Source organism: Vicugna pacos, chromosome 4, assembly GCF_048564905.1.
Source record: "Vicugna pacos chromosome 4, VicPac4, whole genome shotgun sequence".
Classification (NCBI taxonomy): Eukaryota; Metazoa; Chordata; class Mammalia; order Artiodactyla; family Camelidae; genus Vicugna; species Vicugna pacos.
In genome coordinates, this window is record NC_132990.1 from 24942578 (window position 1) to 25086756 (window position 144179).

General features: G+C 37.5%; 1 protein-coding gene across 4 annotated transcripts; it reads left to right on the forward strand.

The window, feature by feature from the left end:
- Nucleotides 1–898: 898 nt before the first annotated feature.
- Nucleotides 899–69920, forward strand: ZDHHC21 (zDHHC palmitoyltransferase 21). Of its 4 annotated transcripts, none has more exons than XM_072959417.1 (9): nt 899–915; nt 8423–8552; nt 14373–14571; nt 16043–16141; nt 20758–20869; nt 23853–23991; nt 49475–49591; nt 61345–61388; nt 61935–69920. In XM_072959417.1, exons 2-9 carry the CDS (start codon nt 8505–8507, stop codon nt 62065–62067), a joined length of 891 nt encoding a protein of 296 aa, XP_072815518.1. In that variant the 5' UTR covers nt 899–915; nt 8423–8504; the 3' UTR covers nt 62068–69920. The 4 variants fall into 4 exon arrangements, with proteins under 4 accessions (XP_072815518.1, XP_072815517.1, XP_072815519.1 ...); XM_072959416.1 differs by lacking the exon at nt 899–915 and adding an exon at nt 1066–1438; XM_072959418.1 differs by lacking the exons at nt 899–915; nt 8423–8552 and adding an exon at nt 1066–1438.
- The last annotated feature ends 74259 nt before the right edge of the window (nt 69921–144179 follow it).

Here is a 144179-nt window from a genome sequence, read left to right on the forward strand (position 1 = left end):
TCTTACAAGTTCCTAAGTGATTCTGGTGCTGTTGATGTGGGAACCACACTTTAGTTACTACTGATACAGGACTTAAAGGCTGTAAGGTGTTTGCAATTCAGAAACCAGGACACAACACGTTTTAAAATATCTAGCAATACAGGGTAACATAAGGGTCCAAAATAAGCTCCAATGTGTGTGATCTTAGTGCAGTGGTGAGAGAGAACTCCGGGACAGCAGGATTTGAGCTGATTTCCAAGTCCAGATAGAATTAAGAGGAAGATGAAAGACATTCTAGGATGGGGAGAAGAACCAAGTTAGTTAGAGATAAGACTGGAGAGGAGGTAGAGACCAGTTTGTGAAGAGCTTTCAATGCCATTCTGTAAGGCGTTCAGATGTCATGCAGCAGGTAATATTCTTTCCATCCACATATCTGTCACTCCTCCTGTGGCATGCAGGCATGAAGCTCCACAATACTGCAAACATTTTAACCTTCCCAAAGTTCTGTTCAGCTGAAGTGAGGGGGCACAGGGGAGGTTTTAGTATGTCTCTGGTGTTTGATGACGATAGGAATTTAGATTGGGAGGTGAATTATTTCAGTGTTGAGTCAATTTTTTTTTTCCTAGGTTGCAAGGATGAGAAAGCCAGCAACTTTTGGATGTCATCTGAAACACTAAGTAAAGCTTGTTTCTGTGTGAACGTTGGTTGCCAGCAGGAACAGGAAAAACCTTGGATGTCTTGGGCAACTTTGTCTCTTGTCACATGGAGGGTCTGAAGAGGGCAAGATTATTCACTAGTTTCGAGTCTTTCAGGTGCACGATAGGGATCACCTGAGATCTTGTTAAAATGCAAATACTGATTCAGGAAGCCTGAGATGGTGCATTCCTAACAAGTTCCGGGAGGATGCTGATGCAGGGGACTGCGATTTGAAGCAAGGTACCAGGGGACATCCAGTTAGGGGTAGAGAGGCCCATGAGGCCTCTCTCCGGAAAGGAGGCGGATAAAGGCAATCCTTCAAGGAAGGCCCCTCTCCAGTCCCCTCGACAGGGAGGACAATGGTGTGGAGGAGGAGGGGGCCCCGGGCAGAGTTGGGAAGGAGGCAGCAGCTGGGGGCGGCGGCGCCGAGGTGCGTCAGGTACGAGTGTTCGGGCGATGGCGCTCCGGCAGGGCACGCGGTCTGGGGGCCGCGGCGCGATTTCTGGTCTTTCGGCCCTCGGCGGCTCCCATCGCCGCCCCGGGGCGCCGAGCGGAGGCGGCGGCGGCAGTTAGGCGCCCACCGTGCGGGCGGACTGGCACCTAACCCGCCAGCTCCGGCGCTCCGGCTCCCGGAAGCGGAAGGGGAACGCGGCCCGGCCTGGGCGGCGGCGGCGGCGGCGGCGGCGGGACTGGCGGAGGCGGAGGGGAAGAGCCGCTGGCGGCCGCGGGAGCAGCGGCGGCGAGAGGCGAGGTCCCGGCCCCGGTGAGTGTGTGCCGGCGGGGAACGTTCGCCACGGCCGGCCCCGGCGCCCGCCCGGGGCTGCGCCCTGCCCCGCGCCCGGTCCCCCGCGCGCCCCTGCCCGCGCCCCCGCTCAGAGCCCCGTGTCTTCTCCGTGCCCTGCTCGCCCCGGGCCTGGCCTGTCTCCCAGCATCTTCAGCCAGAGCTGCGGCCGCCCGCCATCTGCCCCTCCCATAACTGGTGGTGGGCGGGTTGCTGCGCTAGTTGAGGCGTTTTGGAGTAGTGGGGTGGTTTTTTGTTTGTTTTGTTTTTTTAAAAATATCTGTCCTGAGTTTCTCGCTTCTGAACCACAGTTTCCTTCTCCGTATCCCTGCCCGGAGACCTGCGTAGGGATCTGGGATTTATCCTTGCCATCCTAGCCTTTCATTCATTTCCAGATCGCTGGTGTGAGGCTGCAGAGGACCAGCAGGAGGAGAAATAGCTCCTTTACTGACCTTCTGCCTCCCTCCCCCAAACCTAAGAGTGGCTTTGAGAAAATGGCTGTGGATGGTAGCAGTTTGCACTTGTTACCATTCACTGTAATAGGCCGTTGGATTTTAACTGAAGAGTCCATTTAAAGTTGTGGTCTTTCTCAAGCTGTATTTGGGTCACATTTTAAGATCCCTTGTGGGTCAGTGGAGGATGTCAGTATCTCTAGGGCTAAGAGAACCTGACCGGTTATTACTTGAAAATATGCAATATAGCAGTCTATAAAAGTACAAGAGGAAAAAAGTCAAGGTCGTTGTGGGCAAGTCATAAATCATAGTGTAAAGTTACAGCCTAAAATAAAGATGGACTAAGGATAATTAAGCGGGCAGGTTAAGAAGATGTGTCAAATGGATACGAGGCGTAGTATGCTAATAGGTGTACTTTAAAAATTCACTACCTTCCTTGTGGTAAAAAGTAATAATTATTATCATCTGGTGATTGCTAAGGATGTGCTGTTTCTGGACTAAAAGGCTTTTGGTGTAATATCTTGTTAAATCCTTCCAACTCTTTAGATTTTAAAGATAAAATCCAGAGAGGTGCTTTATTTTGCCTTTGGTGTGTTATGTCTTAATGGCAAAAAGATTTTTGAAGAAGCGATAAGGAAGGAAATCAATTGGAAAGAAAGAACCAAATGAGTCGGTGTTGTGGAAAGAAAAACTAGGTGTTATTCCTTTGCTGTCACAATCTAGCTGTGGGGTCATGGGTGGATCAGAGGCAGTTTTCTCATCTATACAACCAGGAAGTGAGGCTGAATTCCTTAAGGCTTATTTTAGCTTTCCCATGCTTACTTGGCATATGCTATGCTTGTAAATAATTTAAGATCCTTTAACATGTTAAAGGTATATTTAAAACATTCACCTGAAGAACTGTTAGTAAAATTATATCAAAATATAACTTAAAAAGGTATGATTCCATACTTTTAGAGTAGTTTTTGGTGTAGTACTATTCTGAAATTCCTCATTTTGGAGGTAAAACAAAAGAATTATATTAAGTCCCTTCAAGCTCTTGTGATTTCTGTTAAATTTAACGTACTTTAGAAGTAGTAGTTGGAATAAATGAACTAGAGTATATTTTAAATAAAATGATAACTGTATCACTTTGCCTGTCTCTGGGCTGTTTTACTTAGTAAGAGAAATTTAAGCATTTTAAAATGCAAACATGTAACCGTCAGTTTAATAGATAAGTTCTAAAGAAGTAATCAGTGAATTACAAAAATTTTTACTACTTATTTACCCACTGCCTGATTGCTCTAATACATAAGGACTAATTCAGATCCCCTGGAAAAGCACATGGATGAAATAAAGTCATGTATTAGTAAAGAAATGAATTGAGAAGCCTAGTAATGTCTCCACAGAGCTTTCATTTCCGGAATTGTAATTGAGTCCATAAACCCCAGTGTGGAGGGCTGCATAGTAGTGATGTCAGTACTACCAAGCGCAACAGAGAAGGCAGAGGAAAAGCTGTTTGTATTTACCAGAAGGTTGTTCCATAAGCTCAGTTTTACTTTTATATTAAGGAATGAAGGCATTTTATATGGCTTTAGTAACACATAGGACTCAGATTCAACTTGTCAAATACACTAAATATAAATGGCATTTTAGCAACTAGAAGAATCATCAGTGCATTGACACCTTTAATTAAAGCTGAAAATGTTTGAATATTTTTTATTTGAATCAGTAAAATACATAGGTGAAAAACAAGGGGAAAAAAAAAAAAGAAGAACACCAGTGTTTCATATTGGTTAAGAATCCTTGGTAAGTTGAGTTAACTTAGTTTATAAAGCATATCTTTGTAGACGTGAAGCAGCACTGCTCTCATTAGTACCTTAGCAAAAATACCTCAATGTGGAGGTAGTCTATGCACTTATTTCCCTGTTTTGAGGTACCCTGGGGCAAAATGTGACATTTTCTTTCTTTCATTCCATTCCTTTTCTTTTCTTTTTTTCTTGTCAGTTTACAGTGTTGTGAAATGTGACATTTTCAAAGTTTGTCTTCTGCCTTTTAGGCCCCCTCTTTCTATGTGCTTTTCCTCTCTGGTAGATTGACTATCCATTTAAGAGGCTGAATGGGTATCTGCTCTCTTCATCTGTCTGTTGCTGCCACTTCCACAAAAAGGCAGGTTAGGTAAAAATTAGTTTTTTACCACTCACTGATTCATTTAAATTTTAACTTAACATGCTCCAGTGTGATCTCAGCCAGCCTTCTGATTTTAAGCCTTTTATCTGTAATTATGGAATCGAATAGCTTTTTGTACCTGCTGCAGGATTTTCAGCTTCAGCAAGCAAGGAGAGATTTTTTCCTTTTAGTATTATTGTTTTAAAATCATGTCTGCTTTGGTAAATCCTTGTGTGAAGGAAATCTAATTTAGCCCCCTTCCTTTTTCTCCTTATGTCTGTTCTTGATGCAGTGGGTACTAGAGGTAAGTGGCTGGCTTCCCTTCCCTGATGGAGTAACATGCCTGGTTCACGCCCAGGAAATGCCAGAGCCGCATTTCTGGCCCTTACTGTATCTGAGGGTTTTTCCTTGTGCTGTCTTTGGAGCAGAGGTTACCTGTGCCTTCTGTCCCTGCCCTCTGTTTAACTCCAGTTCTTCTCTTGCTTGCCCTGTCCCTTTCCCCACGTTCATACCTTCCTAAATGAAGAGTCCCACATAGACATTTTGCACTGACTGAAACAGAATTTGGTAGTCTTTAATTCGTATCATCCCACACCTTCCGGATTATTTCTGCTTTTTGTTAGGAGATTCTGTTGAAGTGGGTCACTGTAGTGCAGTACTTTTAATAAGGGTGTTAATTTACATTTATTTTTTTTTTTACTCATGAGGCAGATGCACAGAAGAGCAACAGCTTATGTTCAGTTCGGCCCAGAATATAGTGATTTAAAGACTTATTTTAGGAAGCAGATTATTGAAACCATTGATGATGCAAGTTTGCTGTGCTTTGACACTTGGCCCACCCACATTTTCACAAGGTCTCCCTGAAGAGCTCAGCATTTCAGTCAGAATTCCCCACTTTAATTCTGTATTCTTCCTTTGCTTCTGAAATCAGGTCCTGATTTTCTCCCATTTTATTTCTTTTCTTTCTTTCTTTTTTTTTTTTTTAACTCATCAGTCCTTCTGCTTTTACCTGAAAACAGATTTAGTTTACAGGCTTCAGCTCAATCACATTATTTTAGATCTGATTTTTACTTTTGGTTTTCTGCTGAAGAGACCTCATGCCGACATGTGGAACTACATGCTTACAGTATGATGCTAGAGAAGAGGCTGAGTACTACCTGAGGCTTCTCATCTCTGAGGAGCACTTCTTAGACTTCAGTGTTGGAGAAAGTAGACAACTGGGTGTAGTTAAATTGTATCCCTACTTTGATGATGGCAACCCAGAAACACTGTTTCATTCTGGAGTTTGTAAAACTAGATGTAAAACTCTTAATCTTAAATTCCTCTTCCTTCTCCCTCTCCCCTCTCACCCACCTACCACTTCGCTTTAAAGTTACCATTTTTAAAAGTGTTTATCATTTATCAGGCAGTTTCTCTTATAAATATGACAGCTACCTTCTGTGTTGAGATTTTTATTACCATTTTATAGACGGTTAAACTGAAGCTTGAAGAGCTAATAAGAGGCTGCTTCATAATTTGAATGGGCTGTCCTTTAAGTGTCTGTACAGGATTAATTTCCTACTCTATTGAAATAAACCGAGTACCTCTGTAATATTTTAAAAATTGAATTACTTCATTGGCTAATTATTAAAGATGGCTATAGCCTGATATTTTAGGTAGAATTATTTGACCAGTTTTCAGAGTTGATAAAATCAGAAGTAAGATAGCTGTATAAATCTTTAAAAACATATAGTTGTAAATTTATGTTTTAAAATACATTTGAGCTGCAATTACAAGGTTTAAATTTTATATATTCATATTATATATTAACCATTTTCTTTTGACCCTGTGGAGGGATTTGTTTTGTTTTCTTTGTCCTGTAAATTGTTGATTGCGTTTTTTTTTAAGACCTATCCATGTTAAAAATACTTAATGACATTTTAGAGTTATTAAAACTTTGAGATATCCTTTGTTATTGCAAATGTTTTTGGATTTTTAAGCCTAGAGTTGGTGTTTATACCACATATGTGAGATTTGATTCCACAGTGATGGTGAGCTAGATGAAATGTTCATCTCATTTTGGATGCTATGGCTGTGATATAGCTCTAATAACTGTAAATGTTAAGTAGGATTTTTTCCCTTGATTTTAAGCCAGTGAGTGATGAGGGTTTGACTCATGGATGACTGACTTGTGTTATTACCTAATAATGTTACTGACAGACACTGTTTTGCTGCAACATTAAGAAGCCACCCTAGAGTCATAGCCTTAGCAGCATTACTGACTTTGGCCATATTTCGGAGCACTTTGTTGTACCACAATTCTGTACCATTAATTCTGTATGAGATCATTTCTAGAAGAAGTTGAATTCATTCCTTTGCCTTTGGAATTGCAGCTCCTTTACTGTGTCATTCTGTATTTTGTCTCCTAAGAAGCAAATGTGCAGCCAAGGAGACCACTTTAAATTAGCTTAGAAAGTTAGACTAGAAGCAAGTTACATTTCACAGTCTAACGATCCTGGACCATAGAAAAATTGACCCTGGGAGAAAATACTGTTTAAAAAAAGTCTATAAAGGGAATGGAAATGTAATGATAATGGTTTTTTTTTTACATCCTCAGTGTGTAATGGGTTCCTACTGCTATGGTAAGCAGTATGCTTAACAAACTCACAACTTGTCCTTTATTTCCTTTCTTGGAGAATGGTACCAGCCTTCACCTAGACCCTAAGCCAAAAACTGGGGGGGTCATCCTAGAATCCGCCCTTTGCTTCTGATTGGTCACCACGTCCTATTGGTTTTACTCATTACATTCTTTTCTGCCCTGTTTTAGCATACCTCCTGACTTAAATGTCCCTTCCTCACTCCCTCCCCTCCCCACTTCTTTAGAAGTTACTGCTTTTTGGGGTACTTACCATATGCTCTCATTTCTCACTTGGGTAACCAGTAAGCCTATCATATTTCATGTAGTCAGTCTTGAAGCCTTATCTATCCATCCAAGTCCATTCCTCAAAGTGTTGCTATTCTTTCCAAAATGCAAATTTCATCAAGGCATTTTTCTGCCTATAATCCTTCAGTGATTTCCAAACCACCATGTTAAGGGTGAAGTCCAAGCTCACTGGCATGGCTTAACAGTGCTTTCTGCTCTTAGATCACACTCTAATTGTAGGTCATGAAATCAGTTTAGTAGGCTGTGACCAGCATTATATATTTTTATTAAAGTGACATAGAATAAAATAGTACAGTATCAAAGGTTGTCACATATAGTCAGGGTAAATATCGTGCCACTAAAATTTTTCAGTTATATATTTTATGTGTATGAAGTATATAGTCACATAGCTCATATTTCTGTGTGTATGATACCAAATGTTATGAACTGTATTTCTTAGTGATGATTGTGTTCGAAAGGTTAGTTATGTTTTACTGCATTCAGTTTGCATTGACTCTAGTCGTTTCAGTTTACTCAGATTTCCTCTGCCTGCTCTTGTACCTTTGCTTTGCTCTCTTGTTCAGAAGAGTCTCCATTGTTCATCTAACTCACAGGTTTCACTCTCTCCAGAAATCTTTTCCTGATGTCAACTTACCATAAGAAATACCTTTTATACTGCAGCCTAGCACACACATAAATATTCATGTAACTGAAAAAAGTTCCATGATCCAATACCCTTCCTAAATGAGATACATTCTTGCCCCCTTGCCCTCTGTTGTATCTTCTCATACATGTATTGACCTTGTCTATTTACTAGTTTGTCTCCATTGAGGATAGTCTCTGTATTTTTTTTTTTTTTTAGTCTATACCCAGTGCCAAGGCATAGTATATAGTCAATAGGTAATGATTAAATTAGTGAAGTATGAATTATGTTTTCTAGAACTTTTTACAGTATTCTTTGTCTGAACAGGAGAAACTAACTTTTACGGTTGATTCTCTTAATGGTTTCGTTATAGGAGGATACCATTTTTCCTTAAAACATTTAAACTAAAATGTGCTTCTGTTTTAGACTCTTATTTTATGTTTATCAGTTGTGATTAGAGAGGCCTAGCCTAAGATCTTGAAAGATAACAGATTGCATTTTGTCACATCGGTAACCTCAGAATCTCTTGTTATTTTGTGATTGTGGTTAGGAAGTTTGATGAAGCCCAAATGCTGGACACAATGCTAATTTGAATTTATGAGATGTGAGTGGTTTCAAAAGAGAGAACTTTCGTGGTTAATGGTAATCAAATAAAGATTTGAGGGGCTTGATTGGATACAAAATCAACAGAATTAAGTGGAGTTGAATCATCTTATTTCTAAATTTAAACTTTTGTAATTGACATTTTTACAGTTAGCATATTTAGCTGCTTTTAATTTTTATCTTTGTTGTGAGATCATTATTTGTTAAACCATTAATAGATTCTCATGGATAACTGTTATTGAGGAGAAATCCATTTGTTGGGATGTAATAAAAAAAAATGAATCAAGATAAAACCTCTAGATGCAAGTACCAGAAAAATTACCGCACACCTCAGTGAAATTTCAAGTGGTAAGTGCGTTTGATTTTAATGGGAATATATTTCTCAATCATGTTGCATAGTAGCCTTGAAGTGTTATGTTTAGATGAATTTAACAAGTTTTTATTTGCAAAAATTATGTTACTTTATGTAAAATGTTTCATATTAAATTTTATCTACACATTTTCTTAAATAAGACTTTTTCCGTAGAGAAAAATAATCTGTAAGTAATACAAGCTTAAGAAGCATCTTTCTGAATTAGAAATCTTATTTGCTTCTGTGCTGCATTTTCAAAGATACTAATTTAAAAAGCATTTCATATAGAGATAATACATAGCGATAAAGACAGTGATAAAGAGACTTTGTTAGGTTGTAATGTTGAATCATACCCCTTTGGCTATCTTTATTTTTCAGTTGGTTTAGAAGAGTTCAGAAGTATGTATGTTTACTAATAAACTTAGAAGAACACCTAAGTGTGTGTGTGTGTGTTTGTGTGTGTGTGTGTGTGTGTGTGTATGTATGTACATGTATAGTGACTGCATTCCTTCTCACTATTTCCTTCCTCAGCTCAGTGATAACCATTGTTAGCAGTTTGGTAGGTGTGTTTTCTTCCACACATACAGAAATTACTTATACATTATATGTTTTCTAACAAAAGAAGAATCATGTTATATAAACTTTTCTATAACTTACCTTCCCCCTCCAACATTTAATTATGAAAAATTTTAAACAGAGAGTTGAAAGAATTTTATAGTGTAACATCTGAGTACTGACCATCTAGATTCTACAACTGATAGTTTACTGAACTATGTCATAGAGTTGTCCATCTCTGTCTGCCCATCATTCCACTTTTTTTTCTTTTGGATCCATTTCCAAGTAAATTGCAGACATCAGTATACTTGCCCCTCCCCCAATATTTCAATAAACATATCATTAACTAGAGTTCAATTTTGGTTTACAGGGTTTTTTAAAGGTAAATTTATATACCATGAAATGTATTGGTCTTAAGTGTACATTTGCTGAGTTTCAGCAAATTTGTGACCTGTGTATCTCAAACTCATATCAAGATAGAGATCTTTATCAGTATCCCAGAAAGTTCCCTTATGCCTTTTCCTAGTCTGTCTTTATCCTCCCCTTCAGGAAACTACTATTAAGGTATTTCCCCCCACCATAGATTTTGCCTATGTAACTTGCTTCTTTTCACTCAGCCATATGCAAATGTAGAGCTCCTCCTTTTTTTTTACTCTCTCTTTTTTTCCTTTAAAAATTTTGGTAGCTTAGAAATGGTCTATACTATGGATGTATTATAATTTGCTGTATATGCTCATTCCCCTCCCTCTCCTGGGCATTTAGGTTGTGTTTATTTTTGTGATCACAAAAAGCTCTGTATTGGACATCCTTGTATGTATGTATACCTATACACCCTAATGAATACTTTTGCAGATGTTATTAGAAATAAAACTGCTGGGTCAAAGAATTTGACATTATAATAGATACTGCCAAATTATCCTCCAGAGATGATTGTATCAGTTTACATGCGTATCAGTAATGGATGAGGGTGTCCTTCTTTTTAATGCCCTCTGAACACTGGGTATCATCTGTCTTTCTAAAATTTTGTCAATACAAAGGATGAAAAATATATCTAGTTATTTCACATTTTCCTAATCAGTAATGATTAACCATTGGATTTTTTTTCTTTTGTAAATTGCCTCTTTATGTGTTTACTTGGTATGCCTCTTACTAGTCTTACTCTAGTCAATTTTTTCCAGAGGTGCTTTGTCTTTTAATTAAAAAAATTTTTTTTAATTTATTAATTTTGTTTTTGTTTTTGGAGGGGATGTAATTTTATTTGTTTATTAATTTTTAGTGAAGGTACTGGGGATTGAACCCAGGACCTCGTGCATGCTAAGCATGTGCTCTACAACTTAAGCTATACCCCTCTGTCTTTTAATTTCATTTCTAGTGTGTTTTAGCTTCAGGAGTTTTAATTTTTATATGGTCAGATATGGCTTATGGGTCTTGTTTGTGAAGGTCTTCCTCATTCCAAGATTATGAAATCACTTGCTATTTTCTTCTACTAGTTTTGCTTTTTATTTGGAATTTAGAAGAGAAAGAGAAAGCGCTGTGAACTAAGGTGCCAGGAAAAATTTCATATAGAGTGTGGATTCAGATTGACCTTGAAGTTTGAGTTGAATTTAAACAGAGTAAGGCAAAATGGTAGAGACATTTCAGATAGAAGGAGTGGGAGAGGAAATATAATTTTCATATTCATGGAACAGTAGTTAAGACCACTGGCTGACGTAGTGAGCATATAAAACTATAAGTTTAGAGATAATCATTTGGCTAGATATCTTGTAAATTATTTTGGCTAACTTTTATCATTTTCTAAAATCTGCATTCTGGTGTTAAAGTTTTCTGTCACTTTCTTTTCGTAGTGACTCCAGTATTCTTCCTGAGGAAAATATGTGGGGAAATTTAGTTGCCTGAAAAGGCAAGAAAGGAAAGGCAGTTTCCTACCAGAGTAGTTTATATGTTGCAGATATTTTTATAGTTCAGTTTATTAGAGATGAGTTATAATTTCTTTAAAATAAAAGTTGTGCTGTAGTAATTTACACCATTAATGAAATTAGTCACAGCACTCAAGTGTAGCTAGCAGATAGCAACCTTAAAAAATGCTGAAGTACCAGTGTGTCCACTAGTTACATCAAAGGTTGAGTTATGAGCTCACCATTTAATATACAAATTAATATGTTGGATTCTCTAGCTGATGAGAGTATTTACGGATGCCACCCTTAGGACCGGGTAGCAGCATTGTGTTCAGTTTGCTTGTTGCTCAGGATTTGTAATAGTTTCTGTTCAGCCATGAGCCACGCCTGGTAGATATTAACTGAGTGGAACGATCCTGCAACTTACCAGTTACATGTTCCTGGTTGTAATCTGAGTTGGAGCTCTCAGAAGGCTACTGTTTTCTTCTCTACAGTCCAGTTTTAAGGATTATGTGGTACTAATTTTCAGTAATCAGGTATTTAAAAAAGTATTCAGTGTCTTATTTGTTCATTGTTTTATTTTCCTATCTTTTGCTCACTTTTCCTTGTTCTTTTAGAGCTTGTTGTCTGTGTGTGTTTACATCCAGGAAAAACAGACACCATACTTTATATTAATAGTTTCTGTTATAAGGATTCTCTAGTAGTGATAAGAAAAATTTGTTATTCTCTGGTAGAGGAGAATAAAAATAGAGTTCAAAAAGATGAATGAGTGTTTGATAATTTTGCTACTTGTTTTGCTGGCTTGTGTGCTTTTTTGTTTCTAATATTAATAAATTTAGGAATAAGTAGTGAAATTACTCTGTTCTCTACAATTATTAGAATTCATCATCTGCTTTTTACAGTCCTGAGTGGAACTGAAACATTAAAATGAAGAAGGTGTATGAAGTTGTACTGAACAAGCTGAGAGACAGAGCCTTCTGTCATTTCTTTTGGCACTTGATGGTTGGCAAGACTGTGAAAATAAAGTTTTTTTCAGTGTTTCTCTTTTTAGCCATGTTGATAGCTTATCATTTGTGTTTGAGCTTCTGTAGTTTTTAAAGTAATGATACCTAGCAAATTAAATAGCATGCTTTTTTCTCTGTGACTTTTCTCACTTTAATAATACTGATGGATCTTTTAATTTTCTAGTTAAAAGATAATGAAGTTCAGCTTTCACTTTTTTAAGGCCTGGGCATTTTTTTCTGTTTTAAAATTCATACGTAAGTACTAATTTAGACCATATCTGATTTAAACAGTTGAGTGATGCTGCATTTGAGTTCTTGGCTTTTTTCCTGCTGTCTCACTATTTCCAGGTTCCAAGGATAATAGAATAGGGATATTCTTTAAAGCTAAGCAATCCTTAATCTTTTTTTCTTTGTTCTGGTAGCTTTGTAGTTTAAAGAGCATTGGCAAGGCCTGTAAGGAATGCTACCCTGAGTCTCTTCAACTGATGGTAAATTACTCCTAGAATGAAGTAGTCTGATATATAAGTTGGAAATCTGGGAATCTTTCTCTGTGACTCCTAATATCCAATCAGTTAGTGAAACTTACAGGTTTGATTCTATTTCTTCAGTTAATCTCTTCTCCAAAACTAAGTTTGGCTTTTGTCTTCTCTTAGCCTAAACAATCTTTACTTTTATCCTCCACACAAGAGCTTCAATATTTATTTAAAAGTATAAGTCTCATTATGTTAACCCCTTGCCTTGGTAACTTTCTAATGCCTAAGAATGAAGTCTTAGCATTCTAACTAGCGTGGCATCTTTGTGTCCTTCATGTGCCCCTTATTTCTTACCACTCACTCTCCACTGAAAGCTTTACAATTTATGATGGCAGTTTATAATACCTCCTACAATTTTTCCTCTTGTATACCTCCTGCTCTTCTGTTTGCAGTGTCGTCAATTTTCTTTGCTTGGATAACCTTTACTAGTCTTTTAAGACTGAACTCAGTTCTCTCCCCTACAGGAAGTCTTACCCTGATTTAATTAGCCCCATCTTTCTGTGTATATATAATAAGATCTTGTCGATATCGCTGGAATGTATTATATCATTTTGAACCCGTTTATGACTCTTTTCCCCCATTATTCCTTTAAGCAAAGACCAGGTCTTATTCATCATTGCATCTGTAGTGTCTAGCAAGTGACTGGTATGTAGTAGAGGCTCAATGAGTGTTTGTTGAACTGAGTTCAACTCATTGCTGTAACATTGAAGTCTTAGTAAATCTCCTGAATCAGTGGTTCCTAGATGCCAGTCAGCAATATCAGAGACACCTGGGATGCATTTTAGACCATTTTTTTGATTTTTGAGCATTACTCCATAAAGAATTATGATTCAGTAGCTCTGGAGTGGGGCCTGGGAATAAGTATTTTTCAAAAGCTCCTCAGTTGATTCTAGATTGCTTACAGGTTTGAGAAACATTGTGAAGTTTAGAATTGTATTGTTCCATTGTATTTTATGTAAATGTTGTCCCCTAGATCTTGTATAGTAAATTTATTATTTAAGCTTTATATTTGCAAAAGTAAGGATATATTTCATAAGTCACTTTTTTTGTACCATATGTAGAAGTATCTTAAGTGTCTCATTAGGAGACCTGTTAGTATTTTGTTAACACTCAACTGAAAAAAAGCCCCATTTAAACAGGAGTCTTCTCGAATTGATAGTAATATTAATTGGGCTTCATCCTGTGAATTTAAATATTTTTGACAATTTGTAATTTTCACTTTTTGTTATAATTTTTCACAATGATTTTTAAGCATTTTATTGTGGTTTTAAATTTAAATTGCATCAATTTTACTTGTATAGCTCAGTGAGTTTTTACATGTGTATATTTCTGTAAAGCACCACACAGGTCAACATATAGAATCTTTCTAGCTCCTCAGAGTTTTCTTCCTTGTTCCTTTCCAGTTAATCAACACACCTCCCACCACAAGACGACCACTATTTTGACTTGTATGACCATCAGTTAGTTTTATGTACAAAATTTTGTAGTAGTTTTAATCATATCTTTGGGTGGATATGTGCACTCATTTCTCTTGGGTTTATGCATGGAGTTGCTGAGTTAAGGACAGACTTGTGTTTAACTTCAGAAAATAATGCCAGTTTACACTGTATGATGGCAATTCCTATTGAAAATTTAAATTATTTGAAGCTTATGGTGAAATTTGAGTATCTGGAAACTTCTCTTTGTTTTCCATAGTGTTTTATTTTGTCAAAAATATATCTACAAAGAAAACTCAGTAAGTGTTATTTTATAGTTTCCAGTGACATAGTTTTGTTTTTGTCAAATAATTTTTTCTATGTAAGTAATGCTTTCTTTTTCCCTCTTCTTAGGATCATCTTCCCTTGTGGGTTGGCAGGCAGTCAGAGGACTGCAAGATGGGTCTTCGGATTCACTTTGTTGTTGACCCACATGGTTGGTGCTGCATGGGTTTGATTGTTTTTGTCTGGTTATACAATTTTTTTTTAATTCCCAAAATTATCCTCTTTCCTCACTATGAAGAAGGACATATTCCGGGTGTATTAATAATAAGTAAGTTTCTAGATCTTTATTTCTTTATATAGTCAAATATTTTTCTCATTGTGAATACTTTTGGAGTATAGTACCACTATGATAACCTTCCTTTTAATATTATTCAAAGCTATTAATATGAAACTATTTACTACACTATGGATGATTTTTTTAAAAGAATGGCCTTTATATCTTTTTCAGAGTTAAATAAACGTGATATCTCCACATCTAACTCTATGAATTATATAGACCATTTTGTTTAAAAAAGAGACTGACAAAGTGGAACTAATTTGTGTCTGTGTATTTTTAATATTTCTGATACACACTTATTGCAAATGTGGAAGAAGTTTCAAGAATGAAGATGATATGCATTATTGAGAGATGAAAATTTCATGATACAAAAATTAGTATGATGTTGCTTATGATAACACTTTGAATTTCTGGATAATTATTTTCCGCTACAGTTCATTGGTGATGTCTTGCTTATGATTAAAAGAAAAAGACTGGATGATATGTTTTGCATGTACATGGCATTTACAGTTTTCATGTGTATTATGTCATTTTCACCTCACAAGAGCTGTGGAAAATATAATTTCTGTTTTATAAATGGTAAAACTCACCACTACCATGCAGTCAGTCCTAGAGTTAGCACTTGAATTGTTTCGTAGTACAGGTGCAGTGCTTCTTTATCCTCCCAACAAAATGCTTATTACTTTCTCATTTAAAAGGTAGAATTATGATGAATGAATTTATTTTCCCTTACTGTTATTTTTCTAGTTATTCATTTTAATACTCAAACATTTCTAGATTTTTTATTTTTTTTATTTTTAAAATTTTATTTATTATTACTATTTTTAACTGAAGGACAATCAGTTACAATGTGTCAGTTTTGGTGTACAACACAATGTCCCAGTCATGCACATACATACATACATATATTCATTTTCATAAAAGGTTATTATGAGATATTGAATATAGTTCCCTGTGCTATACAGAAGAAATTTGTCTTTTTTAATCTATTTTTACATATAGTAGCTAGATTTTTTATTTTCAAATTAAATATCTTAGGATCTGTTGAAAAGAGCAATTGAACCTCACTAACTCAAAATGATTTTGAAGCTGGTGAGTTAGGCTTCATGGAAACGTTTAATTGTAGAATAGTTTTAAAAATGTTACTTTGATTCTTTCAGATATAGTACATGTAATAATTAAAAGGGAACCATTTAATTTATACCATATTGATCGGGAATTTCTGTTAATAAAAAATCTAATTTATTGCAGGTTTATCAGTTATTATCATACAAAATGATACTTAAAATTAGTACATTTAAGAAAGCCCTCTTAGCAGTATTAATCATTTAATTTTTCCATCTTATCTGTTGAAAATTATCCTAGTAATGTTAATTCAAATACACATTTAAGCTTTAAATATGCTTGTTGAAAAATGTTTTGAAGAGTAAATACTGATTTTATTAATTTATTTATTTCAAAGTATTCTATGGCATTGCCATATTTTGTCTGGTTGCCTTAGTGAGGGCCTCAATAACTGATCCAGGAAGACTTCCTGAGAACCCAAAGATCCCACACGGAGGTATGGTACTCTTTAGATTTATCAGTTTCACTATGCCAGTATTATCACCTTTATTAATGTATTTTATTGCCTTTGGTATACTACCTACTTATGTCATCTAACACCACTTTAAAGTCTTTTATCAAATGTTTTCTTTCCAGATTTCTCTGTTGAAAATCACGCGTCCCCTGCTCTCTGACTTTCCTTTTCAGTTTACTTATTTATTTATTTGTCTCTCCCAACTCCCTCTCTAGATTTATATAACCTCTTTGAGGGTGTAGATTTTTTGTTTTGTTTTCTTCATTTGTTCAGTGCTGTAATCTTAGTGTCTACACATTTTTTACCACTTAGCAATTATTGCTGGGTAAATATTTGTTGAATGATACATAATTTTCTGAGAAATTATACTTTTATTTAATAAAGGAATTTTTGATCCACTTACCTCATGACATTACAAATACAATATTGCTTAGAGTAAATGTTTGTAGTATGATGACACTGTTGCCTGTATTTCTCAGAGTTCCAACAATTCAATGAAAAATTTGAAAGACTTTTGTTCTACTGTCAGTGGAAGGTAATTTTTGATCAATTTATTGCATAGTAACCATTCAGACCACAAAAATGAATTGTAAATGTATTGCTTGTTTTATTAAATGCCAGGTATAGTAAACCTCCTTTATCCTTTTTCCTGATTTTCACTTTTTGATCATTTGCTATGTAAGCTTTGAGAACTTTCTGTACTTCCTTCTAGTAAGAAATTTATGTCTTTCTTGTATATTATAGAACCAGAATTATTTTTTATAATAATTCAGTGTTTTCCAAGCTACGATAGAATCACCTAGGGAACTTAAAAAAATTTCAGTGTCTGGATCGTATCCCATATTATATCAGAATGTGTGGGGATGAGAGCCAGGTATCAGTATTTTTGAAAGATCGGAGTATTTTTGAAATACCTGTGTATAGCAGAGTTTTGGAACCCATGTAGTAATTCCTTCCAAAATTAGATTAAGTGGCAAGTCACTCAGAGAATTTCCCTTGAGTTTCTGATTGTTTTTTGAGATTAATCATTTAGGGTTGATTTGGCCTTGCAAGTTTAATGATTAAATGGGAATAATATGACACTGATGTTTATGTAGCTGTAGAAGTTTCTGAAACTATCTTGAATATTTAATTTTTATTAATTTATAGAAACAGTATCACTGTCACTTGACAGTTGTTTGTGTGTGTGTGTACGCATGTGCATGTTTGGGGAGGATGGCGCTCTATAATTTGTATAGAATCCCTCTTCTCAACTAGCCCAAACCAAAGGATCTCTAAAATAAGCAACCCAGTATTCCACCTACATACTGTAGGATACTGCAAATCAGTGAAAGGGACAGGGAGGAACTATTTCATTTTGAAAATTTCCTATCTCATCTAAAGGGAGTGGCCACTATTCAGCTACAGTGAAATTGTTGTACAGCCTAGTAGTCTTGGATCTTAAAATTTTTAGAAGCAAAACACAGAATCGCAATTTTTTGAGACGTTGCATGATTTAAAAAAATATAAGCAACCAATTCAACATTTAAAAAGCATTCTTTTAAAATAAATACCAGACCGGTTCTACCTGTGGGCCAGGTTGAATCCATCTGAAACTGCTGTGTTATTTTAGCTTGTAGCCTCCATTGATGGAGGAAACCAGGGCATCTTGCTGACTCTTTGAATATCTGTACTTTATCTGGTTTCAGTTGACATTTGGCCTATTTTTCTTCACTGAAGAATTTTCCTTTTACCCAATTAAAAAACTTGTATTCATTTATCACATTTTAATGTTGCCAAAGGCTTTTGGTATCTCCTATCATGTGATCCTCATGGTACTTGTATGAGGTGGGTAGACTGGGTAATCAGGAGCATAGACTGCCCTTCATAGTTGCATAGCAGGTTGTTACAGAGCTACTGTGAGGCCCGCACCCTTGTCTCTACCATCTTTTTACCCCAGTCTATATACAGATTATTTTACCTCTTTATTCACCTTTGCTTTGATTTGAAGCAAAGTTAATTGAAGTCTTCATATGCTTTTTGGTGCTCATTACCTGATTATTTTATGAATATGGTTTTAACTTAGTAAAAAATTTAAAAATCATACCAGTGAAAAATAATACAGCATGACCAAAGAATTGGGGCTTCAAAATAGTGACATTTATTTGGCTTTGTTTTAAGATGGAGCAGTTTCATATAATTGAACTCTTTAGAAAAGAAAACTTACACCCTAATATTTTATTACTTTAACTATTTTTAAAAATTGAATTACTCAAATATTTTACATGCTTTTTAAATATATAGACCAATGGAACAGAATAGAGAGCCCAGAAATGAACCCACAAACTTTTGGTCAACTAATTTTCGACAAAGGAAGCGAGAATATACAATGAAATAAAGACAGTCTCTTCAGCAAATGGTGCTGGGAAAACTGGACAGCAGCATGTAAAGCAGTGAAGCTAGAACACTCCCTTAAACCATACACAAAAGTCAACTCAAAATGGATCAAAAACTTAAACATAAGACAAGATACAATAAACCTCCTAGAAGAAAATATAGGCGAAACAGTATCTGACATACATCTCAAAAATGTTCTCCTAGAACAGTCTACTCAAGCAATAGAAATAAAAGCAAGAATAAACAAATGTAGCCTAGTGAAACTTACAAGCTTCTGCACAGCAAAGGAAACCATAAGTAAAACAAAAAGACAACCTACGGAGTAAATTAAGTTTTTAAAATTGAAGTACAGTCAGTTACGATGTGTCAGTTTCTGGTGTACAGCACAAGGTCCCAGTCATGCATATATATACATATATTCATTTTCATTAAAGGTTATTACAAGATATTGAACATAGTTCCCTGTGCTCTACAGACATTGTTGTTTTCTTTGAACAGAATAACTTTAGTCTCTATGTGACCTGCCAGATAAGAGGCAATTTGAATATAAGTTCCATTTTCTGGTGTGAAGATCCCCAGAGTTCAGTTTTATAAACTTTTGGGCATGTAGATGAAATCATTAAGTGTTTATTAATAATCATTTAAATTAGGCACTTGCATGTTTGAAATACAGAAATATTACCATTTGTCCCATTTTTTGGGACAAATTTTATGAAATGATATTGTTTAGGCTCTTACTTTTTAAAAAAACTTTATTGAGTATAATTCACATATCTGTAATTCATCTATTTAAAGTGTACAATTTAGTGGCTTTTGTATATTTGCAGAGTTGTACAACCATTAAATAAACCATTAAAATAAAAACTGTAAGGTAAGAAATGGAAGAGGATTTTATTTTAAAATGAAAATTTAAATGTAAAAGATAACTTATCAACTTTCATATTATTGGAAAAATTAATTTAATATAGTTTTATTCATATTTTATTGATTTCTCCAGAGACACTTATAGTAGAATGTTTTTCCAACACTTTACTATGAAATTCCAGTATATTGATTTTACTCCTGGCCATTAAACTAAAAATAATGAAATTAAAATAAAGTATCTTTTTAGAAAATTGAACACTACCCACTGTTATCTTCTATTACTTATATTTGGAATCTTTTATTTTTTAAAATTTTTAACTTTTCATAATTTAGCAAGGATTTAGTGACCGCCTACTGTGTGCTAGGTCATACTTTGCATAAACTAATATTCACTCCTAAATGTGGAAGGTTAATTTAACTATGTGCATACTTTTAATGTGGCTGGGATGTAGTTTAAACATAACTGATGGAAGATTTAAGAATTTTGTAAAAGTAAAATTCCATTTCAACAAGTATTTAAAAGATAAGTTCTATATAATGAAGTAATTGTCTCGGTAGATGACTGTCCCATATAGTTTTAATGGATCTAATTAGAGCAATTTATAATGAAAACAAATGATTTTTCTCTTTACTTCTATAAACTTCATATTTTTAGCATGAAGCTTAATTGTGTGCTATTTCACAACAGACTAGAGGAAATTGCTATTTGGTGGTAGGATAGTTTTGTAAAGAACTTCTTTTTTCTGTTAAATAGTAATTTTCTTGTAATCTTCTTCACTTCTGAAACTATTGTATCACTTCTTAAAGCCATCTGAAATCTTTTCCAACCCTCTTTCATAAGTTTTCCCAAATGAATCCACTGATATAAAAAAAAAAATGGTTTCATGTGGGGGGCTTGAGAGGGATGCCATCTGTGTTTCTAATGATATTATAGGATTGGTTTTGACTTACTAATCCGTGAAACCAGTAATCAGCACTATTTTTTCCTTAGAGCTTTTAGATAATAAATTTCTAGAAATGAATTTGTTTTAATACAATTCTGTTTTAATATAATAATTTGGTTTACTTGGTTTTGTCATTAAATTTTACTTATAGTAATATGTCTAAAACCCAGATACATTGTTTTCTGTCCCTTAGTTTGATTACTCATAATGTCTTATTTTTATACTGTTTAAAATTAGTAACATTACAAAATAAAACATGCATTGAATAGAGCACCAACGTTTATGGCAGATGTTTATCCTGGAGACTTAGACATGTATATTGAAGGATTCCTTGAAAATTTTCTAAACTCTTGTTGCTAAATTTCATCATTACTCATGTGCCATCATTAAATGGATTTTAATTTCCTTCTCTAGAAAGGGAGTTCTGGGAATTATGTAACAAGTGTAATTTGTTGAGACCAAAGCGTTCCCATCATTGCAGCCGTTGTGGCCACTGTGTCAGGAGAATGGATCATCACTGTCCATGGTAAGAAATGAATAATTCATTCCTAGAAAAAAATAGTAAAAAATTAATCCTAGTACTTAGCAGATTTAAGCAAAGGTTATATTAAAGTTACACAGTTAAAAATATCTTGAGTAAGGAAGGATACCTTTATCTGATCACATGGTTATGTCAACTCCCAAAGTCATTCTTCCAGAGAGCCTATGTTTTCTAACAAGAAGATATTTAAGTGGAAAACTAAGAAGTAACGTGCACTCAAATATACAAAAAATCTAAGGTAGTTTTATTAAATGAAGCAATCTATGTGAAGTATTTAGTAGAGTATCTGATACTTAGGAAGTACTTAAGTATAAATATAGTAGCCATTATTGTTCCTAATTGTAATAAACCATATATATGTATCTCATTGTTTGTATTTTCTTTCGCATTTGTTTAATTAAAGTGTAACACATTTCAGTTAACCTTGATAACTCATTTCACCCCATTTCATCTTTTTTAGTGATATGTATTGGATGTAGGTATTAACATTACATGTTGTCTGGATGTGTAAGAGTGGTAGTTAGCTGGTTCTGCTGAAACTGCCAACATTTTTGGTCAACAGGGGGCTCTCTTGTAATATTTAAAGAAAATGTTCACTTGCAAAGTAGAATTTTTGAAAACAAATGCTGCGAGAGTTCTGCATTGTATCTCATTTCAAAGCTGTCACAGAAATCTGTGAACAAGATATTGTATTTAATTCTGTTTTCCTAGCAGGGGATCTCTGTATAAATATTTAAACTGGTATGGTGTAGCACTTTATAAATATATCTAAATACATATATATTTATATTTGTACACATGCATGCATATATACAAAATTAACTGCATAATGAGCTTCTTAAATTTATAATTGCACTTAACTAGAGTTTACTCAAGGGTAGAGTTTAGCTTTGCCTAATAATACTAATCAGTTTAGAGTTTCTGTTATTTTTGATAGCACAAATTATTAGCAAGCTTTTAGTAGAAATTTGGTTTTTGCTATAACTTGGTAATTTAAATAGAAGTTAATTTCCTGAGATTAAGAAAAAATAAAAACACTTCATTACTATATTAAAAAGTTTTAAATTACATCAACAGAATAGTATAATGTATAACATGCAGTTGGTATTTTAAAAATATACCTTGAATTTAAACAAATTAATTCTGAAATGATTTTATAAACCTCAGTGACCTGTTTACAATTACAGTAGTGATAGATTTTTAATAACTAGATAAAACATGTATTCAGGTAAGTGGTAATCACATTGAAAACTCAATTTTGTATACTTTTTAGAGTAATATTTCTGATTAAAAACACGATGAGTGTTCATGATATTTGGTTGGGTATTGATACTTCCTTTCAATGAATGCAATAGTTTAAGCTTAAAAAATAATCAACTAGGAAATGGTTTGACATTGTATAGATTAGTGTTATTACTTACTTATTTTTAAGGAGTGAAAACTAACTTGGTGGCAAAATAAAGTGCTATTTAACCCAAACTCTAAGATTGGGGTGCGCTTTCAGTTTCTAGGTCTTGTGCTTCCACAGTTTGAGTCACCCTCTCAGAACATGGGTGGGAAGAAGCGGGGAAGTAGCAGAAACTGGAGGGTAGGAAAGGAGGTAGACCAGGGGCCCAAACAGGTGTAGGGCTTTGTGTGACTGACTTCCCTAACAGAGTGTTGCGGAGATACTCAGAGAGTGTGGGACACGTACAGTGTAAATAAGAAGCGAGGAGAATTTTTGATATTTTCAGAAGCTGCATCATCTCAACTGCTTAATGCTTTGGATTTGGATGTCAGTTCCCTGGTCACCTCAAGATTTTCTGTTTCTGGCTCTGGTGATACTTTCTAACGAGTTGGTAACCAAGAGAACTCAAACACATAGATTATCTTAGGATTTCTTAAAGTTCTCTGGTTAAGAAGAATGCCATGATCATAGCAGTTATTTCTCAAATTTTGGGGGGGGCAGGTAGGATGGGACAAGGATAAGTCATTTTTCAAGAAACAGCTGTTGAAGAGTATTATTGAGTGCATACAGAGCACACCTCTCTCATAGCCCTGCTTGCAGATAGCAAAACACAGGACATTTTCTTGTTTATGAAATATGCCTCTGCAAAGTTTTCTGTTCAGTTATATATCAGACTTTTAAAAATAATTTGACGACATACCTTTAAAACAACAGTTGAAGTTAGGAATTGACCCTATTATTTATTTATTTTTTCAAACAGTGGCAGTGTAATGCTATATTGAAATGAAAACATTTGTGAAAGGTAATTTATAGTTTTGAAGTAGGGTTTTCGGCTGGAACTGAAATATTTTGAAAATTTAGGTATTTGGAGAAATAAAGTATTCAGCTTGCATTAATCTTGAAAATTTGGAGATTATAGCATTAATCCTTTTCCCCAGTTATGGTTCACTATTGTATTGGTGGAAATGTAGCAATAAGAATTTGTAAATACTTTTGAATAAGTGTTTATATTCAGCAACCAAGGTTGGATTTTAAAAATAAGAAATTGTGAATGCTTAGCAGTAGGTCAGAGTGGCAGGTTTAAGTGAGTTTATTTCAGATCATTCAGATTGGTCTCCATGTCTGGAATGGCAGAGGAATATATAGAAGAGGGTTCCTGTTCTCCTGACCACCGTCTCTTCTGACTGTACATCCTCTGGCAAGTCTCTTAACTCCTTTGTTCCTCTTTTGCCTCAGTGAAGCAAGGAGACTGCCATATGTTCTTCCTGCCTCACTGGGTGGTGGTTGAGTTGCAGGGAGATCGTACACATGGACTTCTTTGAAAAGTACAGTGTGCTTTACAAACATGAGGTACCATGTTTACATCATACTTTTTCTTACATAATGTTTGCTTGAGTGGCTTTGTTGTATCTCCATGATGTAAAGCACATTTGAAGTTGTTTATGTTTAGTTTTAACATCCTGAAATTAACATCTTATTAAAGTTTAAAGTATTGTTTCTTTTTCATTTTTTTTTCTTCAGGATTAACAATTGTGTTGGTGAAGATAATCACTGGCTTTTTCTGCAGTTGTGTTTCTACACTGAACTTCTTGCTTGCTATGGACTGATGTTTTCTTTCTGCCACTATTATTATTTTCTTCCACTAAAAAAGCGTAACGTGGTAAGAAATGTTTATATCCACTAATGTTAGAGCGACTATAACATACAGTTATTAACATGTGGTTCTTTTAAGTGCAGAAAATTGAAAACAATAACAATAAAAATAAACCCCAAATTGGTGCACTTTAAAATATACTGGGAATTGAGAAAGTGGACCATATTCTGATAATCCCTTTTAAACGAATCTATTTATGATTATTTACTAGTGTTGTGTTCTTTAAAAAGCAGCATATTAGATCTTTATATATATATATCTGTATCTATAGATATAGATATATAGGTTTAAAAGTATCTACAGTAATGAAAAACAAAGTGAAAAGTGTTAACTTCTTGTTTCTTTTCAGGAAAAGAAATAGACTTGTTTAATTTTTAGAGGTTCTCAAAGGAACATTCAGTTCTTGCGAGAAAGGACTATTTTCCCCTGACTTTCAACAATAGGAATAAAGTGAATTTGTAGGGTGCCTTAAAAAGTTGTTATCACATATGTCATTTGAGGCAGTGCTTTTTCCATTTTGTAGAGAAGCTACAATAGCTGTTAATAAGACTTCCCCCAAATGGTGGTGGTAGTGGTCGTGGCAGTAACAGGAGCAGCTAGGAGTTCTAAGTGTGAACTGTTTACCAACACTATGCCATGATCGTGAACTTTCAGTTCTCACTTAAATGATCACAACCACCACATGAGGTGAGTGTGATTTTCTCCTCCATTTTTATAGATGAAGAAACAGACTAATAGAGGTTAAATAAACAGTTACTAAAGGCGCAAAGGTAGGAAGTGATTATTCAGCTATTTTTAGTTGCAGAGCTGGGATTTGAGCCTGGTTGTGTTTTCTGAATCTTGTGTGCTTTGTGTGTAGAACTGGTATTTGAGCCTGATCCTGTGTGTCATTTGGGCTTAAATTGTGTTTTTAAAATGCCCTCTGTGTGTATGGGAGTGTGTGTGACAGAGAGTACATACAAGTACACATGTGAGGGAGCAAGGTGGGAAAGGAGAGAGGGGAGAAGGAATAGAATCCCTGATGGACAGGGTGTTTTTCTATCTTAATACCAATTTATACCGTTTAAATCTTTCGTATTAAAAATAACAAGTTCAGAGGTGGTGCATACAATTAAATTTTGTAATGAGAGCAGTTGAGAGAAGGTCTTTAAGTTCTGTGTATTTAGATCTTTTTTGTGCACATGATTTTTTTGTATAATTAAAAGAGGTTATTAGATATTGTTGCTTGATTGCATATGTTAGTGGGGCCTTGTGGTGACTTGGCATATTAAATATAGAGTGAGCAATTAAAATTAAATACTAATAACTGAACAGAGTTCAAAAGGGAGAGCTTTACATGTAGGTATTTGACATTATGACACTAAGAATGTAATGCATGCTAGTACCAAAGTTTTAGAAATGTTTCATTTGTTTATAGATTAATTTCTGATATAGCTGGTATTGTAGTTAGAATATATAAAAAGTTGTAAATATTCTCTCAAGAGTAACCTGTTTCAAATAGATTGAATCTAATAAGAATAGCATTAAAATAGAGTTTTAACAGTAAGATTAAGGTTATAATGTTTAAAAACAGGGAGAGGTAAAATTAGTCGTATTACTGAATGCTACTAGAGTTTCTCTAGGAGGGAACGCACTGTAGTGTAGAGGAGGTATTGGCAAACTGTGGGCGTTGGGTTAAATTTGACCTCCGCTTGTTTTTATTAATAAAGTTTTACTTGAAGCACAGCTACTCTCATCTGCTTGCATATTGTTTGCAATTGCTTTTGTGCTGCAACAACAGAGTTGAGTAATTGAAACAGAGGCAAGTCGCCTGAAACTTCTAAAATATTAAGTATCTGGCTCTTTATGTCGCTTACCAACTTCTGGTAGTGGAAAGATCTTGATTTTGTATACAGACACACCTTTTCTTATTTTAGGTATAACCTTTGACACATCCTTTAACCTCTGAATTTCAGTGTCCATTTCTGAAAAACGTGAATAGTAGTGAAATTAAATGAGATAAACATGTAAAAGTATCTGACAGATAATAGAGTTATCAGTTTATGTTATACTTGATTTTAGTGAAAGCTCTCAGAAGGAGGGAACCATTTTTCTTTGGCCTGTGAATTTTTATGAAATATTTACAGACTGTTCAACAGTACTACTAGGTGATTGGTGATAGACTAAAGAAATTCCAGTACTCAGATAAGAATATAATGGTAATGTTTAACTGGAGTATTAAGATGTTACAAATTACAAACTGATTCCTGTCTTCACATGAAAGGTAGAAACTGGAAAAATTACTATCAATTAGAGGAAAGATCACTACTTTTTAATAGAAAACTGATGATAGGTGATCCTATTTGAATACTTAGAAATGTATACATAGACATATTTACATGCATACTGAATGTTGACAAAAGGCTAATAGCATAGTGAAAGTTTATTAAAAGATTTAAAATCTAGGAGGAAAATACAAAAAGTGAGTACAAGTTGGGTTTTGAAAATTCAAACCCAATTTTTCTAAGAACAATCACTTGTAGAAGCAATACAAATGATTTTTAATTTTTTAAAAATCATAATTATTAGTCAAAAGAATATCAAATGAAAATCAAATAGTTAGCTATATAATATTGGTTGTAATAAAGCTACTTTGGTAATAAGCAATAAGTTACAAATAGTTCTAGGGACCTAACAATTTTTTTTAACATTTTTTTATTGATTTATAATCATTTTACGATGTTGTGTCAAATTCCAGTGTAGAGCACAATTTTTCAGTTATACATGAACATATATATGTTCATTGTCACATTTTTTTCTCTGTAAGCTACCATAAGGTCTTGTGTATATTTCCCTGTGCTATACAGTATAATCTTATTTATCTATTCTACAATTTTGAAATCCCAGTCTATCTCTTCCCACCCTCCACCCCCTTGACAGCCACAAGTTTATATTCTATGTCTGTGAGTCTAGTTCTGTTTTGTATTTATGCTTTGTTTGTTTTTGTTCTTTAGATTCCACATATGAGCGATCTCATATGGTATTTTTCTTTCTCTTTCTGGCTTACTTCACTTAGAATGACATTCTCCAGCATCCATGTTGCTGCAAGTGGCATTATGTTGTCGGTTTTTATGGCTGAGTAGTATTTAGCCATAAAAACCGACAATTTATATATTGTATAAATATACCACATCTTCTTTATCCAGTCATCTGTTGATGGACATTTAGGCTGTCTCCATGTCTTGGCTATTGTAAATAGTGCTGCTATGAACATTGGGGTGCAGGTGTCATCCTGAAGTAGGGTTCCTTCTGGGTATATGCCCAGGAGCAGGATTCCTGTGTCCTATGGTAAGTCTATTCCTAGTCTTTTGAGGAATCTCCATACTGTTTTCCACAGTGGCTGCACCAAATTACATTCCCACCAACAGTGAAGGAGGGTTCCCTTTTCTCCACAGCCTCTCCAGGCTTTGTCATTTGTGGATTTTTGAATAGTGGCCATTCTGACTGGTGTGAGGTGATACCTCATTGTAGTTTTGATTTGCATTTCTCTGATAATTAGTGATATTAAGCATTTTTTCATGTGCCTTTTGATCATTTGTATGTCTTCCTTGGAGAACTGCTTATTTAGGTCTTCTGCCCATTTTTGGATTGGGTTGTTTAATTTTTCTTACTGAGTCATATGAGCTGCTTATATATTCTGGAGATCAAGCCTTTGTCAGTTTCATTTGCAAAAATTTTCTCCCATTCCGTAGGTTGTCTTTTTGTTTTACTTATGGTTTCCTTTGCTGTGCAGAAGCTTGTGAGTTTCATTAGGGGACCTAACAATTCTTTTAGCTAGTAGTGCTGAGCAGGAATGCTCAAGTCTTACAGTATCCTTGTTTTATTACGTAGGATGTTTTCATAATTACTTTCATGTTAGAGATAATGAAATTGAAACCCAAAGGGATTATGTTATGACATTTTGAAAATCATTTAGCATTCTGTTAGGAATCCAATGCATTTTAACCTTGTTTATGATATATTTGCTGAATGAAGTGATTCATATATTTTCAGGTTAGATGTATAGAGAGAATTTTGTCACAATGTTACCCAATATAAGAAAAGACTATTTTAGTCTTTTTGCGGATACTAACTACTATATATAAATTAGATAAACAGCAAGGTCCTACGGTGCAGCACAGGGAACTATGTTCAATACCTTGTAGTAGCCTGTAATGAAAAAGAATATGAAAAGGATGTAATCACTATGCTTTACACCAGAAATTAGCGCAACATTGTGAACCAACTACACTTCAGTAAAAAGAAACAAAAATTCTAAAAAGACTGTTTTGTTTGACTAAATACATGAAAATAGTATGTTTTATTTTTGGTGTCTCTAACCTGCCTACTGAAACTTACTGGAATAAAGCTAAATTTTAGGACCAGAATTTAATTAAACCTGGAGAAAATAGTTTATAATTTATATAGCCCCAAATCTTCTAAGAATCAGAAACAAAATGAGTTTTCAGTAGCACTTAGTATTCATTGAAATGAATTCTAATCATTCATTGATTTAGATGTTGATATTTTGAAGCTATGTTACTAGGTGCATACAGTCTTAGAATTCTAATATTGTTCTAATGGATTGACTTTTTTAAACTTTTTTTAAATTGAGTTATAGTCATTTTACAATGTTGTGTCAAATTCCAGTGTAGAGCACAATTTTTCAGTTATACATAAATATACATATATTCATTGTCACATTTGTTTTTCACTGTGAGCTACCACAAGATCTTGTATATATTTCCCTGTGCTATGCAGTGTAGTCTTGTTTATCTATTCTGCATATGCCTTCAGTATGTACAAATTTTGAACTCCTAGTCTGTCCCTTCCCACCTCCCCCTGCCCCCTTGGCAACTACAAGTTTGTATTCTATGTCTAAGAGTCTGTTTCTGTTTTGTATTTATGTTTCTGTTTTTTTTTTTATCTATATCTTTCTGGCTTACTTCACTTAGAATAACATTCTCCAGGGGCATCCATGTTGCTGCAAATGGCGTTATGTTGTCGGTTTTTATGGCTGAGTAGTATTCCATTGTATAAATATACCACAGCTTCTTTATCCAGTCATCTGTTGATGGACACTTAGGCTGTTTCCATGTCTTGGCTATTGTAAATAGTGCTGCTATGAACACTGGGGTGCAGGTGTCATTTTGAAGTAGGGTTCCTTCTGGATATACACCGAGCACTGGGATTCCTGGGTCATATGGTAAGTCTATCCCTAGTCTTTTGAGGAATCTCCATACTGTTTCCTGGATTGACTCTTGTATCATTATAAATTACACCTTTTCATCTGTAGTAATTATTCTTGCCTTAAAATGTTTTTCTTTTTGTTTAATTTAGTTTTATCAGGTTTCTTTTGGTTAGTATTTTTATGGTTTATCTTTTTCTATCTTTTTACCTTTAACCTTTCTCAGTTATGTCTTGTCTATGTGTCTTATAGGCATCAATTTTTTTAAGTCTTATTTGATAATCTTTGTCTTCTAATTGGAACAGTCCATTTTTTAGTGTAACTGATACTAATCCTGTCATGTTACTTTTTATTTTCTGCTTGACTCATCTGTTCTTTATTTTCATTTTTCTCCTTTTCTTGCCTGCTTTGGAATTTTCAATTAAAAACATCCAATTTATCCATTCTAATGGCGTTTATTCTTTTACTTTTTTAAAAATGATTTTACCAGAGATGAAAACATTCTTCCTTGATTTTTTTGAAGTTTAAGTTGGTAATTTAACCATTGCCAAGATAATGAATGTGGTGGCCTTAGAACCCTTCCTATCATCATCATTTTTGGTGTTTTGGGGGTATAAATAGAACTAAAAAGCTTGACAACAAGATGTAAGTGTTGTCATTTGTATATTATGTGTTATAATGCATGTGTTATACAATGTCAGGATTCATTTAGAATTATCTGCATATTGATACTTTTCTTAGTCCGTTATGTCTTCATAACTTTCTAAGCTTCTTTCTGGGAGTATTTCCCAGTTTTGGTTCACCTGAAAATGTCTTTATTTCTCTTTCGTCTTTGAAGGATTTATTTGCTTGGCATAGAATTATAGGTTAGAGTTATTTTCAGGTTTTAAAAGATATTATTTCCTTGTCCCGTGGTTTCCATCATTTCTGTCATAAAGTCAGTTGTTTTATTGTTCCTCCATTGAAGTAATGTATCTTTTCTCTGACTGCTTTTATGGCTTAGTTATATAATTACATTATTTCAGCTTTATTGAAGTATAATTAATACATAAAATTTTAAGATATTTAAACTGTGTATTATGATAATTTAATATATGTATACCCTTTGAAAGGATTCCCCCATCTAGTTAATTAACACATTCTTCACCTCAACTTTTTTTAATGCGAACATTAAAGTTCTAATCTCTTAGCAAATTTCAGTTATACAATATGTTGTTAAAACTGTGGTCAATTTGTTTTACATTAGGTCCTTAGAACTTACTCATCTTATAGTTAAAATTTGTACCCTTTGTCCAATCTCTCCCTACTTTCCCCAACTTCAACCCCTGGCAATTACTTTTCTACTCTGTTTCTGTGAGTTGAATTTTTAAAAATTCTACAGATAAGTGATGCCATTTGGTTTATTTGACTTAGTATAATGCCATCAAGGTGCATCCATGTTGTCACAAATAGCAGAATTTCCTCTTTTCTCATGGCTGAATTATATTCCATTGTGTAAATATGCAACATCTTTTTTATCCATTTATCCATTGATGGACACTTAGGTTGCTTTCATATCTTGGCAATTGTGAATAACACTGCAGTGAACATGGGAGTGCAGATATCTCTTGGAGATTGTGTTTTCATTTCCTTTGGATATATACCCAGAAGTAAAATTGCTAGATCATATGGTAGTTAATTTTTAACCTTTTGAGGAGCCTTCATACTGCTTTCTGTAGTGGCTGCACCAATTTACATTCCTGCCAACAGTGTATAAGGGTTCTCTTTACTTCACATCCTTGCCAACCCTTATCTTTTCTTTCTGATAATAGCCATTCTAATCTAACACGTGTAAGGTGATATCTCATTGTGGTTTTGATTTACATTTCCCTGATGATTAGTGATATTGAGTACATTTTCATATACTGGTTGGCCATCTATATGTCTACTCACATCCTCTGCCCATTTTTTAATAAAAATATTTGGGGTTTTTTTGCTGTTGAGTTGTATGAGTTCTTTGTCTATTTGGATATTAACTCCTTATCAGACATGTGATTTGCAAATATTTTTTCATATAACATGGGTTGCTTTTTCATTTTGTTTCCTAATCTGTGCAGAAGCTTTTTAGTTTGAGGTAGTCCCACTAATTTATTTTGCTTTGGTGATTTTGCTTTTGGTGTCAGATCCAAAAAATCATTGCCAAGACCAGCATCAAAGAGCTTACCCAATGAGTTTTACAGGTTTTATCTCCAAGTCTTTGATTCATTTTGAGTTGATTTTTGTATATGCTATAAAACAGGGGTCCAGTTTCATTCTTTTGCATGTGACTGCCCAGCTTTCCTTATTTATTGAAGAGACTATCCTTTCTCTATTGATTATTCTTGGCTCCTTTGTCATAAATTAATTAACCATATAGGCTGAGTTTATTTCTGGGCTGTGTATTCTGTTCCATTGATCTAAGTGTCTTTTTATGGCAGTATCATACTATTCTGCTTACTGTAGCTTTGTACGTTGTTTTGAAATCAGGACGTGAGAAGCTTCCAGCTTTGCTTCTTTCTTAAGATTGCTTTGGTTATTTGGGATCTTTTATGGTTCCATACAAATTTTAGGATTGTTTGTTCTCTTTCTGTGAAAAATGCAGTTGAAATTTTGATAGGGATTGCATTGACTTTGTAGATTGCTTGGGTAGTATAGACCTTTTAAGAATATTTATTTTTCCATCTATGAAGATGTAATAACTTTCCACTTATTGGTGTTCTCTTCAATTTCTTTCATCATCTCATAGTTTTCACTGTACAAATCTTTTACCTTGTTGGTTAAATTTATTCCTAGATATTTTATTCTCTTTAATAAAATTGTAAATGGGATTGTTCCCTTAATCTCTCTTTATGATAAATTGTTATTAGTGTATGGAAATGTAACTGCTATTTGTATATTAATTTTGTATCCTACAGCTTTAGTGAATTCATTTATCAGTTCTAATTGTCTTTAGTGGAGTCTTTAAGTTTTCTGGATGCGATATCATGTCATCTGCAGATAGTGTTAGTTTTACTTCTTCCTTTCTAATTGGATGCTTTTAACTTCTTTTTCTTGCCTAATTGCTGTGATTTCCATTGTTGAACATTGGTGGTGAGAGTTGGCATCCTTTTCTTTTTCTTGATCTTAGAGGAAAAGCTTTCAGCTTTTCACCGAGTATGATGTTTTTGTGGGCTTGTCATATATGGTCTTTATTATGTTGAAGTACGTTCCCTCTTATACCCAGTTTGTTGAGAGTTTTTATCATGAATAGTTGTTGAATTTTGTCAAGTGCTTTTCTATATTTATTGAGATGATTATATGATGTTTATCCTTTGGTTAATGTAGTATATTTGATTGATTTGCAGATGTCGAAGGGTCTTTGTATCCCTGGAATTAAATCCCACTTGATCATGATGTAGGATCCTTTTAATGTATTGTTGAATTTGGTTTGCTAATATTTTATAGAAGATTTTTGCATCTGTGTTCATCAGGGATATTGGCCTGTAATTTTCTTTTTTTTAATGTTGTTTTTTTTCACTATCACAGTAATGCTGACCTTATAAAATATTTTTGTAAGTGTCCCCTCCTCTTCAGTTTTTTTTTTTTAATTTGAGAACAATTAGTGTTATTTCTTCTTTAAATATTTGGTAGAATTCATCCATGAAGCTTTTTGGCCCTGGAATTTTCTCTTTTGGGAGTTTTGACTACTGATTTAGTCTCCTTACTAGTGATTGATCTGTTCAGATTTTCAGATGTTCTGTTTCTTAATGATTCATTGTTGGTAGGTTCTTTGTTTCTAAGACTGTATCAGTTTCTTCTAGGTTGTCCAATTTGTTGGTATATAATTTTTCATAGTAATCTCTTATGATCCTTTGTATTTTTGTTGTACCAGTTGCAATGTCTTCTCTTTTATTTCTGATTTTACTTATTTGAGTTTTTGCTCTCTCTTTTCTTATTGTGTATAGCTAAAGGTTTGTGTATTTTGTTTATCTTTTCAAAAAACCATGCTTTAGTTTCCTTGATCTTTTCTGTTGGTCTTTTTAGTTTCACTTATTTCTACTCAGATCTTTGTATTTTCCTTCTTTCTACTAACTTTTGCCTTGCTTTGGCCTCCTTTTTCTAGTTCCTTGAGATAAAGTTGGGCTGTTTGAGATCTTTCTTTTCTCCTAATGTAGGAATTTATAGCTATGAACTTCCCTCAGAACTGCTTTTGCTGCATCCAATGAGTTGTAATATGATGTATTTCCATTTTCATTTGCCCCTAGATATTTTTTGACATCTGTTTTGATTTCTTCTTTGACCCATTGGTTGTCTAGTAGTATGTTGTTTAATCTCCACATATTTGTGAATTTTCAGTTTTCTTATAATTGATTTCCAGTTTTATACCATTGTGGTTGGAAAAGATGCTTGGTATGATTTCAGTCTTTTTAAAACTACTAAGATTTATTTTGTGCCCAAACATACGATTTACCTTGGATGATGTTTCATGTGCACTTGAGAAACTATGTATTCTGCTAATGTTGGATGGAATGTTCTTTAAATGTCTGTTAAGTCCATCGGATCTAATGTGTAGTTAAAGTCCAGTGTTTTCCTTACTGATTTTCTGTCTGGATGATCTATCCTGTTGAAACTGAGATATTAAAGACCCCTATTATTACTATATTGCTATTTATTTATCCCTCAAGTCTCTTAACATTTACTTTATGTATTTAGGCACTCCTATGTTACATGCATCATATTTATAAATATACCCTCTTGTTGGCTTGACCTCTTTATCGTTATGTATTGACTTTCTTTGTCTCTTATTACAGTCATTGGCTTAAAGTCTGTTTTGTCTAAGTATAACTACATATGCTTTCTTTTGATTTTCATTTGCATGGAATATCTTTTCCCATCCCTTCAGTTTCAATTTTTGTGTCCTAAAAGCTGAAGTGAATCTCTTGTAGGCACAGTATGATTTGGTCTTTTTTTTTTTTTACCATTCAGCCATTCTCTGCTTTTAATTGGAGAATTTAGTCCATTTACATTTAAAGTAATTATTGATTGGTATGGACTTATTATTGCCATTTTTAAAGTTGTTTTCTGGCTCTTTTGTAATTCCTTTGTTCTCTTCTTCTTCCCTTGCTTTCTTCCTTTGTGATTTGGTGATTTTCTTTTAGTGGTGTGCCTTAAGTGTAAGATTCACTCAGCTAGTTTCTGGATTTCTTTCAAAGGGAATTACTCCATGCTTAACAGTAGATTCTTTGTGTCTGTGGGAAGAATTGAGTTCAGGAGCCTTCCCTGTTGCCATCTTGGACCAGAACTCCTATGATTTCTTTTGGTCTTTGTATTTAACAGGTGTTCTGTGATGTGCTTCATTGTTGTTTTCTCTGTATTTTTCCTGTTTGAGAGTTTATATAACTTCTTGAATCTGTGGCTTGATGACATTCTTAAGTTATGATCATTTCTTTGCTTGTGTCACTTCAAATATTACTTTTGCCCAACTTTTTCTTTTGCATTTCTGGGATTCTAATTACGTTCACATGACATCCCACTGCGCTACATAACTTTTTGCAGTCTTTTCTGAATTTTCCTTTTTTTCCTCCCTCTGTATTTCAGGCTGGATATTTTCTACTGACTCCTTTTCTGGTTTACCAATCAACTCTTCTACTCTGTTTAATCTACTGTCCCACACTTCTGTTGAATTTATTAATTCAGTTATTATATTTTTTTATTGTCAGAGTTTCTCTTTGATTTTTTTTCATAGATCACTTCTCTGGTGAAATTCTTAATTTGTCATCTAAATTTTGGACATTTGATCAAAGTTATTTTAATGTTTATGCCTGATAACTCCAGTAGTGAGATCTACTTGTGGGTCTGTTTCTACTGACTTTTTTTTTTTCTTCTTTTTCTTAGTTTCCATATATTTGGTCCTTTCTTCTGATATATCTGATAAATTTTGTTAGATACTGGGCATTTTATATGACAAATTGTGGAAGATCTGGTTGATGCTTTTTTTTTTCAAGATAACAATTGACTTCTTTTTTTTGGACAGTCAATAGGAGAAGGCTCATCTTGATCCAATCAAAGATTTGTATGATAAATATTTCTAAAGCAAAATAACAGAACATTGGTCTTAAAACAGCTGTTCTTTTGAAGATGACATTTACTGCATTTATTGAGATTTTGTAAAGATTTATGATTACTGGGTTTTGTCTTCATGAAAGACTAGTTTCAGTTTGTCTTTTCTCTTCTGATGTAGCCTTTCAGGAGTTTCTCAGCTGGAAAATTCAGTGTTTACTGTGAATTTTGCCTTCTCCTTATTGTTTCCCCAGCTCTGTGAGATTACAGAAAGCTCTGAGCCTCCAGTTCTATTTGATCTTTCATACAGTACTGATTATGAATCAGCAAATGCCTTAAGACAAGAAGCAGTGCAAAATGTAAGACTCACCTTAATGCATTTCTGTCCTTTCTGGGATCTTGGCCCTTTAAGTCTTGGCTAGTTTGGCTTCATTCCAGAACTTGGCTTTAATAAATAGCTTATTAATTTATCAAGTAATTGGATTTTTTATCTGGCTTTTAGTAGTGTTCTTATTGGGAGAGTTTGTCTCATACAATCTCTTCCCTCTTAGGTGTCATTGGCAGTAATACTTTGTTTAAAAATTTCTTCCGAAGTGATTTTAATCATTGCTGCCTAACTACAAAATTCCAGAAGAGAGAACAGTCTTGTCATAAACTATGTAAATAATATCCTGTGGATACTCTTGTAATCAAAAGATTTGAGAACTCTTGTGCTGTAGAGAATGGGAGACTTGTGCTGGACTTTATAGTATTGGTAGAGATTAACCAGGTGCAGAGATGAAGAAGTCATTGATGGACAAGAGAATAACAAAAGACTTAAGGCAGCTAATTGGAAAAAGTGGTTTTAAGGTCATATTTGTTCTAAGTTACTAATAAACTGTATAGCAAATATTTTTAAGGCTAAGTAATAGAAAATTGCCCTTACTACAGCAGTTTTTTTGGTGATGACGTTTATTGTATTGTTTTATAAAGGTAGAAAATTACCAGTAATTTCAATATGGAAGTCACCACCATGACCACTGGTATTTAAAAAAAACGTTTCATAGTGGAATAGTCTCCAAACAGTCCTGCTCCATCAGTTTTTTCCTAATTTCTTACCTGTCTGTCATTTTCCTCTGAAACAAACAAGCAAAGAAACTATATCCAGCTTTTCATTTTGTGTGTAAAGTTGTCCAGATAGTATCATAAACTTTGTTCATAAACCTTGCTACTCTTTCTGTTATTTGGGGTATGGTATAAAGATGCTCAAATATCCCTGATTGTCTTTCAGTATTGTATTAATGATTACTGTGCATCTTCCTTGTGGAGAAAATAGTACAGATAAAGTGTGCCGTGGGCTTTGACCCTGTGTTCCTCGGTCAGCCAGAGGAAGTGAAATCTTTAGTCTGCATTTTTCTTTATACCCTTTCAGGTAGATAGATGGCAGCATAGTATCTTTTCTGGACCATCTTTCAATTCTAAAGCTGAGTGCTTATTCTCTGGGTGGGAAAAGAGTTAACAACTCTTTAGGTTTTTGTCCTCCCCCCCTTTTTTTTAAGGTGAAATGTTTATTCATTAAATAAGAGAAAAAATGGATTGACTTTTTAACTTGGTGGTGATGTCACTTAACCTGTATTTAGTAGAAAAACTGGTACATGAATGGTTAAGCACATAGAAAGAGAGTTGAGGGAAAGCAGGCTGTTCACAAACTCCGGGAAATAAAGGATTTGGGGCCCTGATTTTCTTCCCATTTCTGTCTTCTCTTGGCTTTCTCTTTTCAGGGTGGTGCTTTCTGTGCTGGACTGTTTTAATTGCTTTGCAATAGCCCCATTGTTTTTGAGAGTAACTTAATGCTTTTTAGATTTCTTCTTAATCTTTACTTTAAAAATACTACCTATCATGGACTTTCAAGGATTTATGTGTTCTTCCTATGTGAAGTTTTGAGGAAATACTTTAATATATCTTTCATTTGGGAAAGAAGGTAATAATGGGTATAGGAGATAAGGAATTTATTCATCATGAATCAATGCCCAAAATAAGGATTTATTTTTGTGCTGTAAATACTGATTCATATTCTTAGTCTTACACTAAAGAAGTCCTACAAGCCTAAGAAGAATTAGTATTAACCATTTTCTTTATAAATAGTAACTAAAAAAACTTGTAATTCTCAGTTAATATTAAAACAAAAATAGCTAGAAAAATTACAAATTTAAGTAGTAGGCCTCTCTCTAAATAAAAGGGGATAAATTAAACATTTTTAGTTAGAATCACAGAATCCAAAATTAATAAAGATTACAAACTTTGAGATATTTGGAAAAGTTTTTCAAAAGTCAGCTGTCAAATTAGTTTGACCATCATTTATATTTATCATGCCAACATAATGTTAAATTTTACTTAAAATCCTATTGAGACTAATGTCTTGCTTTAAGTAGTTATTGGGATGAAAATCATTTTAAAGATTTCAAAACCTGTAGATTAGGTAATGATTTAGCATTTTAAATGAATGAAATAGATGAATGTTAAAGAAAGTGAATTTTCTTTGGCCAAGGTCTGTATTTGACTATTTTTCACATAGTTATTTTAAATGTTTATAGCCAAATACTTGGTCATTTGGCATATTATTAAATTATGACAGTGTACTTTATTTTATTTTATGTTAGTTATTTACCAAAACCAATGTTAGAAAATTATAGCATTTTGATTAAATGTGAAGGAAGCTATAAATTATAATTATAGAGTATACTTTCTAAAGTTTATTATTTACTGATCCGTGCGTATTTCATTAGTAATATGTTTTGTGAGTTTTACTTACATTATTCTGGATTTGTAAACATTTGATTAGTGGAAAATGTCAACTCATTTAAAATATCCTTGAGAGGATAAGTAATATTGTTTCTGTTGTACAGAAAAGGTACTGAGATTCAGAGAGGTCCAATAACTTGTCTAACCCAAGAATTACCACTTGGCAGAGGTATGATTTGGGCCTGTTTCTGTCTGTCCCTAAGTCAACGTACTTTCTGTAGTACCAAATCTGCTATTAACACCTTCTGCATTTGTTTCCTGAGGACATTTTTAGCAGATTAAAAAAAATGCTTAAGCATCACAAAATTTCTTCTTTAGAGAAAGTTCATTGAATCTCCTGATTGGTAAATTTTTACTTTGCTGTTTTAATTTTTAATTGAGACAACTCATTTTTAGTAATTTATCTAATATAAAGATCATCAAAATATGTCTTTATAGTAGTTAAAATATTTTTTAAAATATGTGCCTACTGACAGTCACATATTGTAGGCAATACTGTCTCTCTGTTGCCTTGCTACATGAGAAAATAGGAGGTTATTTAATAAAAAATCAAGTTTTTAAATTTTAAATAAAAAATTTGTAGCTATTAGTGTAGAGATTATGCATCTAATCGTTTGTGGCATACCATTTTAGTTCTAAAGTTACATCTTTTAAATTTTTTTAAATGGAGCAGATTCAGACAATTTCCAATTGATTCTTTTATACTTATTTTTATATGAAAGGCAAAAATTAATGTACTAACTGCATTTCAGGCAATGGGGAGAGTGACAGGAGAAGCTACAGGGATGGAAGGGAGAGAATTTCAATAAAAGACATGCTGCCAATATTCAGAAGAGGGAAATAAATAATGTTTAGAAGTCCAGCCAACTCTTCAGCTGGGAAGATACATTATTATTATTCCAATTAGCTCCTATCTAATAGTGTTGCTACGGATTTGATGTCTGATAGAACCATGCCACAGAATTATTTGCATAGCTTTTTGGCTAACAAAGAATAGAAATAGCCAGAAGACTTGGTTGCAAGTAGCTTGGAATATTAGTAAATCTCTTTATAATTTATTTTAATCTTTTTATATAATCAATCCTAAAGAATCCTGAGTACTTCTGTTATTTATTGCTATTTTAAAAAATAATTTAGACTGTACTCAATATTTATATAAAGTCATTTATTGTGGTCACTTTAGAATGAGTAAAATTGATGAAATGTATGTTTAGTTTGTTTTTGGCAAGGATAGTCATGAAGAGCCAAGAATAGTGTGGAATTCAGATAAATATGAACTGAAAATTATTTTAATGCTAGTATGCAGGTAATTTGGTGTTTCTGTCCCTGTATCCTGAAACGCTAGTGAAGGTGTCATCCCTGGTAAAATTTTTCTTTCCTTTTAATTAATTTTCTTTCTTTTCTTTCTTTCCTTCCTTTTCTTTTCCTTCCTTTTCTTTTTTCTTTTCTTTTCTTTCTTTTCTTTTCTTTTCTTTCTTTCTTTCTTTCTTTCTTTCTTTCTTTCTTTCTTTCTTTCGACTTGGAAGGTATGATGTCAGATTATATCATTAGTTTATATTTGTAGAAAAAAATGAGAGTACCTTGTTATTCTAAAAACTGTCACTTCTGTATGTCAGTATATCCATGTGCTTTTAGGAACAGATGGAACAAAGAAACCTTGTGCTACATCTTGACCTTGCCCTGCAGTGCGAGGTCTACAGAATATATATCCACATTAAATTTTACATAGCTAATTATTTATGAATATTATTGCATTTAGCATAAAGATTTAGCAGTTTTATTTCTCTCTAAGAGTGTTTTGGTCACCCTGGCAGCAATTTATTATCTCACTTGTCTTTTGCTTTTGTCAAACACTATAGCACTGTATTAAATGGTAAATGTAGCAAGAAAATACGTTATCTTGTTTTCTTATTGAATTGTTCCAACTTTTTCTAGAGTTTTTACTGCTGAAACAGGGAAAGACAGACAGAATGATTTAAGTGGAGTATTTTACCCTCAGCCATGAATCTGGTAGTCAGGTGCCTGTGAAATTTGCTCTCTAAGAAAGCTGCATTTATGTATGTATCAAAATTTAGTGTGTAATTCTGAACACTCAATGATAGCCATGAGTTAGGTATGAATAGTAATTTTTTTCATTTACATATTAATTTCCATTAGGATTTAACAGGACTGAAAAAAGTACATTTTACCTGGGGTCTGGGGGTGAGAGAGAGATACACAGAATAGTCCTGTAATTTCTTTTCTGTATTTTTTAATATAATGATGAAACTTAAGATGAGGCCCATTCCAAGAAGTGCTGATAAGCATGGATGTGATAAAATTTTACTTTATGTAAGAGTTTGTCATATGAACCTAATTTCAGCATGTGAAATTGGTTTTTTAGCCATTTTGAAAATTCACATCTGTATACTTTAGATATCTTAGTTGTGGTCTAAGCTACAGGCTACCTCCACTTTTGAAAAAACAGAGAGAACAAACCCTTCCAGTAGTACAGCGAGGGGAGGAGGGAGATTTTGCCTCTCCTCCTTGCCCACATGACATTGGTAATGAAATTTGGAGACGTTTTGGTGGTGTAGAGGACAGTGATGCTGCTAGACATTCTACAGTGCATTGGACCATCCCCCACGTGGAAGGATGATCCGGCTCAAAGTACAGTAGTGCTGAGGTTGAGAAACTCCTCGGTAGGAGGAAGATCACAAATACCTCACATGTTAATTTTCAGACTAGTCTCATAAAAACACTGAAAACTACTTATAAATAAAAATTACTTCCTACTGATTAATATAAGACTATTATCATTTTATATATAAAATTTTATTCATAAAACAGTTACTTTAAAAATTATGAACTCTTATTAAATCATTTAAGCAATATTTATTGAGTGCCTGCTATGTGCACTGGTGCCTGTTCTAGGCTCTGAGGATGCAGCAGTGAATGTAACAAAGTTCCTGCATTAATTAAGGAGCTTACATTCTAGTTGGGGGAGAAAGGCAATAAACAAATACATGGTGTACAAGATCAGTATTATGTAGTGTAATAAAACTGGATAAGGAATAGAAAGTAGTGACTGATGGATGATATAGTCAAGGAAGGCCTTTCTCATAGTGACACTTGAGCAGAGATCAGCAAGTCACTGATACTGGAAGAAAAAGCATTCCTGTGAGAAGAAAGAATCAATGTCAAGGCTCAGCTGGGAGTATGCTTGACATTTTCAAGGAACGGTAAGGAGGCCAGGGTATCCTGAGCTGAGTGACTTAGGGAGAGAGTAGAAGGAGATGAATTGGGAGGAGTGAGGGCTGGGTTGGAGGTGGAGACTTTGTTTTGTTAGGGTGTTTAATGCTTGGGACTTTGGAAGCTACTGAAGTGTTCCGAGCAAAGTTACCCAAACTCATTTACATTGTAGAAAGAAAACTGATTGCTAGGAAGAATAAATTTAGGGACAAGGATGGCAGCAGGAAGACTAGTTACTCATGATTAAAATATAGTTCAAACAAGAGATGATTTTGGGCATGGTGGAAGTGTTGAGAAGTGGTACTTGGTAGTTTAAGAGCTAACAGGATTTGGTGATGATTCGGTGGTGGGATGTAAGATAGAAAGTGACAAGCTGAGGATGATTGCAAGGTTTCGTGTCCTGAACAACTGGAAGAATAGACATAGCTTTTTCTGAGATGGAGACACCTAGAGGAAGAGTAGGTTTTAGGAAAAAGTTACAGATTTTCATTTTATTCATGTTTACTTTAAAGTGCCTATTCAACATCCATGAAAAGTTAAGTAGACAGATGTAGGAGTCTGGATTTCAGTAGGGTGGTCTGAGCTAGATATATGAATTGAGACCTTTAGGCATAAAAATGGTATTTAAAGCCATGAGACATGGATAAATAAATGTACATGCATGAATAAATATCAGATGGAGATAAATACTCTAAAAAAATAAAATAGACCAGGGGGATAGGGGATGCTTGGATTCTCTGTAGTTTGGTCAAGAAATGAGCAAGCGGGCCCTGGTAAAAATAAGCAAATGGGTCTCTGATAACATGATATTTAAGCAGAGACCTGAAGAAAGTAAGGGAGTAGACATATGGATGTCCGGGGAAAGATACCCCATATCTTTGCTGGAAGAACTGATGTAGCAGCCCTGACGTGGGAGTTTGCATGGTATGGGAAATAGCAAAGAAATCAATGTAGTTGGGTCAGAGTGATCCAGGAAGAAAGCGGTAGAAGGCAGCAGAAAGCCGGTCTGACTCCGCCTCTTTTTTTTTTTTTTTTTGCCTCTTTCTCTTACATCCTTTTCTATAACTTATTTGACATTTTTTTGTCTCTCCTTTGCAGGCCATCTGTAACTAAATTTTATTTTTCATTTTGCTGTATGTATTTTGAAAGAGCTCTGTTTCTATTCTAAAATTAAGAAAATATTTTTATATTTTATATTTCATGATCACAACTCTGTTTTTACTGTAATTTTATTTTTTTAATTGTTTTTAAACTTTTTTTTATTGAGTTAGTCATTTTACAATGTTGTGTCGAATTCCAGTGTAGAGCACAATTTTTCAGTTATACATGAACATACATACATTCATTGTCACATTCTCTTTCACTGTGAGCCACCACAAGATCGTGTATATATTTCCCTGTGCTACACAGTACAATCTTGTTTATATATAATTTTATTTTCATACCATTTATATTATAAAATAGAATACACATACATAGAAGTGCACAAAAATAAAAACATACAGTTCAGTGAATTATGGCCAAACCTCTTTGAGCAATATTTACAAGATTTATTCTTTTTGTTATGTTAATTACAGTTATTTTCATTGCTATGCACATTGCTACAAATATTCATAGTATTTCATTTCATATAAAATAGTTTATACGTCCATTCTACTGCTGGACATTTACATTGTTTCTGGTTTGGGGCTGCTGCAAGTCATGCTGCCAGCAGCAGCCTTGTTCACATCTCTTGCTGTACTTGTGTGTGTGTTTCACTCGGATGTGCTGCTGGAAGTGGCAGTGTTCAAAGGTTATGTGTATGTTCCTTTAGATACTGTTAAAGTTTTCCAAAGCGGCGGTACCAATTCAGAATCCCCACTAGTAGAGTGTGTAAAAGTTCAGGTTACTTCAGAGCCTCACTAATACTCGTTTAAGTCTTAAAGTTTGCCATTTTGGTGGGGATGAGTAGTACTTCATTGTGTTTTAATTTGCATTTTTCCAGTGACTGAAGTTATCAAGCCCTTTTTGTATGTTTGCCAGTCATATGAATAGCCTATTTGGTGCAGTGGGTCTGTTAAAATTATTTTGCCTATTTGGTAGGGGGTTATTTGACTTTTTTCCCTCTGTTAATTTTAGGATGTTTTAGATTTGAGTCCTTTTTGATAATGTATGTTGTAAATATCTTCTCTTTGGCTAAACTTTTCACTCCCTTAATGCCATGTTTGATGAACAGAAGTTTTCAGCTTTAATATATTCCAGCTTATCCAGTTTTTCCCTTTCTGGTTAGTGCTTTTGGGGTTCAGTTTAAGAAGTATTTTTCTATCCCCAGTCCTCATTGTAATTATCCTGCGTTGTACTCAAGTATTATATTTTTCAAATCTCCTCATGGAATTGATTTTTGTGATTTTTATGAGGATGGGGATTAGGATTTCATGTTTTCACAGATGGATATCCAATTGATTCAGCACCACTGCTTGAAAAGATTGTTCTTTCCACTCTGCTGTGCAGTACCATCTTTGTCATAAAGCAAGAGCCATGTACGTATGTGTATCTGTTTCTGGTTCTTTTCTAGTCCATTGGTCTATTTATCTGTCCTTGTGGTTGTACCATGTTGTTATAACTGTAGTTTTATAATAAATCTTATTATCCAGTAAAGGAGTGTTTCTCAGCCCCCCTTTTTTCATTATTATTGCTTCCCTTAGGAGCATTTTTAGTCATTTTCTTCCCTTCTCTCTGTGAAGTTAAATACTAAGGGGTAAGATTTGTCAGGTAGAATTAATTTGTGTACAGCTACAAATCACTCTAATAACTAAGATTTTTTCCCCTAAGAACTGGTTTTCTCCCTCCTGGGGGTGACGCTATCCCTATTGAGAATGCATGCGGTGGAACAAATCTTCTACCTTGTTCTTTTTATATAGGAGTGGTGTGCTATCCTTTGTATTTGTTTTTCCAGTGGAATTTAGAAACAGCTTACTTAGCAATTTACAAATCAAAACAAAGTAAAAAACTCCTACCAGTAGATTTTTATTGGGATTGTATTAATTCTGTGCATCACTTAACATCTTTACATCACTGAGTTTCCTGATCATAAGCATGGTATAGCAGCTGGAAAGATGGGTAGTCCTATAATCATGAGTGAGTAGTTAAAATTTTTCTGAAAAGAATATTCACAGATTTACTGATGAGTTCTAACTCTATGTATATATGAAAGGAAACAATAATTCCAGTCTCAAGAAAGCTCTTCAAAAGAATGGAAAAAGAGGAAATTCTCCCCAACTCATTTTATGTGTATTGCATATGTTCGATACATAACCTATCAAGGATAACAAGAGAAAGAAAGAAAATTAGACACTAGTCTGATTATAAACATAAACAACCCCTAAACAAAATTTTCACAAAGTGAATCTGATTATATATAACCAGCCTGATTAAGTTGAGTTTATCTTTGGAATGAAAGGTTGTTTTTATGTTAGAAAATCAGTCAGTATCTGTTACCACATTAACAGATTAGGGAAAAAAATTTGTGTGAAGACAGTGTATGTATCAGTGTATGGAAAACAAAGATGAAAATCAGCCTCGTTCATGTTATAAACTCTTAGCAGACTAGAGCTAGAGAACTTTTTTTAATGACATAGAAGATTCCAAAAAAAAAAAAAACAAATCCAAAACCCAAACAACCAAAAACCATACACAAAACACAACACAACAACTATATAGCATGCTTAATTATGAAATGTTCACCTAGTTCCCTCCAGGTCGAGAGACAAAGCGTTGGCGCTTGCGATGCCCCCACCAGCATTGTTACTGAATGTAGTGCTAGGAGTTCTAGTCAATGCAGTGAGGGGGCAAGAGAAAGAAAGAAACGGTGGAACTGCTGAAATAAATAAAACCGGCATTACACTTAGATGGTATGACTGTGCAAATAATCTATCCATAGATTCTTTTGGATTTTTAAGAAAAGTTTGAGGTGTGACTATAAAACAGTATTTTCAAAAATCAACACCATATGCTAACCAACAACACTTACACAGTGTAATTAATAGCAAAACTGTATGTAATAGAATTAAGAAACTAAATTCCTAAATTAAATCTGACAAAAAACAGACCTCTTGGAGGAAAATTGTGATGCCTAATGAGAGAATATGTGTGTATGTCAGAGTATGTTGTAACTTGAAATCTAATTTTAAAATTTTAATGGAAATACAAATTGCAGTTGACCTTTGAACAGCACAGATTCAGACTGCATAGGTCCACTTCCGTGTGGATGTTTTTCCATGGTAAATGCAGTGCCACATGGTCCATGGTTGGTTGAATGCACTGATGCAGAGGAACCAGGGATGTGGAGGGCCTACTGCAAGTTATATACAGATTATCCCCACGTTGCTAAAGGGACAAGCGTATCTAGAATAACCCAGACATTCTTCTTTTGTTGAAGTAATTAATTTACAGGATTGTATTATTTTCAGGTGTACAACGTAGCGATTCAATATTTTATAGATTGTACTCTATTTAAATGTATTACAAAATAACGACTGCATTTCCCTGTGCTGTACAATGTATTCTTGCTGCTCATCTATTTTATACACAGTAGTTTGTATCTCTTAATCCCTTACCAAGACATTCCTGAAAAAGAACAAGATGGGATGACTTGGCCTCCTAGGTATGGAGAGTTACTACAAAGCCATAGTAACTAAGACGTGCTCACTGGTACAGGGATAGCCAAATCAGAGAACAGAATAGAGAGCCCACATCGGACTCACACACATACGGACACTACTTCTGATCACTGAGGAAAGGACAGCTTTTTAGATAAACTGTCCTGGAGCGATGGGGGACCTTTATAGTAAAAGGCAATTCAGAACCCTGTGTTTCATTGTACACAAAAGAATAAACATTAATTCCAGGTGGATTAATAAGCTGAATGTGAAAGGTAAAACTATAAAGCTTTTAAAAGCTTTAGAAGATAATATAGGAGGTTGTTATTATCACGTCAGAGTTGGGAAAGATTTCTTAAAGAGGAAATAAAAAGCACAGTAAGAAAAGATGGATAAATTGGACTACATTAAAATGAAGAACTTGGGGTTATCAAAAGATGCCATGACGAGAATGAGAAAGTAGACTCCGAGCAGAAGATAATTGTAACATGCAGCTGAAATATGGTAGTGTCCAAATGTCTGAAGAATGAATCAACAACCTTTATCTTTAAGGTGCGGATAAGGGAGAAGATGTGATGGGGAAGAAATACACTGAGGCAAGCCTTTGTATGGTTTCAAATGTTTGCATTCTCTTCTCTAAACTGAACTTGTGTTTTATGCATTTATCTATAAATAAGCACGTTTCTTAAAAAAATGGGAAGAAATGAAAATGTTAAAGAAATATAGTTATTGTAATAGTTTTCTAGGGCTGACATAACAAAATTCTACAGAGTGGGGGCCTTAAACAACAGAAATTCATTTTCTTATGCTTCTGGAGGCCAGTAGTCCAAGGTCACGCTGTCAGCAGATTTGGTTTCTCTGGAGGCCTCTCTCCTGGCTTGCAGAAGCCACCTTGTCATTGTGTCCTCACGTAGCCTTTCCTCTGTGCTTGAGCATCTGAGGTGGTTCCTTGTGTTTCTAAATTTTCTCTTGTAAGGATACCAGTCAGACTGAATTAGTGCTCACTCAAGGGCCGCATTTTAACTTAATCTTTTTAAAGGCCCTGTCTCCAGATGCTGTCACATTCTGAAGTACTGGAGGGTTAGGACTTCAACATATGAATTTTTGGAAAGACACAGTTTAGCTATAACACTGGTTATGTGGTAAAGAACTTGAATAGTAAACGGGTAGTTGTGATTTAGATAAAATTTCCCAAGCCAATTTTTGGATTCAAAAAGTGCTATATCTAAAAAAATTCTAAGATAAAAATAAAGATGTTGTGCTCTGGAGAACTGTGTTAAATCATTCAAAATACAGATTTAGTACTGATGTTAAGTATGTGTGTACAGTTGGAATACATTTGTTTTTGAAAATGTAAGAATGATAAAAAGTAATTTCTAAAGTATTTTACTCTTTTACACAAATATTCTTACACATAAATGTATATAGCCAAGTGAATAATGTAAGCAGTTCTTTTAGTCTCATCTTCATCCCTAAAATTTATGAATTCTAGTTGGCAGAAATTTAAAAAAATCTTTTCACCAGAGGAAAAGAAGATGCATTTATTTGGTCATATATGACATAGATCTTGACTGACAGTGGGGTTACACCCTCATAAACCCATCCTAAATTGCAATTATCCTAAGTTGCACCATCTTAAAGTTGAAAAATCGTAAGACGAACCATTGTAAATTGGGGACCATCTGTATTTTTATTATAGTAAGCTCTACAATATATAACACAGTGTGTGCATTCCTAAAATTCTCCCCACTATGCAAAGTCATACAATGAAAAACCACAGAGCTTGTGGGAAAATGAAGGCACAACAGGCAACAGTTTTATCAGTGACACTTAAAGAGTAGGAACCTAATGAATATAGCACAGTTTGATACATGTTAACTAGTTAAGAAATACACTGTAATGAACATTGCACTTCACCTTAAAAGAAACATGGAAGTTTTCTTGTGGAAGTGGGCGTGGGAAGGGTTGCATTACGTGAGTTATTATGAAGTGATGTAGTGAGGGGCGTGTGGAATTGGAGGGGATATCGTACACCAGATGTGGATGAGTGTGGCTCACAACACATGTAACAGATTGAGGTCGCTGGTAGATGTTTGAGGGTATGTTTTGTGTATTCCTGTATGGCTTGGTTTAGCTGGGTGAAGTTTTTATTGTTCATCTAGATAAAATCAAGCATAAGCAAACACAAAATTCTTGTTATCCTGAAATTGTTGCTTAATGTATCAATCATGTTGAAACATATTTGTGTTTTCAAAAAGCATTATAGCATAACTTACTGTATTTCATTTTTTATGTATCCATAGCCTCATCTTTACATGTTTTGTAAGGATTCTCCGTTAGGCTCTTTTTACTGAAGTTTTGAAATGACAGCCTAATATGTGACTATTACATAACACCTTGAATGTCTTGGTGAATTTTAAGTTTTCCCTGGCTAATAAATTGAGTAGTTTGGATGTGGAATCAGAGTTTTGGCTTGAGTCTGGTGATCACTGTGCTACACAGAAAAGCATCAGTTCTTTCGTTTTAAACAAGCTCATTGTGTTCAGTGACCTCCCTGTTTCTGGTATTGCTACCAGGATACTTTTAAGCCTTAACCTGAATCAGTATTTAAAAATGTGGGTGGTTATGGTTATGTTTTGGGATCCTTCCCATTCATTTATTGCTTTTTATCCACTGTGGCTATGTTATCCTGAAGCTTAGCAGCAAACAGGTTTCCACAGGTCTTTGTTCTTTCACTGTCTCTCCCTTGGTCTGTCTGCTTGGAAACAGTGAGGGTAAGTGAAGTGGTTTCTCCGTGTTTTCCTGTCCTTCTCCCAGTTTCTTTGGATCACACTGAAGACCCTCGTTTTTATGCCCTGGGCCAGAAAATCAGTTTTCCCTCACAGCATTTCCATTTCTTCCTCCTGTCTAGGCCTGCCTTTATGTTTCTGTCCTCCTCTAGGCACGCATCCCTGTTAAAGCATGTATCACATTGTTTGGGAGTTCTGCAAAATTGGTCTCTCTCTCTAAATGAACTGTATACTTCTTGAGGACACAGACCATGTCTTGATAATTTTTACATTTCTACTACATAGCACAGTGTTTGGCAGTGGTAGTTGGGTGAGTGGATGGATGGATGAAGTGGGCTTGAAAAGAGCTGTCCATCCTATTATCTTTGTTTTCCCCCTCATTTTGACTAAACAACATAATCTCTAGGCATCTTGGCCTCTTGAACTTCAATACTATGAATCAGGCTTGTGCATTTAAGCTTTTTAGTGGTACCATAATAAAATATCCTTTGTTTTTGTTTTTGCTCAAAAGAGTACATGAGCATGGCTAATTTGCAACCTTAGGACTGAGTTTTTCTGACAGTTGGATAGTAAAATCCTATTTTTCAGCTTTCTACTATGAATTAAGAGCAATTATTTTTGAAATTTTCCAATACTTATATACTGATTGAGTGGAGTAAACTCAAAGGGAAGAGATTAGTTCTTCTAAGATAATAAGGAAAAATGTTATGGCTCAATTCTTGGTTATTAATGCAACTGTAAGTAATTTTTGAAGTGTTTTTAAGACTTTCTTTTTCTTCTTCTTATAGGACCTCTTTGTTGTTAGACATGAATTGGCCATAATGAGACTTGCTGCCTTCATGGGCATTACAATGTTAGTTGGAATAACTGGACTCTTTTATACTCAACTTATTGGCATCATCACAGTAAGTATATTTTTAATGTAAAGTAATATATTTATGGACATATTCCCTAATTATGAACTTAATTCTTTAAAGTTACAGAAAGTTTAGAAATTAAAGGAGAAAATTACCTGTAGTCATTTATATATTCCTATTTCCGTATGCCTGTGTAATTTTTAAGTAGTTATAATCATTGTGCAGAGTGTACGTATGATTTTGTATACTACTTCAAAAAATTAATATAAAGTGTGTTTATGTGTCTACAGACTTCATTTTTATAGTTTTTAATAGTTGAATATATTTTTAATGAATGTACCATATTTTAATTAATCATTTTTGTGTTGATCCATGTCTAGTACACAGTCATTTTTTTCTGTATTACAAATAGCACTACTTTGAACATCTCTCTTCCCTCTGTAAACTACTTATTTAAGGTAAATTCCAAAAAATGGAGTTGCCAGTAGAAACATTTTATTAGTAATTGAGTGGGATTTTGATATGTATTTATTAGCCAAATGGGATTTATCACAACAGAAAAGTTTCTTAAAATGAGAAAAATAGTATTGATTAAGTATTTAAAAGTTTGGAAGTTCACTGATTGTGGGCAATGTAGAGTAAATAGGCCTTCTCTTACATTATTGGTGGGGTGTAAATTGATATAAACTTTTTGAAGGGAAAATTATCAATGTCTGTCAAAATTTAAAATCTGCAGCCCTTTGACCAACCTCTAGATACTGTGTTTTCATATGTGTAAAACATTTCACATGTGTGTAAATGTGTATGTTAAAAAGATCTTCATTATTATATATACTATATATTGTGTATGAAGACTGAGGTGTTTACCAGAATATGTTCAGTGGGAAAATGTAAGGGAAAAAAATGCATAAAAACTTACTACAAAGCAGCAGTAATTAAGAAAGTGTGGTACTGACATAAGGATAGACATATACATAAATGAAACAATTGGGAGTCCAGAAATAGACACGTTTAGTTATGGTCAATTGATTTTCAACAAATGCTGCTGGGACAACTAGGTATCTACACGCAAAAGAATGCAATTGGACCATTACCTCACACCATATACGTAAATTAACTCAAAATGGATCATAGACCTAAATGTAAGATGTAAAGTTATAAAACTTTTAGTAGAAAGCACATTTTTAGGCAACAGCAGATCTTGGACTAGGCAGCAGTAGTATCCTAGATATGACACCAAAAGTTCAAACAAAGAGAAAAAGATAAATTGGGCTTAATCAAAACTATAAGCTTTTGTGCCCCAAAGGACACTACTGAGAAAGTGAAAAGACAGCTCACAGAATGGGAGACAATATTTGCAAATTATGTATCTGACAAGGGACTTGTATCTAGAATTCTATAACTCAGTAATTAAAAGTCAACCTAATTAAAGCATGGGAAAAGGATCTAAATGGACATTTCTTCAAAGAAGATGTACAAATGAACAATAAATACATGGAAAGATACTCAATATCATTATACATCAGGGAAATGAAAATCAAAATGGTACCATAATTAGGTACCACTTCTCACACACACACACACTAGGCAGCTGTAATAAACAAGATAATAACAAAGGTTGATGAGGATGTAGAGGAATTAGAACATTCATACACACTCGTGGAATGTAAAATAGTGAAGATGCTTTAGAAAACAGTCTAGCAGTTCTTGAAAAAGTTAAACATATAGTTACCTTTTGATTCAGCAATTCCAAGGTATATACCTAAGGGATATAAAGTGTATATCCACACACAAATTTGCATATGAACATTTATAGCGCCATTAATGCATAATAAACCAAAACTGAAGGCAGTGCACCTGTCTGTCAGCTGATGAATGGATATACAAAATGTGATATGTCCATAAAGTGGAATATTATTTGTCCATAAAAAGAAGTACCGATATATGCAGCAACATGGATGAACCTTGAAAACATGCTAAGTGAAAGAAACCAGTCACAAAAGGTCACATATTTGTATGATTCCATTTATAGCAAATGTCCATAATAGGCAAGTCGATAGAGACAGGAAGTAGATTAGTGGTTGCCTAGGGTTGGGGAGCTCAGGGGCTGGAGGTAATGGCCTCAGGGTACAGGGTTTCTTTTATGGGTGAACATGTTCTAAAATTGATTTGTGGTAATGATTGTATAACTCTTTAAACATACTAAAAAATCATTGAGTTGTACACTTTAAATGGGTAAATTGTGTGGTGTATGAATTATATGTCAGTAAAGCTGCTGCCAAGAAAAAGAGTATATCTAGCATAAATTAAATGTCAATTTTATTCATTTGTTCATTCATTTTGTATATGATTTGTTGATGTCCTTTGTTTTCTATTAAGATTTCCTTTTCTCTTATTGATAAGAAATATTAATTAAAAAACATTAACTATCAAAAAAAGGAATGATGCAGAGGTAACTGTCTCCATCCCTCTATCTGTATGCAAAGACTGTCTCTGGAAAGGCACATGAGATACTAGTCATGGTGCTGGCCTCTGAAGAGAAGAACTGGAAGAATGCTGTCAGAAATGGAAGGAAAACATATTTATTGTGTAACCTTTGTTTGACTGTTTTACAAGTCACTCATAATGACCTTTTCCTGTCTAGATTTTACAGGAAAAATTTTAAACAAACAGGAAATTTTAAGGAATTTTGCAGTGAATACACAACCACAATTAACATATTAGAATATTTGCTTTATCTCATTCCAAACTGTCCATTTATCAATCCATTGTATGTTTTAATACATATCAGTGTAAACTGAAGGCATCAGGTAGTTCACCGTGCAAATCGTTAGCTAGAGCTCAATGCTTGTTTACATTTTCTTCCTTTGAGGCAAAATTTACGTATAATGAAAGGCATAAATGCACACATGTGCAACCCAAGCCCATTTCATAATATGGAATATTACTGCCGCCCCAGAAACATCCCTCATGCCTCATATCAGTAAATCCACATCCTCTGCAGAGGCAGCATTGATCTGTGTTTTTTTCCCATCATAGATTAGTATTAGTTATAGAATTTCTTATATACCCATTTATGGAGGTCTTCTTTCATTCAGTGTAGTGGTTTTTGATTTATCCATGTTGTTGCATGTATTGATAATTTCTTTTTGTTGCTGAGTAGTATTCCATGGTGACTATACTGCAATTTGTTTATCCATTCTGTTGTTAGACAACTGGTCTAGTTCTAGATTTTGGCAATTATGAATAAAGATGCTGTGAGCATTCTTGTTCAAGTTTTTGTGGAAATGTTTTCCTTTTCTTGGGCAAATAGCTAGGAGAATTGCTGGTTACTTAAGGTAGGTTTATCTTTTATTTCATAAGAAACTGCCAGGCCTTTTCCCAAGTGACTGTACCATTTTATGCTCTCACTAACAATATATGAGAATTCTGGTGGTTCCACATCCTTGTCAACATTTGTTGTTGTCAGTCTTTCTAATTGCAGCTGGTAGGTTTTAATAGTATCTTGTTTTAATTTGCATTTTCTTGATTACTAATGATATTGAACACTTCTTCAAGTGCTTATTGGCCATTCATAGATTGTATAATGTCTGTTTAAATGTATTTTTATTGTTCAATAGCTTGAAATATTTTCCAGTATCTCTTGTGATTTATCTAATGATGATGGTAAATAACATGGTATTAATCACATTACTGTGGATGAGAACAGGTCTTCCTCTAAAATCTTTTTTCTCTGCTTTTATACTAATTCATAATTACTTTATAGTCCATTCATAAGTCAAGTCTAAATTGCCAGATTATGCTTGCATTTTTTGAATTTCCCCTTTTGAATTTACCCAAATCATTGGTATATATTTTTATCCCCTGGAATGAAATTTCTCTGATTTCCCCAGTTTCTCATGACTAGTGAGTGAAAGTGAACATTTGAGAGCATTGCTGTTAGGATTACAAGTTACTTATGAGAGTAATAAGAGGGTAACAATTTCCTTCTCATTTAAGCAGCTCTAATAGCTTCAGAAAGTGGAGTTTGGCAGCAAGTGCTTGAAGATTTTTTAAGAATTCCTTCTCTAAAATTTAATGTTCACTTCTGAGTTGGAGATAAAGATATTTATTGTGTTTGTTGGTTTTTAAAGGCTATATAGTGTCAGGTTCCTTTCTGATTCTATTGCATACTACCAATATGTTAATTTTCAAGTTGCATGATTTTCTCTGTTGCCATAATATTGAATATTTTATTGTCTTAAGATAGAGAGATTGGTTCTGAAGTTGTGATATTTCTAAAACTGAGTCGAAACCACATTGATTAAATAGTGCTCTCCCCCAGAGTCTCTTCTCTTTCTATGTACATGTAGTACCCTCTCAGAACACTGTACTAGACAGTTCTGATGTCTGCAGAAATTATACATTTGTGAAACATTTAAAAAAGAATCCAAGTATTAAGAGAGAATATATTCCATTTGTTGGTCCAGCCTTTAGTCACTGTACTTCCCTTGAATCCAAGTACTTAAAAAAATTACAGTAAATTTCAATTCCATATTCCTGTGTTTTCACAGTGAATTTGAAGTATTACTCTTTCTGAATAAAAAAAAATTTTTTTAAGGTTTCCAGAAGCACTCCTTCCCACATTGATTTAAGATTAAGTCTTCATTATTTAAACTTGTTATTCATTTAGTATTTAATTTTAAATCTAATGATTTCTTAGCATTTTAAAATAGCATTTAATATTTAAAGTTTAAAATATAAATTTTGCATATTTTCATTAATAATATGCTTTCTGTTTCATTTATGAAAAAAATTAATGCTACCTACAAGGATATTTCACATCTGGACGTTTTTGTCATGGTCTGAATCCATGGATCTCTCTTTACAGTGTGAAGGAAATGACAGATTTATCAGGTAGCATAAGAAAGAAAGGGGGGAGAAGGAATCACAGTAAATTTAATCCTTGCACTGAAATCTTCCTCCTTCCTCTACTCCTCCACCCCAAAGACCAAGAGGCATTTTGGGAAAACACTGGTGGGAGTATCATTTCATTATAGAAACTATATAATTACATAGCTTGAATATAGGCCTATTAGACAGCAAATAAGCAAAACAAGTGCTATCTCTTTTTAGGTTTAAATTGAAGTCTTGAGGAAGCAGCATATTAATTTTTGGTAAATTTTTCCTGTTATTTGTTCTTCCTCAGAAAACTAAATCATTTCTCTCCTGTGTAAAAGGAAAAAAATCCCATCTTCTTATTGATAGTCGAGGGTAACAGGATAATCATAGTAATGATAATCTGATGTCATTTTAGACCTACCAAGAGCAGATTATCTGTGACCCAGATAAAATAATTAGAAATCACTTAAATTTAAGAATAGTGGATTTCTAATCCCATTTCCAAGGTTAAAGGATATCAGCACAACCAGATGTTTCTGTGGGATAGACTAATCTTAAACCCAATTTTAAAGGATTACCTTTGATTATTTTTAGGTTTAATTTTAAATAAGATTTAAGTATATATGTTTGTGCATTTTTACTAAAATTAACATAGAAGTTAAAGTGTTTTCAAAGCAGTCTGCTTTAAAGTATTCTTTATTTAGGGAACAGATTATTCTAATTATTCCTTACTTCTACTGTTTAGCCCTTTTGTTTGTTTCTGAGTGAAATGGATAGTGATGTTATTATTGTAATTGATGTTGTCAGAATTTCTTACTGAGCAACACACAGCAACACACAGCCAAGAATGATGTCCATTCTGATGAGCACCAGTACTCATAGTGTTCGGTGATTGTGTTAGCTGTGTTTTCAGTCACTGGGCTTGGAGAGAGTTAATCAAGAAGTGCAGTAACAGCTGGTATGGGGCCTTCTGGTGAGGCTCTGACAGTGAGCTATTGTGCGCCATGACACTGCTCTGACAGTTTATCTAAATTTTGTATACAAGCATTTTTGTTTTGGGGGCACCGTGGAGTTTATAAGCTTTGGCTTTTGATGATGCCTCTGGAGCTTAGTGCTTTTCTTAGTTGTAGTGAGGTGAGGGTAAGGTGGGGGAGATGTATTTAGTTGTAGTTTTGTTTAAAAGGCTATAGGTTCTCCAAGAAAAAAAATTGAGCTTTCTGTATTTGGTCTCACAGGTACTATTGTTGGATGCTACTTGAATGACTAAAGATAGCTTAAAACAAAGCTTTTCAAAATAAAAGAGGAAAGTGTTTTCCTTCCTAAATACTGGCTCATGGTAACCTAATACAGAAAGAATCACAAATACAAGAGTGACTTAATTTTAACTTGGTGATGTTATGCAATGAAAAGTATCTTATGTTCAAAATGTTAAGTTAGTTTAAATGAGATTATCTATTAAATAGCATTCTCATTAATCAGACAATTAGTATTCTTACCTGCCTTTTAATATGTACCCAGAAATGTAGTCCTGAGATTACTAATTCCTTATAATGAAATTTTGCCAAGTATCTCACTGAATCAATGTGGTGAATTAACAGCATTCAGCACAATCTCTGTACAAATTATGTTTGGTATACTTAAGTCCACATCAGCATTGCAAATGTGGAAATCATTACTAATTATGCTGAACCCAGCTCACTTACATTTCTGTAAAGGAAGCTCTGTATAGCATTTTGTTTTCCCTTCTGAATTATATTGTTGTTTAATAACAAAATGTACTTCTAATGTAGTATTTTCAATGATAATATTATACGAAATATCTTCTCAATAGTATTTAAAAACCTAGAAAAAAATTACAATTTAAAATGTTACTTCTTATATGCCTTTAATATCAAGTTCTAATATTTCTATGTTTCTTTGAATTTTGAATACAATAGAGAACTTACAGAAACTAAGTTCCTCCTTGCCAAGAAATTTGTTTAAATATGTATTAAGTTACATTGCTTATTAATAGTAAAGCTTTCTTTCTAAAAATGCCTGCTAGCATCATGATTATTATGTGTGGAATTGGATTGCTCTTGAGCATAAGCATGTTCCTTTGCGAGAATGTATTTATATTGCATCCTGTCTCTTTACTCAGTATAATAAACTCTTTGGAATTACTTTTGATAAGATTAGAAGTATTTTAAAGCAACTTAAATCTATTTCTATAAATGTTTCAGTAGGAATAGTGGGTTTTAATTTTCTTAAAGCATTGCTAGTTAAGCTTGAGTGATTAAATAAATGCTTTTTTTTTTTTTAGTAAAGAAGCCAAACATTTATAAGTTTTCCTTTTACTCACAATTTTTCCCATTCATTTTATTGTCTCATGTTCTGAATCTGCATGAATTTTTAATCTGACTTTAAAACTTTATAGATCGAAGAAAACAGTGAATCTTATAGTTAACTTGTAGATTTTTACCCACAGTGATTCATATACTTCTCTCTGTCACATTCTGTCAGTATATTAATTACTCCCCAAATCCCAGCCAAAGGGGCACATTAGGCCATCATACTTCTACTGATAACTAAAAATCTGTTTGAAAATGTAACTTTGTATTAAAACTGTAAGAGTAGTTGACCTTGATTGTTGATTGCAAACAACAGTAAGCTGTTTCTAAATAGTGTATGACTTATTTATATAACATGTTATTGTGTATAATCATCATCTCTGATATCCTCTCTATATTCCTGTGTAATTATTTCTTGTATATTTGACTACATTCACTAGACTGTAGATTCCTTAATACTAAGGATTATGTCATGATACGTACTTAGTACATTTTTTACAGAGGGATAAGTGAGTAAATGAGTCATGGTTTATATACTTAGTACTTGTTTTTTCAACTAGATTATAAGCTCCTTGTAGGGACTGTAGTCTCCCATAGTCCGTGTCATTTTATCTTTCAGTGTAAACATAATATCTTCTTTAAACATAATATTTTATATTTTCATTTGGATGGCTCTGAGATACCTTCAAGCCCTCTCAGAAAGTGTTTAGTAGACACTATCAGTAAAAACTTCAGGACTCCCATTTTTTGAGGCATTATTAAGGGCTCTAACATTTTAATTCACTTAATTTCTACAAAAACCTACCAATAAGGTAAGTAGAATTATTTTAAAGTTGAGATACAGAGTTTTAGTAATTTCCCTAAGACTTTATATAATCAGAAAGTGGCTTGATGAAGAGGAATATGGGAATTATTTTGGAAAGAAATTTTCAGTAGCTATAAATGTAAGATGTACTGCCTTCTCACTTTGATTTCAGGACTGATTAAATGTAAATGTGAATTTAAGATCTTTAATGAAAGATATAGCTGGTCCTTGGTTAGAGACAGATGCTTAAAGAACCATTTATTTCAAATGAGGATGATAGTGAATTCTGGCTTCAAAGGAGGAGAGAGAGCTAAGATTGACAGGAAAAATTTTCTCTCTTTGGATTAAAAAAATAAAATAAGGAATCAGGTTATTTCTGTCCATGTTCAGTTAGTTTAGTGCTGCAAATATATAGAGTACCCGCTTTGAATAATCTGTGCTGCTCGGTGCTATGAAAGATACACAATTAGAAGAACTGTGTCTGTATGTTGCCTAGAAATGCTAGGAAGTCAAGCAGAAGTCTCTTTTAGTAGTGGACAGAACAGGTAAATAATCTCTAGTTGTGAGAATCTTTCCTTAGTAATGTTTTTTTACTCCAGATTAAATCAGCAGAGTCGTTTAATCAGGTGTGTGCAGCAGTGTTAAGAGCATCAACCAGACCTATAATAAGGCTAAAGAGTGCAGGCAATCCTTGAGGTTAGAACTGTCTTCAAACAGTCTTTCTGATAGAATGTTCTTACCTTTCTCTGTCTTCAGTTTGGTTTGGCAGGTCTACAAGCTTCGTCTGGAAAATGTTTGCAGAGTTTGTCAGGTCCAGAGATAATGACTCTTATTTCTAGACTCAGAAGTGATAGTCATATAAACCAGATTGACTGCTATTCCCTTATGTACAATTGTCAGGCACCAAAGGACTCTAGCACATTCTTTCTCACATACAGCAACATAAATGGCAGAGTTGCTTTGTGAGAATGAACTGAAAGCAGAATGAGTTAGTTGGATGGATTGTATCATCGAGAGCTGTCTATTCCAAGAGGACTAGATTCTCAGGTCTGTTAACCAGGAAACGTCTGGTGATAAATTCTTGCTCTTTGCCTCTCATCCTCCCCAATTTAAGTATAGTCTATGAAATGCATAATGCCTGTATTTCTGTAAGTCCTGCTTGTTTCTAGTTTATTCTTTTTTAGAAAGTAAATTTCCAGTTTTTAAAACAGGAAAGCATTCTCGTGTGTCTTAGTTACGCATGACGACAGAAGTCTTAGATATTTTGATCATTAGACCATCATCAAGACATAAATATTTCTTTGGAAGTAAGGTATTTTGATTATAGACATCGCACAGTAAAACTTGTTTTTTATCGTCCCTTGAAGGATGAATTTTTCTAGATAGCTGAATTTTACATATAACTAATAATTTATAAATTATACTCCTTGAGGATAGCAATTATCTTATTGGTCATTTTGTGATGGTCATTAAAGGCATTGAGTCTTATATATTGAATGGAATTATCTGCACCAAAATCTATCTTAATTTAGTTTGTTTTTTATAAAGTAGTCCATATTTCTCTGCTTAATAAAACAGAACAAAAAGTATATTAAACCTAGTTTGGCACTTAGAAATAACTTGTGGGTGTCAGTGTTCCTGCCAGTAGTAACCTCTCTTCTCTTCTGATTTGCTATTTCTGTTGTGCATATGAATGTGATAGCGTGATAACTTGTGTTATCTTGAGTATGTTATATAAATGCCACTGCAAAAACTTTGTGACATGTTTGGCTGTTGAAATATAAATTGTTCTTTTTTCTTATAATAGTATTCTGGGTAGCTGAGTTCTAGGGAGAGAAGCATTTTCATTTCTGGAGGAAAAAAATAATCTCTTTTGGCTAGTCTTACAAATCCTGTTCATAAAGTCATGATAAACATCACATCCTTTGATAAAATAACTATCTGTTTATGATGACTTGAAAGTAGTATTCTTATTTCTTGAATCAGATTCTAGAAAGACGTTAAAAGCATTTGAAAATAAAAGCTTTTCCCATATGAAGTCTAAATCCAGAGTCTTTAACGTTGATTATTTTATTGCCACAGATAAGTTCCTCAAAGTTATAATCAAGTTGTAAGTTTCTGCACAGTAAAAATTTCCTTTAACATTAGTTGGTTATAGTAGTCCAACCTTTTAATTGCCTGCCTTGTCCTGAAGTAGTTTCCAGTTTGTAAGTATTAGCCATACCTGTGATTTGGGGCCATTTATGTACCTTTCCTAATAGCACTTTTTGATTTCTGCTCTGTCTTTGCCTTTGCGTTTTGCACAAGCTAGGTTAATTGTTTTGGAACAACTTGCCAACATCAGTTCTAAGAAACCATTAAAATTGCTTCATTCACTTTTTTTTTTATAGATGTGGAACCAGAGGCCCAGCTTTCCTCTAAGTCTCTAATCAGTGTTTTTGTGTATTTACAGGCTGTGTTTTCGCAAAGCAAAACATTATTTTGAGGAAATTATGCAACAGAACCGAGAAATGTTAATTATAGATAGAATTGTGATTGGATACCATGAATTTCAAAGCATGATAGGAAAACTAGTGCATATAGAATATGTAACTAATCTATAACCTTGTCACAGATTCTGGGGAAATCTGAACATGAAACTCTGTTACTAGTTACCAGTCACCTAAGAAACAGTGGATTTATTTTCCTGTATGTGGACCAACTGTAGTTACTCAACTGTTCATACATAAGAATTTGATATTATGAGCCTTTTGTGTAACTTCTTTAAAGAGTTTTTTTTAAAGTAAAGGTGTTTTTTATTAGTGTTACTGGAAGACAGTTCTACAACTAAAGGAGTTTGTGGGATTGGAGTTGCAGCCACAGATACTTGCATGTATAGTGCTGCTTCCTAGCCGTGCAGTCTACCTGCTACGTGGGGGAGCTGATAAAGAATACGAAGAGGAAAACTGACTTTTTTGTATGCTTAAAAGAATAGGTTTCCTTTTATACTGCTTAAAAGTATATTTTAAATGTAAATACGTATCTCAAATAAGATTATGTAATTGGTGCTTTTATTATCTGGATAGTCCTTAGCATCACAGTTTCTCAATCTAGTGATAGGTCATCTGTTAACATGAATTAAACCAGCAGGTCTAGAAGCTATCTTCTGTTTGTTGAATTGTTGCTCTTATATATTTGTGTTTGAGCCTTATAGAAAACACTCAATAAAAAATTGCATTATTATGAAGAGACAGATTTTTCCCTTGGAAAAAGAAAACAAGTTTTACCGAAGAACTCTAGTCCGTTAGCTTTACTTTTCAGAATAATAGATGTTGGAGTATGGCAAATGCATCGATTGCCTCGTTGACTTCGTGTTTGTTTACAGAAATCCATGACCAGGAGCACTCTTTAGCTCTTGACAGTTTTCTGTTCAATAGTATCTTTCATTTATCATTTTGCTATTTATTTTTAATGCATATTCCATGGCAGTTGAATTAAAAATAGACTTTTAAAAGAATTATCAAGAAAGCAAGTGTTATATTTCAATGAAGTGAGACTCCTACAATTTTTGTGGGATTTTTGTAATTGAGTTTTTTTTTTTTTTAGCACAATGTAACACTGATAATATTTTTCCAAGGGAATTTCAGCAGTGTATGTAGATAATTTAAAATTCTTAGTACCCTTATATTACCTGTTTTATATCTTCAGAATATTCTCTGAATGAGTTAAAATATCATAAAATCAATGTAGAATAAAGCCTTGATAACTTTGTTACATCTGAGTGTATTTTTTTTAACTTTTAATAGGATACAACATCTATTGAAAAGATGTCAAACTGTTGTGAAGAAATGTAAGTATAAACGTGAAGTCGGTAGTGTTCTTATTTTAAAATGCAAATAATGGGCCACATTTGAAAAATGTGTGCATGTAGTGGGAAGATAATATAATGATGGCTTTTTCTTGGTGCCTGTCTAAGGCCTGAGCTAGACAAGCATAACCCAGTCTTGCAGTAGGGGTCTTCTAGCCATGATAGTTTTTAAACAAAATAAGTTCTGATCGTTCTTGTTCCTTGTCTAACTAAAGTAAGTTAAATTATTTGTCCTGAAAGTACATCAAAAGAGATTTGCTGCTGTGTTGTTGACACACATTCTGTTAATCCTGAGATTCTCCTCTGCTTCAAAAGTTGCCCCAGGTTGATTGACGACACAGATACAATATCTGCTAGCCAGAGTTAAAACTCAGCTGCGCGCCGTAATGAAAGGAAAGCTGTATTTGTGATGCTGGGACACAATTCATCAGAGTCCAGTAATGGATCCCCAGCCAACCTGCATTGTTTTAGCTGACTGAAGTGCACCATGGGAGTGCTGTCTTTCACTAATAATGCTGTCTTCTGTAGATCGAGGCCCCGAAAGCCATGGCAGCAGACCTTCTCAGAAGTTTTTGGCACTCGTTGGAAGATCCTGTGGTTTATTCCTTTCAGGCAGAGGCAACCACTGCGAGTTCCCTACCACTTTGCCAATCACGTCTAAACAGATGGATGGTGGGCACAGATGGGTCCTCCATGCTGGAAATGCGTTACAGGTTTTCTGATAATAGAACTATGACAGTCTTCAAGTCAATTAAAATCCACCCACCAATCTTAGGCATCATAATGTGCCCCAGGCTTTATTTTAATAGTGATCTTGATCCTGTTGTGGGACTAATACAAGATCTATATTTAAGTTTTAAAGCATGTTTACTTTCAAATTAGCTTTCCACAGGGATTTCTTTAAATGCTTTTGTTGTTAAACTCAAAAGGCAGTGATTGGGATGAAATAATTGTACATAATTTCTTTTGGTACTAACAATGTTACAGATTTTAATTTATGGGAAATTTCAGGTGTTTATTTAAATTTTTCACTCGTAAGCAGTACTAACCAAATCTGAATTTAATTCTTCAGGTTTTACAAAAGTTGATACACCTTATATTATATGTAAATTTTCTTTTCAAAATACAATTTAAAATATGTAATACTTCCTGTTATGTATGCTGTAGGGTGTTTTTTTTTTTAATGCAGCATATAGGAGTGAACAACAAAATAACAAAAACAGTAACAAAAAAGGACGATGTTTTCTTAGAAGGAGCTTTCTGATTTTTTTTTCTCTTCACCAAAAACAAAATAAATACACTACTAAAATAAAACATCAGCTACCTACCTTATTTTAAAAGGAAGATTAATTTTTTCCACATGAACTTTCCCATTTCTTCTCCTGTACTGTTGTAATTATTGATTGTTGTTAAAATATTTGCTCCAAGGAGAAATTTTTGACCAAGTGGGCATGTATTCCTGTTTTACCCTAAGATTTTGATGAGTAAAAGGGGTAAAGAATTTGCAATAATTCCACAGATACCTTTTCTAGTGCAGCTATATTAGAATGCATATGTTTTTAAAATGCTAGTGTAGTTAGATAATATATAATGTATAGTATAAAGAGGAATATTGTGCTTTTGAAAAAATATGTATACTTTTTACTTTTGTTTACCTACTAGTAGATCTAAAACTGCACACTGACGATTTATATATAATAGATACTGGCCAAGTAATACTGAAATTTTATTTATAGAAAGTTACTAGTAAAAGTAGGTAACTTTTGCGTACCTATAATCACCCAAGTTGAAATTAAATTTTAATTGCCCAACTATAATTTGGATCGAGAGACCTTTTGTTAGCAGCTAATGTTAAGAAATAACCTTAAAATAAGAAAATACAATGATCTATATTCATTATTAACCTTATACAAATTCAAATTACTGTGATGGTCTCTTGGAAAGCATAGAATATTTGTGTGAAAAGATATTTAGCATGCTTTGAAAAAATTCAGTTTTAAAGTTTTTTTCCATTAGAATACTGCAAAATCCATTATCTTTTTTAAAAAGTCATGTACTCACAGTCTTTTCCTTGAAGAGAAAATTGAAGGGGTCTGCTGTTCTTGGAGCATATCAATATTTTCTTTTTAGTTAGTTTTGATAGTAAGGAGTCATACCTGAGAAATGATGAAATAGTAGGTTACCATTGTCAGCCAATTAACTATACTGTGGTTAGTTTTCAGAAATTGTAAATATCCTCTAAGATAGTAGGGTAAGCTCTTCTCAGAGATATAAGTACCATGTCTTTCATGTCCTGATGACAGTACTTTATTATTTAAAAACTTAAAAGTGGCAGGTGAAAATATTTATTGGTGCTGATAAGATGCATAGTGAATTTAATATAAGAAATATATTTATAGAGCTTGAAGAACCACAAAATTAGTATATCATGTCAGGCAAGTGGGTTGGGTTTTGTGCAAGCTTAATATATTGACCAGATTTGGCCTGGTGACAGAACTATTACGAGGAAGTGATGTATAGATAATGTTGGTAGGTGTCAGTTGAATTCCTTATGCTGTGTACATTCCTATTAAATGAGGACCTTGAGAAAACAGCAAAGGCAAGTGAAGATCCCCGAAAGAGCTTTATGGACATATTTATACTTTATATAGTAGCAGTAGCTACCTTGAAAATTACCAGGGAGGTACTCAATGCCAACCCCTGCCTCAGTCATGAGAACCAGACGTGATCTTTTTCCCACTCTGAGGGTTTCTGGTTTGAGTTTTCTTAAATTTCCCACTGCTGGAGCACATTCACTTCCCTCCCTTCTCTTTACACTCCGTGGTCCTGCTCCCTCTGTACGTGATTCTTCTAAATTTTTGGAATACAAACTAATGCATTAGGCAAAGCATATTTATTTTTCTTTGAATGGCAGATATGGTACATATCAATATATTTATATAAAAATATATGTTAAAGTGTATCTAGGTATACTTATGCTATAACTCCGAGTATTTCCAAGTTAGCACACCCAGCTGGGTTTTATGATTCTTGTTAGACAACTTGAGAGGAACCAACTGGCAGTTTCCTGGGGAGTGCGTCAACTCGAGTGTTCTCTCTGCGCCCTCTTTTGGCTAGCTGATGTAATAATACTGGCTCTAGAGAGTTGTTGCCCCACGAGTAAATTGCATAGCCAAATTCTGAACATGTCAGAGGTACAAACTTAAGGGAAGTGTATGTACAAAAATGTAAGGTTTTATGAGAATGAATGTGTTCCTGTTTATGATACCTGGCTCATACAAATATGATTGACTATGTTTCATTTGTGTATATTCATTTTATATTTTTTACTATCGATACACATTTATATCAGATCAGGATAAGTAAATATCAGCCATTTCATGAATTTTTCTTACTTTGGCAAATTAAGTCCTTAGAATTAAAAAAAGCCATTACCTTTAAATTACCAATTTATTACAAGACAGAAATTTATTGTAGTTACGATGGCAAGCGTGTGTCTGATGTGTTTTACGGACTATCAAAAAAATACATTTAGTTTTTGATCCTAGTTTTGAAGTGATTTTTTGACTGATTCAGTTAGTTGCATTAAAATGAGAGTAATAATTCTTTCTATACTTTTCTTTGTTCTTTTTAACTTTCCTGGTCCAACCTAGTGCTGTAGCTTTAGTAGTCAGTTTATTATGTATTCTGGATAACCATGAAAATAACTAATGATGTTGAGCATTAGGAAATAATTATGAACAGTGAGATTACTGATGTAGTCTATATGTTGGATGGAGTATTTCCTTATAAATATTGCATTTCATTTTAAGCAAATGTATGTTAAAGGATGTTTTATATCAGCAAAGTCATTCATGGGGCTTCTGGTAATGAAAGATTTTTAAGTAGTTATTATGATACACTTCTTGAGCAGTTACATTTGTTTTATGTTCTTTTCTGCAAAGATGTTTGCTTGCTCAAGATAATAGGTAAAAATTGAAAAATTGGTTTCAGAATTTTTAAAATATTATGTTAACTGACGTTCCATTGTAAGAAAAATACTATTTTGCTTAAGAGTTGTATTAAAAATGTTTGTGGTTAACATAAGAGATAGGTATATTTAAATAATGTATTCATCTCTTTTAACAGAAGAAAGCATAGTTTACTTTTAAATAATAGAAATAGAGAACATAAGCATGGATAAAGTTCAGTATAACAGCTAAGTTGAAACTTCTGTCAGAATGAGCATCAAGTGAATGTTTTCTGCTGCTTAAACGTACTCTTCTCTAAGGATGGTGGCTAATTACAACTATACTTCATCAGGCTTTTTCAGTTCATTTTTGTATATATAATTAGTTGGAGGTATGTTTCACCAAAAAGGGTGTGTTAATTCTGAATGCTAATCATGAAGACTTGAGTTAGGAAAACATCTCCAACCAGGAAGTGTGAAGTAATTTAGATTAGGACCACACGGTTTTCTGTGTGTTAGATAATGGGGGAGTTTGAATGTTCTCACACGTGTTGCTATTAAATCACAACGTGTTCAGCTCTGATTTACAATGGCATTAATATTAACAGCTGCTAGTGTCTCCCTGGACTTTTCTCTAGCCTCTACTTCCATTGTGCTTCATGTATGAATAGATTATTTAGCTCAAGTTTACTAGACTGTTGCTGCTTCATTAAATAAGGTTTTGACATGACCTCTTTTATATATATATATATATATATGTGTGTGTGTGTGTGTGTGTGTATATAGAGCTAGAATTTATTTGGTAAAGTTTACGCTTATAAACAGTAAATAATTTACTAATAGATGTAAGTTATTAGATTTTTACCCAGTTATACTACTATTGCGTTAAAAAATATAAGTGTTGGCGAATGTAGTTAGTAAGTCACGTACGTTTAGTATGTTCTACTTGCTGTTATTATTAACCATATAATTACCAAATGAATGAGTATATTATTTAATGTCCATATTTGTTACTTTTGATTCTAAAAATCCTCTGAATTTCTCTATAAATCACAAATTTAATTATGCTCCGAATTTAGCCACTCTCAATTGAATTCTAGAATACTCTTCAATAAGATGTGAGAATGTAATAGAACCAACTTGCTTGAAGCATTTTGAATCAATGTTGTTATTCTATATATCAATCAGTGTTTAGTATTTCTGCTGCCTTTGGGGTGATGATAGTTTAACTTCAGGAAAGTTTTTTCTGTTGCTTCCTTTCATTATCTTTGTGCATTTTTTAACAACAAAATTTACTACATTTTTGTCTGTTCTTCAGATGTTGTAATGCCTGCTAGTGCTAATTTGAAGCAGAAATAACAATGGTATTTAAAATTCTTGTGTCGTTGGTATTGCCGGTATTTTTTATTATCATTATACTTTTTATTATTATTATTTCCTTTTTCCCCCTGTCTACTGTAGAGGGCAGATACAAATGGGTGGTGAGTATCCAAAATTGGGTAGAGTAGGGAAACTTACTAAGATGGAGAGAAGGCTAGATGGAGCACGTATAATCAGCCTCTTAGCAGCAGGGTTGACAGGATACAGTATCTGTGACATCAGAGGATCCCGCTGCTACAGTCATTTTAGCCTCATCTCTTGTTGATATCATTTTACTATGAGTTGTTCGTGCAGGTAAGCATTTAGTTTGAGCTATTTTATCTAAAGAGTTTACATTGCAGATTCTCATCAGCTAGTCAGATGCCTTTGAAAATTTTTTTTTCAGTTTTAAATGTCATAATTGTATGATGTATGCTAACGTGAAGTGCTGAGAATTACGTGAAAAGTGCAGCTATTTAATGCCAAGGAGGAACGCATAGGTTGCCCAAAGTTTGATTGAAAAAACTGAGACGTTTTATATAAGTCTCCTTTTGCAAAGAAAGGATACTGAGGATTACAGTAAAATTTGTCAACAGAGGAAAAATCAGTAATTCATATATGAAATGTGACTTTCACTTTAAAATCTGGACTCTTCTGGAGTTTTAATATCTTGAAGGTCTCCATAGCTGTTGGTATTGTGAATCCTCGCAATCCTTGTGTAAGGTGGTGCTTACCACAGTTGTTCAACACTCTCATCTTTCTGGTGTTGATAGCTTTATATATAAACAGATGTCGACAAAACATCAACAACAAGAGATGTGTTTCTTTTTGTAGCTGCACTTGCCTGTTTGACTAAGTCCAGGGTTTAAATGCGTAGGCTGTTAATAAAAGGGAAAGCTTGTCTTCATATTGGAAGCTCTGTGTTCTTGCCAGTGTATGTTGGGTGATATTTTAACTACTGGTGCCTGAAGTTGGTGTTTTACAACCTCAATGACTAAAACATCCTGGTGCTACTCACTTTAGCATTGAGTGACATTTTTAATTCCCGTACCAAAGAGTTCATTTTCTTTTTCATTCACTGAGAGTTTTCTTTTCGCCTCCTTGTGTTTATAAAGTAGAATTTAATGTTACTAAAAACAATTTTGATTAATAGATCTTGGATTTTGCACACTGATGCCTCACTTTGGTTTTAAATGTCTCTCATTTACACTTTTTTTTTTGAGTTAGGAAGATCAGTATGGTCTTTGATTTTGTATTTTCATATAGATGGGCTGCTTTGAAAAGTAGGTTAATAGGTTGAATTTACAAAAGATAATTGAAACACTTTACACAAGATTTTTCATTTTATTCTGCAAGAGTAAGTGAGAAATAGTAAGAACTCTACTTTATTTCTGTAAATGAACTATATATATAGCTTATTGGACCCTTCTAATAGATGCTGAAACAGAATGCTAAAAAGAAAAATTAAGGGCCTGTTCAGATTACAGATGAAGAATTCTGTGTGTGTGTGTGTGTGTGTATGTATGTGTGTGTAATCCTTAGCGGTATTAAAGAATGATATTGCCATTTGGCTATTTTGCAAATAAAGATAAAATTAAAGAACACTTTAAAAACATATACATATGTGCGTGTGTCAGATACACAGACACACTTGCTTAATGCAAAATTGTGATTTAATTAAAACAATTGAATGGGTGTTGTTACTTTGCATAAAAAGTTAAAGAGTTAAGAAGAGTATTTTAAAAACTAATTCTGCTTATTGATTCATTTTACAAAAAATTGGAGAAAATATCCTTAGAAGTAGTTACAATTGTCCAAATGTCATACCGCTGCATTTACATTTACTGTCCTGGTTCCCTATTTTTTCCCAGACTTTTAAAAGACTCATATAGTTTTCTTAGAAAACTGTAGCTGAAATGGTTTAAAATTCTGGCAAGAAAATAACTGTGTGTGTATTGAACAGGTAGACAATCACATTTGAGAATATTGTGCATTATTGTCAATCAACTAAAATCAACCTATCTTTGAATGTAGATACAATATTTGATTTTGCAGTGAATTCTGAATGGAAAAAAATCAAGTCTTAGATTAATGTGAAATATGACAGGGTCATCTGAATGAAATGTAGAAATACAGATGTACATGCTTTTAGGGGTGAAAACAAAATTCGAAAGCATAATGGGAAGAAACAACATTATGTCTCTCTCTCATTGTCAACAATATATTTCCTAGATTTTGTTGCCACAATATCAGTTCTGAGTTATTCAGCTCGTTTATGTATCATTTTCATTAACGTGGCCAAATGCAGTTATTTGTTCAAGTTATTGGGTGGTGGGAAATTCACCAGTTATCTGCTGTCCTCCAGAGATGAATATTAACAAGAAATTGCTACTTTAACATAGGTAGAATAAAACAATTTAGTGATAGAATGGGAAGAATTTTCACCACAGTTGGAGATACTCCGACCAAAGAGTTGCAAGGCTACTGTGGGGGAACAGAATAGGCTGCTGGGAGAAGTGACCGTAGGTGAGCCTGCTTGTGTGAGGTTTATGTCCTGGAATTAGTCTTTTTAAAGTGTGACTGGCAAGTTTAATGAAAAGGCAAATCTGTGACATTTTGAGGCTCCTAAAGTTCTGTGTCAACCTCAAATGGTGTCTAATACTACGTCCCTGAAATAAAAGACTTTTATTTTAATAGTGGTATGTTCCAAGTGCCATATGAAGTCCTGTTTTTAAATTTGTCAGGCATTTTTTTCATTCAGTGAATATGTTTAAATCTGAGTGCTGTTTTGCTTCGTGTCTGCTATTTTAACTTGTCAGTTCCCCTAAGAGCATTTAAAGAAAAAATCTTCACTAATATTCCTAGTGTTTAAAGTCATAAGAAAAATAGTATTTGAAGGATCTGAGAATTGATTGAGAAGAGGGAGGAAAATGACAAGTGGGAGCCGTGTATCCGAGCTGTACTTGTTTAAATGAAAAGTCTACACTGGTTCTTAAAATGAAAAACAAACAATGTATCTACCTTAAGAACGCCATTGTGTTTTGTTTTTAATTTATCTTAATGATTTAATTTTATCCATGTGATATTTCTATTTTCTTTGCAGATTGTTTTTAATTTAAATTGTGGAATTTTTACTTCTCTTGAAATGTATTATGTACTGTATTTTTAGAAATCTTATTTTTAAATAAATATTTTTTTAAAACTTAGGACTATTTTTTCTCTCCCACCTCTTTATTTATAAAAATCAGCTCAAATTCTAGGTAGATTTCATTACTCTGAGTGTGACAGGCCACTTTCTTTAGTTTTATGCAATTTGGATGATTATTCATGCTTAGTAGCCTTAGGATTTTGTTCGCCCTTGATCTCACAATCCTTTATGTATTCAAGAAAAACTAGATATATACAGTAGGATTGAAATTGACAAACAATATTTTTGGTTTTGCATTTTTGTCTAGAGATGATCCAGATGGCTAGATTCAGTCACCCAATTTATTTAACATTTATTGTGCCAGACGGCTATTTTATGGAAATATTTTTTCTTTGTGGACTAATTTATGTAAAGTAGAATGCAGAGAGTGTATGTCTAGGCATTGTTTTAGAAATAGGAATATTAAGTTACATACAGCCTTTGCTCTTAGGGAGTTATAGTCTAAGAGTCTTTGGGTAGCTTTTTATGGACGAATTTCCTAAATCTCAACTAATTGTTTGACTTGTACATGCAAGAAGTCAGAAAGGAGACATATATAGTACTGAGTATAAACTGTCAGAAATATCATCTTAAAAGACAAGTATGTCTTATAAACAGTGAAGGAGTCCTGAGATTGAAAGATACGGGCTTGACTTTATTTTTAAAATCCTTCTTTGATTTTTATTACCAGAAAAGTAATGCTGGTAAGTATTCTGAATTAACAAATTAATTAAATGACTTGGTGGAATTTCAGATAAAACTATAAACTATGCTGCATTGGTAAATCAAAGCAAATTTTTGCATTCTAACAAACTTTGAAGGATTATAAAACTTTATTCTTGTTCCTTTTTCATTTTCTCTTGCCCTGATTCTGAGCTGCGTTTACAATAATTGTGCTTTCTCAGTGATGATACATTCCAACAATTCTCAAGCTTTTGGTCTCAGAACTCCTTTACACTCATAAAAGTTATTGCAGCCCCGAAGAGTTTTTGCTTATGTAGATTTCTTTATCAATATTGACTATATTAGAGATTAAAACTGAGAAATATTTTAAATGCTTATTTATTAATTCAAACATAATGATAATAAACCCACTGCACGTTAACATAAATAGTGTATTTTTGTTTAGAGACCTGTGATTTTACCTTTTTTTCCCAAAGTTTTTTCTAATATCTGCCTTTATAAAAGGAAGCTGGATCCTTCTACACTCCATCTGTTGCATTGTTGCTTTGGCTGAGGTATATGGAAAAATCTGGTTTCATGCAAATGAAGGATATTTTAATAGTCTTTTCCAGTGACTGTGGATATTTTTCTTTGATACTAAAAAATCTCAGCAGGTTATGGTTTCTTACAGTTTAGTTGCAGTGTAGAACTAGAAACAACACCAAGGAACTTCTCATACTCTGTTACATTAAAAGTCACTGGTCTCTTTTTCACTTTGGAAAGTTCTAACCCATGCATGATTTTGTGACATCATTCATTCGTCATTTGGAAGCTGTTGGAGCAATACAGATCTTCCAAGTGTTGACACAATTTTGTTCTATAAAAATAAAATAAAATTATATTGAAACTTTTAAACTAATATTAGCACTGATCTTGTCAGAAAAGTTAAGTACAGGAAAACTGTTAAGCTCATAATGACACATTACATTTTGCAAAAGTCTTATTTTCACTTAAAGACTTGAATTTTATTATTGGTAACAACATAATGTCAGTGATTTTTCCATAATGTGGCAGGTTCACTTCACTCCTTTTGAGAAAATGCTTGCCAAATACCCATTTCTGAAAAACCAAAGTTTGTCAGTTTTTCTCCCAAGAAGAAAATGATGTTCCGTGAAAACTGTGGTTAGTTCAGCTTGCAACTCAAACAGTCACAGCAGTGCTTTTCCCTCAAGAATGAGCAGTCATACTTTGGAATGCAGGTAACGTGCTTTATGTTTACTTCCCATGTTGTCAAACAGAATATTGAAAATGCACTCAAAGGTCAAGATTTAATGAAAATAATCATTTTTACTTATTTATCAAGGACATTATCAAGTGAAACTGTCTTGTTATTTTCTTTTTCAAGCTAAAGTTTGTTTGAGTCTACTTAATTTGGGTCTGTGAAGGGAGGCAAGCAATTGGGGAAGGTAGGGCAGAACATTGTGCATTTGAGACTCAAGTTCCTTTACTCTTTGTTTAATAAGTGAAAAGGAACATTAGCTGCTTAAGAGGAGAATTTGTATTTCTGTATGCTTGCTTTGAAGCACTTAAAATACAGCATTCTTAAAGATTCACACATCTATTTAGCCTTATTATAAAGAGAGAAAAACTAAAAATACGTGATAGTATTATAATACTGCAAAATCATTTGAGAAGCTGCCAGATACCGTAAATGAAAAAATGCATACAAATGCTGCTCTAGGCTGACCAATTACCCATATAAGCCGCAATTATATTAGCGTGCAAGGGCAATTGGAGGGAAAATTGGACCCTGTGGACATCCAGCTGAGCAAACAGGACTGAGGAAGGATAGAGGATGTGTGTTGCTTTGGAAAAAAAAATACATCTAAGCTTACTTAAAAAAATATTTGTATCAGTCACAGTACATTCTTTATATGTCCTCTGGTTACCTAGTATTTTTCAAATTAGCCCTTTTCTCCAGGAAAAAAAAAAACGGCCCTGCTTAAATATCAGACACCTCAATAGCAATGTGTTTTGCATGTTAGAAAGTCAGAATAATTTGGGAAATAGAGAACTTGGGATATAGAAATCCAAACATTCAGATGCTACTGTACACATGCACTTAAGTGCATCATTAGTAGTCTGGACACGGTCTGGATAATATTTATCCTCAAAACCAAAATTTACTATTTTTTATGAGTAGAAGTGTTCCCTCATTCTAACTGGGGAAGATTTCTTGGCAAAAACCAAATGATTGAGGATCCAGTACGATGTGGAGTTTTTGTAGTTCACATTGAAACTATGGATGAGTAATGACCATCAAGTTAATGAGATTTGTTCTATAAATTGTACAAGGTGTGTAGCTTTGGCCAAAATACCCTCATTCCATTTAACACGTTTATATTTTAATGGCAGCTAGAAGTAACCAGCATCAAATTTGGGGGTGGTCTATACTGGTTACAACTTGATGTCTCATTTAGAAAGTTCTTGAATGTTTCAAAGCACTCAACATGGACGACTACCCACAATATGGAAAATACCAATCCGTCCAAAGTGCTCTAATTTTTGCCATTAATTTTCCATATGCATTTTTATATTTGAAAAATAATTTTTAAAATTTGGGTGATCCCTGAGACAGGTGACCGCTAAGAGGGCCTCCAGGGATCCTGACCTCCTGGTATCCAAATCCTTGTAGGATCTTCCCCTTTTCCCTCCCCAGAGGGGAAAGCTGTTCTAAATTTTTCATGTTTTTATTCCCCACTTCCACTTATTTTTTATGAATGTAATATGGAATTTTATTGTCAGATTATTATTTTATATCTTCCGTTTTAAAATAAATTTTATTGAGGTACCGTTTACATACAACAGAATATACCCATTTTAAGGGTATTTCAGTTAATTCTTACAAATATATACACCCATGTAACTATCAGCACAATCAAGATATAGAATATTCAGCCATCCCAAAAAGTTCCCTGGAGCAGCTTACTCCTAACTCTAGGAAACACTGATCAGCTTTCTTTCACTGTGTTAGCTCTGCCTTTTCCAGAATTTCACATGGATGGAATTACATGGTATGTCCTTTTTCTTTCACAGGCTTCTGCTCAGCATTGTTTTTGAGGTTCATTCATGTTGTGAGTATCAATTTTTTTTTTATTGTTGCTGTTGTTAACTGAGTGCTATTCTGGTATATAAATAATCCTCAGTTTTTAATTTATTCTACTTCCTAAAACGGTTACAAAGGATTGGTAAATATTTGATAGGTTTTACCAGTGTAGCTAACTGGACCTAGGCTTTTTTATGCTGAAAGATTTAAAATTACTTACTCCATTTGTTAATCTCGTATGGGAATATTCAGGTTTTCTGTTTCTTCTTAAGTCTGTTTTGGGAATTTGTGTCTTCCTAGGAATTTGTCTATTTCATTCAAATTGTCTAGTATGTTGGCGCAAAGTTGTTATAGTGCTCCCTTAGAAGCCTTTTAATTTCCTTAATGACAGTAGTGATGACCCCTCTTTCATTCGTGATTTTGGTAACCTGTCTTCCTTTTTTGTTTTGAGTTTTTAGTCTACTGAAAGATTTGTCAGTTTTGTGATCTTTTAAAAAGTCATGCTTTTGTTTTCATTGATTTTCTCTATTTTTGTTTTCTATTTCATCGATTTGTATTATCATTTCTTTTTTTAAACATTTTTATTGATTTATAATCATTTTACAATGTTGTGTCATGTATTATCATTTCTTATTACCACTCTGTTCCTTTTCTTCTGCTTGCTTTTTATTTAGAGTTCAGTGTGCTTTTCTTTTTCTAGTTGCCTTAAGCTGAAAGCATAAATTATTGATTTAAAACTTTTACTCTTTTTTAACATAAATGTTCAAAGCTATAAACTGCCGTCTTAGTATTGTTTTAGCTATCTCCCATAATTTTGATGTGTTGGATTTTTGTTTTCATTCAATTTAAAATATTTTAATTTCCTTCGTGATTTATTTTTTGACCATAGATTATTTAGGAATATGTTGTTTTATTTGCAAGCATTTAGAAATTTCCCAAATTTATTTCTACGGCTGATTTCTAATTTAATTCACTGTGATTGGAAGGTACACTTTGTATAATTTCAGTTCTATTAATTTATTGATATTTGTTTTATAGCCTATCATATGATGTTTCTTGAAGAATATTCCAAGTATGTTTGAAAACAAAGTGCATTCTGCCGGTTTTGGGTACAGTGTTCTACAAATGTCAGTTATGGCAAGTTGGCTGATATGTTTGTTCAAGTCTATATCCTTCGTGGTTTTATGTCTAGTTATTCTATCAATTATTGGGATTAGGCTATTGAAATCTCCAAATGCTATTGTTGAATTATGTATTTCCTCTTTTAATTCTTTCAGGCTTTGCTTCGTTTATTTTAGAGTTCACTTGTTTGAGTATGGATTTATAATGGCTATATCTTCCTGGTTGTGTACCATACTGCTTGGTTTATAATACAGATATTTTATAAAATATGTAAAACAAAATAACACAAAGGAGGAGAGGAAATGGACCTATATTAGAACAAAGTTTCTGTGTTTTACTGGAATTAAATAAGTATTCATCCATAGTAACTGAGATAAGTTACAACAGACATTCTAATTGCTGGACTAACCATTAAAATAATCTGATAAAATATAGTTTAAAGTCAGTAGAGGAAGTAAAACTAAAAATGTATATTTAAGACAAAAGGAGGCAGTATGGGAGGAACAGGAAAAAAAAGACATAGAAAACATAGTAAAATGGTACATATAAATCCAACCATATCAATAATACTTTAAAACAAATGGAATAGTAATTCCAGTCAAAAGGCACAGATGGTCAGACCGGATAAAAAAGCAAGATTCAAGTATATGCTGTCGGTAAGAGACTAAATTTATGTTCAGAGACATAAATAGATTAACATAAAAGGATTATAAAAGATAAACATGCAAGCAGTAATCATAAAGCTGAAATAGCTCTAATGATATCAGGCAAAATAGATTGTATGCTGTATTTCTAGAGAAAAAGAGAACTAGTTTACAAGAGAGGTACTGAAGGGTCATGATTTGATAGCACCAATAGTTTTTACTGCTTCATGACTGATTTTCTTAACTGAGACTGAATTTTTCCCTGTAAATCTTACATCTTTAATGATGATGAAGAATACAATGACTACCAGTACAGTATGATGTTTTCTATTGATTTGTGCTAAGGGACCATAGACCACAGTTTGAGAACTACTGATTTACGCCATGTACACTTAATGTAATTATTTTTATTGTTGTATTTGAGTTTATCATCTTGCTACTTGTTTGTTATTTGCCCTATCGTTTCTTTGTTCCATTTTCCTGCTCTTTTGGGGATTAATTTAGTATTTTCTTAACACCTTGTTTTATCCCTACTATTGGTTTATTAACTGTCCCTCTTAATTTTTTAATGGTTTTTCCAGGATTACAATATGCCTCTTTAATTTATCAATCTACTTTTACATATTATTATTCCACTTCATGTGCATTACAAAAACCATACAATATTTTGTTTCCATTTCCTTTTGTTTTCCTTTTGGATATTGTTGTCATATATTGTGCTGATACATGCGTTATAAACCTCACAGTACATTGCTATTACTTTCCTTTTACTAATCAATTATATTTTAAAGAAATCTTAACATTTAAAAAATGCTTTTCTGTTTACAGTTTCTGGAGTTCTTGGTTCCTTTTGGTTTCCATGTATATCTTTTCCTTCTACCTGAGAATATCTTTTCACATCTCTTGTGATTCGAGCCCACTAGTAATGAATTACTGAACTTTTGTTTGTCTGGGAAAGCTCTATTTCACTTTCATTTTTGAAGGATATTTTTTATTGAATATAGAATTCTAGTTTGGTAGGGTTTCCATACCACCCCTCCCAACTCGCACACCCACACTCAGCCCCTTCCATTACGTTGTTATCTGGCAGGCATATTTTCTGGTGAGAAGTGTGTTAACAAGTTTTTTATTTTTTTCCCTTCATCTAGTTTTCAGCGGTTTAATTATAATGTGTTTTGGTGTGATTTTCTTTATGTTTATTCAGCTTGAGTTTATTGAACACCTTAAATGTATGGGTTCATATTTTCATCAAATTTTGAAAACTCTGGCTATTGTCTCTTCAAATATTTTGTCCACACTATCACTTTTAAGCCTATGCTTTACCACTTGGTGGTGTTCCGTAGGTTACTGAGGCTCTGTTTATTTTTTTCAGTCTTTTTTTCTCTGCCTCTGTTTTCTTCTTTGAGTGGTTTCTATTCTAATTTTTCAAGTTCACTATCTTTTTTTATGCAGTATCTAATCTACTGTTAATCCCATACAGTGAATTTTTCATTTTAGATATTATATTTTTCATTCCTAGAAGTTATACTTAGTTCATTATACCATTCATTTCTCTTTTTATTGTGTACTTGTTTTCCTTTAAATAGTTAAACGTGACTATAACGGCTATGTTTTAAGCCCTTTGTTAAGTCCGTCATTTCTGTCACTTTTTCATCTGTTTTTATTGACTAACTCTTCTTGTTATGAGTCACATGTCCTTACTTCTATCTGTGTCTAGTAATGTTTGGTTGGAAGCTGGACTGTTTGAATTTGACATTGTTGAGCAAGAGATACCATTGCCTTTCTTTAAGAGTGTTGGACTTTGTTATGAGAAGCTGTTAAGTTACTTGCTGATCAGCTTGATCCTTTGGAGTCTGGTTTTTAATCTTTGATTAAAAAGGCTAATTTAATCCTAGTGCTAAGGCATGAGTGATCAACTTGAACATATCCAATTTGAAAATTGTTCGGCTCGCAATTTCCCAGTCATTTGTGGCTCAGCCTTGCAGAGTCTTACCCCTACACAAGTGTGGCTCAGTATTCAGCAGCAGTCTCAGAGATCCTCATGAAGACTTCTGGAGTTGTTGTTCTGTGTGACACCTTTCCTTGTGGTACTCTGCCCTGCAAATTCCAGTCTCCTCTAACTCCCTGAATCCCAGCCCCTGTCTCCTCAGTCCAGTAAGAGTACCATGCTCTGCATGGGGTTTCCCCTCCTTATGTAGCAGACTACAAAGTGACTTGACTGCAAGCAGAAATCTAAAGGGATTTTAGGATTTACGTCATCCCCCCCCCCTCTTTTTGTGGTCATAGTTCTGTCTGAGAGTGATGGTTTCATATATTTTTGTCTACCTTTTTAGTTGCCATGAGGACTACATTAACATGAAAAGTATTTAATATCTTCACCATGAACACCGTAAACATATCCATCACTTCCCAAACTTCCCTCCCACTGACTTTATTATTTTGTGTGTGATAAAAACACTTCACATGAGATTTTGCCTCTTCACACATTTTAAGTATGTAATGCAGTACTGTTAGCTGTAGGCACTGTGCTCTATAGAGCATCTCCAGAACTCATTTATCTTGCATGTCTGAACCTTTGTACTGCTTGAGCATCACCTCTCCATTTTCCCCTGCCCCCAACCCCTGACAACCACCATTCTACTCTGCTTTTATGAGTTCTACTATCTTAGATTCCATATATAAGTAGGATTATGTGCTATTTGTCTTTCTGTATCTGGCTTATTTCACTCAGCATAATATCCTCCTGGTCTACGTTGTCACAAGATTTCTTTCTTGGTTATGGCCTTGATGGTGGTGATAGTTTCAAAGGTGTAGACTTATCCTCAAATTCACTGAGTTATGTACATTAAATATGTACCACTTTTTACCTGTCAATCATACCTCAATAAAGTAGTTATGAGAAACATTAGAAATCTTCTATTTTAAGAATATTTTGGACTCTGGAATTCATTCCCTAGATACATCTCTGTTTCAACTGGTCACAGGCCTGACTTGGCTCACTGACTTAATCTTTCTTCAGCTAAAAGACAAATTAGTGAGTATTGTTTTCCTCCCAATTCTTTGGTTTCCAGGGGACTCTGACCCAGTGAACTTCTGTTCTCAACAGTTTCTGCTTCTTTTCTCATGTGATTCTCTGGTGTTCTGAGCCCAGAAAAGGCATGGAGAAGTACAGTGACTGGGGCACACTGCTGTGAAGGCCCTCTCCAGTTCTCCTTCCCCAGTGTTTTTTTTTTTGTGTGTGTGTGTGTGTGTGTGTGTGTGTGTGTGTGTGTGTGTGTATGTGTTACCTGCTTGGCTGCAAGAAGATACTGATGAGGACTATTGCAGGAAAAATTGTTTTCACGGTGCATTCTTGATGAGTAGAGAGGGATAGTAGCCCAGCTTCCTGGTTTGTACAGGTTTGATCGTCTGCATTAGTGGATTCTTGATGGAAAGATGTGAAATCTTTTGTGTCTTTTCTCAGGCTATTTCTGTTTCATGAGATAAAGCCAGAGTGGGTTGTGACTTGAAGCTTCTATATATAGTTCTCTTTTTAAATCTTGCTCCACCAGCCTTAAAACTAGTAATAATAACATATACTTTATTGGAATCTCAACATACTGAGGAAAAAACCTGAAATTATTTTTCTAAATAAGTATGCTCTGTTAGCTGCCATTTCCACCCCTGGGCGGTGGGTCCCTTGATGGTATTTTGTCCAGATTCTGCAATGTTTTCAGTCACTTTTGGTTATCAAAACAGATTTATTGTAATATTTAAGCCTTGTTCATGCTCAGTTTAAAATTTCAATCCTACCTTCAATTCAGAGCTCTGTCCATCCCCACCCCCATCTCAAATCCCACCGGAGATGGGACTTCAAAGCTGCTTCTGAACATTGGTTGTCCCTGCTTCCCTGGCTGCCACTAGCTGGCTGTCAGTGCTTCTGGGTGGCCAGTCCCCTCTTGCTGGCTCTCTGATGGACTCTTTGGAGGACCCTGGGAGAGACAAAGGACACTGTTCTCTGCAGAGCCCTTGATTTGAGAGGTTAGGCTCAGCTTAGCATCTTTCCTTTCTTTGATTCCAGTGGAAGGCGGTCCCGGGGCTCCTTGTTCAGATACAGGTGAAATGAAAAAGCCCAGCCACCTCTAGGTGCTGTCCACCCAACCATGGAATATTCTTGTTCCCTTGCTGGGAGCACAGTGGAAATGTAAGTGCTTCTCAGCCCCTCCTCCCCTCAACCCCACCATCTCTTCTTTCCCACTCATTTCTCTAAGCCCAAGCAACACATTACTCACCTGGCCTGTCACTTCAGCACCCTTTAGAGGCTGGATGGTCATTAACCTCTTGGTTGATGAGAAATGGGGGTGTTGGGAACCCCCACACTTAGAATTTTTCCTAGGATCCGCCTCCCCTGGGTTCCTGGAGAAGAACCAGCAAGTGTCTTTTCCTGTGTGGAAGGGAAGGTTGTTGTAGTTGCTTTTTCTGACTGTTCACCCAGAGGCCACGCTTCTCTGCCAGTTCTTCCTTTCCATTAGTTGGGGGGCTGGAGCAAGGGGGTGGGGGAGACTAAAACGAGCACCACTCAGTAAACCTAGAACATTTTGTGCCATTACTTTATGCGTTTGCTACAATTCCAGGAAAATGGGGAAGATTCTGTTTTACAATGACGATAATAACCAGGAAACCGCTACTTGTGCAAACATTTACTGCGTATTTCCTTTGTGCCCCGCATGGTGCTGAGGGCTGTACAGGCATTATTATCTTCTCTAATCCTCAGAACAAGCCTATGAAGATGTCCCTATTATCTCCATTTGGCGGATGAGAAAATTAAGATTACCTAACCATTAAATGGTAGAGCCAGAATTCGGGCCTAGAGCCTGCATTTTTAACCATTTCCCCCAAACTGTGCGTCTGGCTGGCAGTCTTAGTGATGCTATTGAGAGTTTCCATCTTCACGTTTATCTTCATAGGTATCGGTGGGGCAAATTGCAGGGGAAGCACCGGTGCTGTTAGAAGCCGTTGTCAACCAGAAGTCTCATTTTCCCCTTGGAGTCTTTTTAACTTTAGGATTCTGTGATTCAGGCATCAGTAATAAATATGGTTTAGCCGAGGTTAATAAAACACTCCTTGACTTACTGCCAGCTTCACTCTAGGTCCTAGTTTTTCTGGTTCTCTTAGGAAATAACTGCCTCTTTGGGAATTAATTTCCCCATGTGGATTTGAATGAATTCCCTCAGGCCACAGAACTGTAATCTGAAAGAGTTCATTTAGCAAATGGCACCCAGCTTTTCTCACTCTGGTTTGCCAGAGACACTGTGAGGCTTTTGTTTGAACACAGATAACAGTACTGGACGGCAGATGTTTGCAAATACCATTTGTTTAATTGCTCAGGCACTTTATAATATATTTTTCTCCTAAGCTGTGGGAAACACATGCTTTATCAGCTTTAAAACAGAGTGCAACTTTGGAGAGCCATTCTGTCTGCCTTTTTTCCTTGTGCATTGGTCCAGACAGATCGAGTAAACAAAAAGAAGAGAAAGGGGAAGCTGTTGGCAGTTACCCTCAACTTTGCTTCTTTGTAGCCACAGTATCAATATAAAAATGAGTACCTTTTCCCATCCTGCTCCCCACTCCTTAAAAAAAAAAACCCCAACCAACAGAAAAGCACTCACTAGCATCAAGCTGAGAAGACCGTCAAAGGGAAGGAGCTTCACGTGGCGGTAGCCCTCCCTAGCAGCGCGTCTTACAGCACCTACAATTAGACTGAATTCTGGGAATTTCACAGGCACCCGGCATTGCCTTGGGGCTGGCGCAAGCACTAATGTGAGGTTTCCGTGGGCGCGATAGAGTGCCCAGCGTGGCCTTTCCCTCTGTGTGCATTCACTTCAGTCTCTTATACGAGCTGCCGAGCCCTGACAGTTGCACCTCAGAGGACGTGGGTGTGCGGTAAGTTGGTCTAGGTTTCATATGCATTGCCGGTGCTAGATGAGGCCCACGGAAGGAAGTGAGGCTCCTTAGAGCCCTCTTCAGTGATGTCTTCCCCTCAGTCAGCACGCCAAGCCTTAGGACCATCCCATTCCACCCTTACAGAATTTCCAGTGATGCTTCCAAAACTACACCCAGCCAGACCTCACCTGGGGACTTTGAGTCAACAGGTCTTGATGAGGACTTGGGAATCTGCATCCATGTATCAATCCATACGTGACTCAGATGTGCAGCTAGGGTTGAAAACCACTACCTTAGTGCCTTCTAGCATGAGACACTAGATAAAGTCTTTGTATGTAACAGTTACAAGAAAGGTCTCTGGAGCAGAGATTCTGATCCTGTCTCTGCCATTTCCTAGCTGTTTGATCTTGGACAGTTAACCTCTCTTGCCTTATATCCAGTTTCTGCTACAGGGATGATCACAGTGCCTCCCTCACGAGGTGGTTTGAGGTTTAGATGAAATAGCACAGGTAAAACACTTCGAATATAGCAGTCCCTCAAGAAATTATTACAGCCTATTTAGAAGGCAGAAGAAATGGCCATGTATTTGCTTTGAGGTCTTTGTTTGAATTCTGTAGGAAATTGCCTCACTCTCTATGTGTGTAGCCATTAAAATATCAGGCATAGTAAAAGCCTGTGGAGCTACCTTTCAGTGCCAGGTTTTTCCTTTAATTCTTATTTTCCCTTGTATCTTTCTTAAAAATGTTCTTATAAAATCCAGTTTTAATAGAGCTAATTATATTTTTAAAAAAATCTCTGAAGGTGCTACTTCCGGTTTCTCCAGGAGTCAACCTGTTAGCCAGACAAGGCACAGTCTCCTTGTGACAAATGCACCTATTCCAGGTGCGCACTAGGTGTTCCAGCTGATGATAACCTGCGTTTGTGGAGGCCTGGATGCTAAGGGGACACTTTTGTCTAATCGGACATGACTGTCACAACGATCACGGAGGTGTTAATAACGGTCATAATGTCACTTATCACGTGCCAGGAACTAGGCTAAGAGGTGTCTCTGTTGCCTCACTTATTCCTTAAAATAGCTGGAAGGTCTGTTCACATCCATATTTTACAGATAAAGCCATTGCAGCTGATAGGTCAAAACTCACATCCACATTTTCCTGTCTCCAGAGCCCAGAGTTACATGATTACACTATACACTGTATTATTATCTGTGTTTTATGAATGAGGAAACCAAGATTCAAAGAGGTGTAGACTTACCTTGGTATCACAGCTTGACTGAAAATCAAGTCCCTATCTTCTGCTGATATGTTTCTGATCAATCTAGTAAAAAGGACTAAACCAGTGTACAAACAACCATACGAAGAAGCAGAGTAAGAAAAAAGGAGATTCTTAGGAAGAAAGTGAACTGGCCCTAGTAGAATGAATAAGGTTTCTAGAAACGGAAATAACCAGGAAAGATACTTCCAACAAATGCAAGAGAATGAGCAGAAGTGAATGCAAAAGAATGGCGAGTTCAGAAAGCTGGTATACTGATGAAAAACTCACCGCAGTGTGAGGCACACATACAGTGTGTTGGGAGACTTGGCTAGAAAGCTCTGTGTGCTTCAATGCAAGTCGGAAGGGTTTCCTCTTACGTTGTTGGAGAATGGGGAGCCATTGAATGTTTTGGAGCAGGGAATGTGTCATGATCAAAGCCATACTTTAAGGAAGGTCATTGTGGCAGGCAACACTGAGACAAAGAGGAGGCCATTGCAGTGGTTCTTGGTCTAGAAGGAGGATCTGAGCCAGTGTCAAAAGTACAGAAGGTGAGAATTCAGAAAACTTTTACAACGTAGAGCTAGCATAACCTCACAACTGCCTGGATGTTGGAGGCCACACAGAGTGAGTTATTAAATATAGTTCTGTGTTTGAGCCCAGGTCCCTAAAATAATTGTGTTGCCATAAATGAAAGTGGAGAATTAAGAAAGAGGAGGGGAGATGATGATCTTGGATTAGAATATGGCAACATTGAGGTGCAGGCTGGTTATTAAAGTTGAAAAACATGAACTTGTGTGGAAAGTGATGCAACTGAAGATGTAGTTTGAGGAGGCATTCAAATGAAGGTGGTGGTGGACTGGGCCCTCAGGGGACAGGCCCAAGAGGAGAGAGAAGGCATAACCTTTGGAAATTCCTCCACTTAGTGGGCAGGCAGGCGATGAGGATCTTAAAGAAGGTCAAAAAGTAGGCAGAAAGATAAAGGGAGAACCAAGAAGGTACAATGCCATGAAAACCAAAGAAGGGAGTGTCTAGAAGAAAAGAATGACTAACATTAGGAAATGAGATAGACGACAACGAAGTCGAAATCAGAAAAAAAGATCTTAAGAGCAAGTTTGATTCCAGAGTGGTGGTGAGTAGAGCCAAGGACACAGAGGATAAGAATGAATGGACCAGGTTGAATGAATGTGCTGCTAACTCTACCAAGAAATCTTTCTATAAAAGTCAAGAGACAAGAACAACTCAGTTGTAGTTTGCAATATCAAATGGTGTACTGCGTGCAAGTCAAGGAGGGTATAAGCCCTTTTAATATATGAACCTGTATCTTCAGGAGATTTGGAGAAAAAAGTTTTTAAATGTTAGGAATCAATGTGAAAAAAAAATCAACGTGAAGGAGAATTCTAAGGCAGTTATTCTCAAGTGATGGATGAAAAATTCAACACAGGATGGAAACGAACTTGCGACTTAAGAAAAGATCACAACTCTGGCTTTTATACAGCGTTCCACTAATCATTAGAGGAGAGAAAACTACAGCCTTTGGGAGAAAAATACTCAAGTCATTTCCAACCCAAATGCCAAGTTTTTGGAAACAGCCAGTAATGCACCTGGCTACACATGGCCCTTATCTTGTAGATAAACAAGACGGCTTCCCCTTAGTGACACAGTATTCAATGTTCTTATATTAAATGCTTCATTTCAAAGCATTCATCTTATCTTCTCCAACAGATTACAACAAAAGGACAACGTTCTTTTGTTTTTCTTTATTACTTTTTTTTACAGGCTGCTCTCTCTGTAATATGTTACTGTGATGGCCAGATTAAAACGGGTCCTTTCAGAAACACTCAGTCAACGTTGGAGTATTTGGAGAGGATACACAAACTTCCAATTCATAAGCTGTGTGGATATGGTAACTCTTGTCATGTGCTCTGGAATAAAACCGGTTATGCAAAGAAGGGACTCTGATTCCAGATGGTCCAGACTTACCTCTCACCTTAGAAGACACACACGCACGCGCACACACACACACACACACACACACACACACAGAAGCTAAAATAGCACAGTTAGTGAATCAATCAGTTCTCTCATTGAGGTACAAGACTTACCCTTCTTGGGGGATACAGAAGTCTCAGTTTTTATGATTTTGACATACAGCTGCCGTTCGATGGGCTTATTTCCTCTCTTCTTGTACTTAGACAAGCATCAGGAAACCAACAAAATGCTCATTGTTGACTTCCCTAGCCTCCCTACTTCAGGCCCTTACAACTGAAGAGACCCCTGTTTTCCCCATTCTTAAGTATTCTTTTATTTAGAAAACTGTAGAATGTGAAACAGTCACCTCATTCATTTTTAATGTTATTTTTAATAAAGCTACATTATAGAAGAACCCCCCAAAATTACCCATAACTACATTCTAAGAGAGACCACAGTCTTGATTTTGATGTATTCCCATCCAGTCTTTTTTTTGCTATATATATTTATTACATAATTCTACTCACAGCCTAATACAATTTTCTATTCCTTTTCTCTTAGTTTTCCATCTGAAGCACCTGTTCACTCTCCATGCCTCATCTTAAGGACTGACACAGAGATTTCCTACCTTGCCAGTGAGGCTACTGGGCGACTGGTATTTACCAACTCTTCTCTCTAGAGGGAAATGCGCTGGTTGGTTAGATTTATCCAGCTGCAACCTGTTTACATTTCTTCTAGTTCTTTAGGAACAGCCTACATAACCATCCAGAAGGGCTGTTTGTTTCTCCTTCGTGATGTAATAGTTTTTTCATCTTCAGGAAATCTGAAGAGAAGTGTGTTCTCTTCGCTGTACCATCTGATGCCTGCTGACTAGACTCACCGTCCTACTAAAAGCAAGGCTGGAACTGGAATTATAGCTCACTTCAGCACTAGCCTAGAATCACGCCATGTGTTGCATGATTTGTACTGAGAATGACAAAGAAGTTGCGTATTTCCATTTCCCATCAGTTGGTGGCAGTGAAATAGGAGCCTGTGGTCTGTTTTATATCAGTGGTAAGGTGCGATTGTTCAACAATGTGTTGCCCTCAGACACAGGGGGAAGAAGTTACAGTTCACATGCCTGAAGTTTGCCATCCCTGGAGAGAAATATTTATCTTAAGCCTGCTAGGTGCTGTGTATAGTACTACTCTGTGCATACATTATATGCTGTATTCCTCATAGCTGTTCTAGAAAATGGATTCATCTTCCCATCCGGGCAGTAAAGGAGAGCAAAAGTGAGGTGTTCATTTGACCTCAAAGATTAGGAGAATTACCTTGAGGGTTAAGCTCTGAAATCAACCCAAAATGAAATACAGAGAAGGGATTTACAACTTCATGCTAAAGAAACTTGTCAGAGTGGCTCCCAGGATAGCAATATGGTTATTCACCAATAACTGTATCTAATTATTAAGCATATTTTAAAGAATGATTGTCAATCAGAAGATGATTTGATTAATAGTGGAAACACAGATATAAAATTATCCTAACATATTGCTATAAAATGTTTCTAAATGCTAACTTTCAACTTGCAGTCATACCTTAATTCACTGGTTTAAAGAACAAACAGAAAACAGTACACAGGCTGGTGCACATCCACAGACCACAGCTTGAGTGGCCTGGTCTGAAAGGATGAGTTGGCTAAGGGAGGGGACTGGGTAGTGGAGAGGAGGGCCTGAGTGGAAATCTATCTGACTGAGATTTCATGAGTAGGTGGTGGGGGTGGGGATGGGGATGGAGTGAAAGCACTGGGCAAATTCTTTTGGCCATTTGAGTGACTTGAAAGTCTTTCCTTCTGTCCTGCCGGTGTTTCTCCTCCCCCTCTCCCCCTACCCTTTTTTCTTTTTTTCTTTGTTGTTTTGAATGATATGTTGGTGTGACTTTTTTAAAACACAGCCTTAGGGGAGTGGGGATAGCTCAGTGGTACAGCTCATGCTTAGCAAGCACTGGGTCAGTCCTGAGTTCAATCCCCAGCATCTCCATCAAAAAAAAAACCCCAAGAAACCAGCCTTCCCATTTGCCCTGATTTCTTCACTTACTTCTTCTATAACTGGACATGTTTTTACAAGTCAACTTAGATTCTTTTTAGAAATAAGACTAATTATGAATTGAAAAATTTAAAGTAAAATAGAAAATGGATAGAAATGAACAGAAATGAATAAAGACAATTTTTGCCTTATGAAGTGGCTGTAATTTAATCTCCACTCCCCACCCTTCCTGTATAAGGAATATCTTCTGAATGCCCAGCACTAAATTAAGATTTAGTTCTGACCTCAGAGAGTGCAAAGCCTAGTAGAAAGGTAGGCAGTCACACAGATATGTTCCAGATAGAACACAGTTAAACATGTGACTGTGTTCTCATCAATGTGTTCCTTCGTGAATGTTTCAGTAGACTAGTCCTACGAACACAGTCACAGGAAATAACAAAGTAGAGGATGGAGTTGTTTGGGAGACAGAGAAGTCTTTAAAGAAGAGAGGACATTTACGTAGGTTTTGTTTATTCAGAAAATAATAATTTTTTATTCTAACACAGTAATGCGTTTACATGGTTTAGTGCATCTAATAGTTTGAGTCTTTTCGTGAAATCAACCAAGCCCTCTCTTCCTCCTTAGAGACAATGATTTCCAGCACTTTTTGGTTTTAGTTCTGCTACCAGTATGTTTCTGACTGATATGCTTGTGGTGCTCTTGCCTAATATTTTCCGAGGTAAGTATCGTGTGTTGACTTTTGTTTATGGAAACGTGGACTTGGCTTTCTTGTTACCCGACCTTCGCTGCCTACCTCCCCATCTCTTTGGTTGATGTTGGTTTTGTTGCCGTCTGTTATAGTAGAGGCTTTGTTCAAATGTCTCTTGACCTTGGCCTATTTTTCCTGTTTCAAACTGCCTGGAACAATCTGTATGGGAGGGCTGTCAGGCCTGGAGGCTTCCCTGTGGGGGGATCAGGCAGGTATCTTGACGTTTTACTGAGCAGCTCACAAATGTCAATATTTATACATCTTCTCTTTTGAGTTGGTCCATTTCCATAAAGAGGGATCTTATAGTCTCTTGTCTGCGATGAGTAAATCCATTTGCCAACTTTCTCAGAGCCAAGTTGGGCACACAGCTGGAGGTTTCGCCTTCCAGTGTGTAGACGTCCTCTTAATCCCTCTTTTCAGAATGGCACCCTTGCCATGAGTGATGCCTGCTCTTTTCGACTCCAGAGTTCCTCAGGCTAAGCCTCTTCAGGATTAAACCTTTGGGACCCTGGGAGAAGAAGAGGATTCACTAGGCTGTACAGGGAGGGTGAGAAGATCCAGGGATCAGCGGCTTCTATACATTCTGCAAATCCAGTGTCCAGCCCCTCCCACCCACCTTCCGAGGCACAGCCCTGGTTCCTGAGTCCTCTGGGTTCTGTGGGAGATTCACTTTGTGGCTTGGCTGGCACACCTTTGGGCACACGTCCTGCTCTGGTCTGTCTGCTCAGTTGGGCACCGTCGTCGGCTCTCCACATCCCCGAGTTTTGCTGAAATGTTGTATCACCTGTCATTTTCTTTTCTCCTTGCCCCTATGGGTTTATGCATCTTTATAAATAGTCCGCTTTATGTCCTTTTTCTAGGTTTACATGAGGGAGCAGAGGAGAATGCATCTTTGATTAGCCCCTTTTAACTTGGAGTCTTAAGTTACCCTTTAAGGACAATTTCAGTAAGGGTGAAGGCATAGGGGGATGAAAAAGGCATTTTAGGTCAAGGAAATAGCAAGTCCAAAAACATAGATCTCCGGAAGTATCCGTCATCGTGTTTGGGAAATGGGGATTACAGTTTGGCTGGAGTATAGGGTATAATGGATGGGGGATAACTAAGAGAAGTAGACGGCCTCTGTGATAGATTGGTTGTAAAAATGGCCCCAGTTACTTCCCTCCCTTGATGCACAGTCCTTTCAGTGTGACTTTGCAGTCCTCTATCAAGAGGGAGGGTCTCTTCTTCAACCCCTAAAATCTGGGCCAGCCTGGTGACGGCTCTGGTCAGTCGAATGTGGCAGAAGTGATGATGTGCAATTATGCCTAGGCCACAGGGGTCCTTGCATCTTCCACTTGCTGTTTTGGAAGGTGCTCAGGTGCCATGAGAACAAGCTCAGCTGGCCTGCTGGAGCATGAGAGACGGGGGACCCAGCCTTCTCCATCACCCCAGCCGATGGCCAGTCAGTCCCCAGAAGCAGTCTCTCAGCTCACAGCTGAGCACGCGCGCGCACACACACACACACACACACACATGCGGAGTTTCACTGAGACCAGAAGCGACAACCCTTCCTTGGACAAACCCAGGCGCCTCTCCGTGCCAGGCTGGGTGCCTAGAACACCATGTAAATCAGACACAAGGGACGTGACAGCAGAGAAGGAAATGGGATGGATCGGTGCTGTAGGAATGAGCCACCTCAAATCAGGAGCTGCGGGATTTAGGACCACAAAGACATTCTTCACTAGTATTTGTTCCCCCATCTTAGTTTCTCCTTTATCCAATACCCAAAAGAAAATTAGTTGAGAACATCAGAGCCGTCCTGGCTGCGTTGTCCAAGGTAGCACAGTCCAGAGGAAGTACCTTGTGAGCTACGTATGGAATTTAAGTTTCTAGCAATCACATTGTTAAAAAGCAAAAAGAAGCAAGTAAAATCAGTCCTGTTTTGTTTACCCAGGACATGTTTCATAGCAATTCATGCATTCAAAATCAGTTCTAAAATTATGAAGACCTTTCAGAGTCCTTTTTTAAAATTAACTAATTAATTTATGATTTTATTTTTATTAAGGTGTGGTCAGTTTACGATGTGTCAGGTTGTAGTGTACAGCATAATTTCAGTCATGCATACACATATATATATGTATTTGTTTTCATGTTCTTTTTCATTATAGGCTACTACAAGATATCCTTTTTTTGAACACATCTTGACTGCAAGAAAGGTGTATCTTTCAAATTTTCAGCACATCACGTTTCAGACCAGCCACTTTTCAAGTCGGCATGGTGGAGAGCGCCCTCCGCTGGCTGTGCCTCAGAGAACAGATGGTTAAGCAGGAGGGCCTGCCTCATCAGCTGCACCTCCCTGCTGGGCGCCCCAACCCAGGGAGTCCTGCCCAGGAGCCTCCTGGACTCCTTCTCCAATTCTGTTTTCAGGGAGAGACTGCACCATCCTTCCTGTCGTTGGTCGATGGACCATGGGGAGACCTTAGCTTCCCTCGGGTCCCAGCTCCCAGCGGGCCTCCTCTCCTTACGATGAAATACGGCCGCTGGCCACGCCAGGCCAGCAGGCGCACCCCAGCGTGCGCAGCTCCCATGAATCACTCTTTCTTTTCCAGGGCACACGAAAAACAGGCCCTGACTCCTTTCCTCCCATTGCAGCTTCAGAATGACCTGCGGAGGGAGCTACACAAGGCTCCCTTTGTCTCTCAGCTGGGAATTGTACAATGTACCTGCTTTTGGTAAAAGTCTTACCCTGAAAAGCCACATTTTTGTCCCTTTCTTCCTCTCTCATTTTTACAGAGCCAACAATCAAACTTTCACTCTCAACATTTAACCTTATAAAATATGAGCAGGTTTTGCCTTTGGAAATGGATTTGAGAGATTCCTCCGCTCCCCTCCCGTGTTTGACTTTCCAAGAGGAAGACTAAGAACAGGGCCAGAAATCCCTTATGATGCCCCCTTGATAATTTGGTGATTCTGTGTCATCTCCATTTCTTAGTGAAATCTTTTTATTAAAGGGAGGTGTCCTTTAAAGAAATGAGTTCGATAAAACTACTGTGCAGTTAGGTAGTTCAGAGAGAACCGGACAGCCTGGACATAAGTGGAGGGACAGAAATGCCATTCCTGAGGGTGACAGCCACCAGGGTTTGTGCGTGAGAAAACCGAGCACCCCCTCACCTCACCCACCTGCCCTTCAGGTACTGGTCCCGAGAGAATGTGTCTTAAGTGGATTTTGAGGTCACTGGTAACAACTTCGTTCTCTATTTTAAACCTAGACTCCTTACATTCTCTGCACAGTAGGACGGTTGGAAACCCTATCAGAAGATTTTCTGACATGGTCTTAGGTCTTAGGTGCACCTTTAAAAACCCAACCCTGAAGACAGAGCAGCTCCATGGAGGAGATACACACGGTGGCTTTTCAGAGACTTAGTACAGGGTCCCTGGTCATGGGATACTTTTAATGTAGGTGGTTGGAACTTTTATTTTTGGGGGAGAGCCTTGGTGTTACTGAAACCAGTTTCCCTCTAACAGAAATGGTGTGTGTTACTCCTTTCCTTCTTTCCTTCCCCATTTGATTCACTCCAGGCTCAACCCTCTTCGTGCCATAGAGGAATTCAATTCAGCGAATGTGGACTGAGCATCTGTGATTTACCACCCACAAGACTAAGTCCCAGAGATGCAGAGAAGCTGAGGAAATTGCCCAGTTCTACAGCACTCCCCACCTATCAAGGCAAAAATTTTACTTTTACTCTTTGATTATCATTTCCCCCCATCTCAGACCAGGGGCTGGCAAACTATGGCCCAAGGGGCAAGTTTGGCCATTGACTTGTTTGCTTAAAAAACTTTTTCTTTTAATTGTGGTAAAATATACATAACATAAAATCTATCATCTTACCCATTTCAAAGTGTACAGTTCAGTAGTGTTAAGTTCATTCACCTTGTTGTACAAGCTTCGAACTCTTCATCCTGCAAAGCTGAAACTCTCTACCCATTAAACCATGTCTCCCCATTCCCCCTTCCCCATTCCCTAGTAATCACCAGTCTACTTTCTGTTTCTGTGAATTTGACTACCCTGGGTACCTCATATAAGTGGAGTCATAGAGAATTTGTCTTTTTGTGACTGGCTTATTTCACTTCGTATAATATCCTCAAAAGTTCAACCATGTTGTAGCATGTGTCAGAAATTCCTTCCTTTTTAAGGCTGAATAATACTCCATTACATGAATATACCACATTTTATTTATCCATTCATCTATTGCTGAACATTTGGATTGTTTCCACCTTTGGGCTATTGTGAATAATGCTGCCATACCATGGGTGTACAAATATCTCTTTAAGACCTTGCTTTCAATTCTTTTGGGTATATACCCAGAAGCGGGATTGCTGCATCATACATTAATTCTGTTTAATTTTCTTGAGGAGCCACCATACTGTTTTCCACAGAACTGTACCATCTTCTGTCCCCACCAGTAGGGCACAAAGGTTCCAGTTTCTCCACATCCTTGCCAAGACTTACTATTTTCTTTATTTTTGATGGTAGCATCCTCATGGGTGGGAGGTGGTACTTGATTGTGGTTTTGATCTGTGTTTCCTTAATGGTTAGTGATATTGAGCTTTTCATGTGCTTATTGGGCATTTGTACATCTTTTTTGTAGAAATATCTATCCAACTCATTTGTTCATTTTTAATCAGGTTGTGCCAGTGACCTGTTTTTGGAAATGAAGCTTTGTTGGAGCACCCCCTTGCCCATTCACTTGCGTGTTGTCTGTGCCTGTTTTCCATGCTGCAATAGCAAAGATCATATATATTTTTTTGACTTGTTTTTCCAGAGCACAATCTGATTATACCACTCCTTTGCTTAAAAACTTGCATCTTTTCCTTGCCTTCTGAAGTCCCACACAGTGGGCTCCACTAAAATTCATCCCTTCTTGGAGCCCTTGGTTCAGACACTTCAAACTGAACACTGTTTTCTTCATGCCCTTTAGTATATTTAATGTTTATTTATATTAAATCCATATCTGTGCCAAGTTTGTATAGTAAAAAAATTCTTTGTAAGGTTTATTATGAAAAACAGTAACTTGTGTTCGTACTTTTTCACAGAGCAGCCATTTTCAACTTTTAACTATGTCTTTTGTTTACCTCCATATTTCTAAATAACCTGATCAAAGGTCTTGTTTTGATTTTTCAGATTTAACAGCCTTACCCTAATTTTACCCTCTCCTGCGTTCCCAACTCATGAATGTAAACTTTCCCTTCCACGTCTTCTCACTATAGTTATGTTTGACAGATACATATTCAGTCTTTACATTAATATAACAGGGTGAATACTTTCTCACAACTGAGCCAGGTAATATGACTACATTTCTTTCCTAGAACAACTTTTTATTTTCCCTGGAGTTAGTAGTTGCTGTGATTTTTAAATTGTGTACTTTTCTCTACACCAGTGAGTAATTCAATCTTAAGCTCATTGCCAGAAGTTAAAATAGTCTCACAATATATTCATATGTGTCAGGCAATCCATCTGTTTTATTTGTATTCTTTGACTTCACCTTTCTGAACCCCTCTGTGTCCTCATCTGATTTTTCCAATCTTGGGAGAATAGAGATGAGTTTACCGGAAGAAGCAGAATACATACATACATCACTGTGGCATTTGGAGGGAAGAGAAAACACCTTTCCTCATGTGTAGTACCCATTTACTTGATTTTAAAATAATCGTCCTTTTATTTCCTATGTCAAGTTATCGCATGTCTCCCTGGGCTATACAGCCTGGAGTTTACTCTCTTACTGATTCATGTCCACATGCACACAGCTGGAAAGCACCCGTAAACTGTAGCTTTCTCCATCGATATACGATGGGGTGATGACAGTGCTAGTGATGATGGCAATGGCTGTACCGAAGATAATGAACAAATATGTCTACAGCATGTACATTTTCATCTTGCACGTACGGAGAGCAGTCACGGCGCAGGAACAGTGTGCATTGGCGGTTTTGTCCCCATGGAGCCGTCCTGAGGAGCCACACGGGTCTTCGGTGGAACACAGACGCACATCCGACGTGCCTGCAGTAACAGCTTACATTTCTCCAGCGCGTACAACTTGCCAGGTGTTGAGCTGAGTGCTGTGCCTGCGCTGTTTCACCTAACCTGCACAACGCCCCTATGAGACTGAACTGTTGGGGCCCTCATTTTTCAGAGGAAGAAACCCCGTTAGCTTGCCCGTACTCAGACTACGAGTGCTTACGGGAAGGAGAGCTGACCCGGGGGGCCGGTGCTAGCGCCCCTCACCGCCCTCTGTGCGGTGCTGCCCGTGGCCTTAGAGGTGCTGCGCGGGCAGTGGTAGCAGCTGACAGGGTCCCAGCTGGTTGAAGTGAATACCAGAGGCATGTGGAAGAAGAACCTGCCAACTGCACCATGGACTTTGGACCATTAGGATCTTTTTATGTTCATCTCAGTGTCCTCAGGACTGCCCTGGGCATGTTTGCTGGATTTAATGGAGCAGAACACACTACTTCCACAGATATGTCGGCGTATGCCGTCTCTATGAAGAAGGGAGAGAGGATACGCTCATTTAGCAATGCCTACAAGGTGCTGCAAAATTCAAGCTAGATTTTTGCTCTGGTCTCACCTCTAGACTTAACATGATGTGTTCCAGGTCGTTAAACCTTGTCATTCCCTCGCCCTTCCATGTCTTTCGCACCTCCGTGCATTTGTTATTGCTGTTCCACCGCCTTGGAATCCCTTCCTTCCATCTCCACCGAGGAAACACTCACTCGCCCTTGTGATGGCTTGGTTGTCGCCTCCTCCAGGAACACTTGCTGTGACTGTCCCAGAGGATTCCCTTCTCCATGTTGTCCATGTTCTGTGGACACACTTCATCTTGCCTCCAGGAGAACGTGTCTTCTACACCAGCTTCCAGCACAGCACTTGGCTCTCTAAATATACGTAGTAAAAGTTTACTTAATTAAAGAGCAAATGAATGTATGGATGAATATCCTTCAGTAAACGTTTTCCATGGACAAAGAACCTTTCAGATTCTCTAGAACCACTTTCCCTGAGTAAGAAAAATTTCTGAAACCCTTCTTTCCATGTTTTACCTTCTCCTATCTTTAGTCTTTGTTATTTATTCAAAACATTGCATAATGGAAAGTGACTGACCCTTAATTTCTGACTATTTTTATTATGTTCAACTGAGTGCAAATAATTCATTGCACTACTTTGTTACTTTTTACGATATTCATCATACACATTACTCATAAAAAATGTGACTTCCTGCTTGATTTCCAGTGTAACACATGAGGGTTCCATAAAACCTACCAGAGAAAATGAAATGGAGTGCAGACAGGAGATTTTATCTATTCACCGTGGCTCCCCGCTGTCGACTCGTATCATGTAATTCTACTTAGCACTTCTGGGCCCATTTCCTTCAGAGCACCTTCCAAGCATTACCTAAGTGATGGAGTGTATGTGAGCGGATGGGACGCCAGGAACTCGAGCTGTAAATGTCGAACCGTTAAACTCAGGTCTGAGGAAATTAGATTTTAGAGTTGGAAAAGAAATACGGTCCTGACACTAACACCCTGTCTCAATTCAAGTGACCAAACCACCTCCTCCCTCCAGCATCTCCTGTGTGAGGACAAAGGGATATTATATTAAATGGAAAGGCAACTGAGCAGTGGTGTTCCAAAGAGTATGAAAAGCTGTAATCCCCGATGGGCCTCCACATTAAAGGATACTCTTTTTTTTTTTTTCCAAGATTCTCGGAAAAAGAACTGCCATCACTTCATAACCAAGACAAGGAACACCTCCCTTGGAAAAGCCGGTAACTTGAAGAACAACCAATATTTTAAAGTGTAATGATAGCAATCACTATTTACTAGGTGCCTACTGTGTGACAGCTGTTTTGCATACAATATTTTCAATCCTTGTCACAAAACTCAGAACAAGGTAACGATTCTACAGAATTGGTTTTGCCCAGCCTCTATGATTCCTTTTAACTTCAGTCTAGGAGGATTGTCCCACGTGAGAAGGACACCTTTTAGAAAATGCCACGGACGGGAGAAGGCAAGAGGCTAACTAAGGAGTTGTGCTCACAGAGCGCACTTGTTCAGAGCTTCCCGGTCTCGTGGGAAAGTCTGGAAGTTTCAGGTCGGCACAGCTGTGCCTCCTGGGGAGAGGGACTGGAGGGAACTGAGAAACGGGGAGCTTTCCGCTATTAATGTGTAGAGTTCTGGATCACAGACAGGTTGTAAACCATAAACATGTAGTTGTTTCAGGAATGGTAAGGCATTATAATGAGAAAGAATATAAGAGATTCTTTATAATCCAGGTCTTATTTTCACATGTTGCTTCTCTCTCTCAGTCCGGTGTCATCTGCAAATCCAAGTACCCCTAGTTCAGTTGGTCCTGCGGCAGGAGCACTTTCTGTGTCGTTCGTCCTGAGCTTGCATCGCCTGGTGACTGCCCGGCGCTACTCAGGGCTCAGCCGCTCTTGGTTCAATGAGTTCTCTACAAGAATCGTAAATTTTCTGTTTTCCTTTCAATGACTGTATAAAAAGTGAAAAATTCAAGTTGTCTTGAGAGCAACGTGGTGTTTTGGTGCATGGGTTTGCACAAGTGTGTAAGGCTGTGCTTGAAACAAATGGTCCAAGTGATGAGCAAAGAAAACTAGGCGATGGGATGTGTAAGTGATGTGGGTGTGCTGAGCTGAGGCCAACGACACTGTGTCAGGCTGTGGAAGGACAACTCGCCAACATCACCCGGCCCTTCCAGGATCGCCACGTGGAGCTCAAAAGCACCTGCCCGTCACCATCAGGACCACGTGCGGTAAACCAGTGGTTTCGTGTCAGCCAAAGAACATCCTCTGCCACATTAACGCCGTTCCCTTGACTTTCACGGGGTGTGCGTTTTGTTTTTAACTTTTGGCTTTGGAGTTATATAAAAGCCGTCGGTAACTTTTAATCTTGTTTGCGCCTATATTTAACTAGTATCATAATAAAAATAAATAAAAAAGTCAAACACTGGGGGTCTGTCAAAACTTTTTTTTTAAAGGAATTATATTGGAGAAATGAAGTTTCAAATTACTTGTGAGAATATTAAACCAGACAAAATCGAGGACAGAGACCTATGGCATACACCTTGAACTGTTAATCTACAATTTGGCTATATTTGGTCAATCAGGTAAAAATATGCATAATGGAACTATTAGCCACACTGTGCAGTGCCCTTGTCCCCAGGATAGGCTCACAGGCTTCACCTGCTGTTTGTCGAAGTCAGGATACACCGTGTTTTGGGCCTCCTCCTCACCTGTCAATCTAGTGACCCCATTAGATGTTCATGTAACATATTTACCAAGGGCTCACCAGGTACCAGGCCCTGTTCTGGGGCCTTGGGATCCCAGCCATTGCAGGTGTTAGCACAGCCCTTACACACTCCTCCTCACGCCTCCACCTGGTGTGGCCCTACCAGGTATGCTGTTTACTCAACTGTATACAGGTTTTTTTTTAAACTTTCTTGTGGTATAATTTCTGTAAACTACACATATTTTAGATGTGCGATTTGATGAGTTGAGTCTTGATAGATTTATACACCTGTGAAACCACTGTCACAATCAAGACACCGAACAATTCCATCCCTCCCCGGGAGGTGCACATTTCAAACTCCCAGTTTATCATTTCCCACCCGCTTTACCCCCAGTAATTGTGTCTGATTTCTGTGAGTCTGTTTCTGTTTTGTAGATAAGTTCACTTGTGTCTTTTTCTTTAGATTCCACATATAAGCAATATACGGTATTTTTCTTTCTCTTTCTGTCTGACTTCACTTGGAATGACGATCTCTAGGTCCATCCATGTTGCTGCAAATGGCATTATTCTTTTTTATGTCTGAGTAGGATTCGTATACATATACACACATATATACATACATTCATATATATACACACCATTATTTCTTTATTCAGTCATCTGTCGATGGATATTTAGGTTGTTTCCATGCCTTGCCTATTGTAAAGAGTGCTGTATGCAGTTTTTATCATTACACTGCCTACCACAAGTAGGCCACCAGAAATGGGACGTGTGCAGTTGCTGCCTTCCTGAGACTTGAGCTCCACTAGGCAGAGCTTCCATTATGTTCTTCTGCCGGCAGTCCTGACGCCACGCCCTGCCCACCGTGCTGGGCTTCCTCTCCCTGCTCGGCTGCCTTCCCCCCTGGCCCAGGAGACCTGTGTGATTTCCCCTGAACGTACACATGCAATTGCTTTGATTTCTGTTACCCATTTCTTCTGCCAGTTCAACAGATCTACTTTCTGAATACCACTGACCCCTCAGCATAAGATACCTGATTTTTGTAAACAAAGGAAAACACGTGGTAAATGATCTCAAGTGGAAAGAAGAGGAAACAAAATTTTATGTAAGTCCTGTTTACAGCTATATGAAAAACATGCATGTATTCTAACAAGGTTTGAGGGGGAAATTGTTATATATTATTACTAATAAACTATATTAAGAGTGTGTGTTTATTATATTTTTCCATTGAACTTGAATAATTAAAATTAACAGAAGTAACTGAATTTAGTTGATATGACATGTCTTTGGTGAATATCTGATGGTTCCAAGTTTCCACAACTTTTAAAAAACTGCTCACAAGACGATCGACGTGATAGGCCTCTAACAACACAGTGACCTTCATGTCGTCTTTTTCTTCCCTTTAAATGGAGGGGCAGATGCCGTGCCTGGCATTCTGGACCCTCTGCTCTTCTCCTTGGTTTCTCGAAAAGATGGAAGAGTGCTGTCAGTGATTCTGACTGCGTGTTCTCTGCTCTCCGTGTCCCTGAAATACAGTTCGTTAGGGCCGGGATACCTCCTCCCGTTTCTTCTTTACAGGGTTTGTCCTGCCTTCTCTGAGAATCAGCCTTTCTATCTAAAAGAACAGGGGGGTGGTTAGAAAAGATTGCCCCTAATTCATCTTCCAGGTCCAAAAGATTACGTTAAGGACAACCGTGTGCTACATACAAATGTGAGAAGGTCTGTCAGATGTAGAGAAAGTGTTAAAAACTGAACTTGGAATGATACATATGTACATCAGAGTTTAACTAGGAGTGGTGTAATTCAGCAGTTATTTTTGATTATAAAATCAAAATTATTTGACTTCTGAAACAAACACTTGAAATATATTTTAAAAATTAAGAAAAAGTGAGTGCTATCATTCTGTGTAGAAATTTTTATTCCCAATATTCTTGTGATCCACTAAAAGATAATATATTAGCCAGTCACAAAAGAACAAGTAATAGATGAGTCCACATACGAGCAATGTAGCATGGTCAAATACAAGACACAGAAAGTAGAATGGTAGGGGGAGAGGGGAATGGGGAGTTACGGTTTAATGGGTGCAGAATTTTAGTTTTGCAAGGTGAAAAGAGTGTTGTGGATGGGTGATGGTGATAGTAACACAACAATGAGAACGCCCTTGATGTCTCTGAACCGTATACTTAAAAATCGTTAAGATGGTAGTTTCTCTGTTATGTTATTCAAATGCAAAGAAGTATGTTTCACTTTCATATATTTATACTTTTTTAGAAGTAAAATACTTAGAAGTAAAATTAACAAGAACCTATGAAATCCAAAGGAGAGAAAATTTAAAATTGTACACAAATACAAAATTGAACAATTGGAGGGACATGCATAGTTCTAGGTAGGAAAAATAAACATGTTAAATGGATTATATAAGAAGTCTATAAATTTAATGTACTCTTTTTGCGAAAGTAGATAAATTGATTCACAGGTATATATCAAAGATACATATGTGAGAATACCCCAAAATATCTTGATATTAAAATGTATTCTGAAAACTAAAGAAATTTTAAAAGGTTGATATTGTTATTGGAATAGACAGACAGATTAATGACACAATCTAAAATTTAAAAATAGAGCCAAATGCATACATACATTTGCTATATGATACAAATACATTCCAAACCACTGGGGGAAGTGAATGATAATGATGATGGCATTGGCTAGTCCTTTGGAAAAAATTAAGACTGCTTCTCCTGCCAAAATAATTGTGGTGAGCACAACAATTTAAACTTAAAATCAGTGAGCAAGTACATAAAAGCACTAAAAGAAAATGTGAGAATGATTTTTTTGTAGGAGTGGAGTGGAAAGGCATTTAGAATAAATACTCAAGGCCCACAGTAAAGAAATACTTAATAAATAGGACCTTATCAAAATTAAACACTTTTGCAGAGAAGTACTGTGAGTAAAGCAAAGAGAAAATGTGAAGCCTAAAGTCCTTAAGATACAAAAGGCTCTTGGAATTAATAAGAAAAGGACCAACAGTGCAGTCAAACAAATGGACAAGAATGTTGAATCAGTACACCCAAAAAAATGTTAAAGTAAATAGCTTATAATCTTATTAAAAAGATGTGTATTACAGTTCAAATAGGAATACAAATCTGAAAAGTGATTTATCATTCTGCACATACCAGATTGACAAAGATCTAATTCGTTCTGTAAGAAAGAGTTTAGGGAAACAGATACTTTTATCCCCTGATGGGAAAGGTAGGAATTGCTACAAGTTCTTTAGAAAGCACTTGTGTAATATTTATTAGTATTTTAAATAAACATACCAGTAATTTTATTCAGTAATTCTAAGAACTTATCCTGAAGATATACTGTCACTTGAGAGCAAAGACATATGTGTAAAGTATGATCATTTGATTTAATATCGGAGGACTAAAAACAACACATCTATATAAATAAAAGAGCGTTTAAGGAGATCATGGTACATCCATGCTATGGAGTATTATGCAGTCATAATAAGAATGAGTTACATCTGAGTATTAGATGCAATAGCTTAGGAACTGACTGATAATGGAACAAAATAGCCCAGAAATAGACCCATCCAGATATGTTCATTTCATATTCAGTAAAGAATAACACCAAATAGCTTTTAAACACAATGGCTATTAGTAATTCTTTTAAAGTATAAATAAAATAATAAAATTCTATGTTTGCCTATCAGCTGGCAAATATTTAAAGAATGGTACCATCAGTATTGCCAGGCTGTTGTTTTATTCATCTTTCTTTGGACTTATTTAGTTAGTTTTGATTGTTCATTCACTCACTAGTCATTTAATTAATATTTGCTGTGTAATATATTATGCATTATGCCAGGCACTGAGCTCTTACTGCTACAAGCCCAGCTGATGAAAGTATATACCACAATTACAGCAGTGAACCTACAGCTTAAAATGTTCCTGCCTTCCCCTGAACAATTCATCTTCTAGGAGTTTACCCCACATCAATAATCAGGTAAGTGTGCACAGGAGTAGTGGAGAGGATGTTTAGTAGAGCATTGGTCAAGGATCACGAAATGGTCGGAAGATTCTCCACCCTCATGAATGAGCAGACCGCCTCCTATAGTGTGGGTGTTACAGCTTCTCTTGCCGCGGTGATGGGGTCCAGTCCTCCATCGCTTGAATCTGGGTTAGATGTGTGATGTGGATTGGCCAATGATAAGACATTAGTGAGTGTGTTGGAAGCAGAGGCTTGAACACCACTTGTCCATGGGCGGGGCTTGCTGTCTGAGACCCGTGGCCATTGTGTGAAGAAGCCCAGGCCAGCCCACTAGGGGATGAGAAACCCTGTGGACAGAAGCCCCAGTCATTTTAGCTGTGCCAACACTCACGGTCTCCTTAAAATATCACAAGCTTAAAAAATTGGTTGTCATTTTAAGCTGTGAAGTTTTGGGGTGATTTGTTAACTAGTGAAAGCTAATTGATAAGGCACTCTGTAATTTCCAAAAAGCAATCCACTTGTTTGTCCAACTGGAGACTGAACAAATGAAATCTCATTCATTCGTGCAATGAAAAAATGAGACTACGGTCAAGAATGATGACTTTGATAGATGTTTACTGACATGGGAAGCAATTCTTGATGTGCTGTTAAGTGAAAAAAGAAAATTGTAAGACCATATGTAAAATCTTTCTTTTTGTGTAGAAAACAAAAGCCTAAGTAAACAACCTATGAATACATCTGGCAGGTTATCCTCTAATGTTAACGTCAGATTATTGCTAATGTTTCATTTCTGATTATTTTAAAATATTTGATATTAATCTTTGCGTACTCTATTGCCTCATTTGTCTACTTGGACTAAAAGAAAGAACAAGGAGGATTTTGTTTTATGTAGAAGAGATACTGAATGCAGTCTCTGATTTCTGTAGGTAATACTTCCATTAACTCACTTTTTAGAAAAGCCGTTGTCTGTGTCTACGCCCTGGTCCCCGAGGCCGTGCTCCTCCCTTCTCTCGCCTCACCTTTGCTTTGTGTCTTTTGCATCCCCTTTATGTCTCTCTCCTGTCCTGCTTTCCTCCCTGAGGCTGTTGGCTTCCAGGAAACATTCATTATAATTCTATTCTTTGCTTCTGTCACAGCGCCTTTCTATCTCGGGTTCCCGTGCTGGATCTGTGTTTGCGGATGAAACCTGAGAGCACTTGGCTACAGACATACTTCTGTCTTCTCAATAAGCAAAGTAACGTGAGGAGGCTGGGGTAGGACTAACGCTACCGAGTGCACAAGGATGGCGTGGATAGGGGAGGTGGGAGATGGCAAAATTAACAGATGGAGAAGTGCTTTCAAGCTCAGTGTCAAAAAGAATGGAATGACAACATGTTTCACCACACACTCTCCCAAATACCTCCTTAGTGTTTATATTGTGGCTTTGACTAACGAGCTGAGTATCTGTTGCAGAGCATTTTAAAAATTCTGACTAATCTTGAGGTAGCTCCTTTTTACTGTTGGAAATAGTAAGTACCAAAAATGACTAAGTGACGTATCTCAGGGCGAAGGAAAATCTAGTGTTAAACATGACTTGATCACTACTAGTGGTCTTTGTATTTTCAGAGTGTACAGATAGGCACTCTGAAAGGAGTGTGGCAGTATTGCTGGGTATTTTCATAAGTAAAATGACAACTTGTGATTCAAAATCTAAAACACCAGTGAATGTGCAAGTAACCATTAATGGGAAGACAACATCACTATTTGTTTCTACGTTCCTCCTCATCTCCCTCTCTCTGTCCATCTTTGCCTGCGTATCTCTCATGCAAACAACATGTTTTTGAAAAGTGAGTTTACATAGGTAAAGGCACTGTGTTTATATAGCATTTGGGGGCAGTTTCTGAGCCCTTGTATCAGGTTTTCCAAACGCTCAATCAAAATGCTAAGTGATGCAGTGTAATTATGTGGTTTTGTGAGCTTCAGGATAGTTTTTATTTTTTTAATTGGTTCAGCCTCACATTTTCCCTAACAGTTACAAATGATTTGAGGCTTGGAGCTATGAAATCTGCTTAGTGGAAGGTAATCCTGCCCTGGGAGTCATTCACTGGGCCTGGGGAGGGAAAAAGAAGTGTTTCATATATTATCAGTATAAATGGCTGCACCCATGCTAAACTGTAGCAACTGTTAACGGTGGGTGTGTGTTAATCCATAATCATAGCTGAACCGCTTTCCTGGATGTAACCAAAGATTTGTCTATTTTGGGTACTTTAATACCATGCGTTACGTATGGAAATAAATTCCTCAAGCTATATAAAATCAGACTAAAGCACGTTTCCCTTCGGTGTGCGCTCTAAAATCCATGCCTAACTTTCTTTTATTGGAAATCCATATCTTATTGGGCTGTGCATTTTTCTGGCTGTTTTTCTTTATAACTTATTACTTTTAAGTCCAAGTATATTGAAGGAGCAGATAGCGGTGATACTAAAATAATGTGAATTGAACTAAACCATTCTCTTTTTAATCATATAGAAATTGTCCCATAGCTCCAGTGAAGTCTACTTATTGCCCCCTGTCTCTCCCCATGAGAGAAGGTTGGAGGCTGAATCACACCTGTTGGGGGATGGCGGGTGGCAGTACTTAAATTCAAAGGGCAAGTGGTTTGCCAGTTTAGTAAGTCAAATTAGTGCTTTCAAATATGGTGTACAGAAACTGCATCCGTTAAATCTTTATTACCTGTTATGTACCAAGGACCGTGCTGGGCTCTCTAGATACATCTTCCCAAGACTCTGTCCCCAGGAAGATGGAACGGAGGTCTAATGGAGACACAGTCGCACTGCAGTGTGGTAAGTGGAAACCATAGAGGAAAGTATGCCTGACAATTACTTGGTCACCTTCGACTGGAGAAGCCAAAGAGGTCTGCAGAGAAGAAGCAATCACTGTACACACGGAGATTTCCAGCATGGGCACTGGAGCAGACAGACCTGGAGATAAATCACATTTGTGTGGAGAAACTCACACCGTGACCTCGGGCAGACTTAGTCATCTGCGCTCAGCTTTAGTTTCCTTATCAGTAGAAATGGGACAAATAATGCTAGTGAGGAAATACATGTCAAAAGCTTAGCACAATCCCTGGTCCGTAGTAAATTCTCAGTAAATGGTAGTCCTCATCACACTCAGTCACCACCCGCACTGCACAGATGAGATTAGACTGAGGCCTGTGGAGAAGTCACTGACCCCAGCTGGCACAGCTGTTAGTAGAAGTCCTAGGGACAGAAGCAACTGCAGGCTCTCGGTCCACGTTTCTTCCACTGGCGCCTGGGAAGCTGAGAGCACTGAGAAGCCAGGCTTCTTCTGGCATCTTCCAGGCTCTGTCCAGGCTGTGCCCCTCTGTGTATCGACAAACAAATGACCATACTCCCCTTGTACGAGTGAAGATGACGTGTCCCTGGTAGGGCGGGAAGTTGCTGTTCCATCTCTGTGAATCTGGTCTGCGATGGGCCAAGAGGGGACGTCAGAGGAGGAGATGGAGGAGAGAGACGGATAGGATGCAGAAGGGCTGCAGGACCAGAGAAAAGGCTCTTTATCATAAGGGATCGGCATTAAAAACCCAGAGCAAAACTGGCCTGTTGTCTCCAAACCACTGGAAACAAAGCAGTATTGAGTCATCTTTCTCCTCCATCATGCCTTTGCATTGGGGCGAGAGGATGCAGAGGAAATGGGTCCCTTCTGAAACACTGACCTTTAAAGTTAATGGGGGGAGGGTTCTGTCTAGAGCCAGGAGGCCCAGAGGGGCCTTATGAATGGATTTGGCCTAGGGGACAGTAGAGAGAGGGAAGGAAGGGGATTTTTTTCCCAAGTGTTGTTTCATTTGCAGAAAGTATGGTAAAATGCATAAATCAAAAGCAAAATGGGCCTCTTTTGGTCCAAGCATCTGTGGAGTTCTTTAATAAGAGACCCTTGCACCTGTCCAAGGCTCCAGAGTCCCCTGGAAAGCAGCAAGAATTGGGGGTAGTTGGGGTTGAGTTTCTTGATGATGCAGGGAGAAGGGGACAAAGAAGAACCCTTGTGCCTCCTAAATCATCGTGGAACTCAGAGCTGAACTGCAGCTGGTAACACCCATGTTTCCCTGTCACAGACGAGCCAAACTGACCTCATTCAAGCTCTGTCCTCCCAGGAAATTCATAGCTGTGCAGAGCTCCACAGCTTCTCATCTGGATCTCCAAATAATTCATGCAACTAAAGTGTGGAACACTCTCCTTCTGCAGGCGAGGGCCCTGCAGGTCAGAAAGGCTGACTGATGTGTGCAGCTGATAAAGCTAGTAACTGCGAGAGCCAGGACTCGACTTTCAGTGCTTCTGCTTCTGCGCCCAGTTCCTTTCCCCACAATGATCTGCTCTGCTCTAATTCATGTCTCTGCACATGTGGATTAGCTCATGCCCGGTTGGCCAAAGAGAAATGATGATGGTATAATGAGGAAATTGTCTTGGTTCATACACAGTTTATCCTTAGCAAAGGGACCTGGCATAATGAGAGTAGACTTATAATCTTCAGCAGGAGAGGAAACAAAGAATTATCTTGCTGCTGGACTAGCAGGAGAAGCCCCTGTCAGTTGTAGTTTTAAATATTCAGTTTGGAGACTAGCCCCTGGGCTCCCACCCCAGGCGTGCATGGCCTCCAGTTCATGGCAGGTTGTCCTCTGATGCCCACCTTCATGGCAGCTGCATGGCTCACAGTTCCACTTCTGATTGCATTGTCTCATCTCTTTTCAGCCTTGCTCTAATTTTTAGCATTTCTATTCTATTACTTTCGTGCATTTTTATATCTGAGATGACAACCTACAGTCATGCTAACCTGCCTGCTGGGCAGTCCAGTTTATCTCCCTAGCTGTCAATGCTCATCATTTTTGTTGGTGCTTTGGTGACAAAATGGCAGAGGTTTTGAATGGTCTAGCCCTAACCTGGTGTTTCCCATTAGTCCTGTTCCTTGGCCCCTCAGCTGCTGATGAGGAATATGTATTTATTGTATTAAACACTTCATCCACATTATCACATGAGGTCATAACAAGAACTGGTCATATAAGATGAGCTCTGTTATTAAATTCTATTATTACCCCCATTTTACAGAGGAAAAAACAGACTGAGAGGTTAAGTAACAGTTTCAAGTGGCAGAATTGGAGTTACAGTCCAGGTCTGCCTGACTCCATTCATACATGTGGCTAGTGGTGGCCATATTGGACAGCACCGCTCTAGCCCATTGTGGTGCTCTGCTCCCTGGTGTCAGTTCTCTGAGTTTAATGGCATTCTGGACTTGTAATCTGTGAAATTTTAAAATAATGTCAAATGGCCTGCCAATTGGGAATACAGAATCAATTCTCAGATTCATAGAATGGTTGTTTTATAAGGGACCGCTTGTCTGGTTCACATTATAATGAAGTATAGTGCTAAGATATAAAAGAGTATTTGACTTCCTCTCTGTTTTTTTTTTTCTCCCAAGGCCACGTGGATGTGGTTAGCCTGAAAAGGAGAAAACTGAGAGATATTATAAAGCAAAGTACAAATATCCGAAAGGCAATTTAATGAGAAAAGGAATTTAACAAGAAATGTCTGTATGACCTAAGGGGCATGACTGGGAACGATGGAGATGCCCATATGGATAACAATGGATAGAGGACAGTCAGGTCTGTGGGAAGAGACAGGAGGCCGGCTTGGAAGGTAGTGGACTCCTCACACTGGAGCTGTTCATGCAGAGTCTGGACAGCCACTTGGTGGGCACGTTGCAAAGGCAGCCCATGCCCTGGGGCAGAACTGGCCTATGTTCTTACATTCCCAAGTGTCTGTGAGTTTGGAATGACAAATTATGTTCTTAAATTTTGCATGATCCCCTTCTAAAGCTAAATTTAGATATTAGTATATAGATTTTGGCACCGTAGTGAAGACATCTGTTTAGTTTAAATGTCCAACATTCAGTCAATAAGCTCCCTTGTGTAATGCCTGCCATTGGGTAGAAGCTGGATCACTGCAAAAGAAAATGACGTGCCTTCTTGTTGTATTTTGGAAACATCCAATAAGGACCCATTAGCCTTTGAATTGATGTTGTGATGTCAAGACCATACTACCAAAATGAATCTGCATTTCAGAAGATATATCATTGGTTTATCAACCCTTGAAAGCAGAACATGGCAGTCTGAGGGTTACTTCTTCAAAAAACAGTGATGGGAAGGTACGTCTCAAAAATGATAACACATCCAAAGTCAGGAGGAGCCTTGTAGTTACGTTAATGTTAAATACAAGTCAGACCATGGTAGTCATTTTATAGTCTCAGGATGACTTGCTCTACATTTTGGATAGATTAGGTCAGTGTTCCTAGCACATATGAATTATTATGGACTGAGTTGTATTCCCCTGAAATTCATATGTTGAAGCCCCAAGCCCCCAATACCTTAGAATATAACTGTGTTTGGAGATAGAGCCTTTAAAGAGGTAATTAAGTTAAAATGAGGCCATTAGGGAGGGCCCTAATCCAATCTGGCCAGTGTCCTTAAGAGGAGAGGAGATTAGGATAACACCATGAATGCGTGCACACAGAGAAGAGGCCATGTGAGGACAGGAATGAGAAGGCAGCCATGTAAGCCAAGAGGAGAAGCCTCAGGAGGAATCAGTCATCCTGACATTTTGCTCTTGGACTTCCAGCCTCCAGAACTGTGAGAAATCCATTTCTGTGGTTTAAGCCAACTATTCTATGGTATTTTGGTATGGAAGTCCCAGCAAACTAGTACCTGAATTATCCAGGGCTCTTCTTAAAATGCATATTCTGATGCAGCAGGTGTGGGGTGGAGCCTGAGTCTGCATTTCTAACAAGCTTCCAGAGGATGCCGTTTCTGGTCCAGGGATGAGGCTTTGAGTAGCAAGGAGCTGGGTTGGGTTGCGGCAACAGTTCTACTCTGAAATCACAGTGGCTTAACAAAATAAAGTTTACTTCTTGCTGAATATCTAAAGTGAGTGGACTTGGGTGATGCCATCTATATAGCTGTTTAGGGACTTAAACTTCACTACCTAAAATACTGTTTGTTGCCAAGTCAAGGAAGGAAGGCTACCCATGGACTCTTCATTACCTCAGCCTGAAGTGATGCACATAACCTCTGCTTATATCCCATTGGCCAGAATTAGTCATGTGGCCTTGCCTAACTGCAGGAAGTCCAGGAAGTGTAGTCTTCCTTGTGCCTAGAAATGAGGGGCTACCTGGATACCTACCAGTGAGCATAACTCTGCTACACTAGTACATTTCCACTACACGTCCATTCCAATTTTACCCTTTCAGACATTTCACTGCTATCCAACAACAGTGTTGCTTGCGAATAGGAACATTCTTGAGTTTCCACTTGGGAAAGGAATGGTAGCATTTTCCTCTGACAACCCACTAAACTAGATTGTAAATAGATACTTGCGGTGGTGAATACAACCTACACCCTCAAGGTATTAATATTATGCTCTCTTTGCCTTGCAATGATCTCCTTCAGAGACCATTCAAGATGCCAATCACTGGAGAAAATGGTAAAGAGTTTAACTATCCTTATTCTCAGTCCATATATTCTTCTACAGTATTTTGAAAACAAACTTGCCCTCTGATTTCCATATCCTTGGAGGTTTGAAATATATTCCTAGAAGCTATCTTTTAGAGAATCAGGCTGATTGCAAGTCTTTGAAAAACTCTTAAGTATAGTTTACATAATAGAAAGAGAAGCTTGTAAGGAAGACAAGGGTTTGAGTCTGACTCTTGACAGATGTCTCAGCAAGATGAGAAGCTTAGAGATCGGAGTGGGGGAAAGGGTGGGAGCAGGAAGTCATGATTAAAAGGTTCAGAGTACCTCTTTAAAAAAAATTTTTTTTTTACTTAAGTGTAGTTGACTTACTATGTTACTTTCAGGTGTGCAGCAAAGTGATTCAGTTAGACATATACATACATGTATATATTTTCAGATTATTTTCCATTATATGTTATTATAAGAAATTGAATATAGTTCCCTGTTCTATACAGTAGGCCCTTGTTGTTTTTCTATTTTATATAAAGTAATGTGTGTCTATTAGTCCCCAGCCCCTAATTTATCCCCAGAGTACCTCTTTTTAAAGGTTCCTCTCTAAAAGGAAGGAATAATAGTATCCTAGTCTTTGCCATAAAACAAGTCTCAATAAACTTAAAGGAATGAAATTATATAGCAGATGTTCCTTGACTACACAGTATTGAATTAGGAATCAACACAAGTAAACTATCTGTAAAATATCCAAATGTTTGCAAAGTTAAAAATATACTAGTCCATCATCTCTGAACCAAGAAAAAGTCATGAGACATTAGATAATATTTTTAAATAAATGATAAGAAAAGACAGTGTATCAAAGTTCGTTGGATGCAGCTAAAGCAGTGTTTAGAGGGGAATTTGTAGGTTTGAGTGACTTTAAGAAAAGAAGAAATGTATAAAATCAATGATCTGTGGTCAACCTTAAGTAATTAGGAAAAGAGAAAAGTAAACTCAACGTTAGTTTTTAAAAAGGAAATTCTAAAAAGAGTGGAAATGAGTGAAATAGAAAACATATAAGCAATAGAGGAAACAAAGTCAAAACTGGTTCTTTGAAAAGATCAATAAAATGAATTAAACCTTAGCTAGACTGATCAATGAAAAAAAGGAAAAGAATTACCAATTTCAGGAATGAAAGAAAGAAGAGTTATTATGATACGTTCTACAGACATGAAAATAATGATAAGAGAATATTATAAATAATTTTATACCAGTTAATGTAGCAACTTAGATAAAATGAATACATTTCTTTAGAAATATTTCATTAAAATTGGCACAATTAAGAAATAGGATGTCTAGATAGCCTGTAGCTACTAAAGACATTGATTTAAAACTTTTCCAGAAAGAAAACTCTGGGCTCAAATGGCTCCACTGGTGAATTCTATCAAATATTTGAGGAAGAAATAACACCACTCTTTTTTTTTAATTGGAGTATAGTCAGATACATTGTGTCAATTTCTGGTATACAACATAATGTCCCAGTTATATATAGTATATAATATAATATATATACATATATTCATTTTCACATTCTTTTTCATTAAAGGTTATTACAAGATATGGAATATCGTTCCCAGTGCTATACAGAAAAATTTGTTTTTATCTATTTTTATATATAGTGGTTAACATTTGCAAATCTCAAACTCTCAAATTTATCCCTTCCCAACCCCCTTTCCCCCAGTAACCACAAAATTGTCTATGTCTGTGAGTCTGTTTCTGTTTTGTAGATGAGTTCATTAGTGTCCTCTTTTTATTTTCTTTTTGTTTTTTTAATTCCACATATAAGTGATGTCATATGGTATTTTTCTTTCTCTTTCTGGCTTACTTCACTTAGAATGACATTCTCCAGGAGCATCCATGTTGCTGCAAATGGCATTATTTTATTCTTTTTCTTGTCTCTGAGTAGTATCCCGCTATATAAATATATCACAACTTCTTTATCCAGTCATCTGTTGATGGATGTTTAGGTTGCTTCCATGTCTTGGCTATGGTAAATAGTACTGCAATGAACATTGGGGTGCATGTATCTTTTTAAATTAGAGTTCCCTCCAGATATATGCCCAGGAGCGGGATTACTGGGTCATACGGTAAGTCTATTCCTAGTATTTTGAGGAATCTCCATACTGTTTTCCATAGTGGCTGCACCAAACTACATTCCCACCAACAGTGTAGGAGGGTACTCTTTTCTCCACAGCCTCTCCAGCATCAATCGTTTGTGGACTTTTGAATGATGGCCATTCTGACTGGTGTGAGGTGATACCCCATTATAGTTTTGATGTGCATTTCTCTGATAATTAGTGATACTGGGTATTTTTTTTAATGTGCCTATCAGCCACTTGTGTGTCTTCACTGGAGAATTGCTTGTTTAGGTCTTCCGCCCATGTTTGTGTTGGGTTGTTCATTTTGTTGTTGTTGTTGTTGTTAAGTTGTATGAGCTGTTAATATATTCTGGAAATTAAGCCTTTGTCAGTCACATCATTTGCAATTATTTTCTCTCATTCCGTAGGTTGTCATTTTGTTTTGCTTATGGTTTCCTTTGCTATACAAAACCTTATAAGTTTAATTAGGTCCCATTTGTTACTTTCTGCTTTTATTTCTATTGCTTGGGTAGACTGCCCTAGGAGAACATTGCTAAGATTTATGTCAGAAAATGTTGTTCCTATGTTTTCTTCTAGGAGGTTTATATTGTCTTGTCTTATATTTAAGTCTTTAAGCCATTTTGAGTTTATTTTTTTTTATATGGTGTGCAGGAGTGTTCTAACTTCATCGACTTACATGCAGCTGTCCAGTTTCCCCAACACCACTTCCTGAAGAGACTGTCTTTTCTCCATTGTATATTCTTGCCTCCTTTGTTGAAGACTAATTGACTGTAGGTGTGTGGGTTTATTTCTGGGCTCTCTATTCTGTTCCGTTGATTTGTATGTCTGTTTTTGTGTCTATATCATTCTCTTTTGATTACTGTGTCTCTGCAGTATTGTCTGATGTCTGGGAGGATTATTCCTTCAACTTTGTTCTTTTTTCATCAGTATTACTTTGGCAGTTCTAGGTCTTTTGTGCTTCCATATAAATTTTAGGGTTATTTGTTCTAGTGCTGTGAAAAATATCATGAGTAACTTGATAGGGGTTGCATTAAATCTGTAGACTGCCTTGGGCAGTATGGACATTTTAACAGTATTGATTCTTCCCATCCAAGAGAATGGAATACCTTTCTGGTTCTTCAAGTCAGCTTTAATTTCCTTAATCAATGTTTTGTACTTCTCCGTATATAAGTCTTCCAACCTTCTTCGTCAGGTTTATTCCTAAGTATTTTATTGTTTTGGATGCAATTTTAAAAGGGATTTTTTTCTTTACTCTCTTTTTCTGAAATTTCATTGTTAGTGTAAAGAAATGCAACTGATTTCTGTATGTTAATCTTGTATGCTGCTACCTTGCTGAACTCTTTTATCAGCTCTAGTAGTTTTTGTGTGGAGCTGTTAGGGTTTTCTATACACAGTATCATGTCATTTGCATGTAGTGACAATTTTTCCTCTTCTCTTTCAATTTTGGTCCCTTTTATTTCTTTTTCTTGTCTGATTTCTGTGGCTAGAACTTTCAAAACTATGTTGAATGAAAGCGTTGAGAGTGGGCATCCTTGTCTTGTTCTAGATTTTAGTGGGAAGGCTTTCAGCTTTTCACTGTTGAGTACTATGCTGGCTGTGGGTTTGTCATAAATAGCTTTTATTATGTTGAGATATGTTCCCTTTATACCCCTTTGGTAAGAGTGTTTCCATAAATGGCTGTTGAATTCTATCAGATGCTTTTTTCTGCATCTATTGAAATGTTATGTGATTTTTGCCCTTTCTTTTGTGGATCCACATTGTGTACCACAATCAATGTGGTACCACATTGATTGATTTGTGGATGTTGAACCATCTTTGTGTCCCTGAGATGAATCCAACTTGATCATGGTGTGTGATTTTTTTTATGTGCTGTTGGATTCATTTTGCTAATATTTTGTTGCATCTATGTTCATCAATGATACTGGCCTGTAATTTTCTTTTTTGGTAGTGTCTGTAATAACACCACTCTTGTTCAGAAAATAGAGAGGAAGAGAATAGTTCCCAGCTCATTTAATGAAGCTAGCATTATATCGATATCAAAAACAAGGTGATTGCAAGAAAGTTACAGAAATGCCCCTTATGAATAAAGATACAAAAATCCTTAACAAAATATTAGCGAATCAAATTTAGCAATATATAAAAAGAATAATATTTCATCAAATGGGATTTATCACAAGAATGCAAGATTGGCTTAACATTCCAAAATTAATTATTATTAATCCACAGTATTAGGAGATTGAAGGAGAATTCTATGATCGTCTCAAATAGATGCATAAAAAGCATTTGAGAAAATTCAACTCACATTCATGATTTTAAAAGACCCTTAGCAGGACTTTTCAGTTCTAATCTTCATTTTCTTAAAGTAGAATTGTCTTTTGAACATGGTAAATCAAAGATGCTTTCATTCCACCTTCTTCTTGTCCCAGAACATGATCACCCTGTCTGCTTCTGAGGAAGAACAGAATCTAAGAATCATGTCTGCTTCTGAGATAAAAACAGGATGAACTTCAGGAACATAGACTATGACGGACCTGGTTTTGATTCCAAGCTCCAGCCCTTACTCTGGGACAAGTAACTTGTCCTAAGCCTTGACTTCCAATTTTGTAAAATGTGGAGAAGAATAGGAGACTTAGTCGTGAATCTCTCCTATCCTTGCCTTGACTGTTCTTGTGAGGAACAGTGCCCAGTTCTCTCCTCTGGTCACTTCTGTGAAGCCTTTCTCAATTTCCTCCACTCTTGCAAACCAGACGCCTTCCCGGTTACATGTGTTCTTGGCACTTCTGCATCAAAGTACCCATCATAGATGTAATTTTGTATTTACTTGTGTGAACATATGATTAACCCCCCCATCCCTTCCCTAAACTATAAGCAATGCTAGGGTAAGGAACATGTGCATTTTTGCACACTGGCACCTAGTACAGTGCCTGGCACGTGGCAAGTAAGTGATAAATATTTGCTGGAGAAGTGATGAGTGGGAAAAGCCAGTGAAACCCAGAAACTTTGCCATCCATCCTCCCCTCCCTCTAATTCCAGATATACACCCCACCACCACCAGCCTGCCTTTGGGGGCTTTCTTTTCCCCTTTGCATTTCCCTGAGTTCCTTAGTACCAGCCTTTACTTGGCTTAAAGTTGTAGAGGAAGGGAAGGGAGGGGGCAGGTGTTTGGGGCAGTGGGGAGATTTGTCTCTTAATAGCAGCCTCAGAGCGATACCCCTGCCCTTAAGGAACCCTGCAGCAGGAGACACAGTGATTAAGAACTCAGCAGCCGTCTTTATTCCCTCCTAAGAATTTCTACACTGGAGGGCACTCCAGGCCGCCTATCACGGCTCTCCATCAAGGCTTGGGGGTTTCATGTTTATCTGTGTTACTCATTAAGTCAGACTTGCACCGCCTCCCTGAGTGTTCTTAGGAGACTTGGTTGTGAAACTCTCCTATCTTTTGGCAAGATTTGCCTTGTTAAAAAGGGCCAACAGGGCAATGTATTGTTACTCTGCCTTCACTGCCACTTTTTTATCTTATTCTCTGCCTTGTAAAAGCACAAAGAGAAAGTAACTGTCCCAGCCCGGTGGGCTGGGGACACTCACAGCGCCAGGCAGGCTTCTGCAGCATATCCATCACTGGCTGTAGGGTTCAGAAGTGCAAACATTTAGTTGGAAGTGCATTTACTTACTTTCTTTTCCCAGTTTTTAATTTTGAATTAATTGTTCATTCATAAGAAGTTGCCCCCCAAAATGTCCAGAAAGGTAGAATTGAACATTGGTGCGAAAAACCTAAAAATAAAACGTCACAGTAAAATAGTTTAATAAGATGATTCTTCAAACAGCATCTAAACCTGCACTCTTCACCTTCCTTTTTATTTTTATTTATAAATGTGAGGGATGGGCATTATAAAATTTCAAAGAGTGCAAAAGAATATAAACTGCAAGTTCCTCCCCATTATTAATTGAGTCAATAGCCGAGCATCTTTTCCTATGCTTAAATGAATATACAAATACGACTGAGTTGTTTATCAAAAAAATGGGATCGTGTTATCCAGCAACCTCCTTTTCTTTACCAGAATCTAAGTCAAAAATCTTCCCATGTCAGTGGCCAGAGCTGAGGCACACTCTTGTAAAAACTACTTCAAACACTTATGTTCAGACACCGTGGCATTTTTTTTGGAAACTTACTCGAGAAAAGTCAGTATAATTTAAGGAGGAGCACACTTCCATTCCAGAGTCACTTGTCATTTAAAAAAAAATAGGCATGTCTAAGGGATGCTCAAGACTGTCCCTGGTCTCAGTCAAATCATCCTTCTCTGGAAACAAACACCCGTCTTCAGGGAAAGCTGAAGGTGGGTCATTACTGGTACATCTCCTACTTCAATAACCAGTGGTTTCCATTCAAGCGCTCAATCTCCTTGTTTGGACAGGTAAGAAGTCTGCTGCCCGTTTCAAAAATGGCCTTTTGTCCAGCATGCTGGACATGGCTCAGGGTGTTCCTTTGGGAGTCCTTAGGGATTGGTGGAGACCAATTAAGATCAGGTCAGGACGGCACAGTGGGAAGGCGACTGGATGCTACGGCAGCAGGTGTGGGGGAGCGGGGTCCTCCCAAGTGGGCACGTACCACCCCTTGCACAGGATCGGCTCAGCTTTGGCTGCCTCCCCGAGGGGATGCCAAGGGGCCCCTGACCCCCTTCTGAAAGCATCCCCAGGAGGGAACAGCGAAGGCGCCGCATTGTGGATGGTAGCCGGCCATCCGGGTGGGCTCAAATACCGCAGAGGCAGGCGGCGCTCCGGGCAGGAACCCCTGTCAGTTTCACCTTTGGACTCAACTCTTCTCCCCAGGCTCAGATCAGGAGGCTTGGACTTGAGGGGATTGCACTGCATGATCATAGCCCTGAGGGTGAGGGAAGGCAGCTCGTAAAATGGGCGGAGGTTTGTGCCTGAATCCTCGGAGAGGACGGAAAGCTGGGACTGCTTTCCTCCGAGTCAGAGTGACCGAATACTTTTTTGCCTCCTTCCCCCTCACGTGCCTCACAGGCCCTTCTCTGTTACCCGCAGCTGACCCTGGTCCCAGCGGAAGGATTACAGAGCTTTCCTGACCTGAACCCAGGCTTTCTCTACCAGGTCTATAGGTAAATGGCTGTATAATGTGTCTGACTCGTCCAAGCAGGTTCTTAGTGGAAAATGCTCACTTCCTACTATTAGCCGGACTGGCCACTCTCCCGTGGGCCTTCATTTCGGTTGCACCAGCTCCCCCTCAAGCCTGGCCCACAGGAGACACGGCAGACCCCCCTCCGTCAGCCCGCACACCCAGCACCGGGTCCGCTGTCCTCCATGACAACTCTCCAACCCCATCACCGCTGTCTGAGCTCAGCCATTCATCTGACAAACGCTGGAGTGTCTGTGTGCAGCCTCTGGGCATGGACCATGGGCAGACTCAGACTTCATCGTCCCTGCCCTCCTGGAGCACATGGTTTAGGAAATGAAAGCTTCCTCCGTTTCCCCCAGGCCTTCTCACTGGGCTTCTCTGCTGGTGCTCAGCTTTGCTAACTGGCTCATGCACCATGTAGTCTCTAGCACATTAAAAGAAGAAAAGAAAAATCCTTATAAGTAACCCCCCAAGCCAAATATCCGTCCTGTGTCTCTTCCAGGCTGTAGAAGGAAAGAAGCACTAGATGTGAAATAAGAGAGCAAAGGCCAGATTTTTGCTCTTTCATTGTCTGTGTGACTTCTGGAAAGTGGCAGGTCCCTAACCTTGAAAATGGAGTTGGAGCCAACAACACAACACGGAGATTTATCTTGACTTTAGTAATAACTGCAGCTTGGGATGGGGCCTTACATTGCCTCTCAGTCGTGATAATGACCCTAGAAAGGAAACTTACTGAGCACAGGGCTCACGTACGCAGCCTTAGGTTAGATTAGAATTGAACAGCACGGCCCAAGACCTAAGAATAAAACAAGTCACAACAAGATAGTTTAATGAAATGATGCCTCAAATGGCACCTAAACTTGTGGTCTCCCCCATGGGTCAAGAGCCCCGAGTAGTGCCCACTCCCGCCCATGGATCCCAGGGGAGTGAGGCGCCCCCCAGGCTGGCGGCTGTGAGGGGCTGGAGCGGAACCAGCGAAGGCCCCGGGGAGGGGCAGCACAGGCAGAGGGGGCCCCTCTGCAAGGGGTGCGGGCACCAGAACGGCTTCATGTTTGCTCCTCACTCTCTGACCTTCCCTCTTTCTCTTTATCTCCCTGTTTCTCTTTTTTCCTGATTATCTTTACAGCTCTCTTTTTAATATGATTTTTAAAAACCTCTCCTTTTTAGTGGGAGAGTTGTTTCTGTCTTCCCTTTCCTCAGTTCCCCCTTAATTATAAACAATATGATTTGGGTCAAATTATGGGCCTCTGTTTCATTCTCTGTACATAAAACATTGGCAACAACCACACACAGAAGTCTTCTCCACCTGGCACGGTGTTAAGCACTGTGCTTACAGTAATTGATGGAATTCTCATGTCAGTCCTAAGGTGCTTTCTTATTACTAATTCCATTTTCCGGATGAGAACACTGAGGCAAAGAGGTTAACTGACTTGCCTCAGGTTACACGGCTAGCTGGTAACAACACTGTGATCTGAATCCCGGCCACTGTGGCTTCAGAGCCCTCCACATCGTGTCGGGCTGCTTCTCAAAGAGCAGAGCCCGAATCCTCAAAAGCAGTGCCCAGTACAGTAGCCTGTCTGCAAAGGCTAGTCCTCCGCCTTGGCTCTGGGCGGACCCCTAGGTCATTTGTGAGAAAGAAATCAAAGCACCCCCAGGACATAACTGAGCAACAACTGGTGATTGCTTAGCGCTAAAGAGCTGGCTTTTTCCAAGCTTTTGTTCTACTGAGTGAGGTGTGGACACGAGGGGAGGTGGCTACAGGCAACTATGGCTGTAAACCTAGGAGGGGAGCCTGGGGGTCAGGGAGAGAACACAGGGCAGGGACAAATGCTATGGAAAGAGGAATTTGAGGAAAGAGCCGGAGATTTGAGGAATTTTAGAGATTTCAACCAAGTGGGAAGTCAGCACTCTGCTCATCTCCCCACAAAGCTTCCTCGTTAGACACTATTGCTTGGGGAGTTTCACTGGTGTTTTTTTTAACACCTGGTTAGCCTTTTGACCCGGGTCAGGTGAGATCAGTTCAGCTAATGAGTCCGGTCGCCCTGGCTTCTGGCTGTGGGCCCGTTTGCCCGGCCTCTGGTGCGCGGACTCCGTGGTTGCACTCAGAAGCTTCACTCCGGGTAAAAGACAGCCTCCAGGCCCCAGACGGTGAGTACTCAGCCCCTGGGCAGGCGTCGTGGGAATACAACCCTGATTCTGAGTTCATTCCCTTTCTCGCTCTGCCAGGGACCCCCAGTCACCTGTTCTGTGGTGTTCCCCAGCTGTGCAAGTGAAGCAGGCAGGTTTGTTATTTCTACCCCATCTCTCTGTTCCCCACGCTTCACACAGTGATGGAGAAATGCCTCAGCCTCTCTCCCACTGGCTTCTTCCCTCTCATCTCTCCTGGTTTCCCACTTGTGTTGTCAGCTCATCAAAGGAGGTGGCCCCGCAGTGACAGTGACAACAAACACTCTCAGCAGACAGACCCGTGTATTCGCCTACCACGTGCCAAGATTATTAAAGGATTCCAGGGCAGGCAGCAAAGTGTTGGTGGCTGAGGAGTGTTCTCAAACCAGCACCTCAAAGTCCGCCTCTGCCCTAAAAGAGCCCCTTGGAGGCAGCGCAGCAGAAAAAGGGACAAGGGGGTCCTCCTCGCACTCAGAGCAGCTGAGAGAGGGGGGCGGTGGCAGGGGCTGATGGCAGGGGAAAGCGGGGAAACACAAAAGCCGCCCCAGGCTCACCTCCAGTCCCACAAGCTGGCCCAAAAGAAGGCTCTGGAAATGCCTGTGGAGTGAGGGCCTGGGTTCCAGGACGCTGCTGGCCCTGAGCAGCCCGTCCCTTCCCCTCTCTGCCCTGCCTGTCACAACTGGGTGAATGGGACACAGACTGTGTCTCATTAACTTCCATCGCCCCATGTCCACAGTGGGATGTCTGACACATAGTAGGTCAGCAGCACTGCTGTTCGCTGCGAAAATTAAAACAGGAAACCATGTTCACCGTTCCTGGGCTGATTATTCAATCATTGCTCAAAATTTTTACAAAATACAAAGAAGATGTGAAGAATGGGGTGGGGAAAGAAGACAAAAAGGAGGCTTTGGGATCCTGGGGTACTTCAAAGGCAGAGGCCTGGGTGGGGCAGCCCTGTCCCCCGCCCACCCGCCTGAGAAGAAACCAAACAGACTTGAGGAGGGAGAAACCAGAGTCCGGGGCGAGGAGAGCATCAGCCGTGTCTGCAGAGGGCAGGTGATTCTCCTGCCAGCCCGGGGCAGGCAGGCCTCCGTCAGCTCCCGTCCCGTCTGAGACTGGGGCCGACGGGCCTCCCCGGTGAATATAAAAATACCCGAAGGACCGGGCTCTTCACAGCAGTCGAATTTCCTCTTTGAAGTTCACAGGCCGAAACAAGTTGCCTTTGCCGCCTCCCACAAACCACATGCAGAGGGAAGAAAATGCCGGTAATACAGCCATTTATTTTCCCCTTTACTGTGACCAAATCAAACAGGGGCTGGTCCTTTTAAACTTTCTGCAGCAAACGTAAATTCTAAGCCGAAAAGTCATTTGGAGAACGCCAGCAGTGCCAATACCAGCGAAAAAGATGACAAAATGCCGTGAGAGCGGTGGCTTGGATTTGGGGGTGTGCTGGAAGGGCCCCGAAAGTCAGTACCGCCACTCTGAGAGGTACCTTTGCCTTTTTGTGTTTTGGCAAAAGAAAGGGCAGGAGTCTGTCTCCTTGGCCTAGCCTGGACTTCTAATTGTTTGACTCTTGATTCTCCCTGAAGTATTCAGATATTTACTCCTTAGAAAAGGAGAAAGGCTCTTCAGAGCAAGTGGTATGTTAGTAAATGGTGGTTCCTGCTTTCTGTGTGTGCCGATTGGAAGGACTAATTCTAGGTCCAGGATGAAGCCAAAATGACCGGTGCTGAGGAGAAAATAAATGAATCCCCTTCCAGGAGGAGGACGGGGAGGGACTGAGTGGGGCATGAAGTCTAGAGCTGGGATTACGGGCACACCTGGCCCTTCCCTTCTCATTCTTACCAGGTGTCCCTAGATGCAGGAAATACGCTTACTAGGCCATCTTCAGAAGGGAGGGAGCCCTGGGCCCAGTGCCTCCTGATTGAGAAACTGTTCCGGAGGCCGATTTATCTTTGCAGACTGCAGGGCTCTTCTTGAACAGAGATTTCAAAGAGTTAAACTGCTTCCATATGTCCAGCAAGAGATGGAGTTTGTAGCCTTTGGCAACCTCGGCTGAATCCAGCTGCAGCTGCTACCTGTGTGTTCCAGTGTGTGTGTGTGTGTGTGTGTGTGCGCGCGCGCACGCCCGTGTGTGCAGTGACATCTGAACCATGTTCTGACTGTGTCAATGAAACTGTTATGTCTTTGTTGGGGGAGATATTAATTCTGAGCAATTACAGCTCCCCTCTCCCCTCCCTCCCTCCCACCCCCTTCCCCTCCCTTCATCTGCTCAGCAAGGACCATGGACCATGTCAAACAATATACAACAGAGAAGAATGCAAATAAACTTTAGTCTGCATAGCCCAGCAAAGCAGTTAGCCACCCACTTGCAAGATACTTAACTCTTGTACACATGATACACAAAGAACGCTAGCTACTTTCACCAATCCCTTTAGACCAAAAAAAAAAAAAAAAGGCAAAAGAACTGATCCTTGTCTTTCTATCTGTGAGGTTGTGGTAGTTCCTCCTGCTAATAAAGGAGCTTTTCCCATGATGCAGTGTGATAAGGACTGGCCTACATGTAGTCCAGAAAGCCACCGCCGATGTTTCCTTGATTAGGTGTCTTATCTTCCATTGAGCTGCATCTGATGAAGATCGCTGACAGCATGATGGCTGGGAAAACATCGGACAGCTCCATAAAGTGGCAGCTATGCTATGACATGTCAGCCAGGACCTGGTGGATGGTAAGTCTGGCGTGATCACAATTTCCTTCCCCTACCCCCCAAACTTTCCGCCCCCCTCCTTTATTGTTCCACGCACGTGTTATAAAGTTGCCTGCCTACGGGAAGTTCAAGCTGAAGTTGGAGCCTGCGGTCCCTTCACACACCAGTGTGCGAGATAGGATTTCCCCGCTATTGTGGCCGGGGACATAGGCCTTCTTTTTTTTTTTAAAAAGCCCGGGTGAGTTTTTGTTCACTTTTTGAAGAAAAAAAAATGCAAGTGGTACAGTCGGCCCCCGGCTGTCTGGTGTGAAATGTATGGAGGTGGGACAGTCAGTGGGGGACCGGAGCCTTCTTGGCTAATTGTTCTTGCCTTAGTCTGAAAACAGGGTAATGTGCTTCTGTCTTCAGCTTCTCTGAATCATGATTTAGGCAGTGTTCTCTATCGCGTTGTGTGCGGGTCCCTCATCAGTATGCGACTGTCCCCCACGCTTCGCCTTAATTTGGAATCCACCGCCCTTTCAATGAACACTGTAACTGGAGCAACCACTGATTACTATGCCACTCAGCGTAATTAAATTTACTTAATGAGGATATGCATATTCAGTTCATTATTTTTCTTTGCTCGGGCAAATGTGTGTGGGTTTGTTGTTGCTGGTTTTTTTGTTTTTTTTTAAATCCCCATATTTGTCCAGCTGCAAATTTGGGGAAGAGGGAAAACAGCATAAAAATTCAGGACACTGATGAATCCTGTGATTCAACTTGAAAAGAATAATACTAGGGGGAGAGACGTCGTCATTTTCTTTAATCAGAATGCTGCGATTTCAAGGGCATGGTTTGGGGAGAGAAACCTTTCAGATCAAAAAACTGCTACATGAAAAATTTCAATCTGCTGATTTCTGTTGTGTGGACAATGGTCTCTTGTATGCAATGGTCGTGACACGAATGGAGAAACCTTCTGTAGGCAAGCATCTTAGTATGAATATTAAATTTATCCTTGGATTAATTCATCTGAATGTTGTCTTTCTTTTTCTCCTGTCTTTCCTTCCTCTTTCTTTCTCTCCTCTCTCTCCCTCTTTCTCTGTCTCTTTTTTTTTCTCCTCCTGCCCCTTTCATTTACATCTTGACTGCTTTTGCTTGCTGGCTTTGATAATTATTATGCTTACTGAAAGGGCTGTTTTCTCTCAATTAGTACAGTGTGAGACAATGGGCACTTTATTCTAGGTGGGGAGGGGTGATGGCCAGCCCAGCCCTGGTGGTCAGCCCATCCCCAGTGCCCAGACAGAAGGGAGCGCCTTCCGATTAGTCCTGGCTTCTGGCACTGCTAGGCAAGCGGGTTTCTTATTGATTGAGTTTCCTGAAAGGTAGAAGCTATGCTGTTGGTTCTGGGCTCTTCCTGAGACCTGACCCTGCAGGAGCTTCACCGCACATGCCGTCCTTCCCCTGTGCTTTCTCATTAATGTGGGATGTGGGAGCCCGTGGGGAACTTTTCTCCGGCTGCTACTTGTTGCTGTTTTGAGTACTCGGTTTCAGAAAGAAAGGCCGGTTGCTCAAGGAGAGACAGACGCCTCTCTCTCTCCCCCTCTCCCTCACCATTTCACTCCCGTTGGAGTACACTTTACAAGGGATAGAAACTCCACAGTGGCAGTTACGCGTTGCTGGTGGACTCTCATTAGGCCTTAGCATGGTGCGTGCACTTGGGTGCAATGAACACTTAGAAGAACTGGCAGGTATTTGGAGAAAGATAATGCAAATTCAGTATGTGAAAGATTTGCTGGACGTGACTGTACCAAGACTTGGAAGTGATGTTTATTTAAGTAGTTACTGTGCCTCTTCACTATCGTTTTAGGATGTTCCCAGAAGTGAGTTTTAAAATCAATATTTTTACTAAGCAAAATTTTATTTCTGTTGGAAAAAAATGTCAAAGGTTTTATGCTAATGTTTTTTTACTTAAAAACGGAGAGTAATATGGTTATAGTGAGATAATCACTGAATTTTGCCATTAAATTTCATCATTCTGGTTCTGTACAGAGAGATCTTAGCTTCCCAAGAGGAGTATGTTGTGAATACTATTGTTAAAGGTTTGTGTAAGCTGATTATTCATTTTTTTAAAGCATCTTATTTTATTGCCTGAGAAGTTGCAGAATAGGTATAGGGACAGGTTCAGAAGTATAATATAAAGTGAAAAATGCTTGCATAAATTATCTTTATCTAATTTGCATTAGGTTGTGTGAATAGTATGTAAGTTTCTTATTAAGGACAACTCAGTTTTAATAAAGTTGGTTAACTTGGGAAAAAATGTCTAAGAGACTAATGTATACTGTGTCATTGAAAGCTTGGAATGACAGATGCTTTGTGGAAAACCTAATTAATCAAACGAAATGATTGCTTATCATTAGTAATAGATCAGACCAGGGAGGACAGTGGATGTGAACTGCTTTACCATGATTGCCCTGGTTTTGATTTAAGGAATAATTTTAAAAGGTGTTTTAAGGTTCTTACAAACCGGTTTGTCGTGATTCTTCTCTCACCATGACACTGCTTCTTTTATTTTTACAATTACTCTGGGGCTTTTGTGTAAGAAAGGATACTGTATCCTTATTTGGCTTAATCAAATGAAGTTTGAGTAACCAAATCCTGAATTCCAAGGCTGCAGCGTTCAAGTATCCCGGCAATTGCTTCCTGACTTATTGTCTGTTTCAGTTAGATTCTCTTACTGGGTGACAATGATCATAAATTCTACTTGACAGGGAAAAAACCCAAACAAGGCGTACTTGTCCAATTCTACATCTGTTTTCCTTCCTAGATAGGCATGTTTTAGTAAAACAGAGGGAGGAAAAACATTTTGAGACAGCTAAAAATAAACAAGCACAAGAGCGAACTAGAGTGTATGTGTGTGTGTGTGTGTGTGTGTGTGTGTGTTGAATATCTACATACATGCAGTTTATTTAATGAGGTATCCTTACATGTTTTACTGCTTTAGATTATTTTGCATGTAAGTTTTTTTCAAGGAGTAAGCAGTTGAAATTACAGCTGGTTGTCTATATTTAGACTTCTGTTGATGACCTTTCACATTATTTAAAAATAAATACCAGTTGGAATGTATTAAAGGCGTATCTCATAAATAGCATTGTTTCATTAACAGTTATTGGTGATGCTACATGTTTCCTTTTGAAATGAAACTAGCAAAAACAGGCTTTGGACTTTCCATTCTGTTTTGCACTGCTTACTGAAAGCCCTCTGTGAGACTTACTAGAACTTCAGGACAACAGGTATATACCAGACATTTTTTTCCTCAATTTCAGAAGTCTAATCCTTTGATCCCATCAGAACCAGGCCAGAACATTTGTAAATTTACCTTAAGTATGGAGGACAATTATATAAATATTAATTCCTAGCGTTAAATCAAAAAACTAATTGCTAATCCATGAGACTTGAAATTCTCATGTTCTTATAAATATTAATCAAAGTAAATAGGCAGATAAACATAAACACTGAACTAGTTTTCACATTATTGAAGGCACAAAAGTGATTCTTGGTCGAATACCGATTAATCTGCTCAGGTTTAATGTACTTTTAGTTTTTCTTGAAAGGAAATAATTTACTTTTTGAAAAGTGAGTGTGATAAAATACAATACTTTTACATAATCTTGTCATTCAGTCTAAGACAATATTAATAAGGTGATAAATGCATCATTTGTTTGTTTTTAAAATCAAATCCTGTTCTCAGTACAAATTTTAATTAAATGACTTGACAACAAACGTCAGCATAGGTACAACAACAATGAAGAGACTGTTTCCATGGCAAATATTTCCTTAAAGTCTGAGAAGTTGAGGTGAACTTAGGTTTACAATTAATTATTTTTAACTGAAAATCCTAAAATTAATGTATCTTCTTACAAATGCTGAAACTAGTACATGTTACAATCTGTGTTTTATTTTACTTTAGTTTAAGCAAAAGTTCCTGAACAGGCTAATTAACGTGCTAAAAGTATAAATGAGAAAGTTCCTGCCTAGCCTAACGACCACGGACGGTTACACTCCTGCATAACCTACCGGCCATGCAAAGATATATCTGAAAATCAAAATTCAGTATTTATTTAATTTAAATTGTCGTTCACTTCCTTTAGAAATGTAATAGAAACTAATAGACACCATACAGATAATAACCATGTTAACTAGTTGCCTGAAGATATTATGTCTATACATTGAATCTATTTCCAGAATTAGAAGCTATGAAACTCGAGTTGCATTCAACCAATACCTGTTAAGAACTTAACTATGTGCCAGACAGTGTTCTAGGTGCAGAGACAACCAAGGCGCTCTCTCTATTGGAATCAAACCCATGTCCCAATATTATAAGCAGGGGACACTCAGCTTATTAGTGGAGGCTTCTGAATGATTTCTGTTTGCTCTATAAAGTCGGTAAACATGTAGATGTTACATTTGCAGGTTTGTCCTTCATTGTCCAAGGTAGTTAATACATCTTTCTGGCACTCGTGCTTCGTCCTGTAGGTGAATGTTAATATCTCCTGTGCAATAAATGAGGTAGATAAAGACCAGTAGTTGAATAAATTATCAGTTCCTGAGTAAAAACAACAATGATGATAATGATGATGGTGATGTCTGAGTGAAAAAATGATTTCAGCATCTGTAAATAATCACACTTTTTAAATATTTCAACTTTTATCATAGCTAGATTGCACTTTTTCTCATTACACATCTTCCATCCTTCCATCCCTATATTCTTTAGTGATATATTTTATTTTAGTACCATGTTAGCATATTTAAAGAAAAATAAACTGTATAGAAGATATAGTTAGATAGATTCAAATTCATTAATTGCTGTTCTTCCAAGATACTTTTGTTAAAATTTAGAAATAATTTTTATTTCATTTTCCATGATTTCTTTTCACTCACGTGCTTGCATAACAAATGCAACCTACAAACTCTGGATAAGGAAGCTATCCTTTAGACCTGTATTAATAAACAGTAATTAGATGGTTATTAATTTAATCAGAGTAAGGAAACACAGGTTCCTGTCTATCCTTTTTTCCAGTTCTTTTTTGGAAACAAAGGTCATGTTCTCAAGGAGTGTTATCTCTTCTATCTGTGGGAAAGCTGGTGTTGATTTTCCAGTTTAGAGACTAGCCAACAAAGAGAGATATCTGATGCTCACGACGTTGTTGAAACTACAGCGTATTTCTGGAACATGGCTGAATGATGTCAGTCACTACCTTTAGGCATTTTTTAATTCCCTGAGATTGTTATTTTGTGATATTTTCTATACTGTGATTTGTAATACACATTCTGAGGGGCTGAGAAAATGAACTTGGATGTCGGAGAATATACCGGTGAAAATATAGCAGGCCAGGGAAAGAGAATTACCTTTCTCTGTTGCATCTCAATGTCCAAAATAGGGTAATGCCCTTCGGAACGAAAGTTCTTTTTGCAAGTTCTATTAAGGCATGTATGTAGCTATACTGTGTATTTCACTAACTTTAAGCACGTAAAATCTCGTTGCATTTCAAGTGCTTAGCAAAGAGCCAGGAGAACACTCAATAAATGTTAGTTATGGTGATTATTGTTATTTCAACTTACACTTAGCATGCTTTATAATGAGGCAGATTTGTCATATCATATAATGGACAGCTTTAATAACACTTTTCACTTCTTACTGTTCTCACAGAGATTTCAACTTAGCACCTCTCTAAAAAAAAAGACTTTATTTAGAAAATAGTTATTTCTTTTAACCCCTCACTATTGTGTTCATTTTCTGAGGTTAGAGCATAATGGATGTGTTTACGGGCCCAGGGCTGAATCCTGGGAAATGGAGATTTGGTGACCTCTGGCAAATGCATGTGCTCCTCTCCCGGCTGGTAGAGCCAGCTGTAAAGTGCAGATAATCATACTCATTACTTGTCGCTCCAACCTGTCGTGAGGATGAATGAGATGGAGTAGGGGAGGCACCTGGTGAATACAGTGTAAATACCGTGTTCACGGCACATAGGGGCTGCAACACACTGTGACTATACAGGCTCTTAGTCCGAGCAGTTAGTAGGTGCTCCAGAACCTCACAGGGTGGATGAAGTGAATGTAACTGTAGCATTTTCTCTGGGGCTTTCATAGCCACATTGAGTCTTGGAATTCATCTGAACTTTTTTTGGTGGGAACTGCATACATTAAATGAATCCTAAAAGAGAAATCAGTATTTTTTTGTTTCAAATTGTAGCAGGTTTCTTAAAAGTGGAGCCTCCTGAAGTATGTCCTTGTGCTTAGCAAGATTCAATGGTTAATGTTACATATTAATTTAATTTTAAATATTAAATACTGTGATTTTTAGGGTAAAAGACTTCATCAGTGATTATTGAGGGCCTCCTGTTTGCCAGGGGTTTGCAGAGAACCTGGGGAGGCAGTTTCTACCTGTCGTCTCATTCAGTCTTCAGCACAGCACAGTGAAATAGGAATTATCAGCCCCATTTACAGATAAGGCCTCTGGACTCTGAGATTAAGCAACTTGCTGAAGTTGCCGCCGTTAATAAAAGCAGGGGGGCAGGCAGAAGAACACTGAAATTCACAAAGTCTAAGGCTTGCCGGCTCCTTCCCCAGAACCCAGCAGTCAACTGTTTGATCCAATGACCTGGGTCATGATTTGTGACCACGGTCAGGTGTTCTGCCATTGCCTGCTCTGCACCTGCCTCCCCCTCTCGTTTCAGGCCTGACTTCTTTCCAAGCTCAACTCTCCCTGTGTGTCCAGTGGGCCAGCCTGCTCCCCACTGAGTTGAGTCTGAGAATTGTTCAGTGCTGGGATTGGAGGTGGCTGAATTCTTTGGAAATGTGATTCCATTCATCTTTCCTTGAGACAATTAGACTCGCTGTAGTCATAAGCCATCTGGGGGAAATTTTTTGGAAAGAAATTGGCAAGCAAAGCGTTTCCATTTTCAAGTTTTGATGATATCTGTTTACCTCATGGGGCTTTTGTGAGGCTCCAATGAAATAATACGTAATAAACGACTTGAAAACTATAAAATGCAAAACCAATCAAAGGTACACATATTATTATCTGGTGGTGATAAACACGGGTAGCTGAAAAAAAGCCTCCTAGAATTTTGCCAGTGTTCTGGAGCGTGAGATAATGATAAATTTCCACCAGGCACAAAGGAAATGCTGGCTGTCTGTAATGTTATATGATGCTTTTTGCAAATTCTACTGCTAGACTCAGAAGGCTTAATCCTTCATATGACAACGCACTACTCGTTCACCAACATTCCATGCAATAGCAGTGATAATAATTCCACCTCCTTTTGCATAGTTAATGGGAAGACATAAAATAAGGAAAATTCCCCAGGTATCATCTGTACCGTCTTGCAGTTCATCTCTTAGGTTTTTCATTGATGTAAGTTTGGTCTTTGACTTGCAGCACAAAAAAACTCGGATTATAATAATTCTTTGATGGAGTTATTATTTTAGCTTACACTTAGCATATATTGTAATGGGAATGATTTAGCTTATCGCATAATGTAAGGGACAGCGCATTACGCTGTAAATGGAATTCCTTCTCTAATTTTCAGGATTGTTAGAAGTCACAATATCATGAGCAACTGTTTGAACTGAAACACTCTAGCATATCTGTTTTTGTGCTGTAGGCAGCCTGTATGACTGTTCCAGTAGAAATGAACCTACTTTATTGTATGACATTTATTGTGTATGGATAGATATGTGTCTTACTTAGTTGCTCAGATGTGCAACCCAAATTATAAGCCCCAAGAGAATGGGGACCTGGTCTTACCAACTGTAAACAGTAATTTGCCCATAAAAAGCCCTGATAAATAATTGTTAAGTTGCATTCAGGTCTCTGCTAACCCATTTTACTGAGAGAGACAGTAAGTTCCAAAGGAACACTACACTGCCCTTTTCAAGATAGAACTGAAGGGAGCTAGAAAGCTGAGGGGATCAGGGTTTTAGCAGCAGCAGAGTTTTAAAGCTGAGAGTGAGAGCTGGAAGAAGACCCCGAAGCAAAAGCAGTAAAATCCTGTTTCCCTTCAAGCAGACAGGCTCGTGGTTGTTGCCACACGGGAAGGCAGTGGGGGAATAAACCATCTTTGTCAGCCGCCATCTCTACTTTCTCAACTCGATACCGTCATCGTGGTGATTAAGACCTTTCAGGGCTTCACTAAGTGAGAGAACCGGGAAAAGGCTAATGTTTTGGCAAGATAAATGGCCAGAGCGAGGAGACTTTCAGCTTTTTGTTTAATTTCTTATTTGTGATGAAATAAGTTTCATTTAAGAGGATTGGTTATTTTTCCATCCAATGGTTTTGATCATCTTGCCATGTGTGTTTCCTTTGCGGTAAGGCTGGGCGAGAACTCGGCTGCGGATGGGCATTTCCACCTTTGGGCTTTGGGTGAGGACTCAGGGCAACACACCGAGAATAACAAAAACTTACAATGCAGTGAGTGGGATGAGGAGTGGGGTCTTTGCGAAGGCGAGAAAGGAGGTCGCCGAGCACATGTTAAGAAGTAACAGCTTCTACGTGATTTTGAGAAGGAGGTAAAGTGAAAAAAATCATCTATTTGGACTGGGCCCTTTTCCAACACTGTTAAGTCTAGGTCTAAATGAAAACTGAGAAGAACCTTGCTTCCCGACGCCAGGACCAAGAGCGCTACTGCCGGTACTAGAAACTCTGCAGCCCTGTCTTCAGAGCCTAGGAGGTCACGCGCCCCTCCTCCCACGGCCCCTCTCCTTGTGCTGCCCTAAAGGGAATTTGGGAGAGTCTTCCGGAGTCTCCTGCAAAAGATGAGAGCCCTCTGCACCAGACCTGGCCCTCTGTATAAGATAGGTTCCCGCGGCGAGCAGAAACAGGTGACAGAACAACCGCTTTGTCTGCACCGCCCCTCCCGTGCTTCTTTTTGGATATTTCAGTCTGAAATGATCCTAGAGAGACATAGGAGGAAAACTTGTGAACCATTACTTTTGCTCCCGAGCACTCCAGTCGCTGCTGCAACCAGGGGCACCCTCCTCCCTTCCGAAGCAGAGCCTCTGGCTTGAAGGAGCAGCGGGGGAGCTGTGACGACAAGATGAGTCGTCTTCACTTCACCTCCCAGGCGTCTTCAACTGTTCTGACCAAGGGTCAAGGTTTCGTGCTGATGCCGACAGCTCACCTGGCAGAAATTACACAGAGGGAAGTAAACAACACTTCTCAGATTTGGAGTTTGGGTGGATCTAGGTGGGAGAATATGAGACTAAAAATAACATCATATACGTTACAGCGTGCGTGGCAGGGGACAGTAACTCTAGTGGCTTTCTAGAGTCACAGGGGATTTGCTGTTTTTGCTAGACCTGAACAGCCTCACACAAACGTCTTCCACCTTCTCTGTAAAACTTCCTCAGATTTGCTCTTAGGAGGGAGTCCAGAAGACAAGGCTGTACAATAATGACCAAGACTTTTGAAGACGCAGCAATGCTTTTTTTTTAATCCGTGAGTTGAAGGAATAACATTAAATTGCCATTTTATTTTTCCAATAAGATATTAATTATCTTCTGTGAGGCGATTCATTTTTTTGGCACCAAAGATGTTTATAAATGGTACCCCATATAATACAAACCGTATGTTTATGTCCCGTGAATGTTCAATCAATTCGTTTACACACACAAACGCTGGAATATTGATGACACATGTTAGCTTTTAGTGGGAAAAACGCCAAAAGAGCTAATTTGATGCACTGATCCTTGGGACACGCACACAGATGTGAACCTTAGACTTCATCATGAGTGATTCGGCTGACAAACAGTAGCTTGTAATTATTGTTGCGCCATCATAAATTAATTAACAAATCAATCAATCAGCTCAGAACCAGCCACACTTGTCGGCCGTGGATGCTTCCCTTCCCTCATAAGTGCTTTTCTTATCAGGTGCTTCGAAAACATTTGCTCGCGCAGATTGGCTTTCTTCTAAGCCTTAAGCGGGAGTTTCAAGCAACAGTGTGGGTGTAAGGAAATGTTCTCGATGTGTTGATTGATGGGCTCCAAACTCTTGGCCACGGGACTATCAGTGGGTAAAACATATAGTTATTGAGCACTCAGGAGGTTTTGGCCAAAGCCGTCTCTGCAGGCAAGGAATAGGAAAACAGCATCCTAATCTCTCAGCAAACAAGCAGCCTTTAGGCGCAAGATGATTTGTAAAGTAACAGTTTTCAACATTGTCCCAACAGGTACTCCTTTCATTGTGTTTCCACCTCTATCCTATATTTTGAAAGATTCCATTAACTGGGCAAGTTGCATTTATTGAACTGTGAGTTATTGCTTTTTTTTTTTTTTTTTGGCATGACCATCTACTAAGTACTCCTGTGTACCAGCTTCTCTTCTGGGCTCTTTGTATTTCTGATCTTATTTGATTCTTGCAACGACACTAAAGAGTAGATGTAACTCCCATTTCAAAACAAAAGAAGCTGAGGCTCCGAGGGTTTAAATAATTGGTCCAAATGTACACAGCTAATGACGGGCAGTGCCACGGTGAAAAGTCAGGGCATCGGCACCTCCCACTACACCACGATTAACAGAGTCATCACGCGGGGCCTGAACAGCCCATGACAACCTTGTTACCACGTGGACTTGGTGTGATTCTAGCCAAAGCAAAGGAACTTGACATTTTAGTTAGAAGCCATATTGTGGATAAACCTACCATTTCTGAGTGACTTTGTGAAATATTAAAAAAAAATAGTTCTTTGATTGATTAATTACTTTTCCAGCTTCATTGAGATACATTTGACAACATTATGTAAGTTGAAAGTGTACAATGTGATAATTCAATACATTATATATTGTGGAATGATTATCACAGTACAGGTAACTCCTCCGGCACCTCATGTAGTTCCTTTTTTGTGTGTGTTGGGGGGGTGCGTGTAGAACACGTGCGACCTGCTTTCTCAGCAAATTTCAAGTGTGTAGCACAGTACTGTTCACTATTGTCACCATGCTGTGTATTACATCCCAGAACTCATTCATCTTGCAATTGCAAGTTCTTGGATACTTTCCTTGAATCTACTTTTGAGAGTTTCAAAAAGGGTGAGAGACTTCTGAATCCTTTGTCCTGCTCTGTCCTTTTTACCTCAGAAGCATCGTCCACTGGAGGGTTAACACAGTGTTACTGCTTTCTTTGGTTTTGCTTCATTTTCTTGTCCTGAATCAGTGGGGGCAGTGAGAATCAGAAGAACTGGATGGATATCCCTGACCTGGTCTGTAAGCATAAGGAAGCCATTTAACCTCTAAGTCGTGTCTACTTCTTTGAGCCACCGTGAGAACCAAATGAAATGCAGTGGTTTCCAGCTGTTCTGGGCCTCCTATCATAACCTAGCGCACACTCACATAGGTATGTAGACTGCAAATTAAACATCCATAAAAAATGATCTTTACTTCTAATGCCTGAAACATACTTTTAATAGCTTTTATCTTATTCTGTGTTATCTTTTTAAATGAAGGTGTTGTCTAACTAAATTGATACCTTAATCCACTAGTGGGTCATAATACATGTTTTGAAAAATACTGAGTGAAGTGGAGAGTTCTCTGTTGGGGTGGAATTCAGTATCTGCACGGCGGTGCTCCAGGTTCCCATGGTTAGAAGTCTCTTATCATTGGAGCCCCACGTTTTAAAGGAATTTCCTAGTCATTAGGAGAGAGTGACTACTGGGGGGACTGTGGCCTTGGTCTGCGGCCCCGGTGTAGAACATTCCCCTGGGGTGGTTCTCCTCTGAGCTGCTCTAAGGATAAAAGAGCCAGTCACCCCTGGAAGGAAGGGCTTCACCTAGGTGGTGGCTGCCGGGCTGGCTCCACGTTCCTAACGCATGTTGAATTCTTATCTTCATCAGAGAAGTAGCCCCTAATAGGACAGGTCCTTATTTTGCTAATAAGGTGATGGAATGAGGTTGAAGAATTTGAGAGGGAAAATAATGTGTACAGACTTGTGTTTAATTTCCCCCTGGAAACAGAAATGGCCTTGCGGTAAAAATCAAAGAAGATGGCTAGAGTAGGGGTTTTCCTGAAGAATTTTCTTCCCCCCTGAAATTTTTAGTAGAAGGAAATCTGAGGTACTATGTAAGGTAAGATCTACTGCACTTTACATGTCCTCATGTGGATTGGATGAAAGTTAGAAAGTATAAATATTTTCTTTAGCATATGGAATCTTCATATTCTTCCTAATCTGCATTTTATAGTATTTACAAAGTAGAGAACTGAGGGGCAGCTAAAATTAAAATGGAAGAGAGTGTAGGATATAAAAGTAGCTTTTGGAGGGTGTTTCAGATTATGCTGAGAGTGACAATAACATGTATTTCCAAACGCCATTAAGAGTCTGAGCTCCTAACGCCAGGCTGCCTGGGTTCAGATCCCAGATATGCTATCGACCAGCTGGATAAACCTAACCTCTCCATGCCTCAGTTTCCTTGACTGTTATATATGGAGATAGTAGCAGGATCTGACTTGTAGACCTATCATGAGGATTAAATGAGTTAATATACATCAAGCTGTCCAGTACATAGGAAGTCCTCATGTTAATTTTAACTATTAACTGCATATAAAATGTAATCACAGTGCTTTACAATAAATAAATTCTACAAATAAGGAAAAACAAAAAAAAAAGGTTAAAAATAAAATCAACCCCACTTCCCCACTAACAGTCCCCCGCCCTGAAATCACGTGTTGGGGAAATGACTCTTAGCAGTCACGTCAAGTGAGCAACTAGCTCAGACGAGTTCCAGAAAGACTCCACTTGCCACTTGTCCAGACGGAGGGATTCCTCCCAGATTCTGAGCTCCTGTCCACTTTAGTCTGTGTATGACGAGTGTCGCTGATTTCATCTTTCCCATGAACTCAAGGGTAAATTTCTGGAGAACAGACCTTACGCAGCCTCACATTTCTCCTGGTGACTCCTCCCGCCGGCAGTGCCCTTGCTCAGGGGACCCTCCACAAGAGTCGCTGAATGGAACCGAGCCTGCCTTAAGTTCTGGTTCCTTAGCCCAGCGTTAGTGCTTTGGACACACAATTTATGAATTACATGCATATATAATGATAATATATTAAATAATAAGAAATGCATAGATGTATAAATAAAGTCAGTTCTGCTTTTCATACAGGTGCCCCTAAACACACAACTCACAAACGAGTTGTGCTCTGAAGCTCACCGTCAATCAGTCATTAGAAATCCTATAACATGTGCAGTAGGTCCTCAAAGGACCCACGAAAGATGATCTCCCCCGCCATGTACCAGGGGCAGCGGGGGCTCCAGGCAGCCAGGGCCAGGAGCACGCCTTTCCATTCCACGGGAAGGGCCCTTCCTCCTTTCAACAGCCCCTTTCTCAGCAGGGGAGAAGGAATCCGCCTTGGCTAAGGGACTGAGGGTGGCCCCCACTGCTCTAATGCAGAAAGGGGAGATGAGACCTGCAGTGTGGCCCGGGGCCCCTGCAAAGTGCTGAGACGGCGGAGGAGCATCAGCTGGTAACCTCTAGTCCACCCTCCTCCTTGTCCCTTTTCCCTTTCATTTTTCTGTTGTGGGCAAGGAAGAGAGGGGTGAAGCTTTCCTTCATCTCTGACTTGGTTTCCCCTTCTGTCCTTCCTCTCTCTGGGTTTCTTCCTGTGGCCCTCTTGAGCCCAGAAACTTCAGGATAGAAGAGGAAGGGGTGAAGGTTAGGACTGAAGGAGGACCCAACACACATCTTCCTACTCCCCTTTCTTATTTCTTATCTAGTCCTTCTAACCCCGCCCGTCCATCCTGGATCCCACCGCGGGAAACTAGATTATGACGACAGCTTGGAATCTAGGCTCTCCAGTTGAATAATGGGTGGTATTGATCAATGAGACTCTTACCAGCAATGGGCCTCTCAGTGGGTGGGGAATGATCGTAGAGGTGGGGACAGGCGGCAGGAAAAGAAGTTGCATCCTCAAGGCAGCTGTGCTCAGCCGACTAGAGCAAGTCAAGAGCTGCCTGTGCCCATAAACATAGACACCTGCTCTTCATTAGTTATCTTGCTCCAAACAGAGGGCCGTGGGTTGACAGGTCCTTAACCTCTCTGCAAAACATAAATATCTTTGTGATGACCTTGTTGCCAATGTTTTGTTGTTGCGAACATCCGTTTTTCAATGTTATCTAGACCCAAATCTTTGCCTTCCTGTTAACACTGCATTTTCAACTGCATAAATCTCATTCTGCCCATCGATTTTCGTAGAGCATGCGCAAAAAAACAATAAAAGCTGCAAGAACAAGGGAAACTTCCTTCTCTTCCTATGGAGCTTCTATGGAGTACAGGCTGCAGTGTGACAGGTCCTTTGTTGGTGAGGCATTGGCTGCCATGAAACTATGTAAGAAAGGCACCTATTTCATCTTGAAAGTGGTGAGGTTTGTCCAGAGTTAAATGAGAGGGGAGAAGATTGCTTTCTACCGAGGGATCAGCATGTATAAAAGCCCCGTGGCAAGGGAGCGTGGCTCTTGACCTGAAAATAGCACGTGGAAAGGCATCATGCTGTAAGTGAGGGCGCGGAAACTGAGCAGAAAAACCCACACCAACAGCCCTGCTACTTTGCTGATTGGTTTAAAGAAAAATGTCCAGGAACAGGGCCGAGGGCTATTAAAACACCCCTGTGTACACACCTCCGCCACCACCACACCACACGGCGCACGCCCACTGCAGGACAAGGATTTCATTATAGTGGAACTTCACAGAGGGAGCTCGAATGACACAGGACGAGGGTCTCAGCTCAGATGGCTGCTGTTTTCTGCGAGCCTCTGGTTTACCCGGCCTATTAGACTGTAGCCAGAGGTACTGTGTTACCTACATAATCCTTATCAGCAGCATTCCATCTGTGTCACCCAAGTAGCAGGAATTAGGCAGGCACCCTTTTGGAAAGCGGCCCAGCGGGTCCAGAAAGCAGGTACGCCTTGGAGGCCCGTAACCCAGGCCCCCCCAAGCCGGGAGAGAAGAAAAACACATTGAGTTTCTGCCCCAGATCCTCACTTGAATTGCTCCCACATTCCAGAGAGAGGTTGGTGGTGGGGTGGGGTATGGGGAGGTTAGCTGTGGGCCTCAGAGTGGTGATTACTTTGTAATGGAACAAATTAAATTATGTGAAATTTTAGCTGCTTTCCCCCTGCCCTAGCGGCTCCCAATCTATTTAGGGGCCGTCAGGAAAGGGGACCTTCGCCACAGCTGCTTAGCTGCTTGAGCTTGGAGAGGAAAACCATAATTTGTCTGTAATCCCTAATGCCAACAGTTGTTCATTAAGAAACAAAACTAATGTAATCTTGATTATTTGCTCAGATTTCTACTCTATCATGTTTTGTACATCTGGCAGGCTAATGTAATTTTCCTCAGAAACCCAAAGCAATCTGGTGCTCAGACAACACCGTGCAGATTTAGGTAAATTCCAGACTCAGATTAGCATAATACTAACTAATCACGAATATCATTTGCATTCATTAGAGTGTTGGGGAGAAAAATTGTTTCTAAATGGCAGAAAATTGAAAGAAAGATTAAGGGCAAGGGCTTGAAAATCCTGTCTGGCTTGATGCGACTACATTACAGATGATTTTTCTCTTATAAGGCCTCATGTTTAATGTGGAAGTATTAATTAGAGTATTGGAAAAAGATTGCATCTAATTGGAAGGCAACTAAGAGAGATTAAGGACCAGGCGTATGGAGTTGCTTTTGCTTGATTCAAGTGTGGAACAGATGATTTCCCGTGCACGGCCAAGGAGCTTAAATGTGTAAAAGATAGGGTGATTAATTTTTCAGAAAAGAGCCAAGCCTTTTTGGGGAGATAGGGGAGAAATACAATTTCTTTCCCACGTGAAGTAACAAGTTCCCGGTCAGTGCCTTAATTTTATGATCAAGGAAAGAAGATAAGAGAGTGAAACGCCTAAGTCTGAAATACTCCCCTAGGAAGGTGAAATCCCGCAAAGCCCACCCACTGGGGAAACCTACGCGTCACGGTCATAGATCCCAAATGTTGTACTGATTGAAAAAATAATACTCAAAAGATCCCAACCCCCACCGCCTGGAGGTTAAGCCATTTTCCTCGCCGTCTCCCAGGTCCAGCCATTTGGCAGGAAGGGAACTGGTTTCAGGCTGTGTGCTGGGGCCGGTGCCGGACTGTGGCTGCAGGCAATTGCCTGTAAATCCTGTCTCTCCGCGGCTCGGCTGCTGTGGAGCTAAATTCAGCCCTGGCTTCCTGAGGGCTGGGAGCAGGTGCTCGCCAATGGCTTTGGCTTCTCTCTCTGACAGATGAGCAGCGCAAGCCCTCTCCCCTGGTGAGAAGCCAGCAGAGCAGCCATTAACAGATCTGCCTGCAAAAGTCCAGGCTAGCCTAGCTGCTTGCAGAACCCTGACTATTTGGGATTCAGGCTTTGGCCTCAGTTGGATGAGGTTCCCGGCAGCACAGCATGGGGATTCCTTACCCAAAGTGTGGTCTGGGCATCATCTGAAAGCTTGTTGGAAATGCAGAGTCTCAGGTCCCACTCTAGTCCCACTGAGTCACAGTCTGCATTTTCACATGATCCCCGGGAGAGTCTTTGACTCTTTAAACTTGATGAAGAGCTGGTGTGTGAGATACCAGGCCTCAGACATTTAGCGGCACAGCTGTTATACCTGAGAACTTGTTACAACGGACCTTCCTGGGCTCAAGATTCAGTCTCAGGAGGGCTGGGGAAGGCAGGGTCCCTGACGCCACGCGAGAGAAGCTCGTGAACCTGAGCACGGATTCAGATCCACCTCGCCATCTGCGTTGGTGGAGAGCTGCTTAATGACTCCAATTCTCAATGTCCTCATTTTTAGCTTGGGGGAGATAGCTCCTGTTTTAGAGGATGCTTGTGAGAAGTGAGTGAGCTCATGAGGCAAAATGTCCCAGTGCAGCATCCTCTGCACTTCGGCCGCTGGGAGACACTGGCTCCCTTTCCCCTCTTCTCTGCTTTGCAGCCCCCTTCCTCCATCTGACCCCTTTACATCACCCCACCCACCCAGGTCCCCACCTAGGTCCCCCCAGTTCCTACCTCAGCAGTAGCCACCCTGTGTCTCGTACACCTCACCTGTCCAGTTCTGTCTTCCTGGCTAGGGCTTCAGACTCTAAGCTTTTACTAAATCATCCCAAAATGTATCCATCCCATAGCCTATTCTTTCAATCTTTCTGTTCTCTGCTAAACTGGAAGATGGCTCAAAGCTACTAGCTCAGGCTGTGTGCAGTGCCTGACATATGCCATGGGGGGGGGCTTGGGAGAGAATATCTTTACCGAGTGGTTCTCAACCAGGGCTACACATTAGAATCATCTGAAGGTCATTTAAAAAGCCCAAGCCCCCTGCTCCACTGAGATTTTGATTCATTTGCCTCGAGTGAGACTCAGTTCTGAATATTTTTTAAAGTTCCCCAAGTGGTTAAAAATGAGCAGCCAAGACTAGCATGTTAAGGAAAGGAATCAAAGAGGCCAATAAAAAGGACTTTTTAGCTTAGGAAGACCTTTCAGCACACGTCAGATCAGACCACTGTGGCCAGCTCTTTGGTGAAATGGGTGCCAGTGTTCACCCACGTCTGCTTGGGTTGTTCTTCATCCCATTTTTCAGGTTTTTCATGAGAAATGCATCCTGGAATTAGCTTTAGAGGTGAGGTCTTTGTTAAGTTGCTTAAAAACCCTGTGAGAAAGCCATTTCCATTTCCATTTCCACAAATGAACTGAGGAATATTAGGACTGTCTGTTCAGTACCTAAGTAATTCCACAGCTTCTTCCTCCTGTTTTTCTGTAAACTAGTTTCTGGAAAAGAGCCAAGCAGGTGTGCAAACCCAGGAAGATGACGGATGTGTGTGTGCACACGCATGCATCTGTGCTCCAAAGATAAAACACATGATACGAAACTTAAGTACAGCATCAGAGTGGAGGGACTGCAGGACTGGATAACAGGCAAGCATGTATCAGATGCCTGCATCCCCATATTAGAGCTCTGAAAGGAACCAACCACATGAACACAATGCCCAGCAAAGTTCAGTAAATGTAATTCTCTTCCTTATTCACCCATCTACCTCAAAAGTTACATTGCTATAAATTGTATAGGCCAAATTTTCTAGCTGTAGTGCAGTAAAACTAGCGATTAACAAAAATCATTAGAGACCTAGTAACTGAGGTGAATAGGATTCAAAGAAAAAAATACAAATTGTTTAGAAAATGAGAGGGTTACATAACACATATTCAGCATTTGCTATACATCAGTCACTATTATTATTTTGCATATATGATCTCATCTCTCAAAAATCCTGAAGTAAGTATTATTATTTTCCTCTTACATGTAAACAAACTGAGGCACAGAGAGGTCAAGCAACTTTCTCAAGGCCACACAGGGAATAAATGATAGTGATGGATTTGAGAGAAAACAATTTATATGCAGAGTTTGCATTCTTCACCAGTGTGCTGCACTTAGCATCAAAACTTATAGTGTCTGGTCAAAAGCAGAATCAAAGAAAAACTATAGCTTTTCATTATTTTTTATTTCCATTTTTATTAAAAATAAAAAAATAAGTGAATTAAGCTTTTACATAAGGAGATGAAGGTGAAACAACAAAATAAACCTAAGGAGAGTGGAACAAGAATTTTTTTTTAACAAGAAATTAATTATGTAGAAAGTTTAAAAAGCTAAAGCTCTAATCTGTTCTTAGAAACAATAATTAGTACATATATGTAAACTAAAAAAAAGTGCAGTATACTGTGTATATGTATTTACATGCAGTATAATGTGCATGTGCAGTCGAACTGTAATAATTCTACCTAATAAAACTGAAAACGGAAAAGAAAAAAAAAGAAGAAAAACAATAGAATGAAAAAGAGTTGGTCCTTCTGGGAGAAAAAGAAGACAAACATAAATGCATAAAGATAGGATTAATTAAGAGGTATTTTAATGATAAAAAGAATATTTTATACATTTCTGTGTGGGCACACCTGAACGTCTAGATGAAATAGATGTTTTGTAAGGAATATATAAGCTACCAAAAATTGGGTCTGAAAGTATAAAACTTAAGCAGTCATATCATCAGGAAACCCCTTTAAAAGTTAACATAGGTTTTTTTTTATTATTTAAAAAAAGCTTTGCTCTTGATTTTATAGGAAAATTCTTTCAAAAAGGACAAAGAATTTCCATGTTGGGAACATGAAAAAGATGGAAGGCTATTCAACTCACTTTATAAAGCTAGCCTAACTCTGATTCTAAAACATGACAGAAAGGAAGGAAGAAAGACAGGAAAGAAGGAAAAGGCAGGAAAGAAGGAAAATATTCGTACATTGAATCCATCACTTTGATAAAAGTATAATAAATTGGTGAATCAAATAGGGTTTTTTTCTCGACAGGGATTTGGGTTAGTTCATGTTAAGACTTCTATTGTTCAATTTATCGGTAGTTCAAAAGAGGGGAAAGAAAACGTATAATCATCTAAGATACAAGCCAACAAAGATACACCTAGAAATTTAGTTACTAACATTATCAATATCTGGCTCAAAGTAATGGGCAAAATCATACACAAAGACACTGTTGAGCTGAATTTCCTAGAGTATGTTCTTTAATATAGTCCCTGTGTCATCTAAGAATGCTCTTCAAAAGTAAGTTTCTGTACGAAACACACTGAGGAAACATTTCACACTATGGCCTTGTCTAGAAGTTTCACCAGCCACATATACTTACGGTTTGAGACTTGTTTCCTCCACCGTTCAGACCATGGAAACCTTTCCAGATCATCTCTTAGGACTGTTGCACCTCAGAGGACATCTTGAGAAATGCTGAGCTAGAAAACATGATGGGAAGAAATTTCATTCACAATAACACAGCAGCACACGTGTGAAATAATTAGGAATAAGCCGCACAAGGAATGGACAGGGTTTATATGTGGAAAAGTACAAATTGTACTGAGAAGCTCTTTAAGGACTTGATTATAGAGAATCTCATTCTTTATTCCTAAATAAAACACTTCAATTTAGGAAAAATCTCAGTTCTCCAAAATTAATTTATAAATTAAATATCTTCAACTTAAGAGGGCTTTTTTCCTAACTTGAAAAAATAGGTCTAAGGCTTAGATGGTAAAAGAAATAGTCAAGAAGTTCCAAGAATAAAAATGGGAAAATATTCTTACTTATCAAAATATATTATAAATTTAGAACAGTTAAAACAGCACATCTCTGGGGGAAGAAATCAGACAGATCAATTAAAAGACTAAAAAATTCTCCAAATCAGAACCAAAGTACAGATACGGTTCAGAATGCATTGGAAGCAGGGTGGCGTGGTGGCCGTGCAAGCTGCAGCAGCCATGCCTAGTGAATTCTAATGTCAACTCTGCCTCTTACTGGCTGTGTGATCTTGGGCAAGTCACTTAACCTTTCTGAGCGTCCATTTTCTTATGTATAAAAGTAGGAATGATCTACTTTGACTTGTTCAAAGTAGAAATAATCCTAGTACTTACTTCATAGAGCTAACATGAAGTTATTAAGTAACATTTATATGTGTATATAAACTTCCTTCATCTGCATGGTGGATAACACATAGTTTTTGTGTGTGGGAAACAGGCTTATCTTTACTTTGTGAAAGGCCTTGTCTCATTTTTACCTTTTGAATGCAGCTTAACGTGAACAATCATCAATAAAGCATTCTAACACATATTTTTTAAAAAGTGACATTTCTAAAATATCCAGAAGTTGGTACGTAATAAGCATTCAGTAAGTATTTGCCATGATTATTACATAAAGCTATTATGTTATCATTATATAATTATTATGTGACAACAGATCAGTGAGGAAAGATTATATAATAGATGGAGATGGGCAACTGGCAAACTATTAAGAAAAAAATTCATTAGTTGTGCCCAAATACTTATGCCGTACACTAACATAAAACATTAATCATTAAAGAGGACAAAACAAGAATTAGAGAAAAAAAGAAAAAAAAAGAAACTATAAAACAAGTAGGGAAAGGTGAATATTTATCTAAGCATATCATAAAAATAAAATTCATAATGGAAAAAGTCAATAAAGTTAATTGCATATAAATATTATATATGTAATTAATTATATATAAATATAATGTAAATGTGTTACAATCACTGCATGTATATATAATATAAATATATTATACACTGATTTTAATTTATAAATGAAAAGTTAAATGGACAGTTGATGGAATAAAAAGTAGAAGATTACTTGACAAGATAATTTTAAAATATTATGAAAAAAATGTAAAACCAAACAGAAAAAGGAAGTATCAAAGAACTATGAATACATAGGAAGATCTTTACTAGTATTCAAAGAAATTTAAATTTAACCAGTGAGCAACATTTTCCTTCCAAGGAAGTGGTTAAAAGATGAATGATTCCTATTATCGGAAGGAGAAAGAGTCACTTTCAAACACTCCTGCTGGGAATGTAAGTTGGTAGGAACAACACAAACTCTTTGGAGGACAGATAGGCAATAATTATCAAGTATCTTTAGAACTGGCACATCTTTTGAATTAGCAATTCATTGAGGGCATTATCCCAGACGTGGGACACAAATGTAGTCACAGGGAAGCAGCTTTGTTAAAGCTGGAATCGTCTGAAATAATTCTGTGGGGGAAATCTTCATTACATACCACCGAGGAGGGGAAAGGCAAGGTTAGTACTGCAATGTGATCACTAGGAAGAAACAAAAATACATAGAAACAAAGGCTGAAAAGAGACACACCAAATGTTTAATAGTGGTGATTCCTCCCCAGTGGAAAAAGGATCACTGGTAGCTTAAAGTGTGATTTTCCTATTGTAGTGCTTTCATGAACTCTGCAATTTTATACCGTGAGGAAAGAATGAAATGTATTTGTCTTTTAACTGGTAAAAAGGCTTACTTTAAAATTGACATGAAGACAAATAGAGCTGAGTTGAATGTCCTCTGGAATAATCCATACAGTTTCCCCTGCAGTTATGATACATGGTATATGCAAAAAGTTACAAATACTGCACATATGGTTCTGATATTAATATCCAGTTTCTTCTTCAAAAGACACAGAAAACAAACTTGTGGTTACTGGGGAGGACGCGGGGAGTGGAGGGATAAATCAGGAGTTCAGGATTGGCAGATATACACTATTATATATAAAACAAATAAACACCAAGGTCCTACTGTACAGCACAGGCAACTATAGCCAATACCTTATAACAGCCTATAATGGAAAGGAATATGAAAAGGAATATATATATATATGTGTGTGTGTGTGTGTGTGTATACACACATATATATGTATATAACTGAATCACTATGCTGTACACAAGAAATGAACACGTTGTAAACCGACTATACTTCAATTAAACTTTTTTAAATAAAATAAACAAAACTTTCATTCCAAGCACAAGCACACACTTAAGTCAGCAGTGTCAAAGAAAACAGTGTCTCTTCCAGCACAGGGTGGATTTCTGGCCTCCTGAGACCAGGTCGCCACTGGACACCTTCTTTCTGCCATTGTCCAGGTTTCCTCTGTGGTTTTTGTCCCGGTGCACGTCTGTCTGCACAAATACATTGCTTTCTTCTATCAGGGCTTTTATGGCTAATTGCAGATAATTCAAAGGCTTAAACTCCAGCCAATCACATCTCAGATTTAAAATGAGCCCTTATAACTCCATGGTGAAGAAAAGCTGTTTCCTCAAAAACATTCAGAAAACTGCCTGCACCTGCTAGTTTTTAACCAGGAAGGGCCATTTTCGACGTGGGCTGGGTCCTGTAGCTTTCTGTGTTCGCTTTTCTAGCCCTCTACATTTTAGCCTGGTGCTCCAGGGGTGGGAGAGCTGTTTCATCACCCCCTGGCCTTCTGACAAACAGAATGACTTCCAGATTGGACCCAAAGAAAGAAATTGTGCAAAGGGGAGCCGAGAGCATTGTGGACGCCCTTCCTCCCTACCTAGCGCAGGCTACGTTTTCCACTCACCAAGCAGAGTTTTGCTGGTGATGGTGGTGTCAGTGACACGGATGAAAATGTGCTTCAGAAAGTACCAGAGACAAAAGGAAGTGGGAGATATTAGGATTTTACCATTCAGGTTTTTTTTTAATGAAATGGAGCCCCGTTTAGCAGAGGCAAGCAATGGTCCAGTGGTATGTTCTTCCTTGATAGAACGTAAGGAACTAATTTTTGCCATATTATCTTGGGTGGGAAAAGTGGGTGGAGGGGCCTCGTCACCATCCACCTTCTGCGAAACACGTGTGGTTGGCCATTGACAAAGGTGCCCAGGCTTCCAAATTAATTAGCACACAGCTAACTGGCATCCTAAATGATCCAGAAGGTTTCGGATGTACTCCTGTGGAAGAAAGAGGCTAGGATGTAAGCTCTACCAGGGGACACTGGATGGATGGATAGATTTTGGTCTGCTTTGCTGATTGATAATATCCCCAGAGCTAAGAACAGTGCCCAGCAAAGAGTAAGCCCTTGAAAAATGCTTACTGAATGAAACAACTCATTTCAAGAAGAAAACTCCTTTCAAACATTCATTTTAAGTAATACTTACTCTGTTTCCTGAGGTCAGTATGTCTGTGTTTCTTAGACTTTCATCCTCACTGCTCTAAATAACTGATAACCCCAAGGATATTAAATCATCAAGGGGTCATTACATTTAGTATCTTTCTTTTTTTTTTTTTTAAGGTGGGAGACCAAACTTACAAGCTTTAGTTTGTGAGCAGGGTTGAAGTAAAGAGGTTCCGACTCTCACTTACTCAAATACTTTAATTAAGCTGCATGTTAGGACTCTGGTACTCAGTGACCCAGCCCAGCTTGAGCTAGCACAGGCAAACGCGGCACCTTCGTGGTTCATGGGGTCCAAGGAAATGGAGACAAACCAAAATGTAGAAAGCGGAGGTACGTAGCTGGGCCACACCGGAACCACAGGTCAAATGAGAA

Coding starts and splice junctions, on each gene's coding strand:
- ZDHHC21 (XM_072959417.1), top strand. CDS start 8,505: ATGCAAGTACCAGAAAAATTACCGCACACCTCAGTGAAATTTCAAGTG. Junction 23,992..49,474: donor CACTAAAAAAGCGTAACGTG/GTAAGAAATGTT, acceptor TTCTTCTTATAG/GACCTCTTTGTTGTTAGACA. Junction 61,389..61,934: donor TCAAACTGTTGTGAAGAAAT/GTAAGTATAAAC, acceptor TGTCTTCTGTAG/ATCGAGGCCCCGAAAGCCAT.